The following is a 144179-nucleotide window of genomic DNA, read 5'->3' as shown; positions in this document are numbered from 1 at the left end:
TAGTAACACCTCTGATGTTCATTGCAGAAGCGGGCCACTTTACACAGATCCAGGCAGTGTCTGCTGGATGGGCAGTCAGGCTCTGTTCAAAAGGGGGGTGCAGTCTATGGAGGATTCACCCCATCAGTGAGCTCTCCCTGGAATAAGACTCCAGGTTGTGGGTTCAGTGCAAACAGTGTGGGTTGGCAGCATCAGCGCTGCTCCCTTATTCTGTGGCTTGAGGTACGCACTATAGAAAGATGCTTCAAGGAGAGTGGGAGGTGAGTGCAGCCCCTCACATCCTGTCCCAGCCTATTTATGCAAGATAGGTGTATTTTCCTCCTTTCTTTTGTTATGCAAAATTCATCTCATTTTCTTCAGTTTAATTAAATCCTTTTCTTTATGCAACTGTCATAATCTGTCTCTGCATCTCCAGCTTCCAGAGAATGAAAATCACAGCCTAAAAACCTTTTGTAGCTTCCAACTGTAAATAGATCAGCTGATTCTGTTGTCTGATTCCTCTCGGGTCTTGTGTTTGTTGCTGCGTTATATAAGGTTGGCTCCTCATGTTGAGGAGGTTCACACACTGATATCTTGATTCCTCTGCTGATGATAATTGAACAAATATTAAGCATATCAGTGCTTCAAATAAAGCACTGTCATCCAAGCCATGCCTGTTTTCATCAGTCAGTTTAGCCACCTGCTGCTTTGCAATACCATCGTAATTCTGAAGAAAAGGGCTGCCATTGATTAAAATCAAGTGACCCTCACTGCTGGTGAAGGTCGAGTGCGGGCTAATGCAATGAAATTCATGTAAATGTCTCTTACAGTAATTCTTGTGGGGTTTTTTTCCTACTTCAGATCAGGAAACCGAATAGAGTATTATGCTTTCTGTGAATAGATTACATATGAAAACAAAGGGAAAAAGGAGATGAAATGAAATGGCATGTCCAAAATCACTGGGCAGTAACACATCCAGGTTTCCTGATACTCTGCCCTGAGACCACCTGCTTCTCCCTTATTGCTAATGATATTATTACTAATAGTAACATGTTAAGTGTGATTATCATCCACGTTATTTTTAGTCTGAACAACTGCACACATGACCATGTTTCACTTGGAAAAAAAAGTAAATTATTTAAATAGCTATTTAGTTGGGACTTCTGGTGACATAGAAACTTCAACAATTATTTGCAGCATGTGTGAATACATGCAGCCCTCAGCAAAAGAGAATGGGCCCATCCCCAAATTATTCCATCTGGCAGAGTCAGTACCTGCTGTAGTTCACACATGAATGGCATTAATTTGCATGTAAATAGAGGCCTACATGCTTCCGTGGAGCTAAAAGCTGTATTTCAACATTTCACAGTGGAATTAGGCAGTGGGCACACCGCTACATGATGGTTCAACCTTGTAGTGATGTGCCAGCGAAAATCATTTTAAATGCTCTTCTCCATATTTCCCGGTAGGATTATTTATTGAAGTAGTGTGTAAGAGCTCAGAAGAATCCTCTATTGAAATGCTGCCAGCTCCCAGCTACGATTCTGACATTGATGTTGTCAACTGAGATTAAGCACTGGTCTTAATGAATGCTGACAGTCATGTTTCTTAGGTATAGTCCTGTACTTCCTTTCAGCAAAGAACTGAAATAGAAGGGCTGGACATGCAGAGAAAGATTTAGTAGCTGAGATATTTACCTGAGCTTTTCTTTTCTTCCTTCCTGTTTCTTTCCCTGAGAGGTGCAGCACTAAGTTAACATTTTCATATCAAGATGTAACAGCAAGCGATCCTGTATCAGTTTCAGGTGAAAGAAATATATTCCTCTAGCAATGCTTTCAGGAAAGCTGGGAAATTCCAAACTTACTACACAGAATAACAGGAGACTTTCTTTCCACTATGTTGATTCAGTATTTCCTTTGAGAGATTGGTTAATATTTCCTTCTCCTTACCCACGTCAACCCTAGGTTTTGCCACATTGTACTTAAATTTGTCTTTTGACCCTTTCAAATGTACATTAGGTTGGGCTTTTTAGGGAGTATGCACTGCACTTAAGTCCCGGTGGTATTTAGACAGATAGGTCCTCAACTGAGATTCCATTTCAAAGCCTGAACCTTTATGAGTTTTTAAATTTGTTTAGTTCATTTACCCCTAGTCCTTGGGACCTCTGTAGTCTAGAGAGCACCTCTTCTGTGATTGCAGGCAATGCTTTTCTTTGTCATTGTACAAACATGCTGTTTTGTAGCAAAAGGAAGGTGATACTGTTAAATTCAATAGCATCCCTTTCATGTTAAAATCCCCCTGAGCAAAATCTCATGACTAACTTCTCTAGTTATTGAATGTGAAAAAAAGTCCTACAAATAGCGATAGAGACTGGTAGCTGCAGAGTGAAGGAGCTTTCCCCTGGAGTGAAGATCAAGGGTAAATGTTTCTGCTCTGGAGGGAGCAGGCAGGCCCATCAGTCTGAGTGCCAGCAGCCAGCCGTACTTCACCTTGTAAGACAAAAGGGTGGTGAAAAAAGATAGCAGCCCGGAACACATCTGTCTGAATTGACTGGCAGGGAAGGACTGAATGCACAGGGGGATGAGCCTGCAATAACTCAGGCAGTGCTCCCACCTTTCCTTCACTGGAATACTCAGAAAGAAGTTGCACTGAGGCACCAGGGATGTTTCTTTGTAAACTTGTACTGCAGGTTTAAGACTCAAATCAAGCCATTTCAGTGGTGGCAGGATTGAAATCTGAGTGCATGATGTGCCCTTACTACTGACCCAGCCCATAGAGGGTGATAGATGCCCTGTATGTCAGTAGTGGATGGGGACAGACTTTTAAGGTAGATCCCTTTAAGTAAACGAAATAGATTTTGCTTGTCATTTTTGCTGCATCCTCCAGTGTGTTATTTGCAGCTCTGCATATTGGAAAAACACAGCAAAGAAGAAAAAACATTAAAAATCAGCCTTGCCTTCCAGAAGCAAGTGTGCTGACACTGTTCCATGTAAGCACACGGCCTCCGCTTATTCATGGTTTACTGTGAGATTTGCAATCCAGTGTCAGATAATGAGAGGTAACAAAAAGCAGACAGCAGGATCATTGTGACGGGAATTTAGAACGAAAGTATAATCGGGCTCTGACTTCCACTTGACATTGAGGTTTCAAGTTGTTGAATTTGGGCTTTTTCTGTACTTCAGTGAATGCAAAAGACCTTCTCTCCCTCTTTCCATTACTTTTCTAAGGTGAGGAAAAAAAAAAAAGCTGTATGGTGAAACCTTGTCAAATGACATGCACATTTACATCTGGATATTTGCTTGAGCACATGAAGAATGGGTTAGTAGAGCATACAGGGTTAAGAAGAGTGAAGGGGACTGCATTAAGCATCACTGTCAGTAGGCAGTTGACCCTCAGGCTGCTCTTCCTGCATTGGCATTTCTTTGCAAGTGGTGTTAAGAAATATATCCTTGGAGCAACCCGAGAAACAAATGCCCCACCCACAAAGCTGCTTTTGTTCCTGTTTACTGTCATTGCGAATTCATTTCAGAAAGTAAGTAGATGAATGAAATACCCTTATTGACACTTATCTTACAGAAATGCTGTCAGGTTTTCTTATTGACAAAATTCCTTCAAATGCAGGGCAACTATTGACAGCTCTTTAATACATATCTTGAAGGCAGGCTCCAGGTCTTTACTTTGTTTTCTTTAAATATATCACACTATTGCAGAGCCAGGCTATTTTCACAAAGAAATTAGTTGTATCTTTATACGAAGTGCTGTTAAAGGGAATTATAAATAAGCTTTAGACTACAGGCTATTGCTTTGCTTTATAGTTGAAAAAAAAAAACAAAACATCAATCACCTGGCTGAGACTAAACCCTAACATCTCACCTTCTTAATTGATTTTAAAGGTCACAGAGGTATAGAAATATTCAGCTTAATCTTAAATGCATTGACTAGGCTGGCAAAAGCATTTTAGGGCCTTTTCCATTTTATTTTCTGCCAGCTACTTAAAATGTGAAAGAAGTGTCACTTATAAGTAAAGAGTGGATCTTTAAGAGAAGGCAGAGTATCAGAGATCAGACTTGAATCTCGGAAAGGTCTCTGCAGCTTAGCTCTGCTTTTCAGTCAATCTGATTCCTAATGTTTGCAGATTGCACTAGTTCACCCCCACTCCCCCAAACGGGTTATCAGCAATCAACTACATGCTGCGGACAGAGAACAACCTCAAATGAGCTGTAGCCTAAAAATAGCCATTTTCACATTAAAATCTTGAATCAGTCGGGAGAATGGGTTGCAGCTGGGACATCTTTCCTTTGCTTATGCCATCAGTGGCGAACACCTACAACAAGAAAAATCTCTCCTCCATCATGAAGTTGTTGGGATTCTGCTTATTAAACATATTTTATTTTGCAGTGATGTAATAGAAACACAAATTAAGGTGCAAGATGATTTCAGATGCCTGCTAGTAGAATAAATAGGACCAATTTTAGTCTGCATTCATCTAGACATAACTATGATTAATGTTCAAATTTACCCCTCAAAACTGGTATCTAGGTAGAGAGTGTACTTGCTCTTTATATATTGCTATATGCTCGTAGATATAAAGAGGCACCCTAAGAAGATTCAGAGCCCGTTTGATGTGAGTTCTGCTCCAGAAGTGTGTAACTCACTTCTGACAGTATAGGGAGACTGTGGGTAACACTCTGGGCTGGTATAGGCTGGGGTAGAGTTAATTTTCCTCACAGTAGCTGCCATCAGGCTGTTTTGGATTTGTGCTGAACACAGTGTTGTTGTTTCAGTTATTGCTGAACAGCAACAGCGCTTACACAGAGCCAAGGCTCCTCACCCCACCCCACCAGGCAGGAGGCTGGGGGTGCACCAAGAGCTGGGAGGGGACAGCCTTGATAGTTGAGCCCAGCTGACCAGAAGGATATCTCAGACCCTGTGCATCATGCTCAGCATAGAAAGCTGGGAAAGAAGGAAGGGGAGGTAGTTCAGAGTGATGGTGTTTCTTTTCTCAAGTAACTGTTTCATGTGCTGGAGCCCTGCTTTCCTGGGAATGACAGAACACTTGCCTGGTGGTGGGAACAAATGAATGAATCCCTGTGTGTGGCTCTTGCTTCAGCTATTAAATTCTTCTTATCTCAAGCCATGAGTCTGCTTACTTTTCTGATTGTCTCCCCCATCTTGTTGGGGGAGGGATGGAGGGAGCAGCTGTATGGGGCTGAGCTGGCACTGGGGTTAAACCATGACATACGACTAAAATTCAGGGTACAATTATCAATATTCTCATGTTTTTGCCCTTTGTCATTTTTTCACTCCTTCTTCCAATCTCTGCTTCATTTTTCAAACTCCACTAAATTTGGAAAAAAAACAAAAAGGAAAATACTCAGATTGGAAGTAATGTTTTTGTAGACAGTGATCATCTTGTTGACTGATTTCTTCCTGGTAAGCTAGTCATCATTTCTGAAGAAATTCTTACCTCATTGAGTACAGGTAGAATTCTGGCACGGAGTAATGGCAGTAGTGTATGGGAGTAGTATGTCACAACAACATAAGTTTACCTTCACATTTTAGCTGGATTAAGTTCTAGCACTATGATAAGGAAGAGAAAATGTCTTACTGGGCTTCGTGCCTAGCCTCATAAGCATTATAGGATGGAAGAAAGCTGGATGCCCTCCTGAAAGATATGCTATAATTCAGCCACAACTTACTGGATCTAAGGACTGCTTACATGGGAGGAAGCAGTAATTCATTTGATAGCAGGATTTATTGGATGAAATTCTTTGGCCTGCCTGAGCAATGGAAATCAGACTAGATAGTCATAGCTGCCTTTACTTATTTAAAATCCATGAATCCTGCTGGCTCATTCAGCTTGTGTTTGGTGAGGTTGTCTTAATTTTCTTATCTGTAAGACTTCCTGAAATAAGACCTTAGGAACTGACATCTTGAGCTACATGTATTTTAAAGATTGTGTAACGTCTCTGTAGGAGCAGATATATCTCACTGGCTTTATCTAAAATTCCATCTCTTTCCAGTGTTGTTTCCTTGATGTACCTGAAAGGTTTAGTAATAGTAACAATATGTATCTGTTAAGAGTCTAAATGAAAATATAGAGGGCCAAACTATATCCCATTTAAAGCCAAGTTACAGTGGACAAGTAACAAGATAAACTTGTGATAGTGTCAGTCTATCTACTTAGGAGTGATATAGCTGCGGTGGGGTTCTCACAATGCTGTCCCAGAATGAGGTGGGTTATCACAAAGATACTTTCCACACATGTTTTTGCAAGCACAGGATCAGTTAAGCCAGTAAGATTGCAAACAATGGCAAGACCATCATATGGACACCCTCATGGATGGTTTGTCTGCCTAACTGGGAAGTTAACTAGGAACAAGCAATAGTAATTTGCTAAAAATGCAGCTTTGGGTTGATAAACAAGAGTTACAGATTTCTTTCAAATTCTGAAGGTTCTTTGCCTAAAAAAGGAAAACTAAAATATTCAAGCTTTTATTTCTTATATTTCAGAAAACAATAATTTGAATTTGTTTACAGATAAATTTACTTAAATATAATTTAGAAGCTTCTGAGAAAAAAAAATCCTGAAAAACAAAACCTGAAATGTTTGTGTTTTGAAATTAACAGAATGTTTCTTTTGATTCAGGAGAACTTCCTCATTTGAAGAAAAAAGCCCCACATGATGACTGACAATTTTGAAGGAAACTGGAAAATCCTAATACTTCTACTTGGCTAGAATTTTGCCAGCTTTAAAGAATTAATGGTGGAAAAGAAGGAGGTGAAGACTGTAACAAGCATGACTGAGCAATATGAAAATAAGAGGAAAAATAAAAGGACTTTGCTGAATAAATCCAGCTTCCTTGAAAATCAAAGCTGAGCGGGGGGACACACTCACTGAGTAAAGCAGTGCTGCTGTGCAAAGAGCTCCTTGACCTGAGAATGTGAAGGGGTGTAAGTTGAATCGAGGCTTCTCTAACTGCAAGGCAGTGAGTCTAGACATGCACTGAAGTGTATCATTAGTTAAGAATGAGCTTGTAAATACACTGCTTGTGTTTGGTTTTCATTTGATTTAATTTTTTGCTGTATTTGCTAATCATATACTTGCTTAATAAATATAGTATTGGTAACAGGATCCTGAGAAGATAGAAACAAACATCTGTTTTGACCTTCACATGATCATCAATAAAAACCAGGGCATATCCAGATCCATATGAAAACTGGGAGATCTGCCCTAAAAAGAAGAAAGTGCAGCCATGGAAGTTAGTAAGGAGATGAGAAAGATAATTAGTTCTACAGCCACAACGCTTTACTAAAGGAATATTCAGAATATTTATGTAAATAAGTAGGTTTTTAGATCCCCTCATTTTCCACAGCGACCTCCCAGCTCTACTAATTCCTGGTTCACTCACAGGATAAAAATGGATATAGCCTTGAGCTGCCATCAGTTGCCATTACACTTGGAGAACTGGCATTTGCTTTGCAGAACAAAAGCAACATTGCAGTGCCCTTAGTTTCAAAATTACCCTTATAACCGTTGTACTATGCTTAGGTTGAAAAAGGTAGAAAGGTTCCCTTCAAAACTTCTGTCTTCTCTTATTGCGTATTGATTTCCATGCGTGGTTGTGTAGCAGGTGGTAGTCAATCTACGTACCAGGTCAGAAAGGCCTGATTACCAGTCAGTGAAAGGGGGAAACCACTTGAATTGACTTACCATGCTTAATCTTCTGGCCATGATGCAAACTGTGTCATCATTGCTTATTCCAAGGCATATCCTGAGCCATGTGTTCTGAAATATGACATGATACTTTTTATAGGAGCAGAGTTTCTGAACTTTTAGAGGAAAAACACAGAAATAAGTCTTACCTGCAAGTCATGTTTGCATTGTATAACCATAACTGCACTTGCTTGCTAGATATCCCTCATGAAATAGATCTTTCCTCCCTCTCCTCTCAGCTGGAGTAGTAACTTCAACACAAACCCTTTCCTGTGAAACATCTTGTGTCCAGAGTGAGGATAGTGCAAGCTGAGGGTAGTGTTTAAGGAATGTGACAGCAAACCTTTTCCTCTCATCTGATAGGTTGCACTTGCTGCTGTTTCATGTGGATTTTTGTACATAGTCCAATATAAAAGTGTCTGTTAGTTAGACAAACAGCTCTGTCTTGCATGGGGACCAGCTTTTCTCATTCCTTCTTTTAACCCATTTGCATTTTTATTCTCCCTAACATTAAATGATACTGAACTCCATGATCTAATTGAGTATTCTGTGAAAAAGTGCACTCATTGTGTTTCATAAGAACCTGCTGCCAGGAAAGAAGATTGGGTACCCTATTGCTTGGTGTTACACTAAGTATTCAAGTCTTTAGTTGTCTTTTCCATTCCTGGCTCTGGTCTGCCAGAAATGTTGTGTCCTTCAGAGGAAGTGTTCAGACTTGCATGTCCATACACCAAAAGAAAGACTTATTTACTTACTGTAAGGAAAAATGCACTAGATAACTGCACAACTCTAAACTCTGAGGGACTTCAACATACGCAAAGCATGTGTTCACTGATCCACTCAATACAGCCAAATTACATATCAATGACAGTGGATCATAAGTCAGATTTGAAGCTTTTTTGACATCTAATCCTAAGCACTTCTCCACTTCTTTTCAGCAATTTGTGATAAAGGCTATAATAAGGGAGAAGAAAGGAGGGAGAAATGGGATGGGTCTCTCTAAGAGCTGAGGTGAGAGCCCTTTGCTAGGCTGTTATGACCAGTCACAAGGGAGCACAGAAGGGGTCCTCTTATTTTTGCCAGGAAGCAATGAATTCCAGTGGATGAGTGGGATTCAGCAGAGGAGTGGCACAAATGGCTGGAAGCTGTAACTACCTTAGTAGCCACAGGTTAATTTAGAGATGGTGATGATGCTGAGGTGGATCTCTGTGCAGGCACTCTGACAGGAGTCAGCCAAAGGCACTGAATTACATGGTAAGGAATTTATGTGCTTTGCTGAGCTCATGCTACCCGGAGTATGTCTATGGCAGCATTTCCACAGAAGCTCAGCTCTAAACACTGTTTTGTGAGAGCTGAGTGTGCAAGTCAGGGTTTCTTAATGTGTAAGGAGTGTGCAAAATGCTCAGTAAACCAACTACTTTAGTGATCTGGAAAGAAATACAAAATATGAATCAACTTATTTAACACATACACAACCAAAGAGATAAACTCTGCATTAATGAGTGGACCGATACATGAATCTGTGAAAATGACAGAGCTAAATGGACATCTGTGTTGTAGTAAAGTGGCTTTTTGCAAATTCTGGTGCAGCTGGAGTCAACATCAAAAGTCGCACTGCCTGCAAGTATTCTTGGCTTGAAACACTAATGCTACATTGCTTTATCCAATCTCCTTTAACTTTTCATTACAATAGTGTCATATTATGTAGAGGAAGAGAATGATCTTATCTGCACACTTATAGAGAGAAATAGCTAGAGTTAATTGGCTTATTAAACAATTAATTCAATAAGTGGGTGTTATACACTGGCATCCAGGTTATATGAGGTAAATTTTCTAAAGCATAAACAGAGACTATGGTGCAAAATAAGAGCTCGTACACAAGCTCTCAAAGAGTGAGAGGTGGCAGAAAAGCACAGGTAGAGAGAGACCTCTAGTGTTCCGTAGCAAAGAAATGTATTACACACTGCTGTTCTTTTCATAATCAAAATACTCAGCGTAACGAGATCATCACTTCTATTAAATCTCATTTAGCATTGCCATCGTGTTTTTAATACAAGACATCAAAAAATAGCTATGCATTCTCAAGTATATAAATATTAGCCAGAATTCCGTTTCTGCTATACTGCAAGAACAGAACTGGTGATCTAAGGCTGTTTCATCAGAGCAGTCTAAAGTGGCCCCTGTAACAGAGTCAGACATACATCTTTTCAAGTAGTTCTTCCATTTAATGCAGAATCTTAACATGAATACATTATTATGGCTTGTTTCTTTTAGTGAGCCATCAAATTATTGTCTTGCTAGGTGTGAAGGTTTTTCATTTAAATAATTGCAGTATCATAAGGATTATAACAAACGTTTCTCAGAACCTTTTAATTTTAAATGGTAACTTTGCATACTTTTAAGATAGCTAAAAGGCATGTTATTCACACTGCCTGTAAATATAAATAATTTTCTGTGTGCAATTTGTCTTGAGACATCTGCATAAGAAAACTTGCATATTTAAATACTGTATAAGCTTACATGGAAGCTTCTAGGACCACCTTGCTCTGATTGACAATAGTGCATGTCTGTGTTGGCAGTTTTCAGAATTAGTGCACTTCCTACAGTGCTTTGCTGTAAATGAAAGGTCTGGCATTAGGCAAACAGTGGAAGTATGTATAACTAGGGGTACATACATGTACAGAAGAAAGTCAAGATGATCAACATGTTCTTTCATGTTCAGAAGACATAAAGAAAATTCTGTGTATTAAAAAATATACAAGTAATACTGACCTCAAAACAAGCTGTTTCTCTTAGGCCTTGTTTATTATAGTAGGCTGTCAAAGAGGGAGCAGAGGAAGGCCAGGAGAAGAAAAAGGACCACTCAAGCCAGTGTGCCTTCAGGCCTGTGACAGATGTGCTCTGTAGTGGAGTACAACGGTCTAATAAACATAGACCAGTGTCTCCTCCTGTTTAGTGCTGCATATCAGAAGCCGTGGGCTGGCTGGTGTGTCCTCTTTGCTTTAGGGGCTGTGTTGTGGATCTCCTGGTGCGAGAAGACACTTCCATGTTTGCTTGATTATTCAGTTGCTAAGAACAGCTGGCTAGAAGAGATTAGACCAGCTTTCCTAACTGTACAGACAGTATCTTGATAGCTTCATGTTGCTGAGGGCGATAAGGAAATGCCTACCAGTTTGGTAAAGCAGGTAGAGGAGGAGGAGGGTGAGGAGTATCTTAGAAGCAAACAGCTCTCCAGGATGCTGTTTAGGACTGGCTGTTAGTTTTCAGCCCCAGCAGTCTCAGTTAATTCATTTGCTCCCACAGCTGTGCTTTCAGATTATCCAAGAAGCCTTCAGGTCAGCAGAGTTCTTCCACTAGTCATGTTCCATAGTCTTGAACAAACGCTTGGTTGACCATCCCAGTTGGCCATCCTCATTTTAGAATAAATGATTTGATCTGAAGGTGAAAAATCCCTTTGTGCCCTAAATCCCTGCTTCTGTGAATACCCTAAGGTTTTCTTTCTTATCCTTCAGAGATAACTGCATTTAAATAAATCACTGAACAGGAATAAAATTTGCTTATGGTGCAGTTCCAGGGGATTTTTTTAACCCATTGCTGACAGGGTCTTCTGCTTCCTTACAAACGTGCAAGTGTTATAACAATTGAGACTTCTTTTATTACAGAGACAGAAATTGTCATCCTAATATTTTCAATAGGCAATCAGCATATCATGGAAGGTGAAGACAGTTTTGTTTGTAACCCCAGTGGTGAATTTGGGGTTTGACCATTGCCCAAGTTCAAGCTCAGCTGAAAATGGCTGCTCTTTTTTCTGCAGGTCTAGACTTCATTAGAAGTGCTAAGAGGTGGATAATGGTATGTGGACAAGCAGTTGTGTGACATTGCCAAACCAGCTATCTGTAATATCTGTCATATGTCTCAATAACTCCATCCTTCTGCCATTTCCTGCTTTTCAATGTACTATTTTTAGTGAATGAATAAACAATAGTGAAGATCAGAGATGTTTCAGAGAAGAAACATCGAGGGCCTTTTCCTCTGTCAAATGCATCTGGTGGGTTAATAACTCCATCTACAGTTCGTCCCTGAAATAGTTCCAGAAGTATTGGAAATCTGAGCTTGAACCAAGTCACTAATAAGATAAAATTCAGATTTTATTCACATTTTAGACAATGGACTAAGTGAGGCAAATACACTAGTCTGAGAGTAAAAATGCAACAACTGTATGTGTTGTTCTGGAACTGCTTTTTCCCTGCCACACAGTAGAAGGAACATTAGCACACAGTTGAAGCTGATCTGCAGTGGTTGTTGGCCAGTTTTTGTCTGGATGTTGGAGACTTAAGGGCCTATGGGCAAAGGTCAGTGCAAAGGGTGTTAATGGGCTTCCTCCAGGTGGGATAATAACTCCTGAGACCATATTCAAACTGGGTAAAAGGAGCAGATCTCATCTCCAAATCCAAGGCCAAAGCTGGAGGGAAAAAAGTGGAAAAAGCTGTGATCAGATGCAGACAGATGCACATCTGCTTTCCCCATGCTTTGAGCTGGCCAGACAAGCTGGTTTATTTCTGGTCAGGTTTCAGCTGGCTGTTAGCTGGCCTGGCCACATGGCTCCCAGGCTAGACCTCCTCCAGAGCCAGCTCAGGACATGAAGGAGAGACTTGTCTGAACTTGGTGTGCTGATACTGCTCCAGGCGCTGTGGTCCAGTAGAAGATGAACAGCAGAGTTTCTGATAAGGGTCAGGGATATTCCCATCTTATTTAGAAATCATTTTTCATAGATCATTTTTCTACTTGTATCAGTGTTACTTGTGGCAGTAGACCTCAGTAGCATTAAACAAACAGTCCTTCTATAGTAACTGCAAAAACAGTGTGTTGAGTATTTTTATGTAAGTGTGCTCATCTGTTTTGTGACCTGCTTTGCCATGTCCAGAATAGATACAGAATAAAAATTACTGCTGTGAATTAGTGCAAAATAAAGAGGCAGTGGTAGTAATGAACTTCAGAAAGATGTTTAATTACTGTTACTATTATGAGTGGGGTTGTGGGCATCAGTTTTAATGTGTATGTCCACATGTGGGCAAATGTATTAAACCAGCTCTGCTTTCAAAGAGGCTTAATCTTTTCAGCTTTCACCACTGCCTTTGGAAGCTATGCTAACTCTGTGCTACCAAGATCATTATTTTGTAGGAACCTAAAAAGGTATTCTGGTATATTAATTACTTCCAGTTCCTATGTAATTCTTAGTTCCTATGTAAACTTATTAGCAACCAACTTATGCAGTAGGTGAGCTGCTTAAAAAAAAAAAATCACCTAACAAATTAAGGGGGACAGAAATACAAAAATGGTTTTCTAAGCTCAAAAAACAAGTAGAAAATAGAGCCAGAGTATCATGGTACTCATGTGGTATTCTTTAGCATGTTGCAAATGCAAATACATTTTCTGGCACAGTAGGATTTTGCAATGTACATAAATTATAGTTGTGGAGGTTAAACCACTGTAAAAACTACGACCCAAAGCTTTTAATCTTTGTGGCTGCCAAATTGTCACTGTTCCAACATCTTTTTTCCTATGTAGTTGTCATTCATCACTGTTTGCTGGCAATTTTGGCAAAATCTTACAACAAAATAACTCTAAACCTGGTATTGAAGTAGGCATGTAAGAAAATAATGTAGTTTATTCTCAATGATTATAATAGCTAAACAGTTCTTTGTGAATCATTTTTTTCCTAGTGTTATTTGCTCTAGAAATCCTTGGGAATTATATTCTAGTGACATCTGTTAACACTGATGCACTTAATATGTAATTAGGAAGGAGAAAAAAAGAAAACAGAAAAAAGCCCATGCCAATCTAAATGTGCTTGAAAGGTGCCAGATTGATAACTCTGGAGAATTGAGTCCTCTGTTTATCCTCTGAATTAGTGCAGAAAAATCAATGGCAGCACAGACTTGTTCATGTCACCCTGAAATGTCTTGTGCTCACTCAGCTGTGAGGGTAGTCTGGGCTTCATTTCGTCAACAGTCCTTAGGATCCCAGTCAGAATGATATGAAGGACACTGTCCTATGGTGGAAGGACTGTACTGAGTAACCTAAACTAATTCCAAATAGGTTTCTGAACACCCATATGAGGTGAAACTTTTGGTTGTACTTTGAAGTTCCAGCATAGATTACAAATGGTGATTTTGAATTAAAAGGCTTTACAGTGAATTTCCAATCTCTGAACTATCTAATCCCCTGGTGTGTTTTATTTAATGCATAAACTTCCATTGACATGACAGAGCCAGAGGCATTACAATCTATCATGTCAAGACTTCATACATTAACAGTTCTTGTTAGCATGCATTGGCACAATGCACTATAATAGTTCTGAATTATGCTAATGATCCATGGATAATGGGTCACAAGGAGATTTTTGAACCATACCTTTAAACCAGTGCCACAGTGCTTTTAGGATATGTCAAAGTGCACAGAGGCTTGGCACTGTAACATGCTTTAATGCATCTTCAGAGCACCTTATCTTCCATGCTCTGCTTTAATTGAGATTAAATGGCTTTGAAGGTCCTAACACAATTTCAAGGACAATGCAGTATCTCATATTCTCAGTGAAAGGTTTTTAATGTATTTCCTTAAAACCAAGACAAATATTCCATACAAACACATTACACCAAACTGATGTTAAAGGTCTGTCTCAAACTTAGAGAAGCCAATACAATTTGAATTAAAAGCATGACATGGTAGTTCTGAGGCTCTGACTGGGATGAGGTGAGAGAATTGCATAGGATCTTGGGTTCTGCAAGAGCACCAGTTAGCAAAGTAATGACAGAAGCAATGCTTTTTTAAAGAATAGTAGAGGTGCCTAGAACCTCTGGAAAGTCAGGTTGAAGTTGTGCCAGGGAAGTCTTGTGAGAGTATTACTCTGGGAGTACATACTCTGAATTCTTTGAATGATGTCAAGACAGGAGGAAAACCATCCTGAAACTCTGCACTAGTTTGTCCCGCAGTCTTTAGAATGTTCCTGTAAGAATGGTTATGGGAAATTTAAATAGCTGTCTTATGAAAAGAGAAATGATAAAAAAGTGACTCAGTCCCCTTCCCCTTTTTTTGTAACTTCAGTTTAATACTCAGCATTTTATTTAGTTTCAAACTTGTCCTCTCTGCCTTTCCTCAATAACGATATAAAGGTGCTGCAGTATCTTGGAAGACGCTGTTGTATTCCAATAATGATAACTGTGTAGTTTCATGACCCTCCTGAGCTTACATTTGAGGACTTATTGGAAAAAATGCCATCATATCACAAGGATGTGAAGTGTAATACTGCCAATTTTTTGAATTATTCATTAGCTGGAAGGAAAAAGAAGCAGCAAAGACATAGGATTCTTCCTTTTATTTATGTTTCTACTACTCTTCATATTTTTTAAGTGAAAGGAATACAATTCTTCCATGTTTTCCACAACAACAACTCAGAAAGAAAAGAAAATATGTATGCTTGAAAAGTTGGGATTTCTGGGAATACATTTTCTTCTTTTAGCTTGCATTTTAACATAAGGTAAAACATTTTTTTGACAAGGTAAGTAGAGTAAACAAAGATCAGTGAGAAGGCAGAAATTATTGAAGTACTGGAAAAACTGCTGCAGGCTACTTTTTCACACATTGCTGCTCAAGTCAGGATTATGCTATGACAGTTCTAACTCTCCTGCTGACATCCTTATAGACTCTATTACATTATTTACTTCTTGTAAAATAACATTCTATTACAGCTCCTTCATGTCCTGCTGCTATTCTAAGTTCAAGGGGAAGAAATTCTGCTCAACCATAATTCCTTGCTTCCAGCCCATTAATACAGCTCTGAGGAGATCATTATTAAAAAGACTGATATGCAGCCTTATTTCATGCCCCATTTTCTGTTGCAGTAACAACGGTATCTCTAGGGTGTTGGTCCTCACTTAAATCAACAGCACTGCATAAGATGCATTAGCCTGTGTCTTGAAGTATCAGATGAAACATGCCCCACCCTGTGCTGAAGATGTAATGTCATTTTTATGTCTGCAACGGGGAAAGCTTTCAGACACTTCTTTTGCTATTTCATGGAGAAATGAAGCCAGGCAAACAATCATACCTGAATTCAAAAGAAAAAGATTTGATTCTCAGTAGACTTGCTAGGAACATCTGTGGATAAAACAGGGTTAACAGCAGACATGTTACTTGAACACTCTCTGGAAATTGGCTTAGGTCTCTTTCTCAGTGTCAGGAGATAATGAAACACGTATCAATGAGTCCCACACAAGGAGTCTATTAAACTTGTTTTCTAGGAAGATGTACTTATTAGAATCCAGAAAATGAATTTGCCTACTGTCTCTGAATTCTCATTGTAAGTCCAGTTAACAACTAGGTGTACCATTAGCAACATATTCGCACAGTATGGTAGAATGCTCCCAAAGCACTAGCCTTTGAAAAGTAATACTTTCATGACTGCCTGAAGTCACCCTGGCAAGTCAATCATCAGCCCTGCTGCTTGCAGTGTGAATCTTGAAAGCAGCACTCGACACTTGAAGAGCTGGCATCAAACCAAACAGCAGTGACCACACACTTTGAGGTGGTCAGGGGACAGGGAACCCCTGGCATTACACACACAGTTCTGAGCAGTACACTCCATTGGATTTCAAAACCTGTATGGACCGTCCCTAATGAAATTTAGGTAGCATTTCATCAGTAATAATAGAGACAACATAATAATTATCTAATTATCCAGTCCTTGGGAAGACATACTTAATAAACTTCCCAGCAAAAAGTGAATTGTACATTTTCTTTCTTGAAGGCAGACAGTGAAACAGCTGAAAAATTGGCACCAGCTGCAGTAACACTTCATTATGTATGTGTGGGTCCTGATCAGAGCAGTGCAGAGCATGTGGTTGTTAATCTCTGAAACTGGGCAGGGATTTTGTGGGGATTAAGGGTGACTTTTGCCACTTCCCTCTACCTGAACCAAGATTTAAGTCACCGTCTTTATTATTTAAAGTTTGCTGCTCAGTTTAGAGATATGGGACCGAGACTGGGATTCAGTTACATACACGAGTGTGCTACGTCAGAAGCTGGTGATTATTTACTCTGGTAATGGACATGGCTAATTAAATGCCTCATTCATCATGAGATGATTCTCTGTTGAGAGTGGCAGGAGATCAAATTTAAACAGTGTGGTTACTAATTCTACTAGCGTAATCAAACAGGATAGATACCTTCTATTTCTTTCAGATATGGGGCTATTGGTCAGTCTGAAACAATCATTTTGATTCCTGTTATCTTTTGATTTCAAGGGAGTTTAGGACAGATTCCCATTATTTTGCTCCGCAACCTTCTTGTTGGGTTAATCTATAGAGTCCCTGGATGGATCACATATGCACAAGAACTGGCCGCATTGTTATTACTGGCAAAGAAGAAAGGTTACTTGCTAGTGCTGCAAATTTTCATCTCCCTTAGGCACGAAAGACGATCCTGTTCTTCATCCCCTTACTTCTCTATCTCCTTGGTTTGACCTGCTTTTTCTGTAGGAAGGGTTGATTCTTCTCTGGGAAACACATTTTGAAAGAATTTCAGTTAAAATACCATGAACATCTGCTCAGCTGTTAAAGTCATTTAGTTCAAGTGCCTGTGGAGTGTTTTTCAGATCCAGTGTCCTAGCTCAGTCTGAACTGGTAATCCAGTCTGTGAAGCAGGGAGTCATTATCTGTTTGGGTTTGAGTTTTATATACCACCAATTACTGTTATCAAAATACGTTAAATTAACTGTGTCCTAGGAAAGCAGATAATTTCACTGTAGACTGGTAAATATCCGATTATAAATGAAGCTACCTTTTATTTATTGCAAAGGCTAGCACATTCATCAGCATGCCTAATTAAAATTTAACAATTAATAAGCAGTGGCAAACCCTTTACAAAGGTCAGTAGCAACCTAAGCAAACTTATCAAAAATGCAAAGGGGTTTCAAGTTTTAAAAAGTTCATTCTGTCCTTAATTAACAGATCTAATTACAGCTCTGCCATAGCAAAATGCAAAATGATCTCTTCAAAAGACAAGAAGTCAAAGGTTTAATAGCGCAGATAACCTTCTTCTTCAGTACACACTGACCCAAGTGTAGAAGGGAATTTCACCAAGTAGTCAACAGAGTTGATTGGATGGCTTTGACAGAAATTAAAGCTAAGCAATACATAGACATCCCCAAATAATGAAGGAATTGAGACGGAATAAAAACTCTTGTGCCTTGGGATTTAAAATAACACCAAGTCAAGACTTTGGATAATCTCTTTTCTTAGCAAGTTGTCAATGTATTTATTTTGTGACCTTTGCTGGTTAGTTTTCAATAACACTTTCTGTTCTATAGACTGTATGTGTTTAATTATCACCTCATTCAACAAAAAAAGGACAGTGCAAAATCAAGGATAATCTAGCATAGAAGGGCTAAGTACAATAACATGAAACTCTTCACATTCCTGCAGTTAATAGTTAGCATTTAGGAGCTGAAGGGTGATTTTCCAAGTTTCACTGAAGGGTTTAGTTATGCATTACTTCTTCAAGAGGACTGAGAGAAAACAGCATTATGTTCAGAGTTTTGCAGGAAGAGGCTGGAAGTGAACATAACTGGGTTCATCTGTAAGAGAATTAAATCTTCCTGGCTGATTTATGTGGGCAGGGGTCATTACATGTGAGTAATATAAAGTGGCTGAAAGAAATACTAGACTGCTTGAAATTAATAATATATAGCTGAAATGAATTGTTACTATTCGTCTTTACTTTTGAATTAGCAGAAAGAACACCAGTGCGAGAGGCAAGCTCTCTTCATGGAAACCTGACCTATGTGAATATCCTATTGCTCCCTTTCATACCTTGCTAATGATAAAGTGAATGTAGACCTATGGGACACAGGTACATAAAGCAGAAACAATTGAATCTCAGTAATTATCTTGGAGAGACTAAAAAACACAGGACCCATATTCATCTTATTCTGGAAACAATGTAAATCATAACAATTTTTTCAACAAAAAGGCTCATTAAATGCAACATGAAAATGGAGAGTCTGTTCTGAGCAATCTCCATGAGTTGTCCTGTAGCTTTACAGCTGCACTGTCATGACCTGAATTAATTTCATATGGCATGGCGATTTTCTATTGGCTGTAGGAGGGGAAAAAAATGAAGCCTGCTGGGGCTGATGAGCATTTTAAGACTTCTCTTTAATTCCTTTTCTTAAGAAACGCATAATCTTCTGGTTTGAAACTGCCTGCCTTGAACTTCTAGGTAACATCAAGCGTCAATAACATGCCATACTGATGTGGCCTCATGCTCGTCCTGTGCTATATATTTGAAAGCAGATATAGTGAGGCTTCTAAATGTAACAAACATATTCTTTTTCTACTCAAAGGAGCCAGGCATCATGTGTAGCCATGACATGATCCTCACCTTCAAGGAAATTACAGTGATCTGTCTAAAATGTGAGTGCTATTTTGTCCTTCTCCATATCCTGCCTCAGCAAAGGAGACAAAACTAACCTGCTGCATTGCTTAAAAACACAGTAGAAAACACATACCACATTGTCACATTCTTTTCTTAGGTAACACTTGCTTAAAGATAAGAAATTAACATAATTATTTGAGCTCTGATGATGGGAAGTGAAGTATAAGAGGTATGCATTTTTACTGTTACTATTATTGAAGTAGCAGGAAGCACAGTGCTATAAAACCTCTTCTAAGCAGTCACTCCCTCTTACAGACCATTAAAGGTTCACTTCACACTTACATCTCTTGCTTCCAGACTGAATCCTGAATCATTAATTTTGCCCTTGATGTTCCTAAAAGAAAGCTTTTTTGAAGCAAAACCTTCTCCTGATGTCTGAAGCCGCCCTGAAGATGTTAATCACCAAACCATAAATTCAAGATAAAAAGCCATCCAGGTATCTTGACTTTATTGAGACTTGAAAGTAGTAAGGTGTGAAGATTTTTATTTTCTGGCACTGTGCAATGTCCAAGCTTCAGACGTTGTCCTTTACTAACAGCAATCTGAGTAAGCAAAGATGTTATAAATAATATATGGCCCAAGGCACTATATGAAAGTGTGATAAATTAGTTTCAAGGGCAGAGAGAACCAAACCAGACCCTTCCCTCCCCCCTTGCCAAACTCTCAGTTTACAGATCAACTAGCTTTACAGATAAAACATAAAGAGTCTTGACAGTAAGGGTAAAAACAATCTTTGGACTGTGCAGGTAAGATACTCTGATGAAAAGTTATATTTTCTTTTTTCATTCTCCTTACTTTTATAAACTTTTTTTTTTTTTTTCTCCTATCTTTCCCCCTTTATTTTCTTTTTTCTCTCTTCTCTTGTTTCCTTTCCAGGAGATTTTTCTCTATTTGTGCTTCAACAAATTACAAAATAAATTAAAGGATCTTAAAATGTCCTTTAATATTTTGTTTGGAAGAAACACTTGTTCCCTGTATGAAGATATCCTTCCAAAAAGAGTTTCCCACTTTCTTTTAAGAATATCCCAACAACATGAAAGCAAGTGATTTTCATTTCCAGTCTTCCGTGAAACTTCTTCCTCCTTTCCTTTCCTAGGAAAGTCCATCCTAGGAAAGTCCTAGTGCTTGTATCCTAGCACAAGTCCTTTACAATTAGACACATGAAGCAAATTATGATTTTTTGTTAACTGTTAAATGAAGACCACCTATTTCAAATATTCTCAGGCTCAGAAATTCTGAATATCCCATTCATTATTGCCCTCTAGTTTCACTTTGGAATGTAAGTAGAAGATTCCATCTGTAAAATACATGTCAAAGGGACAGGGTCAGATCTGAATCTGAGAAGTGACCATACAGCCATGAAAATAGACATTTGTAATCCCTTGATTTCAGCTGGGTCAGTTATCTAAGGTCTTTACTAAGAATCAGTGTTTTGAATATTAATTTCCATACAAAGGTACTCGGGGGAGAGTAGGAATCTTTGTTCTCCACAACTCTGTACTCCAAAATGGAGTGCTGAAAGTTTCTCAGGGAGTTTAAAATGCTTGGTTTAGAAATGTATCAATATAAACAAAATAAATAAATAAACATATGGATCCAGATCTGCCATTTCCATGAAAGTAGGGACAAAGTGACTACTGTCCTCCTGCCAGAGAAATATCATATATATCAGTAGACAGGCTACTGACAACTTGCTAGAGTGCTGAAAATTATGACCCTTTATCACTATTTATGTAACCTATTAAAACTAACCTAATAAAATACAGGGTAGTTGTAATTTTAAGTAAAGCAATCAACAAGAATATTCAGTTTCTTTGAAAATGAAACATCTAAAATCACATTTTGGTTGGTATTCAAATGATGTTCAGTGTTATTACCAGACAAGCATCAAATACTGCCTATTTCATCAACTGATGGAGATATGGATGGAAAGTGTGACATGTGCCTTAATGGATAAAGTTATCACCTGTGGAATGCTAAGAGTTCAAATTATGGATTTCCTGCAGCACATTCATAGGAGCATGGAATCATCTTCTTGACCTGCTTGCAAGAAGTTAGCATTCAGACAACTTGGGATGATTTAAAATCTGATCATGAGCAAGACATTATTTTCCTAAAAGATTGCGAATGTCTCTAACATTTCATGCTCTGAAGCTCATTTTTTTAATGATGCTCATAATTAGATTTTTATGGTGAATCTTTATGATTCAGAGAAATCAAATCTCAGAGTGATTTGTGTCGCCTTTTAGCTGTGGTTATAGCTTCATAGTAATCTTAGGATGTGCACTTGTTGTTTTTTATATTTGAGGTCTGTTAAAGGATTTCTATCTGAAGCCAAATGGGTAAATTTACGGCAGTTGCACATTTTCCTAGTGCATGATGAGGCCAATTGTCCTCATGTATGTGGCTGAAATGAGAGGTGTTCCAGAAAGCAGTTTCACTGGAGTCAGGGAAGACTTCAGAGCAGCAGCAAAAATGTCTGAAGATCAACTTCATACCCCACAAAAACTGCAGCCATCACAGTTGCAAACACTTATCTCCAACAGAGGAATCTGTCGGGGTAAGCACAGCACAGGGGCACTAAGTATATCTCCTCATATGCTTTAAACACTTTTGCAACAACATGAGAGGAGACTCCATGCAACCCAACAAAACACACAAACTGTAGAAATAATCTCTGGCTGTTCCCTTTCTCTTCTGAGCAGTACAGCTCTATTGGCTGATACTACTGAAACTGCCAGCTGCCATCTCGGAACAATGGAACAGGCCATTTTGCATGAGCTACCTTCATCTGTTGTCTCTGGGACACAGCTGCCTTTAGGCCATGACTGAACTTGTTACACTCCAGATTTATTGTTGAGCTAGTCATAGTAGTAGTACATGTAAGGAAGATTGCACCTTTACCTGTAATGTGAACTGGACACAAACATAGCATTTTTTGTGGTCAGAATGCAAAGGCTGTTTAAATGGAGGTGGGGTTTATTTCTTAATTTTGCATAAGAAACCTAGACTGGAAAGTAGGCTGCTAAAGTTGGTTTGAGTTCAGAAAACCTACAGTTGTTGCACCCACTTCTCCCTGTATTCTTTCTCTCATTCTGGTAAAAAATGAAACCATGCATAGTGTTCCCTTCATACTCACTAGATCTGTTCCCTGTGTGCTGTTTTCCTTTTGTATGGCAAAACCAATTTCCAGGGTCTTTTTATTCTTGTTACCATTATAGAACTCAATGAAGCTGTAGGGAGGTAGTTTGGAATATTTTTTTCTCTCTTACATTAACAATAGAGTTTTTAACTAAGACGCCACTTTGGAAGAGCAGTAATGAAATGCACAAGTTGAGGAGAACGCAGTTGTGACTTTCAGGGCTGTCAGCAAGAGAAAATGTATCTTAACCTGTAAAGTGGGCAAATTTATTCTGTAAGACTTTGAGAGAAAATAAATTTGGAACTTCACAGTGCTGTGTATTCAGAGTCACTTTTCAGCGTATAACCACTTAAAGTTCTCATAATAGTCAGTAGGAATCTCATAAGCATCTCAATGTGCCTTACATTCTTACCTCTGTCAAGAGTCAGCAACCAAGTTCATAACAAGACCTCTCATCTTTTATTTTGCTGGAGAGACTCTTAATCAGTTCACAGTTGCTTGGTATGTGTCTAATTTTATGCAGCAAGAAAAAGATGAGCATATCCATACTGACTTTGCAAGTTGAGAGATATTTTGCTTTGAAATTTACAAACAGATAGGATCCATGACTGGAATTACAAATGTAGATAAGCATAACACATTTAGAATTGCATTTCTTTTCTTCTAAATTGTTTTTCTGCAGCTTGTCATTTGCTTGTGTAACTATCAGCAGACTCAGGACAGGCACAGTAACACAAATGTCACGGGGCCATGTTCAGAGTAGGATGAAATCTCTGGTTTCATATATGCAAATACGCATTCTAAGATTGTTCACATTTTAAAAGAAAGCTGTAAATGAGATATAAGGGAGAATAACAAGAAACAGTAAAAGTTCAGTTTTAAATACATTCCTACCACTATGTCTGGAAAATCTCCAGTGCATTCTGTAGAGTTTAAATTTGTACCAAGAAGAAAATTTGGCCCTGGAAATAGCACAGGCTACATTGTATAGTTCTAGCCAGGAACAAGATGTGCTAGAAGCAGAATTGGGTCTATGTAGTTTAAGACCATAGTTTCTGCTTCGAGTCCCACAAAGCAAATTGACAGACAAAAGACTATTTTAAGCCTCATTCTTCAGTTCAGGAGCTAATGTCAAGGTTGTTGGTGGCATTGTGCTCACCTTCACGCAGATACTTAGCACACACTGGCTTCAAACTTTAACAGGGGAAGTTCAGGTTAGGTATAAGGAAGAAGTTCTTTACTGCGAGGGTGGTAAGACACTGGCACAGGTTGCCCAGAGAAGTTGTAAATGCTCCATCACTGGCAGTGTTCAGGGCCACACTGAACAGAGCCTTGGGTAACATGGTCTAGTGTGTCGTGTCCCTGCCCATGTCAGGGGGTTGGAACTAGATGATATGAGGTCCTTTCCAACCCTAAGCATTCTAAGGATTCTAGATTCTATGATTGTACTGCATTTTAATGGAAACAGCTTGATTCAAGACAAGTGTTAAGTGGTAGCTCATCTAGGGTTTCGAAGATCCAAGTAGCTTATCTGATTTTGGCACCTGGGGTCAAGTTCTTCTTCATGTTTTCAGAATCACAATCTATTATTCCTGTCTGTAAGGTCTAAGCACAAATGGGAACTGGTCTCCACATGCCTAGGTTCCTTCTAACTGGAAAGCAAGAGAAAGTTCTACATGTAGGACTGTACCTCTTTTAGTAGAGTTTGAATTCAGATCCTCTGTGGTACATGGCTTTCAGCTGGCATGAGCTGCAATAGACGATAGGTGCTTAAGCTTATTTAGGATCTGGACCTCAAATGTTGGCACTAATTAGCTCCTTAAATCACAGCTGAATGGAAGTGCAGAATGAAAATACATTTTACCTTCAACATAGTCCTTTCCAAGTCAGGATGAGACGTTTGCCAAGCACAGAAAATATCTTGACCATGGTGTACTTGCACTATACCTGTTCTGTAGCTATGCAGGGAACTCAGAGCTTTGGCATCTCCCCTTGGCCTCTGCAGCATGTTCACTTTCAGCTTCAACCTGTTTAGTAGTAAAAGATCCTTCCTTGGCAGTGGCTACAAATACTGGAATTCCCACTGTGAGGATAATATTAAATATTCAGCTATTCCCCTTAAAAGCATTAGTTGAAAACCACTGTAAGAAATTCTGCTCTTTTTTCTCTTGTGAAGAAAAGCAAAGCCATAAACAAAATCTGTCTTTGACTTTACCCTTGCCTGGGCTGGGCATATACGTGTATGAAACTAGAATCTTGTTAGTCAGCAACTGAATGTGTTTGCAAGTTTAATATGGTGCTCAAGTTATTCAATTACAATACTAGAGATTAATCACATGAATGACAAGCTCTTAGAGATCTTGAAGCCATATTCTGCTTATACTTGCTACTTTTCTCTTTACCTGTTACAGTGCACTTGGGTATCTGCTAGTCTTGGCAAATTCAAGTTGACATTGTCTTAGAGAGTCAAGACCACAGCTGCATGCCTTAATTGTAATTACCAGAGAACCTGAACTGGGCCATCTATGGGAAATGAAGTCATTCTCTGGGTACAGGATAAAAAGGATCTGATAAGTGGTGTTCTCATTGACTGTTTTTGTGATGGAGGGGAAAGTCTTTAAGCAAAAACACTACTGGAAATTCCTGAAAGAATTTCCAAGATGTATGTTGTGTTTCTCAGTTACATTTCTGTAGTGGTCAGGCTGAACAGAGTTGTGCATTTGTTCTTAAGCTCTGTTTAGAATATAGGAAATAGGCTTGTCTTTCTAACAGGCTGTAAGAATAGGCTTTGCAGCTATAGTTGACTTGATATGTTCTTGCCTTGCTGACTTTGCTTTATCCTCTTAACAGAATAAATGATATCATGTAATAACAAACCTGACAGATCTTCATAATTGATCACTACTGCTGACATATGAAGGGCACAGGATGCAAACAGAATGAAGTAGTGTAAGTATTGTGCAATGCAAGTATTGATTCTTTTAATAGCAGTACTGCTTTTCTCTCCAAGTGCCCACCTCAGCAATAAGAAATTATGAGAAAAAATAGAAGTGGGAAGTAAAATTAGACTTAAATAAAAAAAAAGTGTGTAACTGATAACTTAGTGAGAGCCTTCCAAGTAGTCTGTCATTGCCTAAGGGTTAAGTTTTACATGAAGCCCTTAACTGTACCAATAGATTCCTTTTGGATTACTGTAGGCTAAAACAAGTGTAAGTGGGGGAGGAATAATAAATCAATTCTGCTTGTAATAGACACAAGTTAGTAGTGCTCAAAACCCCTTTATGAAATTGGAATGATTTACAGATCAATGATTGGTACAGGTTAAGAGGTGCTGTGGGTAATTGGTAGAGTGGTGTGGGGCAGGCTGCTTACACCTCTTACAGCAAAACTATAACAAGTTGTGCTTTCAAAGCCTGATGTCCCTGATAAACAAGGAATGGCAAGGCTTATTAAAGTGTAGGCCAATCATTCTTATACCCTGATACTGGAAGAGATAGGTGTCAGATTCTGTTACTGCTGCAGTTTTCACAGCATCCAAGTGATCTCTTCAGAGGTGTGTGAGAAGGCACATTGGCACATAATGAGTGCACACCTATTCCCAAACTTGCAAAACCACTGCAGGACCCCTTTAACCTCTTCTTTCATCTTCTCTTACACATCACTGTTGCCTCACAATCTGCTCCCACTGAGCATGCTGCAGTTGTCTAACAAATTTCACATTCAGATGGTTGAGTCACATTACACTCCACAGGGTCATATAAATGCTCTGAAACTGACAGTTGTGATTACAAGTTAGTTGGGTAAGAAGAGGACCCCTGGGCACAAATCTCTGATGTACCTGAAAATTTTTTTGGCAGCAGTGACTAAATCTATCCCAAGCTTACAAGGTCAGTTTACAGCTCAGTTACCATCCATATTTATCTGCCTCACACATTGAAATTTTGGTATGACAGTGATAGATCTCTAGGAAATACCTCAAGAAGATTGTTTCCGTGGATAGCCTGTAATCCTCATTCTCTTGAAATAATCTTCAGGATATTTTATTTGCCAGATCATGGCATCTTATGTCAAGTTCTGAAAAACACCCTAAGCAAAAGAAAATAAAAAAAACAAAAAAAAAACAAAACACCCACAAAACACAGTATGTTCTTATAGTAATCACATTCACCTTGATTTCAGATCTTGGTGGCTTCTAACTTGATAGATCTTGGTCACCTAGTGTGAATATTGTTCTGCTAAACAATAAAGGGAAATAAAGGGAGATGGTTGTCGGCTAGAAGAGACAAAGAATACAGTGTAAGAAATCAAATAACTTAATTTCTTATGTTAGTTGTGACTTGTCATATGAATAAGAAAACCTACTGAAGACAAAGACAATCCTGTTGACATATACATACTCTTTTCTCCTAAGTGCTTGCAGTTTCTGGAGACCTGTCATTAGGAGTTCCTGCTGAGAACTATTTATTTAACCACTGTAATGGTACAACAAAATACCACATAACCGCAGTTATACAATGAATCGTTCCTACATATATCGTGTAGATTTTGGAAACAATACCAATTTTAGAAGTACTGAAATTGTTTTTAAAATATTTAGCAAGTTTAAAAGTAGTTAGAATGATATTTGGGAAGTTTTCAGCTTAGTCTCTTGAGAGAACCACATCCCTTGGGCCATGATCAAGGCAGTACTTGGCCTTGTGAGATATAAGGACATGCCTGAAATGGAAGAAGGTTTTAACTAGGATTTTTTTAATTTACTAAATGAAATGGCTGATTTTTTTCAACTCTCAACACAATCACTTCTAGATGGCTAAATATTGGGAAAAATAAGAATCATTGTTCTGAAATAGCTTTTTAACTTTGAGAAAATACAGCTGATATTTTTATCTGATTGTTTTCCAGGAACTAAAGCATGTAAAAGCAAAGAAGGTTGCTCAATGATTTGGAGAAAGTGGTGTTTTTCATGGTAGACTGTAAAATGAGCACTGAAAAGGTGGGAAAATAATTTCCTCTAGTTGTGAAATACCTGTGTAACACTAGGGTTCAGGAAATTCAGTATTCAAACACTGTCACTGCAACTAACTGCACCAAGGGCCTAATATAATGCATGCTGGAGTTGACAGGAGTCATTCCATCACCTGAAATGAATGCTGGATCAGGTTCAACACAACACAGAAATGCAAACTCTGCAGCCCTTGCTCTCAGAGGAGCTCCCCACTATGTCAGCTGAAGTAAACTCTCTATTAGAGTTGGTACTGTCATCTGCGATACTGAACACATAAGCAATTCTGCAAAATAAGCAATATGCCAGGAGGTAGTGATAGGCACTAGATACAGGTTAGCCCATCTTCAGCTTCAGAAGTTCCATCGCTGCGCTGTGCATATACTATGATGTGCTTTATGCAGTTTCTGCTCAGCAGAATTAGTCTTTTCTGTACTTAATTTTGATTATTTAACAAAAGGCTGTGTTTTATAGTTACCCAAAAAGGGTGCTCCTTAAGATAGGAAACTACATGCAGGGAGATGAAAATGCAGAGTTTTTTTCCCAAACCTGTACATATCTATCTCTCTTGTGATCCAGGGCAAAGTTACTGTAACTTCTTCCATCATTATTCAATTGCTAAAATAGCAATAACAGTTAACTAGGGGCCAAAAAATGCCACCAGTGTTCTATTGTGAATGTGCCCTTTTGCCATTTACAACCTGGAATCCTAGTCCTGCAAAATTTTGCTCTTTATTTACAGCCTTCTGAGTACATTTCTAGAGCTAGATAATACAGTCTTTGTCAGAGGTACAAGCAATAAAATATTACTGTATAGCTAGAATCTTTGAAGCTGGACTACAATCCAATCAAACTGACACAACTGATAAAATTTGGTGCTGCAACTCTTGCAAAGTCTTTGCAGTACACTGAAATGCTCAACTACAAAATGGCCCTGAAATCAGTATGGTCTTGCTATGAAAACACACTACATCAGTGCCAGGGAATAGTGTTCTTTGTTGCACTGATTTAGTGCTCCATGCCAACCCCATTCTCAAAAGGGAATTAGTCACTAGGGACAACGCAAAAGTGTTTTGCTGCTTTAAAGTAAGAAATCTAAATTAGTGGAAGCTTCCAGTGGAGATGTATGCTTTCTCTTGCTATCAGAAATCCCTCTGTTTTTTGAATCAATAAAACCGGTTGATTTTAGAGTTCCTGCTCTTGTTGAAAATGGTTTTATCATACCCTCTCTGAGTCGAGAAAGTAAGGGTGGAAAGGGATGGTTACAGTGTGCAGTATGATGTAGATGGTGATTCAGAACTCCTCTAGTCCAGTGTGTTGGGGTTGTTTTGCTTGAAGAAGTAATCTAAGGCTGCATTATAAATATACCTTCAGCCTTAAGTATGCTTTGTTTATAACTTTTTACTTGAAGAACTAACTTTATATTAGGCAGCAAAGTATTTCATCCTGTGAAGAGGAAGAGAAAGTTTTGGTCTCAAACTATCATTGCACATTTGATGACAGGAGAAAATATTAACCATACATATCTTTGAAGTATCTGTAGTGACATGGCACATCACCTCACAGGTGCCAATCCTCCTGTGTAAAGACCGTTAAAGAATTTCACTGACTTCTGTAGTTTATTGACCCTGGAAACTTGCTCAGTAACTGCCTAGCTTTTAACCATATGGGGTTTTTTGTCCTGCCTTCTGTCCTACAGAAGCAACGTAAATTTAAATGAAAGATTATTTAAAATGTTTTGAAATAACATGCTATATGCTAAATTGTAAGTGTCTGTCCTGGGTTCAGCAGTAGCAGTCATGTTTTTTCCTTTGTGTTAGCTGGTGCAGTGCTGTGTTTTGACTTCTAGTTTTGAGAACAGCGTTGGTGAAGCCGATGTTGTCGGTTGTTGCTAAGTGATGTTTACCCTGACCAAGGACTCTGTGAGGCTCATGCTCTGCCAGGGAGGAGGGGAAGCTGTGAGGAAGCAGAGACGGGGCGCCTGACCCGGGCTAGCCGGGGAGGTATTCCATACCACAGCACGTCATGCCCGGGGTGGGGGGTAACTGGGAGTTACCCGGGAGGACAGGAGCTTCCGGGTGGAACTCGTTTTCTTGGCCGGTGGTATCGTATTCTCTTCCCTTGTTATTTTCCCTTATCATTGTTTTAGCTGATAGTAGCGGTGGTGATTTGTTGCTGGACTGTTCTTGTCTCAACCCGTAGGAGTTGCACTCTCTCTATCCTCCTCCCCGTTCCTCCGGGAGCGGGGAAGGGGAGAGCCCCGGTGCAGGGAGGGGGGGAGACGAACACGGACCTTGATTGTTGTCAGCTTGGCACCACTCACTGGGAGTGAGTGAACAAGTTACCTGACTGGGTTTAAACCACGACAGTGTCAGATATCATTAGGCCTGATGGGAAGGATGAAGATGACTGTATTCCGTGGCATGCAAATATGTACTGTTTGTAACACAAGCTTGCAGCAGAGCTCCCACCCAGCACATTTCCTACTGCTTTTCCATATTGCTGCAGGTGATACTAAAGAGCTAGACAGTAAGAAACAGATTTTTCTTTTTCAAAGTTGCATCTTCTTTCATATCATCTCTGCTTATCTCTTGCTGTTGTTCAGACCCCCTGCTAGCAGGAAGATTAAAGAACAATATGGAGAAACAAAGGAAATAAAAAGAATGCTGTATTTTAAAGATATCTTTCTCAGGAGTCTTTGCTCGCAAATGCTTACCTTCAGATTTAAATTTTGTTGTCTGTTTATTGTGTTTAAACACATTCCACTCTGTCATAAACACTCCTTGTGCCATTTCTAGTGTCAGGAAGGGAAATCTGGGGCTTGGATTGATTGTGAAAAGGAGAAGCAGATGGAAGATAAAATGTTGGGTGAGATTTTTCTCTCTGTCTAGCCGCCCGTTCATTTATTGTTTGTTTCCATCCGTCTTTGCCTGGCTTCCAAGACTGCATTGTGTATTTCTCTGAGTGCTGTTAAGTGCCAGAGATTTAACTGAGTGCTGCACTCATGCTACATTAGCTCACTTCAAGAAGAAATAGTGTTTAGTTACACTGAATTGGGTTTGTGTTTGGCTTTTTTTTATAGTTTTTTTTTTTAAATATAGTTGTTCATGGGGCTGCAGAAGGCTTTTATGGCAGGTGTATTGTGTAGCCCCTCTGAAACAAAGATATGTTGCCTACGATGTAGGACACATGTTTCAGGGGCTTTTTTTCTTCAGTGCTTGTGTCTTTATTTGTCTTGGCAGTTTTTAGTCTTTATTCTCACTTTTACCTGGCTTACTAAGGGTACTGTTTTATAATTTTCTGTAAGATTTATTCAGGAAAGCACTTTTAGGTTTTGCATGGGAAAGGATTCAGTAAGGTAACTGGGATTGTATATAGGTTTTAAGGTGACTTTCCTGAATTCTAAGCAGGTCAGATCCTAATGGTAGGTATTGCTTTAGAAGGGACATAAACTTCTTGCTTCTCTCTCCCCAACTGGAGCATGGAGATGCTGATGCTGCTCTGTCCACTGCAAATGGCTGGTTGAAAAGGACTGTTAAGCAGTATTAATTATTGACTGTTTCATACACCATGCTGATAGTTTTAAAGTCCTGCAGCCTCAGGAACTCACAAACCTGATTGTTTTAAGCTCACTTATCATTTTTTTTTCAGACAAACATCAATATTTTCCATGCAATGTGAAAATCTGTGTATGTATCAGAATGTGAAGCCCATTATTCAGATTAGTAACAGCTTTAGGTTAGAGGGCTGAAATGACCCAAACCCAACAAAATGTCAGAATCCTGCTTAAAATAATGATGGGAATGTCCACTGAACTGATGTGATGCCAGGAATTCCTGGATATGGAAAATGAGACGTGGCTGCTGTAAAGTTAGCCAGAGCTAACGACCAGGAGCTTTTAGGGAGAGGCTATGGGAAATGACTGAGTTCAGATCTACAGCTGAGAAGGGATGTATATTTGGAAAAAAAGATCAGGAGACAGAGGTAAGGGTACTTATCTTCAGGTCATCATAGCAGGATGGTAAATTTGAAAACTTAAAATACAAATTCTGACATCTTTCAACGCATAGATGTGGCTGCTGATCTGTTCTGTGTGTGGTTCTTTTAACTGTTCATTCATCCTTTCTCTGATTTCTTGTCTCAAAAGAACAACTGTGTGAATTGGCTGAAAAATGCCAAAAAGGTACATAAGGTTATAAGAGTCTCAACTTTGGAGGGAGGAATCCTTCTTCCTCTCTATTTCGAGGATTCTTGGCTCTTAATCTTGCCTCTTAAGGACAGGCACAACTTTTTCCTCTGTTAGCTGTGAAACAGTTAAATGGTGTTAGGCACTGAATGTCAATGGAGGGTCAGCTCACCTGACATACAACTCTATCATCAATTGCTATGCTGTTGTAAGAAAAAAAGTAATTCATATGCAAGTAATTTCTCAAGTTTGTCTCAAGACAAACATCACATTTATTCTTTGAAGAGAAACCTATTTCTTTGTGAAGATTAAATATGTTACTAACTTTTTTCATTATTTTTCATTCACTTGAGAATACTTCTTTGTGCAGTAGACTTCAGTGAAAGCCATTTGGGTAAGAATTATAGGATTAAGAAATGTAGGATTAGAGACTTTCTTCATATAAAAAAGAAATGTTGTTTTCTTTCTAAGCAATTATTTTATTGGAGTACAACTGAAAGTTCCCCAAGACTTCATGGCTGAATTTCTGAAAGGAGTAATTCTATCATGATCATTCCCATATGTTTTATAAAAAGAAATAGTTGGCTGTATTCATTTTGCTTCACCAGTGTGCATTAAAATATCCATTATATATTTATAGTGGTCACAGATACAACATGTATCTTCATGTCTTGTAAATAAATGCTTTTTCTCTTTGCTGGCCAATTTCATGCTGTAAGCCTCTCTGAGATACTACCCTGTCGAAATCTTAGCTGACATGTTTTGTTTCCTGCCTTTTTGTAACATATCTGTGATTTGAGCCCTGAACTACTGTACATTCCTCAGTCATCTGGTTTATTCTCTTATTACTTTATTTTTAAAGTTTCATGGTTGCTGCAGTGCTGCTAAGATGTTCAGAGTGAAAAGGAAAAGAACCTAGAGTTTTTCTACCTGTTTTGCATACTTGGAAGCACTATGTTGTAAATTAGTGTCGGCATGTGCTGTTCTCCAAATATTCTGAAGGAAATTTCCTGGTTTGAGGAGTCTCCAGGCTATCTAAAAATAGAAGCCAGCTTCTTTGCCATATTCCCTTAGAGAATCTGAGGACTGTGTGTAATGTCTGGTGAACTCTGAATTCTGGGTATGGAAGGTGTCAAATTGGAAGCTACCTATTATAGATTAGACTAGTTGCTTTGGCCTCCCTGACTTTTAAGACCCTGTAATTTGGTTACTAATTTCCCTGGCGTAGTCAGTCCCATGTGCTGAAAATGTTTTCAGATAGTTCTCCCACGAAGCTATGCAATAACAAGCTTCATCACCATTTTCCTTGGCACCTCTACACGTAGATGCAGGGATAACAGCGCTATCTAGAATGTTCTTATGAGATCCCTTAGGGTAGGACTAATTTCATAATGACTACCACAAGTTATTCCAATAGCTCATTGCCATGTGGGGAGACGCTGCATATATTTCCTGTTGCTTTTTTCAGAGAAGAAAATGTTTCTGTTCTGAGAAATGCATTTGATTTTCCTTAAAGTGTTTACTAAAGAGGAAGAGATAGCCATTACATTGTTCTGTAGGCTCTTTTTCCAGCCCCACAGTTATCTGGCAATAAATACTTGGATAGGAGTAGGATGAAGTTGTGAAATTGAATCATGGTATCTCAACAGATGGTCATAAACAGCCTAAATATTAGGGGAGCGCATCGTATGTTTGTCTTGATTCAGAGAAGACGATTTATATAGTTATGTTCTACCTTAAAAGGAAATACCTAAATACCTTTTTTAATCTAGATCTGTAGTACATTAACTTTCAAAGATACACAGATTCTCCATTTCACTGTAAGGTAGATTATTGGCTCTTCTGAGCCAGGAGGCATGTAAAAAATGACAAAAGGGAATAGGCTCTTATTGAATTTTCCACAAATTGATGAATTGTATGTGAGAAGGGAGGCTTGAAGTATAAATATGTTCTACATCCTTTCCATGACAGGCTATAGAATATTTATTATAAATAGAGACATAAAGCAGGAATAATCTTCCCCATGACCTCACTGTGACAAACTGGCTTTCTAATACTTGCTGAGTGCTGATTATTACTTGGCTAACACTCTGAGCTAAAGATGAAGCATGTGCTAAGTTGCAGGAATTCTTACAAATAGACTGAGCTGTTTTCAGAAGAGCAATTTTAAGGACACATTCATGGTTGTACTTGCAGGAGTATTTTTCCTCAAAGCATATTAGCAAACCCACATATGTGCAAAACCTTCAGGCAAACAATACAAATACAATTGCTCATTTAGGCATTGTGTTCAGTGCTTGGTTTGATGAGGAAGGCTTGTGAGGTGGGGGTTAAAGAGCTTGGTTACATGCTATGAACAGCATTGTGCTTAAACATCTTTCTGGAGGTGTATATTAAAGGAACAGGTGTAACATTAATAAACTTGCTTCAATCAACTCAGAAAGGACGCTACTGGCAAAGATAGCTCAGACATAGACAGGTATAACATGAGAGAGTGAAGAGGTTCATTGCTGAGTTTTGTCATTTGCTGGAAGCATTTGAACTATATTTGTGTACAGACTTTCCTTGTGGAGGGAAACAAGGATCCTGCTTCGTGCAGCAGTGCCACTGTTTTGACCTGTACTTCCATACACTGCTTTCAGGGGCTGGAGAGAATAGCTGCATTGAAAACACAGAAAGAAATAGAAAGTCATTAAATGAATAATCGTTTCCTTTACGTATCATCTTGATGATTTTACCATGACGTGAATTAAAACAAAGCTACTTCTGGTCTGTACTTTGAAGGCGGCAGTGCCGTTAAGCAAAGACTCGGCGGGTTTCTCTCTGACCATAAGTAGGACACCTCCTCTCCAGACCTGTAACAGCAACTGTGAGGAGGCAACCGTTCTAGTGTGCTCTGAGCAGCATAACATAGACTTAAAATGCTTAGGTTTAATCTGGACATGTTTTAGTCTAGCAAGCAGGTCAAGCCAGTGAGATCTACCTGAACAGTTGTCTTGTTGTTCCATACCTTTCCCATGTTTCATGATGTGCTTTTCCAAATCTTACGCAGACTTTTGATCAATTTCTCTTATCCTTACATAGGAACAAGCCAGAGGGTGACATTTACAAGCTCTTTCTTCCCATGTTTTCAGAGCCTATTAATGGTAGGCAGACTCTTTGCAGTTTTGTCCCACAGCCTTCTTGATGTGTAGGTAGAGGAACAAGGGGAAAAAAGGTAAAAAGTTTTCAGGCCTTACTGATACTGAACAGCAAGAACAGCACACATCTGGGAATGGTTGTTACAGCATTTCTTCTAATAATATCCAAAAGGTATATAAAGGAAGTTTTATCATTCATTTTGTAATAACCTAAACACCTGTAACTTGCTTTCAAAGTTTTCCCATATGATATAAGTGTTTCTCTACAGCTACCATCTCAGCATAGAGTCTGCTTCTATGATACATCACTTCTGCTCTGAAATTAAGACCACTAGGGGAGATCAGTGGAGGGAATTGTCTCACATGAAGAATGAAAAACATCAAATAGAATGAGCAAACACCTCTTTTAAGTTCTAGATGAGCTGTGGGAAGTTTTTGATTCTATGAAGTTTCACAGACTACCTGAATTTAAATCTCCTAAGTCTGTGAAAACAGAGAGCTGTGGGTTTTTTTCACTTCTTTCAGATCCAAAACACGAGACTTTCTCCAAAACTAGGTAGGCTTAGCATTGAGCAATGCTGACAAGAGAGAAAAGCTATCTTCAGACTCATGTTTCCACTGGCTCTGTCATCTGAGCCCTGTGGTATTATCACTGTTAATCCATGTAATGTTAATAAACCAGTGGGTATATCTTAGTTTCTCAGATGGGTCACTGTTTCTCCTGTTTTACAAAAAGTGCAATAACTTTTTGCCTCTGAAGTTGTTTACACTAAAGTGGAACATACCAGGTTTTGCAAACTAGTCATCCAGCAAACAGAAGGGTTTTTCTCAATTCTTGATATGACTTTGAAACTTTGCTATCTGCAGAGTCTCAGGCAAACCATGTCTGCAGAGCATCTTCTGCAAGCACACACCACATTAATTTGGTTGATTGCAGCTCAGCTGAATTTGTCAAACGTAATCAAATTTTAATAGTTAAATGTGTTCTTGTGTAGCTCATGTTCACAGGGTAACACAAACTTTACATGAAATAAACTGGAGATCTAAACATCTGCTTTCTTAGTTCTGCAGGTTACTCTGCCATATTCTCTGTCACACACCAAATTCCCACTGTGGAAGAGGCTGATAGAAGTTCAGGCCAAAATGTCACACGTAGCACCTGCGCATACTGAATTCCAGCAGCAGGGAGAACTGGGAACCAGTGGTCACTGGGGAAACTCTTGTAGGTGACCCCAAGTGGAGAAGAAATATGACAGTGGAGTGGAGATGTTTCAGAAGGTCCATGTAAGTCTTTCCAAAATCTGGAATTTAATCTTGGAAGCTATAATTTACTAGATTCCCCTCTTTGGCATTCAAAAACAAACAAACAAGAATTCAAAAGTCTTTGCAAGATCTATAATGAACCCTTGAGATGGCAGCTAAATCACTGAAGAAAGCAGAAGTAATTCAGGGCCAGGATGATGCTTGTAGCGCTTAATACTGGATATATTTGACCCATAGTGTACACACACATGCAGAAAAATCAACCCAAAAGCTTATGCTTAAAAAATACTCAGGCCCAGGAAAGGAGAAATCACACAAGGGCAAACTGCAGGACTTTGTTAACTATGACAATGAATATTTGTTATACTGAAGTGGATGAAATGATTTTAGTATTTATAAATATCTACTTAGAGTAAAATGGATACCCAATTTCCAGTTCTCATGGGATATAGTGTTAGTACTTATTATTAATAGGTATGGCTGGGAAAGGGGAAGGTGGAAGACTCTACTTTCGAGATGCCTCAGTTCCTTAATGCCAAACCCTTAAATACCCAAGTTGTAACTGGGACACAGAAAAGTGCTTATCTCACATGTCTCAGCACAGCCACAGAACACCACAGCATCATGGCACAAATTCCTCCCTTGATACAAGAGATGAAAACTGAGGTTTGTGGAGGAAGACTGCAGAAGTGTAAACTTGTTGAAGTCTTGTCTGTTGGTCGTGGTACCCACATTCCCTCAGGTGATACCCTTGAAGGTTCTGGTGAGCTGCCGTCAGGATTGAACCCCTCTTGCCCTCTAAGAAAGCAAGTGAGATCTGAGTTTGCATTCCAGTTGCTGGGCTGGTAGTAGATGTGCTTGTGTCTGCTGGAAGACAAAGGGACTGCAAAACCTTATCTGGAATAAATAAATACTGCTTCTCCTTCTCCACAGATTTTGTGTGGAACCTTTGTGTGTACATTCAGCTCCTACACAGAAGCATGTTTTATGTGCAGGCTAGCTCTTCTTGAGGTATAAAACCCCAAGAAATTGTCAAATGGCACCCCATGTCTGGAGAGTTTTAAAACTGGAGCTCCAAGGCCTGGATGACAGTAAGTTCTTAAGGAACAGGGAGAAACTGGGACAGAAGAGCAGCAACTGGTGTGAAAGCGAAAGGAGAGGCCTGGAGCACAGCGTGTAATCGCAGTGTGACTGCATGCTGTGTAGTGATCTGAGCTATGTGAGGCTGGGAAGATTCTGAGTGAGACCTAATTAAAATCATCTGGCCCTCATGAGGGAGATTTCTTTTTCCTTCGATTGTTTTTGTGTTTCGGGGAGATTCAATTAGGCATGTAGAGCTGCTGCTCCTGAGAGGAAGCCAAAGTGCGCTCCTGGCTATTTTTAGTATATTGTCATATTGCTGGATTTGGGGGTTACAAATGCTTCAGGTCTGTAAGAACAAAGACACTGTATGTCCAGGGCTGCAGCAGTGGTTCAGGGTTGACATGATCTGCAGCTATGGCAGTTGTCTGCATCTGATTTCTGGGAGGCAATAAGTATGTAAATAGAAATTCTACAACCTCCCAGTGTGTCATTAGTACGGTTTAATTGCTTCTTCTCTGACCTGCTCATCCCCCTTGCAGCTATTTATTCTGTGGCATGTTGATAATCCCTGAAACTTTTTGGAGAACTGTGTGTTGGAGAAGGCTTTCCACCAGTGACTGAATTTTTCATTTCAGCTGATCTTTCCATTTCCTTTTCATTTCCATTTTATTTTCAATGATCACAGTTGAAAAAGAGACCATCTGGGACCTTCCTTACCGCAGGTGGTCTTCATAGCAAGAGTTAGTTTAGAAACAGCGGTTAATCTGTAACTGCTGGACTGATGAGGTGCTGACTCTGGTTGCTTCATTATATTTCCACACATTTTGCATCTTTCTCACATGAGGATAAAGTTGCATGTTATGGCTCTGTGACTGTCCAGAGCACTAGCACAGATACAAGACCACAAGTGTGTAACTTTGTCAGTGCTCTTCCTGGAGTAAAGAGTTTGCAAAGGCAAACTCAAAATTCACCTGAATGTTTTTCTGTGGACCCTTATGGCTGAAGGACCACAACAAGGGCTCATAGGTTCTCTTGCTGTAGTCGAAAGACTTCATGGTATTCTCACAACCACATTCAAGTTATGTTAGCAGAGGTGGTACAGAACAAACACATTAGTGAAGCAGCATCTCTGTGTGAATCCAGGGGAAGTTCTAAGGATCTTTCCCTCTGCACTTTACCCCTCTTTCTGTATTGCATGTGTAAGAGTTTTCAGTCAAAACAGCATTGTTTTGGTTTAGAAATGGGCACATAAGGTGAGATGAAGACAGATATAGATATCGATATATATGCATAACACCCCCCCATACAGTTATACTTGTTTCTAAACAAAGTTTTGAAAGGCAGTAGCCCTCAGACATCTTTTTCACACTCAAACTTTCACCTGAACCTTCATTTCCAGACTCATAAAGTGATGAGGAATCTTGTCTCACAGCTGTTAAGTAGTTCAAGAGCCCTCCTGCTCTGCAACTGCACTGACTACGAGGTGAAAACCCTATGAAATGCACTGCTGATTTTAGCACTGGTTTAACACTGTTTGTAACTTCAGGCTCTGAATTCGCTGCATTTTCCTCCAGCTCTTGATTCCTCCCTGCCTCACTAGGTGGCTGTCTAAGAACACACATAGTGTTCACTCGCTGCAGCCCACCTCCTGGGCTGCTGTGCCGTTCCCTGATCGCACACTGGAGAGCACCCTCTCATCAGCCACACCAGGTACCAGCTGCAGGCTCTGGGCTGAGGGAACCCAGTCCCGCACTACTGGACACCAGATCCCTTTGATTAAACCAGTTTTATTCTCCAAGACAGAATTAAGTATTTATATCATCCGAGTCCAAGCCTCTCTTGAATGACACTCTCACAACACCAGTTCTAATTCTGTGTGATGTTCATAGGAGTTAGGTAGAACCAGGGAATAAGGTAGACTGTGCATAACTAAGGCTGATTTGTTCTTCCAGTAAGCTAGAGGCGTGAAGCAAAACAGCTTCCATAATCTGGAAATTTGCTTTGTATGTGCAGGGATAGACTGAGGGAAAAAAGTGCTGTTCACTTAACATCCTTCTCATTGTTAAAGTCCTTATTACCAGATGTGGCTGGAGTTTGGCTTGTGTGCACTGATTTTGCATGGTTATGAATCCTTTAACATAAGAGAAATTATTTCTGATTGAGATGAAAATTGGACCCTAAGGCTCAGGCCAAGCTGAACTTTGGGCATGCATCACAGTTTTCCAGGGCTTTTCATTGGAAACCCTGACTCAGGAAGGAAAGTATGCATAGATCTATCTCCAGTCCATGTGTCATCCTATTGTCTTCAGTACTGCAGAATATAAAGCAGGGAATAAGACCACACAAGACTGCATCTCTCTAGAGCACCTCTGAATCTGACTGCATGGTTTGTGTTAATCTGCACTACCCCAGAAATACGAGAAAGGGAATAGGCAGTATCTTGTCTCTGTGCCTTAATGGGATTGCAGTAAAGCTGAGTCGGCACATGGCTGGGAAAGATCTTAATTGCTTATGCATGGAGAAAGGGAGAGGATGGGTGAATAGTAGGAATATAAATGTTATCTGTACCTAATCAGTTTTTTCTCATCTCTGTGTTTTCAACAAGATACTTCCATTCCATAAACTACTAATTTTGCTTTCAGTTTAGCCTTGCTGAAAAACCTAGGTTTACCCGACTTTAACAATTTTCAGTTGGAAACACTGAAACAAGATGCTTAGTCTGAGAGCTGGGTCAACTTCATATCTTCCAGAAAATCTCAGACTGTGAAATAGTTTGTTTCCTGTCATCAGGACACAAAATGCTGATGTACAATTCTCCAGTGCCCTCTGGGAGCTGTAATTTTCTTGTTCTCTGCCTAGATCTGGTATTTTTTGGCACCTTGCAACTACATGATACCTTTTCCACGTGAAGATAAATGTACAGTTTTAAGACTTCATTTGCCATAAATCTTCATTTGCATATTGCAAGTTTAGCTGAAATAACAACAAATTGCCAAAACATTTCTGCCTGGCCGTTAGGCAAGTATGAGTGCGAGCATATTTGGCTCAGGATCTGCAGGATTAATGCGAAACGCTAAAACACGATACCGGAGCTGATCAAACCTTGCAACCTACACCTGAGGGGAATTTTTCTCATGGAATTCATAAAAATGTCCTTATTTTCTCTTGATTAGATGTGACTGTTAAGTTTTAAATAGAAAGCAGCAGCTTGTTCACGAACAGCAGTGGGAGCTTTGCTGTTCCAAAGCCATAACTTTTAATCAGCGTAGTTCCCTGTCAAAGTGGATTACCCCAAGACACTTCACAAGCCATTCTGCTCCCCACCCCCCGATGGCTTTGGGAGGGAGCTTTGGAACAGGAGGAGAGAAGCAGTGAAAAAGGGGATGCAATTGTCCGAGAGAGACAGAGCTATGTGCCAAAATGTCTGAAGGTTTCAGGACTGTATCACTCTCACATTATTGGTACTGTATTTTTTAATCGACCGCTGGTTTTAAAAAGGCAAATGCACTGTTTGCCTTCCTCTTCTATGTAGTTAGCATGCCACAGCTGCACAATTTGGAAACTGAGGTGTAAACTCTCCTCTGAAAGAGTCCTTTGGTAGTTGAAGGATGCTGGCTGGGATCCATCCAGTAAAGGTTAATGAGAAGTTCAGGGAAGAGCATTTACAAAAGCAAGCACCAAGAATAACCCAGTTCTTGAAGTACTCTCTTTCTGGGCAAAGTGTGATTGTATAATCTAGGGAGCTGGGGAACTACTTTACTCTGGTTCCCTGAGTAAGAAGGTGTATCGTGTATGAAATATTTTGGTTTTTTTTCCACATTAATTAAGTTGCTTATATTTAAAAAAGAGCTAAATTAACAACCTGGAAGAACTATAGAATGCACATTGTAAGTTCGGGTGGCAGATTCTAATATTGGCCTTGTTAGAGGAATCTCTACTCTGCCCTAAGAGAAGAATAAGATCTTTAAGCTCCCTTAAAGTCATGATCTCCCAGAAGAGCAGTGCTGTTACCAGAACCAGTCAACAGGAAGGCCCCATTGCGCTCACCTTCATGTGGATATGAGGTGTGAGTTGGGCCTGCCCTGAATAAAATGAACCATTTAACCTAACTAATCAGAGGGGATAGTGAGAGGTGATTAAAGGACTGAAGGTGGTCACTTCTTTTATCAGATCCATTCTCTGCACAGCAGACTGCTATGTCATGGGTTTAGAGTCCAGAACAAACCAAATGAGTGTTTGCTTTTCTCTTTCTCTTCCTCTCTTCCTTCCCTAGTGCAAGTATAAGTTGCAGAAACACTGTCTACCACCTTACAGCAGACTTGATGCAGAAGTCTAAGACTCAAAACCCGATAATTCATGGGAGATTGTAGAAGAGGTTGAAATATATGCACTAGTACTGGGAATGCACTTGAAAGTGTCCAAGTGAAAGTGTGGGAAAAAATCCTCCTCGACCATAGGTTTAGCATTAGTTGTAAAACAGAAGGAGTGAGCACATCACTCAATAAGAGCAAGAGAGTATCAGCAAATCCTGTGAAGTCAGAATTTATCAGAACATAAATCCCCTTCCATTTTGTGTTTCCAAATTGTGCTTCAAGAAGAAAACCCCATTCTTGGCCCCTGCTGAAATACTGGTGCATAGGTTGAATTCAGCAGCAGACACAGGTCAGTCTGGCTCCTTTCAGTCTTGCTCTTGTTGATCTCCATAGGTCAAAGCTCAGAAGCCCCATATTCAAAAGCTTTAATTTACAGCTCTGGCATCAGCCCTCATCTGTTGTATTAGCAGTTCTGCAGGCTTCCAGCTTCTCAGCTGCTTAGCTGAAGTGAAGGTCTCTCACCAGTGCTCACGCCTAATGTTTGACCCTGCTCTGCGGTGGGGAGGCACAGGGACTTTAGCTCTGCCTTGCAAACAGCAATACGACTGTGAAGCTGAGCAGGGCTCTCAAAAATGCATAAGCTCCAGGGTAGAGCCACTGTGCTAAGGAATAAATAAAATGGCTGATGAGCGTGCCAGATGTTAAAGTGTCTTAGCGAGGTGTTTTATATCAGCTACCCAAGAGTTGCATTGGCACGCTCTGGAATCAGTGTGGCTAATGTAACATAGGTCTAGTGTAGAGATTAGTAGCTCTATGCTTATCTGAATAAAAAGCTTATAACAAGTTCATTATTTTCATGACAACTTCTATTGCAATTGAGAAACAAAAAAAGTCAGCGTTAGATGTTAAGTGGCCACAGGGGCAGTTCGAGTCCAGAACATGTAACATGGTAGGTGTATATCGCAGTAGCCCATGTACTGTCTGACAGTCTCACTCAATAGCTGAATGCTTTTCAAATTAGATGTTCCAGTTTGTTTATATACAATTTGGGGATTGCAACCAGTATTTTGGAAGTGGACACCAAAACCCTCAAAATTGAATTGTGGTAAATGATACAGTTTGAAGAAGTATATACTATGTCTAATTGGAGAGAGCTGTGTTTACAGCCTGTTATTGTCTGTGTTGGCTGACTTTTCCCCACACACCAGCAAAGACAGGCATGAGTAAGTCGTGGTTGTTCTGGGCAGCTTGGCATTTGCAGTGTATTTGCACAAAGTCTGAGGTGATGAGCTTTCTGCTGACGGGCAATATCTCTGGATAGAAATTAAATGTTCTGACCCAGTTAAAATATTAGCTATCAGTGGAGGGTGCTGTGCAGTTAAAGTAAAGTTAAAACTTTGAAAGTTAAAATTTCTTTAATGGACTTAGAAGTAGAGTATCTTTCTGCAGATTCGAATACTGATTTGTATATTGAATCTTACTCAGGTTCTGCAGATAAATAGTGACATACCATTAATAGAATGAATATCTATGAGCACTTTCTGCAGGGTTTATCTGTTTGTATCATCTGGGGAGAAAGTCAGTGAGATTATCTGTTTGGATATTAAAAATACACCTGGAAAGTTTATTCTGTCCTTCTCAGTCAAAAGTTACATTGCAGCTATTAAAAGCCCCCAGAATGAAAGCCACAAAATATTGTGTTTAGTAGCTTGTAAAAATCACTTTTTGATGGTGCATTTTAAGGAAATAGAGACCTCAGTTACTTTTTATTGTTTAACAGTTAGGTTGAATATACAATGTGGAAATGTGAGTTTTAGTGCTCTGGGGAACACATTGCACCAAAATGGCTTTTCCAGTGAGACAAGTCATAACTGCATCCAGGGAAAATATTGATGGCATTTTCTCTGTAGCCACGTCTGTTTTGAGGTGCCCCTTCTGCTTGAGCCTGCAGGAGTCCTGGTTATGTGTGCAGCACCCGGCATTGCCTGATGTGGGGAAGCAGGGTGGCTGCATTAGATTACTGTGCTAAAAGCACTGTGATATTTGTTGAGAAAGGGCACTCCAGATGAAGTGTTCTGTACAAGAACAACTCTTGAATTCTGAAGATATCCTGAATCTCTTCAACTGTAATCTAAATAGAGCTAGTGCAGGGCTGTTATTCCCATGGAAGCACAGAAGTATTGGCAGGGGAATCCCACTTTGGTGAGAATGCCTTCAGTTTCTCCTGTTAGACCTAACATTACAGTGATTTGAGAAAGTGACAATCTCAAAGGGGGAGTTCTTGTGTATGGTTTTCTCTGAAATGTTTGCTTTCCATAGGTAAGAACTTCATGAGTAAACATTTCCATTATAAACCCTTTCATATTCTTTTTAAATGTGCTTTTATGCCAGGTCTCCTATGTTATTACAAAAGGATTAGTGAACATTATCAGCACAGAACATAATAAATTAATGCTTCGCAGCCCAAGTCACATAAGGGGTACCAAAGGTCTATCTTAAATTGCAGCAGGTACATAGCAGTGTTAAGGCTGAAATGTATGGTGACAGTGGTTTGATTTAATGCTTAGAAAGTAAGCCTGGAAGTTAGGGTTCAGTTGAAAGTTCCTGCCTCCACTGTAAGAATCCAGAAATTAAAACAGATTCTGTTCATGACTGAATAACTCTTACCACTGAGCAGAAAGTGCAAAAATATTAGTTTCAAGTGCAGGTCCCATAACAGATGCTTTCCTTCAGAGAACATGAGGAAAACTGGTTTCAACATTACCGCATCGCATTGCGAATAGAGGACTTCAGGTTTTGTCTCACATTCAACCTAATTGGGACTTTCAGATTGTTTCTATCTCAGTATCCATCATGGAAAACAAGTACACTAATTCCCTCAGCCACACCTGGCTTCTGCTGGCTGTTAGAGCAAGCTTTTTGAGCCAGATCATGCTGATGGTTTCCCCTCCCCAGGATGGAGGCAGCGATTTTCCATGGGCAACACAATACCAATGCTGGAGTAGCAACCTGTGTCTGCATCACTTGCCATGCAAGTCAGAGTTGGTACAGCTCTACCACTGGTCTGTCACTGCCCGTTCTCACAGGAAGTAAGTTACTTGTAAGCTGCAGTTTGAAGAACTCTGGAACGTGGTATTCAATGAAGGACATGTTCCAGGCCTGGATTTCTTCTGAAGAGCAGGGATGAAAAATACCCATGGTAACAGCAGCACACAATGTGCAGGAAGGTCAGCTCGATTTGTCTGATGTTTATGCAATATTGGCTGGGGAGGAATTCAAGGTGTTTTCTAGCAGCTTCCTCTCCTTATTTCAGACCTTTTTGTTGATGGAAAGATGACTTACTGCCTTGCTGAAAACACCTCTCTCTAGTTCCCGATAACTGCCAGGCTAACAGTCAGAACACTCTGCAGGTGTTGCTTTTATCTTGAGAGAGGCACTGTCTGGGTTAGGACCTAGCACTGCACACACCTCATTTTTGATTCATTCCAGTGCTTTGATTCATTCCTCTGCTTCTGTCTCTACCCTCCGCTGTCCACCCAGACTTCAGCAATGCTCAGTGGTTGCTTTTAAAACAGAGTCAAGTTCCTCACTATTGCTCTTTCTGGTGTTATCTGCGTGGAGCCACCTTGGAAATGTTCTGCAGCATCCAGGCAGACAGACAGGGAGCCACAAGCAACACTTCTCCTAATCACAATGAACTCACTGTTAACATCTTCTTTTCCTATTGTTCCTTATTGTACACTTGGGACCATAAGCCTTCTATGACATGAGTACATGTTGTACACAATGGGATCTCAGTGACTCAGTGCGGTTGGACTTCTATTACAGTAGAAATAATAATGTTATTTTATTGACGCTTTGAATAGGATTTGCTAAAAAATAAAGGAAATATGGGATATGGATCATGTTACCATAAAACCACATGCAACTAAACGTTCATCTGTCTCCAACATTTCATGTCTTCTGGGCATCCGAGATAGCTGAGTTTGATTTACACAATCAAGCCATTCATTAAATATGTGTTTGAGTTTTAGGCAGATGCATCCTTCACCTGAGTGATGAAAGCTGACTACAGGAAATGGAGCTATTCCTTTGTGAAAAGACCCCATTCTGCTTTATAAAGTGAGCCTTCCAGCAATATACTTCTAGAAAACTGCCAGGCTTTGTATACCAAATATCATTGTAAGGGCTCAGCAATAAAACAGTTGTGGACTTGGGGTCGATCCAACCACACAATAGCACATCTTTATGCAATATTTCCTCTTTCAACATACATCTCCAACACTGTAATTCACTGACAACCGTCAGTTCATCTTAATTCCAAAATTCTAGCCCAGAACACAAAGTGGTTAAGAGTCTGAATTCTTATGTGGGCATATTAATTACTGAAATCACTAGTCCAAATAATGTTCAGAGGAGGGCTTGCTGAGAATCCTTCAGGAGCAGACTGATGTATTGCTTACTATCGCCTGCCAGAGTATACTGTAAGTAAGGCAGAAGCATGCTGAGTATATCTTATCAGCAATACTTGGTATAGCTTGCTGTTGTCAGAGAACCGACGGTGAAAGAAGGGAAAAACGACAAATAATGTTAGAGAATATATGTATATGAAAAGATGCAGTGAATTGATATAGTCCCTACTAGGGATTGGCTTGGAAACTTCTTAGCTGAGTCATTTTTAGGAAAATAAGCATCCCCAGGCAGATGGGGGAGGCTGTAAAACCTAATGCTGTGTTGAATGAGGCTTCATACCTTGCAAACCACCTTGCAGAGCAATACATGCAGGGAGGAATCACACTGGTTCTGTGATTAAACAAGTTTCCACTGCCTTGATGAGAGAAGGGGTAGGTCAGTTTTGCCTTCCATATGGCAGGAGGAGGGGAAGGCAATGGTATTTTTGTGTTTTTTAGCTTTTGTGTTGTTCTGAAAATAGAACCATGAAGTTAGTTAGGTCCATTTTGCCTTTTTGTGCCTGAAATGGGCACAGCCCAAGCCAGCTGCTTCAGTGATAGGGTAGTCAGTCAAATGAGAAACATCTTCTGCTCTTAAAAGGCAACTACAATACATTCCCTCTGTTGAATAACCAGGCATGCATTCCTCACTCACCAGTATAATGGGACCTTCAAGAGTAGTGAAGTTTCACATGACCCTGGCACATTTGCCTGACTTTGAGTGCCTGAAAGGAATGACCTCCATCCCATTCATCATAACAGCTTGTTAACACTCAAACAGACTGTTTTGAGGAGTCCCCACCACTATTAACCCATACAAGACCTGCATGGTGGGGGCATGGTTAGGCAGAGGGGTCACACTTAGCTCTGGTGGCTAAAGTTCCACTGCCCCAAAGGATGGGCTTTTCCTGGGGGGCAGCAGTTGTTGCTCCCCCTGCACAGAACTGAAGGCTGCTCAGAGTCATAGACAACAGCCAGCTACACATCAGCAGAGACTAGGGAGAAAACAGGGCAGCGTTTAATAAAGACATTACAGGACTATCAACACAAACGCAGATGAATGCATTCATCACTTGCATTACTTGGTATTTACTTATAAGCTCTATATTTTATTCATGAATTTTACAATTCCAAATATAGTGAAACAGTTAGAGTACTTTATTACAAAGCTTATAAAATAATTAAATATTACACTTATATTTTTTGCTTTTTTTACACCATAATTCATATTTGTGACACTACGATTTTCTTTTCTCAGTTGTCACTTAAGGAAGGGAGCAAAGAAATATAAAGGAAAAGCTATGCATTAATAAATTAATTATTTTACATCAAATAATAAAAAGGACACAATTATAAAAACAAGACAAAAAACCCCCATGTAGTTCTCCTAGAAAAAAGGTTATAATTACACAACGTCCAATATCGAGACAGAACGGTGTAGGCTGAGATATGTTTCCAATAATCATTTCTTAAAGTATCATAGCATACATGGTTTTAATTTAAATTGTTGCAGAAGGAACTGCTAATTTTAAGTGACCACTGTCTGCCATTAGTGCTGAGCTGGCTAATCTGCCGCTGAAACGATACTTTAAAGAAACAGTAAAACTGAACTACATTCATCAAATGGAGTTGTGGGATTGGGTGGAATTCGATAAATATGGCCCTCATAGGCGCTCCCCAGAAAATTACAGTAGGACACATCCCCATCTCAGAATGGTTTGGCAAAGAGGCTAGAGGTTTTTCAATGCAGAAACCTTAAACTGTAGCGTAGTGTCACCAAGCATCGTGATACTGAATGATCACAGATATCATTATGTTTACGTTTCTTTTGTTTGCTGGTGAATTTTGAACTAAATAAAACTATCAGGAGAATGTATAAAAATAGAATTGCCTTTCATTTGGTTAGAGTAAATCATCCACTTATTTTTTTCTTTTTTTTTTTTTTTTTTAATATAACCTGTGTAACTAAATATCTTAGAGAAGTCTAGCATGAAGTAATGGATTGTAATAGTTGTGTTATTTCCTTTGGGTAAGAGATGAATCAAAATTTGCAGAGATTTGCAATTAAAAGGAAGACATGCTTCAGTTATCTTGTCATTCAAATAACCTACCTTCTGAGTAAACCTACTTTAAAATATCAAGTTTAAATTTTAAAATGACATACCTATTGAGCGTAGGAAGTTGAAAACATAACCATTGAGTTCAGTAAATCTGAGTTCCTTGAGTTAATTGAAACATGAAATCTTATTTTACTTGTAACACAGCAATATTAAAAGTCCAAATATTCTAATGCTGAATATTTCTAGGAATACATTTCAAGTTACTAGTTAACCACCTCTGAGTTCCTACATAAAGCAGAAAAGGAATTCTTCAAATTAATAAAAACATTAGCATGATGCAAAACTTGCCTTTCCAGCAGCAAGTCTAATAGAGAAGCACCATTTATCTTTGTAGTGCACTAATTACTTCGTGTGGTCACACATGTGACGCTGCGTTCTCCAGACAACAGCCGTTGGAGTGTCTTTCTGTGGCAGTGGCAGCAAACCACCTCCTTACCCTGGGATGACAGCATCATAAAGGAAAAGCTTTTGATAGTGCCATCTGTCAAGCTGCCATGCTGTAACCTTCCTCCTCAGGCTCCCAGTCTCTTTTGCTTTGCATTCTGGTAAGTTAGCCAGAAGAGGCTTCCTTGCCTCAGTTTCTTCCTCATAACATAGGACAGTGCAAAATAACTCTTAAAAAGAAAGAAGAACTGCCCCTTCGAGTCTCAGTGTTCAAGTGATCCATAGTACCCTGTACTTTAGTGAGGTCAGCAAATAAAGAAAAAAAACAAAGAAACATTCTTTTTTCAACATATCTCCAATAATTACTGTACCTCAGACATTCCCTTAGAAAATGGCTCTTCCATCAGTGGTTTATGTGGCACCATGTCTTGCCTCAAAGCAAAGTTAATTCCAACATAAATTGCAGAAGTGAATCCTGTCACTGGTGGGTTGATAACATGCTATCAGTTCTTCTTTGTGCATGATTTACAACATTGCTTGCCATAAAATTTGTGGTTACAGACACCGTGCTGGGGTACCAGATGACACCAAGTGAAGAAATCCACACAAGAAGGATCATCTGAAGGAGAGAAATCCAAGCAAAATGGTAAGACTCTATTTTGGCAAGTATACAAGTCAGGCAATAGTTTTCATACACTTGTATGCATTTGGTAATGTTAAAAACACAATGGGTGACTCAGTTCAAAGAGGAGCTTTCTTTAGCTCAAAAATTCTAGTTTGCTTTTTAATTTGTTAAGAGAGGTGATTAGTTTGTTAAGAGATCCAAATTGCTAATTTGCTAGACATAGAGCTGATATAATGATACATCAGAGGTTACAGGAATCAAAAAACTGAGAGCCCACGTTCGGGAATACAGAAAGCAATTCCTCTGTGGAGGATAAAAAAAAATCATCTGTGCTTTTATCTCCAGTTACAAATGTTGTTCTGAAGCCAGGAACTTGTACCAGGGAGCCTGCTCCAGGCATGCTGCTGACTGATGCTTGCCACCAACATCCATCCCATGGAGTCTACCTGTGCCTCTACACTCCAAGTGTGTGGCAGTCAGAGTCCAAGGATCCTGCTACGAGCACACGTGTGCACAGAGGGTTCTACTGTAGGTTTGTGTTCCCACATTTGCTAGAGGGACTTCTTTCTCTGACTGTGAAGGCAGCCTAAGGAATCTCTGCTTAGACACTTCAATGGGGTGCATGAATTGGGCTTTTAGCACTTCAACTATGTTGGTGAAATCTTAATTAACCACACTGGGAAGAGAGACAGGCTGATAATGTTTAGTTCTGAAAAGCACAGCTTTTAATTACAAATACACTGTATTTTTCAATTAAGATTTTATTTCACTTAAATTTACATACAGATCATTTATACGCACAGCCCACTCACTTTAAAAACATTTCATAGTTGCTCCTTTCCACAGTTCTGTAGTGGATGCTTTATGCTCCTTTAAAAGAGCAGAGTGATGATTCATATGGATGATTTATAAACAAACTCACCATGTCTGAGAGAGCAGTAAGACATTTAAATGAGGTTTAGCAAAATTTATAGCTAAACTGAAATCTCCTGTGAGCATGAGAAAAGATTCCATTCAACTCTCAGAACTACTGTTTACATGGTCAATAAAAGGAATTTACAAGGAGACAGTGAAGAAAAATCTCGCCACCATTGTCTGTGCTCTCCCATCAGCTAAGCTGAGTCACAGAAGATAAATGCTCCTTCACATAGCACAGACAACTCTGTCATAGTCTTTGGGCCAGGAGTGCTCTCTGTCTCTACATGAGCTTCTTTAGTCACCACTTTGCTTTTTTTGATTCCATTTTATATGATGGCAAAGATGATTTTGTATACCTCTATCACCCTCATATTTATTTGAATTAATAAGCAAATAATAATATTTTATTTAAATATGCCATTTTATTCTTCAGTTTTTTTTAAAAATAAGCCTGTCTGTAAATGCTAAAGCTACATAAATAAAATACTGATCTCGAACAAAGGGCTGTCCAGGAACTGGGAAAATGCACACAGCACAAAGTGCAGAAAGCTGTTCTGATTGAGACTTTCAAGTTACAAACTGCTGTTTAAAAAACTTTATAAGCACTAAGGAGTCAATGTGAGTAAGTCTTTCTGCCCCTTTTGAACACCACAGTGCAGTGTGCTGACATGACAGAGGTAAGGCTGAAAACTTTACTCTTGGGACCTAATCCAGAGACTATTGAAACTAACGCAAAGAGTTCCACAGATTTCAATGGATGTGGATCAAGATGCCCTTTTCTTATTTCTGTTTACTCAAGTATTTATACTTGAGTTGTTTAAATTTTCATTCATTACAGGCAGTTGGATTTCCTCAGAGTTACAGTGACCGTAACAGCATCTAACAGAGGGATGGAAATGACCCAGCTTGTCTAGGAAAGTGTGTAAACTCTCCCTGAAACATTAATTTCTTGACTGTGATCACTGAGCTGGAGCTACATGGCTGATAATAGCAACTCATTTGCTTCAATGTGATTCCAGCACAGCTGGTTCCCTCTCTTTTTGCTGGTTTAGACAGAAAGTTACAGAGCAGTGAAGAGATAATTGATCTCTAGGGCCTGATGACCCAGTTATAATAAAGGAGAAAGGGCTCCTGCAGATGTGAGGAGAGACAGAAACAGGCCAAGGCAAAAATTAATAACAGACATTACTGCAGACATGAAATACAGCAGAGCAGAGCAAAGGTGAATGAAAAGTGCTTGCTATGTCATGACAGAAAAGGACATAATACAGAAACTCCAAAGTACAGCAGAACTTTTTAGGAAGGCTAATCTGAAGTGTTAGGAACATTTACTTATAAAAATACAGAACTATTCACTTATCCTTTTCAGGGCCATTTAATCTATACATCCTTGCTTGCATTCAGGTCCCCTGATATATCAGTTTGATAACTACATGTCCTGAGATGATGCAGTGAAGAGTCTGTTAAGAAACCTCTGGGTGTTCCGGGGTCTCTGTGCAGTGAATGGCAGCAGTTGGTGTCAAGGAGGGGGTGGCTGGCCAATGTCAGCTCACAAGATGCAAGGCCAGAGCTTGACCTTTGCTCCCAGCTCTGTTACCACCTTTCTCTTGCAATCTGGCCTGGGTTCTACAGAGGTTACTTGCAGCTCCCAGGTTTAAAATGGTAACAAGACAGCTGATGTATGGTATTTTAGTGCTTTAGCAGACCTAGATAACTAGCATTATATGGGACAAACCCGGATCTCTATAAGCCTTTTAAGTTAAGAAGGAGTCATAAACAGTAGCCAGCTTGTCAGCAAATATGTGGGATGGGGCTAATGCACCACTTGCTTTCTGCTGTGGTTCTGCGAGAACTCCTCTGCTGTCACTCAGAGTGACACAAACCCTCTTCTTCCTCCTGCTCCTCTAGAATTGCAAAACACATTGGAGAGGGGGAGTGGAACATAGTAGACATAAAAATGGGGACAGACCTTAGCAGTGCTCCCTGACTGCACATCTTATGCTAATCAGAAGTAGTAGGCAGAGATGTACATTCTAGACAAAATGTTTTGGGACTCTCAGGATATGGTGCAATCTGAAGTTTGGGCAGACTTCAAAAGGCTAAACCTGTATAGCAAATTCACATTGCTTAGTTCAAAAATTACTATTATTAACCATAAACCAGTAACAGGATAGGATGTTTTTATGTTATACAACAAGATAGGATAAAGATGAAGCTCAGAACCAAACGACCTTACTTTTTGACAAACTCTTTCTTTTTACATCTCCTGTGTCAGTTATGCTCCCAAGTGTGCTTTAAAAGAGTTCATTATGAGAAAAGAGATGCTGTAGTATCAGATGGTAACTGTAAAGCTGGAAAGTCTGGGGAAAAATCATTTATGAAGGAACATGCCAAATACAAATCCTCAGTGGGCGTAACTGGAAAAGGTGATTTTTGCTCGATATAGAGTTCCAAGCAACCAACCCTGCTGCAGCATGTAGAGCTGGGGTTTACCTCTTTTCACAGGGATGGGGCAGAAGTTAGTGTTGCAGGCTCTCAGGACTGCTGGTTTCTGCTGGGGCAAGCACCCAGAAGCTGGTCTTCCATGGCGCAGGCACTGTACACTGCGGGTTTGCACTCCCCCTCCACATGTTACTGTGCACTGTGAAGAGGAAACAGTAAAAGCCGCTTTTCATTTACAGAGACTCTCTGGGAGCCCACAAAAGCTGAAGCAGTAACTTTCAGAGCTTTGGATGAGACTTTCAAAGCAAGAGAGGTGAGGAAAGGATGTGTTGCTGTGCAGCAACCCCCATCAGGACCAACTTTTCAAAGACACATGTATCTGCTCTCCCTTCCAAAAGTTTGGTTATTTAAGGATTCGGCTGAAAATCTGGTTCCTCACTCAGGCATGGAGACAGACATGAAACACTGAAGAAAACCTGTTCCTGATTGTCTGCACTGATTTCTTTGAACTCTCAGCCTCTGGGCCCAATCCTGCTGTCTGAACAGGGATAAAACTCCCATTGGAACCATAATTATAGCTGTATCTAGGGAGAACCACTATGCATTTGCAGGAAGATCTATGAAGTATTTAAAAGTTAATAAGCCTTTTACTTGTATGTGTTTCATGAAAAGTTGTCTTTAAGATAAATGTGATCATTTTCATCTGATTACAATTGTCAGGCATACATTGTTTCATGTAAATGTTATTAAATGAGTGTGTGTCTCATTGATATATGACTCATAAAGTAGATAAGTTCCAGAAATACAGAAGCTTGTTTGCAAGAATGTAGAAACAAATACAGACTGATCCCATAATTAATCATAGCATTTAGTGAATTCCAGGCAATCTGTGCAGATGCTCAAATACATTGTGCATATAGATATGTAATAGTTCAACCACAGTGCAGTTTGAAAAAGACTGAGAAGAAAGTGTTGGAAAATGAGCACAGAATGTAGTGCGTCTCAAGCATGAATAACATTTTTAGGTGACATTCTTCAGTTTCAGGACAAAGAAATGAGCTCCACCAAAGTACATGATGGATGTGGACCAGCTGCACCATGTTTCAGCGCCTGAGTAGTGTATCCTTCTTTAGAGAATAGGTAGGTGCAGGAGACACCTGTGGACCGCTAGTACTGGAGATGTCTCCTCCATACAATTGGATGTTTGACTACAGCACAATGTAAGACCAGTGATAGCTTTTATCTAGGTAGCTTGGTGTTTGTGACATCCCAGCTCTAGTGCTTGTTCTGTGGCATATGACACCACAGCTTTCCTAGGTTTGGTGCTCCCTAAGTCCATCACCACAACCAACTTCTAATTACAGTGGATACACTGTCCAAGAGCCACTCTGCAGTTATTTTGTTCTCTAATGCTGCATAGTGAAAAGCACTAAGGGCTGCTACTTGAGCTACTGCGTAGAAAAACACTATCCTTTTATAAGCCCTGTAAAAGTCAAGACATGAAACAGTGCTGGACAAAGTGCTAGCTGGGACAGGGAGAGGTGAGAAAGTTTCCCATTCCTACCTGCTGCCAGGGTGAGGAATACCAGCCAGACACCATGTTATACAGCATTTGCGATGGACAGGCTCCCTTGTTACAACCTTCTTCCAGCTTAGTGTTTGGTTTTTTGATGTTTCTACATCTTCTCTGAGGAAAGGTGATCAATTTCCCATGGATGGTTTTCTCTCCACATTTTAGTTCTCGTTTTTGTACACCTGGGCCACAGGAGACCGAGCACTGCAAGGGCAAAGTATACTGTTTAAATCTAAAGGAACACATGCAGATAAAGGAGACTGTGCTATGTGCAAGAGACCCCCAGTTATGCAAAACTACAGAAACACTATGTAACTAAACCCACAAGACCATGTTCCATAATGTGTAAAATGAAATACGAATCTGAGTCAGTGAAAGACAAAGACATTGGGGTACATCTAACTGCAGTTGTATGTAAAGAGCTGTGTTTCTCCAGCTGCTTGCCTAGCACACCTGATTAAAAAATGACAGCTCAGCTTTTCCCCCACAGGATTTGTGCATATCCCTGAGTCAATATTTCCAAGAGCAGCCAAGCCATGTAACCATACTGCTTTACCTCACTCCAGGAAGAAACCACCCACTGGAGCCGGTCGTTCTTGGGGCAGCGTCCTAGCACACAGGTCTGATGGGATTCAGGTTTATGGTCTTTGCTGCACATACTTTCAGGCAAGATTTTAACCTTGGGAGAACCAGTACTTTTGCAGTAGACATCCCGTTTCTTAACACCTCTCCCACAAGTCTTGGAGCACTGTGATGGAAAGAAACATTCATTTGAACTAGAGGAAATGAAAATTGGCATTGTTTGTGTTTTACAGCAGAGCACAGAAACCATGGCTAATGTGCTGGGTAGCTGCCATTATAAGTAAACTTGAAATTCTATTGGTAAATAACAGTAACATCTGTATGTCACTTCTGAAACACTGTTCTAAGTTCTTTCTTAATGTAAACTCTGAACTCTTACAGCCTCCATATAGAACAGATAAGTAATATCTCTCTTCCGTAGATGAGGTAAGTTGGACTTGTGAGCAATATGCTTTTTTCCCTGGGCAGTATAGCTGAAAGCTGGTCCTAACCTCCCATCGCAAAATCTCCCAACAAAGTTCTCAGCTATTTGTTATTTTGTCCTCACCTTGGCCTAGAGGGATGGGATACAGGCAGAGAAAACTACCCAGGGAATCAGTACATAACTCCTTCACCAAATGAATCTCACTACAAGACAGAATCTGATACAGACAATGGTTAGGAAGTTTGACCAGAGATATTTTAATTGCCAAGATTACAACTGAAGCTTAGGGCAAGTCCCCAGTGAATAAATACACACTGCTGCATTGGGTTTTATTTGAAAATACATTCTGTAGTTTCCACTGTCTTAGCATACAACAAAATGCATGAATGAGCTATTCCTATGAAATGAAGAAACGAACGGCCCCAAAATAATGTTGCCAGCATTCTACCTTCTTCCATCCTTTTCCAATTGTTCTTACTAATAATTAAGGGGCACATTCCAAGGCAAAGTCCTGCACTAGTATTAAAACCCAAATGTTTTAAAAAGATGTCTTGAAAGCAGAGTTATACTGAGGATACAACAGAAATATCTGCATTCTGAAAATCTCTATGCTTAATCTTTCCCCAAAACAATAAACAACTCTTTTCACTTAAAATTACTCTGGTTTGTGTAGAGAGGTTGAACATTTTGCATTTTTCCCCTCTTTAGCTCCTTTGAGCATGTGATATAACAGCTTTCAGCTGAATTTTAAAATCCTCACTAACAACTTGCTCAATAGGCCTGTTCACTACATTTCAGCAGTACTTGTGAGGTTAATTTTCATGGGCTTATTTGAAAATTCCAACTTGAATTTTACACCTCCTAAAGAGAAGGAAATTTGGTTCGGGGTTTTTTTTTTTTTTTGATTGGTTGGTTTATTTTGTTTGTTTTAATTGTGGTGGGTTTTTTTAATTTAGTTTTTGAGGAAGAAAAGTTTGAAAGTGTGAATGCATTTGAAGACTGTTCTTTCTTCCTTTTTAAGGATCTAATGATCATACTCGCTTTTTACAGTCTCCTCCCACACTAAGGTTTCCTTCACATATAGGGGAAAAAAAAGTTCCATTTTTCAGTGTTAAAACTGTTGCAGTGGAGTGTTGAGTAATTACTTGTCTGTCCTAGCCAGTTTATGGGCACCCTGCTGGAGGGGCAGTCTGTGCTACTCAGCTTAGGTCAAGATGTTCTTCAACACACAAAGAGTAACATTACCACGAACTAGACACAGAAGTAACAGATTTTTGAGTAAATTTAAATCCACCTTGAATCTGACTAAATGAAGATGGAAAAGTGAAAATAACGTAGCTTATTTTGACATAAGTGTATTGGCAGCTCTCACTTAAATCCCAGATTTCCCAGTACTTCACTCATCCTTACACTAACAGTTCATACCTGCATCAATAGGAGTGAAAGAAAGAGCAGAGATGAGCTCTGTGTAAGTGTGTGTGTGTTTTAAATCAGGCTGGTTTGATGTCAGGCAGTTGTCAAGTCTGCAGAGCAGGGTGCGTGCACACAGGTATCTGCTCAGGGGCCTTATGCCCCTCCAGGCAACTAATTGCAGCAGTGCTCTACTTGAAGTGGAACAGTTACTCTAACAAAGGCAAATGTACAGAAGTGATTAGTGAACATGTACATCACAAATCTATTTACCCATAATTCACATGTGTGTGCATTAACACACAACTCTAACCCCAAATATTTCTTCATTCCGTGACTGCTTATAAACTCTGAGAAAAGTTAATATTACTGCGGGAAGTAATCTCAGAGGGGTGTGATGGCTTTGAGGAATTCATAGAGCCTTCAGTTATAAAACCAGAAAAAATTACCCTTCTGTTTGTACATACCAGAAAAGACACCACATGCCCACTTCTGTCAAGCCCTCCTGTCTAAGCACATAGGAAGGCTAATTAAAATATATACCTATTTACATGTTATCTTCATGAACAGAGCCACTTGCAAAGTACTGACCCTCACAAAGTTCATATTGTTATTCTTTCTGAACTTTTTTTTTGGCAATATTTGCATTATGCCAGCAGACAAAAATGCAAGATTTTCTCCAAATTACCTGAGACCATAGACCAGGGCTCCATTCAGGTGGGCAGTCCTGGCTATTGCATATCTGCACCTGCGTAGGGGTGCTGATGGGACACAGGGAATGGGCCACTACCTCCTCTCTTTGGAAAGCCCTTTTCTGAACACACTGAATGAGACGGGTTTGTTGCCCTCCTCCACAAGATTTGCTGCATGCACTCCATTCACCTGTTGACCAGCTAAGAAGAGAAAATCATATTAGAAACACAGGAGCCCAGTTAGTTAGCTTTATAAAATCAATTCATTCAAGCCCCCTGTCAAATGGGAATTATTCGGGATCCTGCTCTCCTGATGTACTTCTATCTGTTCAAGAAATCAAAAAAACATAATTAGTTATATCATCCATTTTCAAAGCATGAAGCATTTTGCTAGGGACGAAATATAAGTCACACAACTAGAAAAACTAGTATTACTTCTTTACAGCTCTACATCTACCAGAACCAGCTTGCCTGTGAATTTGACCTGGAATCTTGAATTCCACAGGGATTGTGAAAAATGCTGCCAGGCTGGTGGAGTATCCAGAAGATCTAAGGGTTTGGCTAACAAATCACCATGCCTTTCTAACCACGTCTATGCTTCTAATTAAAAAAAAAAAAAAAAAAGCTCTCTAAAACACGAAAAGAAAAACCTCTTCTAAATAAATGGTAGGATGATAATTTTTGTCACTTTAGCTGCCGAAGAGATCTCCAAATAGACAAACACACCCAAAGCCAAAGGAAGAATACAAATAAATGAAAACAGTTCTGAAAATCGATAAGATTTGATTATTGGAAAGTTCTGCCTTTTGGTTTACATTTTTTCCTTTTTACATCTCTTCAGAAGACAGGGAAGTGGAGGAAGATTCTCCTCAGCTGGTACAAAGGGAAAGCTGGTGTGGAAGAGAAGGAATGGGGCTAGTTTAGCTGAGCTGGTACCTCCTGTGCATTTGTGTGCAGGTTCACTCATGCAGCAAGACAGATGTTGGCATGGTGCCGACCAGTGCTATTTATGTCAAATCTTACCGGCCTCTATTCACAAAAAAGAATTTGCTTGCTAAAATCAGCAGTCCTGTCATTAGCGTCTTGAGGATTTAAATGTCCTCAGACTAATAAATTTGGCCGACAGATGATGCAGAATCTAAATAAAGCAAAGGAAATATAACCAGCAAAAGCTGCAAATCCCTTCTCCAGTCACAGGCACGCTTCAGTTACACATCGTGTCACAGAAGTGACACAAGAGTCTGAATAGTTACCACCAATTGCTCAGGGTAAGTTCAGTTTTTAAATACTAGTAGCTGCTCAGTACTTCTGTTAGTAACACACTGATTGGGTCCCCAGCCTTTGTGGGACACTTTGCAAACAACCAACCACATGTCTTTGTTGATGTAAGACCATAAAATAACTACTAGATAGGAAAACAGAAGTGAAAGAACAAAGGAAACTATGAAGGAAACACAACTACTCAAGCTGAGAAGTCTCATTTAAAGACCCAGCACTGAAATTAAAGATTTTAAAACATCCATTTTGCACATTTTTAATAATGTTTGCCACAGAAAAGGCTCTCATCTGACATCCAGCTGCTTGGCCTACCCTACAGTTTCTCACAGCAGCAGTCCCATAACCACTGAAATAGCTGCTTACATATAGTTTTTTTTACTTTTCTTACTGTGTGAAAGATGAACAGCATCCCATTTGTCTGTCCACATCTGCCTGAAGACAAATCTAATTCTAATTTGTAAAAAATGTATAAAAAGCCTATTTTGGAAAAATCCCTTTGGGAACAGGAGAAATCCCAATTCTCAGTCAGTAACTTCAGTAACTGCCAAAACTAGTGGGAAATATAAAAAGCACTCATTTAAGGACAAAGAAATATTAATGTGAAAAGTCAGTAGTTACGTAATTCCAGACCACGTCAGAAGTTTCCTTTTTGTCTGATTTATAAATATTTGGACTATTGCAATGCAAACTTCTGGAAAAAAGGTTATAGTTTTAATCCATTTTACAACTTTTAATTAGTTTGCCTTGGTGTTTCTGACAACACTGATTGGTAGAACTACCAGAAATGTTCATTTTAAGAGTTTATTCACAATAACTGTCCAGAAAGTTTCCTTCTTCACAGAGGCGAGGGCAATAAACCTACTTTAATGTCCTGCAGTAAACTGCCATTTTCCAAGATTATCTGGGCTGTGATCCAAGAGTATCTTTCATTAGCTCAAATAACTAAATAATTATGACTAGATTTGGCAGCTCTGAAATCCAATAACAACAGTGCACAGTACCGATGCCTTTCTGTGTTCTTTGCTGTCGGGACAGTAGTTTGTTCCTACTCAGACTAATAAGTCTTTGTTCTTATGCAGTAATTATTCCTTACTGACCTTTGTAACTCTGGAGCCTCTTTTATGTCACAAAACTGACACAAAACTGTATCTCGTGTTAGTCATCTCCTTCCCTTGCCTGTTGCACGTACCATATTTCTTTTTGCTTTACTTGCTGGCTATTAAGCATTCTTTGTTTCTTTGATGTTATTTATTAAAGCTACATTTTTTTGATGTTGGCTGTCTCAGTTTTATGGGAATTATTACATGCCATGACTTTCTGGGCAGATTCCTCAGCAGAGAGTCTGGCACAGTTTCACTCAGATGAATGGCAATCTGTTAACTTAAGACATGGTCCTACATGTAGATCCTCCACACATTAACATATCCCAAGGATTCAAAAGTAATTAATTAATGAGTTTCCCTAAAGGTGGCTTGGGGGTTTATGGGTTGTTTTTTTTTTTGTACTCTTTTTAGGGTTCAAGTCATTAATTGTGTTTTAAAAGTAGTAAAGCTAAGAATATCAGAGCAGTTTCGGCATGAAAACATTGCACTGCATGTCAGAATGCATAGTCAGCATTTTCAGTGATGGGGTATCAGTGGATGTTCAAAGTACAACAGGATCTCTGGTTAACAGAAATGGCAATTTCGTGTGTGGTCAGTAGAAATGAATATGACTGTGGTGAAGCCTTATAGCATAACAAGGCCACATCAAAGCAAAGGTAAGCATAAACAACTTAAAAAGACTCCTGGGGACATCATAGACAAGACATTTATGTGTACATGATACTGAGTTCATTGGATAAAAATAGTTCTGGCAGAAGATAAGTCACATATGAAGGATTGTGTTTGGCTACAAAGATTATTTAAAATTGGTATTGAGAAAATCGTGTGGCTAAACGCAATCTAAAGAAACTGCTGAAGCAGGAACATGTGGCTCTCATGTCACATGTTGCCATTACTTAAATCTTATCGCTCTCGTTTTGTGGTCGTAGTGCATAATTTGCCATTTGGATTTTGTGTACTCTTCTGTAATCTTTAAATTTGGCAGGAAATTCCAAACTATTACTGGACTATTTTTTAGTATGTTTAACATACTGCAAACTATGGATTTTTAAGTAAAAACAAAGCCACTGCAGAACATACCCATCTTTTTGCTTTGCCCCATCATCCTCTTCTGGACAGAGGAGATGAGGAATGCTTTCTATTAAGCTTCATTAAATGTGTTATTTTGTGAAGTATGGGAGCAGACTTAGCCAATTGCTTCTACAGCCCATTGCTTTTACCACCACAGAGTAATAAACCAGCAGATGACACCAGGTCTAGAGTTTTACTCCATTTCCTCTGCCTTCTGCTGCCTGTGCACTTCAATGCATCTTCATCTGTCTTTATTTCTCACTGAAAGACTCCTCATTTTTCAACACATCGCTTTAGAAATTCTCTGTCCTGGAAGTCAGAGTGTCTTGTTGAACATATTGCAGCTTTTCTGATCTTTAGTATGAAATTAAAACAATGCTAGGGTTGCAAAGTCAGAAATCCAAAAGTGAGGAAAAAAAAAACAGCAGGAGAAAGATGGCCAATGTGTCCTTCAATCTGTCCACTTATATTCCAAGCCACACAATACTGTGCTTAATTATATGAGCACACTGCATTTTTTTTTCCAAAGGACGCCTACTACAGCTACTATAAATCAGCATAACTCACTTGTTTTTAAAGGAGCTCTATTGATTTAGGCCAGCTGGATTCTAAACGCTTATCTGTATGTCAATGTCTTCCTTTGCATCTCACCTTTCTCATGTCTTTTAGAAAATAAGACTGTTCACAGAGGCAATGTCTTCATATTTATTTTTGTGGGCACCAGGAGCATTGATGATGATTTATTCGGTTTAGATAGTCCTCTCCTTGGTATCATAATACTCTGTGGGACATTTTGTCCAAAAAGCACTAATTATACTTCACAAGGTTCTTTTAACCTAATCTAATATGTGGAATCTGAGTCATGGGGCCAAGCTTCCACATGGGGAGTAGCACTTTACTCAGGAAATGGTCTTACTGATTCAAGGTGAGTAAAGGCGGCAGAACAGGCCTCTAAGTAACTTAGATTTACTCGGTGTCACATAGCTAACCCCAGCATGGTGATAGAGCTGCAAGCAATCCTCGGGAGGTCCTGCTTAGCAACATTAGAAATACTGCCTCTATTATTATCGTTGGGCAGAAGCCTACACAACTAACATTTTTAAACAATTACTGATTTACATTACAGAATAAAAGTGGGTTCATCTAGAAGGCTATACAGTCCTGTCTGCCTGTCAGAGGACTTCTTTCATGGTGAACTCAGTCATAAGGCACAGCAAAAAAGGTACAAAAATAGAGAGCACTTACTATGCTGGGCAGGGATTAGTGTTGCATAGTTTTGTCTCAGTTAAAGGCTTCATCCTTGGGCCACAAAAGGAGGAATTAATTCGCGTACGATGATCTTCTAAACAAATTGCTTTTGTTGTAATGTGTCCTATGGATGTATTAGAAAACAAATACAGTAAAACAAATGTTTATTCAAAATATAAGAACAAAAAGTAGTAGGGAAGAATTTTAACTAAACAAGTCGAAGCTCATGCTTGGTTCAATTCCACTGACTTGAAATAAATAAAATAGGATTTAATTTGGCAGCATTTTTTAACATTAATTCCCTTTTCTGCAACACAGGTACTACTGAAGTCAGATGAAACATTTCAGTTATAAACAGCATATTTGTAGAATCTTCCCACAGCAAAAAAGCAGTAATTCCTCAAATCCTAATTCCCTGCAGAAACTATCAGTGCTTGCTTAGAGCTGCCTTCATGCACTTGCAGGCTACAACAAAACATTTTGTGTTTATAGAATTCTGCAGGTTCCTGCTCCTAAACTCATCTAGTGTCAATATCAGGACAGATGGCAGAGAAGACCACAAATGCCTTAAGAGATGAAGTGATTTTGTCAATTTATCTTTAATTGAGATGTATCATTCCCCTCACTCATGGTTCACTGGGCACAGGAACTCAAATTTGAAAACAGCCATGCTTCTAGCATCTTTATATCCATGCTGCAACCTTTATTTGTTTTAAAGGGAAGCAATAAAAATACAGTTGTCATATTTTATGTCTACAGCGCTCCTGGAGAGTCTTTCTTCCATAAACAGTTTATTCAGATGCTGTGAGGCCTGACAACATAATAGCAAGAGGTTCCTGAATTTCACCTGGACATTTTTCCTATACAGAAGCATAATGCATCATTTCCTTGGTTACCCAGTCCTATTATTTGGTATTAAAGACAACTGCATTGTATAATCTTATTATATGACTCAGTTCCAATTTAAGGGCTACTAAAATGTTAATTTTCCATACTTTTTGCAGGACTCCCCACATGCCAATTTTATGCTTTCATTACATCCCAGAATTACCTTCACTGACAGATCATCCAGGATTTAGAAGAACAAACAGATGGTCTGCACAATGCAAATACCTATAGGAATACGGTAATAAGAAATCCTCAGCTTATACAGGATTTCAGACTCTGAGCTGGCAGAACTCGAGTATTTGTAGTTTAACAGTGACAAAATTAAGGTGCAACTGTTTGTAAAGGTCTTGATAATATTTTAGTCTTCAATTATTCTCTACAGGTAAGATAAATTTTACTCATTATTTGCTATCTTTCTTTGCTCCCAAATTATACCATCAAAGCACATATTTACTTTCCACATTACTTCAATGTAAGATATCATATGGCTATGGACTTACCTATAGAAAAAAAGACTGAATCACTGTTAGTGACGTGAACTGAGACCGGTGTGATTTTCTTTTTACTATAAAGGATGTATGAAGGTATTCCATCTATACTATAAGTTGTCAGATAAAAAAATAGGGACCATGTGTTCAGTGTAACCCCCATATGTATTGATGCACCTTTGCAAAATTAAAGGCAGCTGAAATGTTTGAAATGCCCTAAAAAAACAAAGACAATGATGACTGGCAATTGGGAAGTTACTTACCACCACCACAGGTAGCTGAGCACTCTGAATGCACCGTCACCCATGAGTAGCTGTGTTTTTTGACAGATGTCTTGTTTTCATTGTTGGTTTTGGAAAATGTGTATTCCCATGTAATCCCAGGATTTTTGCCTTGTAGCAGGATCTGTAGAGGAGTATTTTGAGTTTGTTTAAAAAAAAAAAAAAAGAGGGAGAAGGTAAAAACAAAAGAAGGATTTTGTCATTCTGAAGGAAGACAAGTTGAACATGACACAGATAATATATCTGTACAGACCATGTTTGTGAAAGAACGTTCAGGAGACTAAATGTTTCCATAAACTAAAAAACACCAAAGTAATTCCTAAACAGCAAAGTGTTTGCTTGGACTAACACCTGCAGGGCATAATGCTCCCTTAATTCAGATGGCATTTGACTGGCTTAGGGAAGCAGAAATGCCTTTAGTAGATGCCAACTATCTGAAACCTTTTGGCAATGTAGCATTTGTCATTGCCCCTGCCCCAGCTCTCAGTGCTCTGCTCCTGCAACAAGCCTGTAACTGGGTCCCTGCGTTGACTGGGGCTCACAGGCAGGTACTGTGTTTGCTGTGGCAGTGCAGTAGATGGATGAAGGGTGGGGATGAGAGAAATTTCCTGCCTTCTATGAATGACAAAGCCTTTGCTTGGTAAGCAAGCAGGACTCAAATGTTTGATGGAAAGAAGCTTGAGCAAATCAGTAGCATAGCTGTATGGAGACTGGGAATAGAGGTGCTTAGAGATGGCTGTCTCAGTTCTTGAGGCTAAAAAACTATTTTCTATGCAGACTGATGATAAATTTTGCTTGGAAGACCCTCAGCTGGTATTTTTCTCCTAATGATTGAAGCTGATAAAGCTTTAGTCCAGGCCTGTCCCTTGGTGTCTACATGGAAAAAGGATTGGAGAAAAAATTTATTCATGATTATAGCATAATGTGTTAGAAAATTTATAGAATCAGTGATTACTGACTATAATACCAGTCTTTGTCATTTAACTTGGGGAGCCTACCTCTCGGGGGTGTACTGTTTTACTGCTAAATTATATTTCAGTTTTCATGTAGGCAACTTTCTGAAATACACTGTATTCATTTCAAATATGAATTATAATCAATGCAAGATGCACAAACATCTGACACAGAGCTATATTTGGGGATAAATTTCTATTTAAGAACATTTATTTTTAAAACTTTCTGGCAGCAAAAGTGCATTTATATTCATACTTGGTAGAAAAAGCACAAGAGTTTGCAGTTACAGAGCTGAATTATGTTTTAATTCTTCACCAGTATGGGTCTGATCATTATAATACAAAGACTAGGTGCATTTAACCTCAGGTCCTAAATATACTTTTTGATAAGCACCAGCATTTCAAGTACAATTTCAATCTATGTTAACGATTACCATTCAAAGTACAAATAAATATCAGTCAAGTTCATATGATGTCTTACCCAAGCGTTTAAGCATAGCATGGATACTGATTTCTCTACAGACTGGTTTCATAAAATAAACAAACTTGTATTTATGTTGTTTAAGGCTAAGAAATATCAATGCAGTTTATAATTAATAATAATATTTTGAAATGTAGTCAAAGATTTTAAATTATTCTGGAAATGTACAGAAATTATTCGTGACATTGAAAATTCAGACCAAAATTGTATGACTCCCACTTCAATAATGTTGAACACATGAAGAATCTGGACTATGTATTGTTTACTTTTCTAGAAGAAAGAACAAAGGATGCTGTATTTTCCTTTCCTAGTAGCCAAAGATTTTATTTCAGTCAGTGAACCTTAATAATGATCCAAACTAAGAATACAACAATTAGAACTGTAAAAGTAAAAAAACTTCCAAAAGAATTGGAGAGCAAATGCCTTGTCATTGGAAGATTCAGATTAGAAAACTCTCCAAGCACAAGTAAATTAGAGTATTTCACATGAAAGTTTTCAGCTCGCCCATCCAAGCTTAATTCATGAGCACCTTTCTTTTTATCCTTGGCTGTTCATGACCGTCTGATGTAAATCTTTCAGAAGATTTAACTGTCCCTTCAGATGAAGGAAAATATCTCTTCTATCTAAATTTTTACTTTTACAAAGCTGTCCAATTGCTGATAGCAGAAAGTCCAACTCTCTTAAAACAGCTGTTCCACAGTAACTTTGAATCTTGAACCTCAAGACCATGGCCATCAGATTTGTAGAAGTAACAGGCTGCAATGATTTGTGTTCACCCTACTCTCCTCCTCTGAGGGACAAATTGAGACAAATATCTAAAAGTTTCAGAACATGTGCTTCAGGAAAAAAAAAAGCTGTGTTAACCCTAGTAAGAACTGAGCCCTGGAAAACTATTCTTCAATTAAAACAATTTCTTTCCTGGTTCTTAAGACCAGAGCTCAAAATGCTTTAATTTGCTTTTACCCATTGGAAGGCCCTACAAATCCCAGGTATTAGCTCAGATCTCAGCATCTCGGGCAGCCAGAAACACTTTCTCCCCTTTCAGTAGATGCTCTGCGTTCGTTCAAGTGCAGAGGCTGAAATTCTATCTAGCCTTTCAGTAACTCGTGTGTCAAAAGAGGAGGAGGTTTTGTCCATAACCTTGTGTAAGGGTGAGCCCTCATCTCTTCTGATTCTGACAAATGTCATAAACCTGTGCTGTGTCAGTGGCCAAGAAGCCAGTAAAGCTTCTAAATAAGAATACTTTGAAGTACTAGACTGAGCACTTGTCTCTGAGAGTGCTCTTTATTTGGTGGTAGTAGAGGCAAGAAACCGAATTAATTCCTCCTGAAAAACAGAAGTCAGAATATGAAAAAGGGAGGATAAGAAGATAAAAGCGGCAGCCAGTTTTACTCCTGATAGAGCAATATTCTTCTGGTGCTTCAAAAGAATGAAAGGAATTAAGAGGAACTGATCTTGAATGAGTTAGAACAAGATGTGCTCCTATCACTTCAGAGAACAACCATCAGTGATGTAAGAAACTCACAACCTCCAGCTGAGCGAGTGCCTGGGGGCAGGTCCTGCACACCAGGAAGCTGGGCCATACTCATTTCAAGACCTTGGGCTACACCCCTTCTCATGCCGTGGAAAGCAGACACAGTTATAGTGGGCAGATGGGGTAAACTATGTTTCCTGGCTGGCAGCCCACATGTGAACCCCTTCCCACCCAGCAGACTCCATGAGGAATGTTTACAAAGCAAGAGCTGCACCACAGTGGGGTCACTTTCCCCCTGGGTCATCCCAGCTATGTAGCAAAAGGCCAAAATTAAACTCTGGAAAAGTATCAGAGGCAAAATATTGTAGGAGGCAAAACCCAAGTCCATGGCATTCAGCCGGAAAATAGTATACAAAGTAGAATGTCCAACCAAGCTTTCACCAGGAATGCAATACTATTGCAAAGTTGCAATTTTGCCAAAGTAATGAGCATGTAAAAAGTTTTCTATCATATTTTCAAACATTCATTATAAAGCCCTTCCTTAACAACCCAATAACTGCAGTCTGCACATACAGCCAAGTTATCAGACCTACAAATTTGGAAAGACCTCCAATGCTAGTCTACTTAACTGGATGCATTCCAGCATCTTTCCAGCCAACTGGCATTTGCTCCCAAATTTACAGCTGGCAAACAACGTCCTTAAACATTTCCAGTTCCTCAGCAGAACTGTTTAATGTCTACCTTTAACACACCAACCACCTGACTTCAGACACAACACTCAGCAGCTCTGCCGCAGGGCGCGGAGTTATAAAATTTACAGCTTCTTGAGCTCAAAAACCACAGACTCCGTGGCTGGAATCTGCCAGATCTATCCTGAAGAAAAAGAGCTGTGGCTTTCGCTTAGGGCACAAGACATTAAAACAATGGATAAATTGAACTCTCCTGAGCAAAGAACCTTTTCCTTTCGCTGCTAATTTTGATTTCAGAGCTAAATCAACAGATTTCCTAAACTAGCTGTGCATCTGCTCCTTTCTTTGAGATTACTTTTCTTTCCCATGTCTATCCTAAGTTTCCAATAAAATACTTCATTTTGCAGCTCATACTTTTAGAGTCTATCAGCATTGTTTTATTACCATTGACTGTTTTCAGCTGCTTTTTAATGTAAGATGGGTGTGTGAAGTTACTTGTGGCACACTGGATTAAAAGAAATTAGTTTACACAATATAGAGCCCAAACTTTGAATCCCAGCATCCACACATGCTAGCTTTGATCTGAGTCTTCAAATTGCACCTACATTTCTCAGGTTGCTCCAGCCATGTAAGTCTTTGGTAAGTTCTTTAGGCAAGTGTGACAGGGTTAAGCTGTCAGCAGTGAGACTTCAGTTGCAGAGAGGTGTCTGTGTGGAAGGCTGGTGCCTGCCTGAGCTCTTCTTGAGAGACCTACAGTTGTCATTTACTGTGAATCTACATGCTGCTTAAATATCACAATATCCAACATCCTAAACCAGATTGTGATTTCTCTGTCTAATCAAGACTAATTCTACTTTTATGGATTTGCTCAGGTTTCAGTAGGATAAATTAAGCATGTAGCATGGTAGAAAACTGTTTAAAAGAAACTTTAAACCAGGACCCTTGTCTTAATGGATTTTTATTGGATGGGATGCTGGACAATGGCTAACATCAGGAATGTCAAAGAAAAGGGAGAGAAAACCTGCTTGGAAAGCACCTGTAAAGGAAGAATTACCCATTGCTTACTTAAGCCAAACCTTAAAACAATAGGGGCTTTATCTCGTCATTATTTCTAAAGACATTTTAAACACAGTCTGAGCTAAAAGCTTTTGACAAATGATTGTTTTTCAAGAAAGTCCACTAAGGTGATTAAAAGGAGAAAGAAAAAAGTAAAAAAAATAGAGTATCCTTGAAAGGTCCTGTATGATCTCATTTCTACTTCAGCTGTTTCAAATTTATCTTCTGTTGTTATTGTGTCTCCATTTTTTCTACTGTTCGCATGTTAAATGTACAACCTGCAGGGATACTGTCCAGCTAATCTCTCCTCACTAAAGGAGAACCCTTTTATCCGCTGTATTGAACCAACATCTGTATCTTATAAGCACATCTTAGCTCTCTTCCGCTTACTTTCTCTTTAGGGGAAATCAGTACAAATTTATCATCTAGTAGCTAATAATAAATGCAGTGCTTTATAACTGCAACTTGGCTTTCTCCCAGTGGCAGCTACATCATCAGTAAAGTCATTCCACCCGGCCTCCTTTCTCTTCTTTCCCCTATTGATAAAGAGGAAGTGATTTACTGGTTTTAATTAGACATATTCCTGCCTTGGAGCTCCATTCACCTTCTCTTCCCATGAATGTCTGCCTCTTTGCAAGCATCCTCTCCATCTGTTACTTACTGCTGTCCAAATAAATATTTTTCACAAAGATTTCACAATTTCTCTATTTCACCAAGTTTGAGGTAAACTTCAGTGACGATTCAAATTCTATCTCACCCTGAAAACTTTACAGTGCTTTCTTAAATCATATCTGACTTCCCAAATCAGTCAGTTCTTCATCCACTTGCCGATGGAATAGAAAATGAATTTTATTATTTACTAATTATTTAGTATTTATTAAACTCTCAGTTTTTACATTAGTTTATCAATCCTGGGTCACACAATATTTGTCATGCCCACATAACAGTTCAGTTTCCTTTGCCCTTTCAGAATATTTCTCATAATTCAAGTAAGTTGTGGAAGGTGACTGAATATCTCAACAAGTGGATGTCATGAGTGGACCTGATACGGGTTCTGTATTGCTAAAGCCCCGTGAGGGCAGCGTCCATCATGCCTTGCTAGCCTCTCCTCAAAGTACTTTCAGCAGTTGGAGCTGCCCACTGGCAGTCCTTATTTGCAAAGCTAGATAAATGAATGATGAATTTACCGTTTGTTTCTCATTAAGTTAAATATTTTTCAGAATTATTTTCAGAATATTATTCAGAAACAGAATACTTCAGTTAACAGAAAAACACTGGTAAGGTCTTTAAATTGAAAGTGCTGACCTTACGTTACCTAGCACCAAACAATAGATAAATGAGCTGAATATATTCAACTACATTAAAAAAATATTCCAGTGTGTTTCCATTTAAGATGAGATATTATGCTACTGAAACCATATTTTAAAAACCTGGTATTAATTTCTGATCCTAAACTATCATTTAACTATCATATTTCTACCCCTTTGACCACTGCCTGTTATTTCATCTAACCTGAATGTGACCATTTTGGGAACTGCCTTCTAAATCCATGATTATTTTTCATTTCAGCTTTTACTGGTTTCTACAAACCCTCAATCACCAGAGTATCGATATTACTTCAGAAGGATGCAGATACACAAATTCTGAAGGGCATTGGTTTACTGATTTTTGCTTTCCCTCCCTTTGTGAAATTAATTCTTGAATGATCCAGAATGGTCTTAGAAGAATTCTAAAATCTCATCCTACATTTAGCCTTCCAGTAGCTGTGCTCAGGAAATACTAGTCCCACACATTTAATCCTACATTTAACTCACAGTGTTCTCCTCAGAAAATATTTGGCCACTATAATTTATATTACTCCTCCCACAACCTAGTTAAATTACAGATTCACTGCCTTTTGTCTTCTTTGGTATGACTTGGTCCCATAATTACATACATAGAATATATGTAAATAGATACATGTGTATTTTTTTTTTTTTTTTTTTTTAGAAATTCCAGGGTAAATATGAAGAGCTTTTTATCACTCTTGTCTGACTAAATGGTACATGCTTAGCTGAACTATTGAAAACCCTGATGGAAAAACAATTGTGTGGGAACATTCTGTACAGTAAGACAGAAATACAAAGCATTTTGTGGAACTGCAAGGCTGAACTTGTGCTATGCAAGACAGTGGGGAATTTTAAGACTTTTTTTCTGACTTGGGCTTCCTCCTTCTCTCTTAATACATGCTTCAGATGTCTCTTTCAAGAAAATAGTTTGGAGAATGACTGCATTTCAAAAGAAGTGATTGCCTTGAGCACAGATTTCCCACACCTGTCTGGACCCGTACCTAGGGAGCACCGGTCCCATCCTCTCCTGTGAGTGTTGCTCAGAGGACATGCAGAGCCTGAACATTCTGGATATGTGCAGGCTGATTTGCGTTCAAAAGCACAGTGGAAAACCTGGACCGTTTGAGTCACCACACAAACATCTAGCAAAACTATGACTACAAAAGTGAACAGGCACAAGTAGTGTTAATCTGTCTTTCAAATCACAGTGGAATGGCAATAAGTGCACCTACAAAATCTTGTATTTTCTGCCCACCTGAATAATAAAAGTTTCTGTATTTCTGCATGTAATTTATTCAGTTGCTCAATACCTGCAGTGTGCATTTTTACAAGGGCTCACTCCAAATTCTTGGGAAAACAAAAACAAAAACAAACAAACAAAACCAAACCTAATCTAGAAAATAAGTATTAAATTTCTTTTGGAAACAACCTAATTAAAAAATGATGAAAAAATATCTGAAGATTACAGGAAGAAGCTGAACCTGGAAAGCTTTACTTTACTGAAAACCAACTGAATTAGATAAAAAAATGCTGGCATTCTTTTTGTACACTGTTCTGAAAAATGTACAACAGGAAAATATAAACAAAGCTACAATGCAGTATGCTTAAACACTCCCTTTTTCAGCTTTCTATCAATTTCTGGTATTTATAGGCAAAGTAGGAATTGTTTCATTATTACTGCTGCAAACAGATCTTCAGCAATATGCGTATTTTCTCATAAAAGCATATTTCTTCAGTTTTCATTGGCATTTTTGCTGCTTACAGTTACTGGTAAATCATAAATAATGCAGATCTCTGAACACAGAAAATGTTGCATTTTTTCCAGAACTCAGCTTGTTGAATCTTGCTTAAATTATTGAAAGGAAGAAAAAATCTTAACCGCAGCTCATAGATACATGTAATTGGGAATACGTGACCGTAACATTTGCAGTCACTAGAATCCCTAGTTGCCAATGCCAGTGGTGTAGGTATTTCAATAAAAATACAAGGGAAGTTTAAATAAGCTCTCAAAGGAGCAATAGCCTCCAGTTAAATGTTAAATCTTAATAAAACTGTTTAGCATAATTTGATAGGATGAAAATAGAAGTGTTATTTGGCATTAAAATTTCTTTCTTTAATCTTTATTCTGCAAAGTATGTGCACGATATGCAGCCAAGTAAGTCATCTTACAGGAAATTTATTATTCATACTTCAGCTCTGTAATAATATAGTTTAATCTACTTTGTAATATGACAAATAAGATTCCTGAGAGTTCAGTTTAACATTTCACAGTATTTACAAGTGTGCCTGTTTCTTTGGTGTAAGGCTGTTTTAAAGATGTTTTGTAGATGGGGAAGTGTGTCTGTAATTTGTAGACCAAACTCTTCTTTGGACTAAAGCATCCCTATGCACATATATACCCGAAATGAAAATTCTTTTTTCTCAGAAAAAAAAGTTTTAAAAAGCACTGCAAATTGTGATAGTAATTTGTGAAAATACACACCCTTAGTCCATGTCAGACTGTCTGTTCTAAAACATGTGTTCATCCTAATGTACTTCAACAAGTGTGCATGGTCCATGAACTTCAGTGGTTCTTAAAGATACATTTAAGGGCATGACTCAGTCTCTATGGTTAGCAGTAAGGCTCTTCAGTATTCCAAATAACACTTGGCCCAATACTTGTGAAAGTTTAAATACTCCTTGATGAATATATTTCATGTCCCAGTCTATACCTAACTGTCTGTCTTAGTTTAACAGAACAAAGCTGCCTAAGGGAGATGGGGCCTGGAGCTCTCAGCTAACCACTCCTGCTACCTCCTGCAGAGGGATGGTGTTCTGTGGTGGGGTGAACAACTGCAGGCTGCTGCCTCAGAGAAGGGCACAAATGCACACCACAGAAAGCTCTGCCTTTGGTAGTGAGTGACCAGAATGGTGCTGGAAGGTGTAAGAAAGAAGGAACTGAATCCCTTCTAGGGAGGGCTCCTTCCTTCTCACAAGGAAGGATTCATCAAAGCAGACACAATGGATCAGTTACAAAGCCAAAGATCTGCTAGAGCTTTCTGACAAAACAGGCAAACTAATGTGGCTAACAGGAAGCAAAAACTTGAGCAACTGAACCAGAAACAGCCCCTCAGATGTTGTGATGCATTTTAAGAGAAAATCTAGTGAAGTAACTCAATGCAGAAAGGGATTTTTCTTAGAACAAAAGTATTAGTGGCCAATTTCAAAATTGTAACCCTGGAACAAACCACATAAGTACCAAAATAACTTTCTATGAAATATAGTTGCAACACAGAACATCTGTTAGACAGAGTAGGTGATACAAATTTGACTGGGAGATAAACATATATAAAATTCATTAGTTCAGATGCTATCACCAATAAAACTGAACCAGCAGAAATTATACAGGAGCCTATGTGTGGTACTTCGACCAACTGTGTCCCAAGGCAGATGTTAGACTGGCTACATGCATCTGCAGTTTCAGAAGTATTATTAGAAGCTGCTAGCATTAAGCCTTGCCATAATGTCAGATTTGACTTTTACATCACTGTATTTTATTGTATACCATTTATGGGATGTGTTTATTATCTCTATAGCCATTATGCAGCAACAGAGAAATCATGCTATATGGTGTGGTTAATGCACCTTCCTTTTCACTGAATTTGTGACAGTTTGATAAACTTCAGACCTTGCTAGACTAGTGAAAGGCCTTTCCATCTAGCATGACCACACAATTAAGTCTGAATACTGTCATGACTCAACGCTATTCTTTAATCTTGCCGAGAGCTACAGTGCAGAGCTCAAGCTGTCTTTACTAATTCTGTAATAGACATCAAGGGAAGAATAAACAGAAGAAAGCTTACTTCAAAGACCAGCGTCTCATTAGTTGGTCCTGCTGCATATAGACTCTCTGGATGGTTAAAAGAGCGTTGATAATCAAAAACTGTTCCAGCAAAAGAGAACTTTCCTGGCCAGTCAATTGTCCAGTCTCCTGTCAGATAATACTTTTTACCAAGGTTGCGCACTGCTAGGTAGCTGGTGGAGATCTGCATTTCCTGGAGCTGTATACTGCGTGCTCCTGCTGGAACAGTGACCACAGCATAGTAGTCTGAAATAAAAGAAGCAAGCGACATTTTTGCAGTTGTCATACAGGTAGATATGGCTTATCATTTCTTAGCCAGTTTGAAGGTTTTGCAGTTTAAAAGAGATTGAAGATAATTGTTCTGATCCACCAAAGTTATTCTGTCTCCACAAGAAATCAGTTCTAATTTTACACGCACACCCTCCACCATGCAGCCTGTAATCAGAGTAACTCTGAGGTATTTCAGTTCCTGGAATTTTTCTTGGTGATTAAAGACAAGAAAAAGCAAGTTCACTTTAGAAAAATGCAGAATGGGCTAATGGTGGCTTCACTGCAATTGCTTTACCACGTTTCCCCTGTAGTTGCGTACAGTAGTTGGAAGGCACTACTTCCATCATGGACAAGTGTTTTTGGGTAAGGTGCACGAGGATGCAGAGAGCTTTCACAAAGCCCTGTGTAGCACAGGATCTCCCTGGTGTGAGCCACTGAACTCTGAGCATGTAGAAATCTCACTCCTACAACCAGATAAGACCGTGCTGATGATCACACATCAGCAGAGCACACACTGCACACAGCTAATTTCACAGAGCATTCAGTTTAGGTTATTCTTCTAGCATTGTACATTTGTATTACTACATCTTAAGCAATGCCCTGTATTACCATAGTAGTGACATATCTTATGATCAACAGTAAATGGATCTTCAAAATACTCCCATAGGTAAAAAAATACTATCTGTATTTTATGCCTGAGAAACTGCAGCACAGTAAGATTATTTCACAGGAAGCCTGTGACAGTCCACTAAAGCAAAGTCCATCTCGTAGCAATGGGATCATCCACTGAATCAGCTGGACAGCTTCCAGCAACTTCATTTGAAAATGGACATGGAAATACTGTCATGTTTGGCATTATGCTGTGTATCAATTTTTATACAGTCCCATCCCAGTCAGAGCTGTTGACAGCTCTTCGTTCAATTGCCTGAATCCTAACATCTCTTTTAAGAGGAAATTCACACGTAAAGGGAAAATGTGGCTTAAGAAACACGAGGAATGCTTGTAAATTAACTAACCAAGACTTATGCTCATAGCTTTCTTGTTACCAAGAAACAGGAGAAATGTGAACTTTCCTCTCACTCTCCCAGTGATTTTCAGTTCACATCTGGACTTGTAGCCACTGCCCTAATGAGCAAGCAGTCATATTTATTACATGGGGATACAGCAGAGCAATGAATTGATGATCATGTGGAACAGCTTTCCTTACCATTAGCTTTGTGCTGGATCAAGTATTGGCCTTTAAAGAACTTGCATGTTGAATTATCTCCTTTACAAACTCCACAAGCATCCAATACAGCTTTGGAACCAAGTTCATGATCACACCCTACTTGCTGCAACCAAAAGGCACAAGTGAAGGACTCAGACACAAGGGAATTTAAAGAAACAGCTGCATTTTCCATAAAGGAGTCAACTGCCCTCTTAAAATAAAAAAAGAAGACATTAGGATTGTAAGAAACTTAATTTTATCTTACTTCACATATTCCATCAATGCAAACATCATATTTATTTGGAGAACATGGAGTTCCATCCTTCACTTTGCTTGACATTGCAAAGAAAAAGTCAAAGTCTTCAGCTGTGCAGTACAATTTACATCTATCTTCCTCTAGGGGTAAAAACCAAAAACAAAGAACAATACAAGAAAGTATTAGCAGACCTGCAGCGCAGTTTAAACAAAAGTCAAAAGCACCCTGATACTGTCTCTTCCTGCATCCTAGATGGCAAGCTACAAGGATTAATTTTGTGTGGTGGCATATTAGGGCCCCAAGATGGGCAGAAATACAGCCAAATGCAGTAGCTTATATTATGCTGGTTTAGAAGAAAAGTGGACTTGCCTGTCAATCAAATTGCTTCTTATATATAGACAGTATGTTATGCTTATAAACAGCACAACTGATTAATTCTACATAGACAAAACTCATCATGCAATTGTAAATATTGTCATAATTGCTGAAATACACAATTTTAATACAAATAGTACAGGCAACAAATAAAATAGCGCAACAAAATTCTGAAGAACACAAAACTGGATTCAGAGTAGTGTCCTTCTATTATTAAATAAGCAGCTGGATTGTCAATAGTACTTTCTGCAGAGGCAAGGCATCTGTAGCAATTCTGAAAACCAGATCATGCTTTCAGGACTGTAAATGTAGATCTTGAGTTACACATTGAAAAGCAGCACTAAGCGTGTAAGGACAGGCCTCTTCAAGTTCAGAGTCACCTGGGGACATGTTGCTTTTGAAAATTATGCCCTTTGACCCTGACTTTAAGCTCCTATTTCTTCTATTAAATGCAGCCCCTACCTTTAAAACCAACATAGGCTACCTTAATTTCTATTAAAGAAGATGCATTATTCTCCCTATTATAAATCTTCCATTATTGCTACACACTGTGAAACTGTATTTCCTCTTTCCTCTGTTCACATTGACTGTTAGGATGTAGATTTCTATATACCCATGAAAATGTCTGCAAGGACTTTTGAAGAAAATATAATCAGGCTATAAATGAAAGTTACATATATGTTTGTGTCTATATATATATAATTATACACTTAATGCTATCAAATCCAAATTCAGGCAGATGCTAACTGAAGCAGCTACAATGTGACACAATTCAGCCACTTTTAATCAAGTAGGAGCAACTGCAGCTCCAAATTGTGATTTCAAACTGCAGAAATATTTGTTGTATCAGACAAAAATGAATACTGATTGAAAATATTTGCAAAATTAGGATGTATAAAGTAAAAATAAACTTTGCTTGTAAAAAAGACAAGAAATAGTTATTGAGAACTGAACTTTATGAGGATGTCTTAGTAAAAGATGACTTCAAAAAACTTTTTGCCAGTACATTGTTTGTTTTTCCAATTCTCATGGGACTATACCAGCAGAAGAGTCAAAAGGTTGATTTATTGCTACGTTTTGAAATCTGAGAACATTCCAAAGGAAGGAAGATTCTGAAAATGTTACTGTGGGAGCTTGCATTTCCCAGGCTGAAAAATCCATGGACATTGTTTTGGTTTGGGTTTACACTAACCAATACATAATATAAAATGAAAGAGAGGGGTAGCAACAGCCAGGGAGTCATGCTGAGGACAAAGATTCAAATTCACAACCGAGATAAATTCTGCATGTTCATACAGGCAGTATGGCACAGGAGGCCGGATTCAACTGTGCTAGAAAGCAAACACATCTCAAATAAGCCAACTGAATTTCTGTTTGCTTACATCAGGGTGATATTTGCCCAAAGAATATGGATGAATTGAAGCTTAGAGCTCACTTCCTGAGATTACCTCTGACCATCACAGCTGTGACATAATTACCTTCTACTTTAGTATATGGCTTCCATTTGTAGTACCATCCCCGGAAAGGTTTGCTGTTGTACTCTGCACACTGCTGGGCACGGAAGTCCAAGCTGTTTGCAGGACACGGCTGCTGATTACAAAGCTGATAAATACGACTGGAACCTTGGCAGAATTTACCACCATACTGTGGCCTATAAGAAAGAAAAAAACTTCTTTTGCAAACTCCACTTTTTGTGTGATTGGCACGTTATGTGTATGAGAATACAGAGCAAATGAGAGGATATACTGTCTTAGGAGATCAGTATTTCTTATATGGGCCATTAATTTTCATGGTTCCTAAACCAAAGCAAAGCAGTTGCCATGAATTATCAACTTGAATTACTGCAAACTCAGCAAAGATGCAACCATCTAGAGGTGAATCATTTTTTCACTAATTTAAATTTATAGGGCTATTCTGTATTGGCTGGTTTCAATCTTGTTATGCAGCTATTTATACCCTGCTGTAACACAGGAATGAACATGTGCAATGAATTACCTATTACAATAAGAGTTAATAAAGGATAACATAACACTGATCAAACATAAACAGAATGAATAATTACATTTGGTTGCTCATGTTTTGTAAATCACTTTGAAACAACGTGCTTTTAAACAGTCAAAAGAAACAAGGACTGTGCATAGCTGTCCTTCTGTAGGGAAATGTCAGGATTCATGGACAACTTCAAGCATGTCACGTTCATTTCAGCAAACCTTACCTGCATTTCCCTTAATTTTGGCCAGAATGAATAGAGCCTGTGCTATTCCTTTGCTAGTACCTTATGTTACCAGAATATCAGTTTTTTAATGATTTGGTCCACACACACTACTGTGAAACAATGTAAAATGTAAGAACTTCCTCTTTTTCAAGTGACTGAGAGAGGTCTCACAAGCTGCTGAGGAAATTATTCTCTCACTTCTGTATTCCTTATGGATCTACACGGGAATTCACTGGTGTTATTTTTGCAGTTTCACAGTGTTCAGATATACATCTGTAAGTACTGAGCCAGTTCTTCAAAACACCACATTCTAAGAACTGTTTGTAAAATTATGCAATTTCTTGCATCAAGTGAAAGTAATGTAACAATGCTGCAATGCTGCACTTGCACACATTTACCTAATGAGTTGTAACAATTACGGAACATACATACTTGGAAGATAAACTGTGATCTTTCAGTGGGCAGTTTGCCCATTTTACACACACATTAAGGGAAAAATAAGAATATTATAAAAGATATTGAATAATAATATATTAACAATAATAGTTTATAATAATAGTATAAAGGATGCAGTTCCAATGTATTGTTTGTTTAAATCCCTAAACACTATGTTACAATGATTCCCCATAACATGTATCCCATGCAGCTTCTCTTGGCATGCATCTGACTGAAGTACTATAAAAACAGCTTGGTGCAACATGGAAGACAAAATCCAGGTGCTTTTCCTGTTTGGTTTATTATCAGTTTTACTCCCCATATGTCTTATGTCTAAACCTCATAAAACAGTTTATGTTTTGAAACAACTTTGAATGTACACAGTATCTGCCTTTTCCAGAATTGCGGGCTACAAAACAATCTTTCAAAGGAAGAGGTAAAGACTCATGTGCAGCTCTATTTAAAACTGTGTATAATGGCAAAAGTCTTAAAATTGGCTCAGATTTTCTGTCCTAGCTGGTGGCTATGGTGGCAAGGGTATCAGTGAAGGCAGGGAGTATTTATGTTGACTTTGTGCAATCAGTGAGAGCTTTGAGTTAAGGCAGCCAAAACATTGGGTCCCTAGTCAATTATCTACAGACTTTCTTTACAGCTTCAGCACATGTATGATTTTTGACCTCTTTTAGCCCCAGAGAACAAATCTCCTTCAGTATAAGGAAAAGAAGCAACCTCCTTCCAAGTAAATGCCACCAAACAAGCAATATAATGGAATTATTTATGGCTAGATCATGATTTCTAGCCAGTCTTGCATTTGAGGATGGTATAAAATTCCACCAAGCTAAGGGAGCACTGGAAGAGACATTCCATTTCCCAGCTCTGTTACAGCATTTTAATATTACAGTACACTCCCATTACTGAAACTGTTGGCCAGAAAATTATGGAAACTTCCCCACCTTCATTTTTACCAGCAAGATGTCAGTAAGAATTAAGTAATTCACAGGAAACTAGATGTAGATCTACAAAACCCAATTTCTGAGAAAATACTATTATTTAACAAAATCATGCTTTTATTGGTGATGTTTATATCACCAGTAGATTCTGGCTTGATTGCCTGCCAAAGCTCTGTTAGTATAACTGTGAGTGCAGCGGAACACTTTGCAGAGGGTATTCCAATATTTCTGCAGTGGTACAGTGCTTCTAATACAGGTAGGGCCTGAGGTTTTCATCCCCCATCCAGCCCTGGCATGCATAGGTAACATTCATGAATAGATGCTGTTAGAGCTGAGGACTTGCTGAGGGCTATTGAAAAAGAAGAAATTTGGGGAGAAATGCCAGCAAAAAGAGTTCAAGTACAAAGATTTGAGTACTCCACTTTATGTAAGACTCAACATGTAGCTTAAAGTAATTCCTCAGTACCCTTTTAAGAATAGACTCCATGAACAATGAAAGCAAAATGGATATTCATTGCAATACAACACAGAGTGAGAAATGCTGGAACTAACATGATCAAGTAATATTTGCCTTACAAAGGGAATCAGACTGTGAAATTCTGGACTCCTGTTTTTGATGATTTGTCATCATTTAAGTTCTAGTGAGAACATTTTTGTGCGTATCATGACCATACTGCAATAGTTTACGAAGCTAGACTATTTTATTCTGCACGAATTTGAAAGGTCTACAAGATCTTTCACGGTCTTCACTTTTAAATGGCATCATGACTTTGCATCAGTTTATGTCTGCACTGTCTGCAATCGCCGATATCATACACAAAAGATTCAGAAGTTATGTTCATACAACTTTGATTTAGTTTTTTGATTGCATGCATGCCTAAAACTCCATTCTGCTCTTACTGAACAATGTACTATTGTGAGGTGGGTAGGATGCAGTCCCACAGATATGATTTAGGCATGAATTTAAATCTCTCGGGCACTCTTTAGGTTCTTTCACAGCTAAACTATTAAGTTATGTAATCTATTTCTATCTTGGAGAAGTACCTCAATTGTAAAATCTTATGATGTATGAAAACCAGATCCACGAAACTAACACTGGGATGATATACAGAAACATAATGATTTTAGCAAATCTGCATAGTCCTGTGTTCTACAGATGACCTCCATGAGTGTTTGTTCACATGGATTCGTACATAACAGTGGTAATCCAGGAGCCATGCCCAGAGCTGTTTGGGTGTGATCACAAGGTCAGTCTTAAAACTGTCAAGAGAATGGGAAGTGAATTGGTTGGATATTATTTGCATGAGGAGAATTTCACATGCAAACAGACAATGAGATTTTCATGAGCAGCAGCCTGAATGAATGTTCTTCACCTGTCTTTTAAGCTTCTAATAAGATGTTTCACCTTTAAAATCATTGGAATCCTAGACATCTCCCTTGATGTTCACAAGAAGTGAGAGTTACTTTGAAAAATTAACTACTTATTTAAAAGCCTCATTTGAGAGTCCAGTCAGTTCTTCAGAGATCCACACCCCTTGTCCTAACCACTTACAGAAATACATTTTATTTTTGTGTCATTCTCAAGATTTTGCTATCCAAAATCATCTATCAAGCTTTTGAACAAAATAAACATTAGCTCCTACACAAATCTGGAGTAGGAAAAGTGAAATAAATATATTACATATCAAATAATATACATACATGTACTAAAATATATTTCAGAAGTTCAAGAAGAAAGGAATCATTATTCTTTGTTTATATGTAGTTATAGAGGTGAACAATGAACAGTGACTAGGTTATAAATTGTTCCACGTGGCATAACACTGAGAATGGATAGTATCATTTTTCTAAGGATTCCACATTTATACAGAAGTGCTGTGATGGGAAATACAGCTACCTAGATATTTGTGTGCTGTTGTGTGGATGGCTTATTTATAGTCCTGTCATTTCATCACTCAAACTCTGAGAGAGATTTATAGTCTCTTCTTTTTGATCTAACTGAATTACCACTACTATAATAGAACTAAATTTAGTATAAACATGATCTAGTTCTGGCATCACCCCTTATTTGGTTACCTCAAGTCTTGCACCAAGTCTTACTTTAAAACAGATAGCTCACTCTGAATGCAAGCTTTAAATACATAATGCTATAGTAGCAGACATTCTTCACATTAAAAAGTTTCTGTCTGAGGACCATTGGAAGTCCTTATCAGTTATAATAGTTCACCAAACTGAAACATGTCAACTACTTACTTCCCTGTCACACAGGGAAAGTAAGGGAAGGCTTATGAATAAATGCAAAGAACAATGTGCATACACACAAATTCAGAGGCAAAACAGAGACTAAAGTAGAAAAAACAAAAGTGATGTATGACGTGTAATTGAGATTTATCATTCTATTGCTACACAGTTTAATAAAGGAAAATATTAAGTAATTTTACTTATCAAAAAAACAACAGCAAAGTTGAGAAAATGCTCTGGTCAGATCTGCAAAAATTGGCTTGACTGAGTGAGCGTAACAAAGACTATTTTAACTAACTCACATTTTACTATAACATAGTATGTGAAACGTGGATATTATTACTGCAGCACTGTATAGTAGGTGTGAGGCTTCTTTACAGCCTCATATAAACTGTGTCATATTTTCTCTGGGGTTTATTACTGTAGTGTAAATGCTGTTTTTATTGTGTGCAATGAAGAATACATGTGTCTATGCCTGTTGAATTCATATATGAAATAAAACAGTGAAATCCTTTTTTGCTTGTAAGTTGAAGTGAATTGAGTACTTGGGAAAGATGCTGGTTAGGTAATACTTAACGTCTACTTTGAATTATTATTGTAAGGTATAATAGTATTTACAGTGATAGGACATTCACTAGGTGAAAATACCAGAAATGCTTCTTTAGTTAGGATACAATTAGTTCAGCTACTCTATTCATGCCTGTAAAACACAGAAGAATGCAAAGAACCTGACAGACATATGAAGATTTCTTTTTACAACCATTCTGATACTGAATTTAAACATTTTTGGTTTATTATCCTCAATAATAGGTCAGAAGTCTTACTAGCTTTTAAAACCTTTTTCCCTTGCTCTTAAATTACTAGGTGTGAATATGTCTGTGTGGTGGTTTGTTGCTTATGCAGGTATTTGATAAACTGTAGTATCATGAAATAAATTGAGAAAGTTGGGCTGTAGATGTTCTAGACCTCTAGCAGTCTTCAGCCAGCCACTACTTTCTAGTATCAGGAAAAATTTCTGTCTTTGAGCTACTAGCTGGTCATATTAGACATGAAAGAAAGGTCTTAGAAACATTTTCACACCTTATTTCCTTACTGAAATGGACTGTTATTTTTTAATTCTATTAACATAAATAGCATAAAATAATACCTTTTCATATCTATGTCTTACTTTGGATTATTGCAGTGTCTTTCTTGATATGTGACCCCACCTCCACAAGTGCGAGTACACTCTGACCACTCAGACCAGGCAGACCACTGGCCATTTACAGGCTTGGGTCCATTATCACCATATTTGACACACTGTCCTCTTCGACACCACTGCCAAAAGAATGACAAAAAACATCCCATTAAAGTTAGCTGTACCTAGTAGATGCAAAAAAAAGAAGACATCCACCTTTAAAAGCTCCAGTTCTTAACCCTAATAAACATTAGGTCACCCACTGAACTCAGTGAGATAGTTCACAGTAGGAACAGGACTCTGAAGTAGGACATTGATATACACAATAGTATAGATAAGGAATATCCTAAAATTTGTCTGTATTCTGAGCTGATGATTTTTGAGGTACAAATTTTCAAAAATCTTGCAGAGTGTTTTTTTTGGCTTACTCTTCCCCCCCAAAAAATCCATGTTAATTTGTTGTCCTGTGCTGTCAGAACCTCAAAACTTCCCATGTAATTTGAAAATAGCCTGCTAAAATTTTGCTAACATCTCACTCTTTCATTATTCAATTACAAAATACTGTACAAAGAGAAAAAGCGAAACAGAACATTCGTCAGTTACATGAAAATTAAATATTCTACTGGAAGAAACATGACAGGAAAAGAAAATGTTTTGGGTAACTATTGATGAGAGTGAATTAGAAGTTTCACCTTAATTAGAAGGTTCAATTAAAACAAATAACCATGGGGTTTTTTTTTAGCAGTGATAATTTATGATAATATGCATGATGGCCTTTGTACAGCAAATATTATGGCTGAAGGAATGTTTATACGAGTGGAATTTGAACACTTGATCTAACTTCTCTTATAATTAATGGATTTTTCTACTGATTAAGATTTGCCAGCTGTATCCAGTTCCACAGCTCGATAAGAAGCATCACCCCCTGCCATCAGACGCAAGGGCCAGTCCTGACTATGCATCACAATGTAATGTTTTACAGAGCAATCCAGATAACAGAGTAATCCAGCAAACCTGCAGGGATCTGGATAAAACTGTTTTTGACAGGAGCTGGTATTTGACCCAGTATAGTCTAAAAGCAAGTTAGAATGGTGTTATCCTACTTACAAAACAACTTACCATACTTATACCACAAGGTGTTCCTTCCGCTGCTGGCATGAACTTTGTCTCACACCTATGGCCCACTTTGTGACACCAGAGAGATTTGCATATATCCTGTAAAGAAAAAAGTGCTCACTTCAGTACTCATAATTCCCACTATTTCGTGGTATTTAGAAAGAGTAACAAATGATACATGCCTCTGCTACCTTAGAAGCCATATAAATAAAATCCTTTCTGAATTTAGAAAACCCAGGGTTTAAGATACATAGCACAGCCACATCCTCTATATTGCCTCCCTGTTTATGCACCGTTTCACTTATCTATCCTTTAGAACTATTTTGAGTGAGAGACTGTAATAGAAAAAAAAACAGTGTTTAAAAGTTCAAGGCTAAAATTTCATCAAGTCTACAGGGACTATGATACTGTGAAGAGACTAGATTGTATAAAACCCAAGAGATATCTGAAAAACAGTCTCTCCACAGTGCTATTCACTCCCTCTTCTTTGTTTATTAGCTGTAGAAGAAACACAGCTGCCATCACCTGATAAATGTGGTTAGTATAAAATAAATCAAAATACTCCAAGATAATAACAGGAGTAAAAAACCCACAATACTTCTTTTCAGAATGAGCACTTTGGATCATTTTGTAAAGTGTCTCCTCTGAAGAAATCAACAAGGAGTGTAGCAGTCACTAAAATAACTGGTTAATCTAAATTCATCCTTTATTGTTCTAAAACAACACTATAGATCTTTCCCAAGCCTTGCTAAAACACATGAAACTTAGCCCTTTTTATCCCACACCAATGCAAGCTTTGATCAAAACTCTACTGCCTGATAATTTCCCTTAGCATAGTAAGCAAGGACTCATGGGTCTTGTGTGTTCAACTGTTCTCCTTATAACTCCTGGAAAGAACATTTCCTTCTGAAACTCCCTTGGGATTGTGACATTCCTCAAAAGAGGCCAGTACCTTCAAAGCAATTGGCAAGCAAGATAAGGTAGAGAAATAGCCCAGGCTGCTGAAGTACACTGTATTACTTGTACTTATTTCATGCACTGCAGTTCTTTTATGGAATTTTAACTTTCAAAAGTACACCAACAGGTACCTTTACAAAGCTGAGGTTGCACAGTTTTGCTTTCATTCCAAATTGCCACTTGCACTGGGTATCAGCATCATAGATCTGTCCTGGCAGTTTGTCAGGGTATTTATACTGTCCTGTTTGCTTAGGTTCATCAATCAGGCAGGCAGCTTGAGCTGTACTATAATGAGAATGTATATTAATCATGACTATGATCTTTATATAAAAATATTTTAATTTGCTACAGACCAGCAAAACCACATACTATGGTATACAGTATCTTTAACTAGCTTTAGATGTATGCACTGAAATGAGAAATTTATCTTATTGCTGGAACCAAAAGATCTTGACATCTTGTTGGTAGCCTGACCTGTAAAGTTTTAAGGAAGCACGAATTTCCAGGCTTTGGGACTGTTGTGACAACAACAATGAATGATTTCAAATTCTTTTCCTCCTTTTATACCTGTGTAACCACAAGCAATGTGATCTAGTCTGCTCCTCTTCCCCTAGATTCTCAAAATCACGAACCAACAGGCACATTGTCTCATTTTACTATTCACTCTGTGTGCATTGACAAACAGAAGGCTGCTACAGCTCTTGTGCTTTGGGTTCCTGTGTCCAAAGTCACCCTACCAAAGAAAAGGGTCTACTTTTTTCCTCTGTATATGTTTAAGAACCCATGTCTGCAGATGGTCACTCTGTAGACATGGGTTTACATGTCTACATGCTGCATTTATCTTCCAAGTGTCTCTTGGACCATACTGCCTGTTGGAGGGCTTATGTAACATTTTAGTTTGCAATTCACTTGTGTAGTCAGAATTTGTTGCATCACTGCAGCAGAAAAAAATACCACCAGAACTCTGTCACCTTTCCCAGCCACTACTCTAGGATACTAACTAGGTATTCAAGGATCAGATCCTTGAACTCTAGCACTCTCTACATGGTTGATTCTCACTCTGAGGAATTAACATCTAAACCACCTGCACTGGATTTGGTCTTCATAATACCTACTCATTTTTTAGTAATCCTGTACAATCTACTCATGTACAACAAACTATATAAAAGGAATTGTACAGGAAAGGACTTCAATTCTGATGACATTAAACACAGACCAAAACACAATTCTCTTAAAAGCACCACTGAGTAATGCCAACATGCTGCAGAAATAACTGGCATGTTGGGTTTTTTTTCCTTCCCCTCCACCCCCCAAAACAACATATGAAAAACGCAAAATGTTCTTACTCATGGCATGAGCGAGATCAAGAGACTAACTCCAGTGAGAAAGGGCACTAATGTTAATTTACATTTTGTAATGACTCTGGTACCACTGTGTCTGCCCTCTTTTGTGTTCACTTCCTAGTAATTCTCTAATAAACCTAGCTGCTGACAGGAATGCCTGGGAACGAATGACATGCCAGTCATTACTGCAGGATATTCATGGACAGTGAAATTCATTCTTTTGAAATGAGGCAGGATTAGAGCCACTTATATGCCATACCACCTATACACTTCGTCAGTCCAAGTGCATGGGCTCAGATAGTATATGGGTTTGAGTACATTTTGAAAGAGGTGAATTTCACACTTAAGCAATTTTTATGTCTGTTCAAGAATTCAAGCCCAGTTACTAAAGACACATTCTCTGGCACTAGCCCAGATTTACATCTGACCTACCTGAGAAATTTGTTGAGATACTGCCTGCTGCATACAGACCAAGAAAACACTCCATTGTTCCCTGTGAGTGTGGGAGACATAATATTACCCTCAGCCTTTCTACAAGGATTTCCTTCTCCATCATGAATCATACCAAAACTGAAAAGAGATCCAAGCATGAGAGTGAAAATCTAGGTTAATTAGAAGCAAGACAAAATTTGGGGCACAAGAAACACTTTTTGGGTGACAGTGTGAGTCCTCCTTTGCAGATAATGTCTGCTGCCATTAACGGCATGCAGATCAGAACCCAGAGGAAAAACAGTGTTACACAGCTGTAAGAATATAACTTTGCTGTCCTCCTAATTTGGATGGAAGAACTACATAGTTACATTCCATCTGTAGGAAAAGAAGTGGGACTGAATCAAGAGAAGGTATGGATATAAAAATGTATTCTTCTAATTTTGGACACTAAGTTGCTATACTATCTCAGGCAAATCACTTTATTTTCCTTGCCTTTGTTATACACTGTCACTTACTTTGCCTAGACTGTAACCTCTTCAGTGGGAATACTGCTTCTTACTGAGCGCTTGGCTCAGTCTGCAGCATCATGATGCTCTGCTTTCACTAGGAGAGGTGTTAGGGTAATATAAAGAGTAATAGGGAATAATAAAAAAAAAATTAAAATTACAAATTATGTGGAGCTTATGGATATAGTAAAGCTAATTTTTAGTTTTTTTCCTTTCACTGTTTTGTATTTATTCACTGTATGGGACATCTGTGACTTTCAATGTGTTTTGAATAGAAGTTTCATAATCTGTTACTTCAACATTGTAATGCATTGGAAACTCTATGAATGTAATCTGTGCACGTGCAGGGAATATCTAATGTACTGAAGTCCGTCCTCTGCTGTTATAAATCACTGCAGGCTCATCAGAATTACAACATATGCTGCCACCAGCGGAGGCTCCAAACTTGCTAAAATATGTCTCCTTCTATAAATGGACAAACAAAAGTACCAACTGAGCTAATATCTTTGAATCCTTTATAAAATACTAACTTTGTTAACATGCATTGCAGAAAAAGAATTCACAACTTATACCTACTGACAGGACAGGCTCAGAACTCCCAAAGGAACCTTTAAGCTTTCAGGTAAAAACACAAACCACTTGAAGAAAAGCATAAAAATGTATAACAACTGAAACTACTCAGTAGATCACAGAGTGTGTGATATGTGCAGTATACAATATTCTCCTGCTATGAAATCCTTAGGTTAACATACGCACAGCAGACCTGAGCACCTCCAAGGCTGTCACAGTTTTTTTATTACTCAAGGAATTTGTATCACAGAGACCAAATTCTGTTGTCTTACATACTAGGTTGTTTCAGGAACATGAACAAATTATAATAAAGACATTTTGTATCTGGCACAGATTTGTTCCAGGAGATAAGATGCATTTTATTAGACAGAAGTATGGAAATGTACCAAGGAAAAACCGAATACTATGACAATCAAAGGCAATGGTGAAAAAGAAAAAAATTAAAACATTTCCAAGTATAATCTCTCAAAACAAATAAGAAAATAAACAGGAAGGAAGTACATTAAGAGACTAAAGGAGGTAATTCTTCAAAAATACACTATGAGCCTGATTCTGTCGTTACTGATCAAAGGGCATTAAAAATGTACTGCAGTCAGTGAAATTGCATTAGTCTGACAGGAGGATCAAACAATATGTATTTTACATATTTGGTCCCATTGAAAGTGTTGGCATAATTCCCACAGGCTTCACTGGTAGCTGGATTAATTCTTTAAGTCCTTGTTTCCCTTCAGATGTACAGAAACCTGTGAAAGGGTCTCTCATGTAGACATTAGGTCATAGTATGTACTGTAGAGCATATTTGTACAATGAAAACTAAATAGCCCTGATTCAGTCATGCAGAATCAGAGGAATTGATGCCGTGACCAAACAGCAAACTACAGTATGACTGCTTTTCAAAGTTATTTCGTTGTTGGACAAAATAAAGACTCTATGCCCATGTTTTATCTGGTCTCTGATTTCAGGTTTGTAGCACATAGGGAAATTATGCTTCTATACCGCCAGTGGTTAGACAGAGTTCAGCTTAAGCTATGTTAGAATTGAAAATCAAAACCATGAAAGAAGTTGTAAAAAAGTAGTTAGAAACTATTTGGGAAAAAAAATAAAAGCACAAAACAAACAGGACAGTAAAAGCTAAGCATCTTTAGATTTATATATTTATGTATAGAAGGAGAATGTAAGATGCATGAAACTTACTTGTGTCCAGATTCATGAGCAATTGTAAAAGCCAGTCCTAGGCCTGTATCTTCATTAATGGTACAGCTTCGGTACTTGCTGCACATGCCACTGATAGGTGCAAACCCTGAATGAAGGAAGCAATACAAAAGCTTGTTCCTCTGCAGAATTCCAAATACATATATCATCTGCACTGGTCCTAATAAGTCAGTCCGTCATGGTGCATGAAGACGATTGTCTACCTCATCAGGTTTATCATGGAGCAATTACAGCAGACTTTTATTTGACAATAAAGAGACTCCTGCATAAGATGTATAAATCAAATCTAACCTCCCAAAATCATTTGTAAAGTTTATTCTTTCCCCACCACATGCCTTTGCTGCCGCCAAATTAGGGAGAAACCCCACTCAAAAAGGGCAAGGAGTCACAAAAAGAAAAAAATAGAGTGGCTTAGAAATAGTCTATAAATAAAAAACTATTCCTTGAAGAGGTGACAACCCAAAAGGACGTCTTCAGATAACTTATTTTGCCACTTTTCCTGAGGCAATGATACCAGCAATACTCTTTTTCTTTTGATACCTCAAAGACAAATACGTACTGCATATATAATACTGTTCTTTCATCTTCACAAGGCTAACACTGTGTGCAAAATTGGACCTTTTTATTTTAAAACATTTCAGTCTTTATGAGTCAAGATGCTGCTGTTGACACCCATGAGTTTATCAGAATGTGTTTTCACATCTTACCTAGAGTATCACAGGGCTCATTTTTCCAAGAGCAAATATCAAAACCCGTAAGCAAGATGGCATGGTCATGGCGCTTTCCATTCTTCCCAACCAGAGCAGACTGCCATTGACAAAAGCTGTTCAGTGACTGGTCCGCATGGTGGTTAATCAGTAATCCACCCTGTAGACATTTCACAGGCACAGAAATAGTGTGCTACCATCAGTACTTGAGAAAGGTAATTGAAAGAGTAAGAGTAAGAGTTGGTTAGAGAAAAGGGAATTACTTTTTTGTATTTGCTGTACATAAACTTACGCATTCCCATGTTGACTGTGTGTGATGACCGATTCAGTTCATAAGGGAATCTACTACAACAGTAAAATAAAACTGTACCTTTCCCCAGACACATACTTATTTTCAAAATCAATGGTTAGAATGACAGTGTACATATATATTTGATTCTTGATAAAACTGAACACTAAACCATTTCCAATTTTGTGATTAAAATGTTTGGAGATTTCTGAGGAGAAAAAATATTACCCAAGCAGATCAACTTATCACAGATTTCTTTTTGTCAAAAGAGATTTTTCCCTCTTTTGCCTGGCTCCCACGTTTTGCTACATGCTATCTTCGAGACTTTTGACTCCTTCCCCCTTCTGATCATCACATCCTGGAAAGCCCAGTTCAGTCTTTTTATTTATTTAAATACTTCTTAAGTAGGTTTCATATTCCAGCTATTTCTCTTCAAGAAGATGCTGGAAATCATTGAGTTATACCTTAATGGAAGCATTTTAATGTTTCTGAAGAACATTTATATGAAGACTTTAGTATCAAAAGCAGAGAAGCAATGAAATGCAGAAAGTGTGATTTTGGAAGTTTTTGTGATTTTAATCTGCCCATGCTTCATGTTTTCAGAAACCTCACATGAAAGCTTATGTACATAATGTGGGAGCCTTCAGTGCTCCCTGTGAATAGTAACAAATAAAGTATACCACACAAAATCTCTGACACAACTTACAGGCTCTTGTTCCAAAAGAAGAAGACTCACAACAATAATGTTTATATCACTTCCAATTGTTCCATCTTTAAACAGACTAGAGACCTGCAACAATTATTGAAAAGGAAATATAATCTACATGCACATATATTTTAAACAGACTAAACAGAGTTTGAGTGTCGAGTCCTTGCACTGGGCTTCAACTTTCAATACAAATAAATGGAATTCCACACCTTGTAGGATTCATCTGAAAGAACATACCCAGCAGAATTATGCCCCAAATCACTATATTTATTCAAGAAACTTGAAAACCTTCTATTGACTTCAATGGGCTTTGTTCTGTCCTTGCTCTTCTAGACCAAGTATAATCAAGTTTCAAGTTCAAGTTTTATAGTACAAAACTAAAGAGCAGAGCTACAAAGGAAAATGTATTTACAGTTAATTTACCTTATTTTTCCAAAAAAAAAATGTCCTTTCTCAATTTTTTTTCAAGGGGAGACATCAGACAAAACAGACTAAGCTTCATGATACTAAATGAAATGAAAGTTTCAATTTCAGAGTATCTGCCTTTTTTGTATTTCACAAGAAGTATTTTAAAATTTAACATTCTTAACATTTTTATTTTCTTTTTTTTTAACCCTAAGGTATTGCTGCCAGAGCTGGGATAATATAGGGATATATTTTTAAAGAGCAATTTAGCATAAGTAATGCATTAGATGAAGTTTGAAGAAAAGCTTGTGTAAGGTGTCCCTGCTTTTTTTTTTTGGATATTATTTGTCTAATGAAAGATCTTACTCTGAGACAGCAATATTCCACAGGGAAAACGTACTTCAGTCGCACCACATCTTACCATATTCATAACCGTTAAGATGTATGTTGTTACATTTTCCTTGCCATGTTTCTCCAACATTTTTTTATCTGCCACAACAAGGGTTTCGACATTTAGACTTCCATTTTTCTGAATTTTAGCAGGTGATCTTCTGAACCTTGAAGAAGTCCCATACTCATCTGAGCGAATGTATGTCTCTTCTGTGGGTGGCTTAGGTGCATCTGAAAGGAAATAAAACTCAGTTTCAGAAGGGATTCAGGTCACCCATGAACAGTTTCATCAGAAAATTAAGCATCACAGGTTTAGAGCCTTGGATTATTTTTACAGCATGTGATTTAATACGTATGGCTAAGTTCTTGTACATTTATTAAAAAATATCTGATTCATTCCTGGGGGAAGGATGGCTACAGTGAGAGAAGGAAATGAGAGAATCACATTTGTATGCAATAAGCAGTTTAAAATAAGGAATTAACCTAATAAAATGGTAAAATATGTGGCAAAAAATACAGATTTTTTAACAGAATATCTACATTTTTCTTGTCCTTTTGATAACTTCCTGAGTGTTTGGCATGTGCTGCTTGCATAGCAGTTGGTAAAAAGTCCTTTCCATAACAGCTGTCCACTGTCAGTACAGAAAGCAGACACACACCACAAGTAAGATTCCTGCCAGCCTGCTATTGCTAATGTGATTGGCATTAACCTTCTACGTGAATTTGCCACTGAGATTATTCCTGCTGGGAACATATTTATTTAGTATGGGGAAATGTCGGGCAACAGCAAGGAGGTCTTGACAACAGGATATGTGCATCCAGCCAGGACTCCCTAATGCCAGGGTGCACTTTTTCTGTCTCTGCTTGTGCAGCATGGTCAATGGCACAGTTACAGAATGGTTGCCACTCCACTTCTTCAGAGATCCAGAAAATGGAAAACTATGTCCTAAGCCTTATAATGCTCCTGTTATTCATGGCTTCTTTTGCATGAATCTATATACTGCTTTGGTCTGCATGAAGAATCAGCTCGAGGGCCATGTTAACATACTATCTGGATAACAATAGGATTTTTTTCTGATGGAGGATGTAACAAGACACAAGTGAGGGAGCCTCACGTAATTAAAAAAAAAAATCCTGTCTGCGCCTCATCAAAAGGTTTTTCCAACAACAGAGCTAAAACAGACTCTACTTCCTCCCATGCCTAACTGGGAAATCAAGAATACCACAGAATGCACAACAGTGGTCTGCTTTCAACTATGTCACTCTAAACCATATTTAAGATTGCAGGTGACTGTGCTAGTAAGATTATAACACGCCACTCATTACAAACAATTGTCAAAGAACTTTTCTCTACTGGAAGCACGTCAGGGCACAAAGACATGCCTCACCCAAGAGTGAAGCGTTCAGTTCAAGGCACATCAGTTTCCATGTACTATTCTGAAGGCAGTACAATTTCAAGGTGTTTCATTCATAAATCCATGAGCAGTGGGGTCCTGCTCTTGAGTTAACTTCACAGCTACTGATAAAACCTGAACAGCAGCAATGTTTCAAGCATCATTTACTAACTACAGTCCAGTTAACCCTCATAATCTAAACCCACTTAAATTATGCAAAGAAGGTCGCAAATACTCATAGAAGAGGTGTTGCCTTTACTGGATTGTCATGTTTCCTTCTCTATTCTACATTTGCCTCTATTAAATTAAACAATCATATGTGATTTTATTTACAAGAAGTCATTCATTCTGTGAACATGAACTCAACTTCTTCTTTAGCAGATTAACCAAGGCTGGGTATGGAAATAGGCTGGTATTTTTTAGATCTCCTCCCTCCTTTCTCTCAAAAGGTTACATGTATGAACTGCATGAAGTGAAAGACTGCAGAATGTGAAAAGGTTTTGTGGTTAAGGTAATTAAATGAAATCTTGCTTAATCAGATCCTAACAGTGCGTGTGACACCAAGTTCCTAAGCAATAATACATGAAACATTTATACTAAACTCATCACAGTTGGAGGCTAATTGCATGTTCTTCATATCACATAAACCCAGATTGAATATACAGCTAAGAACTCAGAGCTGTAACTGAAATTATTGAATATATAGATACATATACAATTACAGGAGCATATATTCTGCTGAGCATCTTCAAGAAAAATCTCAGTTTGTTAATTTGGTAACCAAAAACAATAGTTACTTTTGACCTCTCCTGTGTCTGTAAGTCTCACTTATAAGACAGGAATAATGACAGCATCGTCTCACATCCCAGGAGGTTATGAAGACACAATGTTCAAAATGAACTCATTTATTATAGGGATGAGCACTGTGCAAAAAACTCAAAAGGACATGAATAATTCTAAATTTGGACAAGCAGTCACAGAGGGTACAGTAAATAAGGCACAAGAACACAGTGGACATGTAAATAAGAGAAAACACCACAGAGCAGATGAGCTAACTTAGCACCATTACCCTCTGCTCTGAAGCAGGCAGCAGGAAAACACAACAGGAGGGAAAACGAGTATGTGATGAGGTAGTTCTGATCTGAATCAGAATGCAAATGTTTACAGGTTCAATCACGATGCTTCTGCATCTGGCGCTTGAGGTTTATCTTCCAAATCTAGGGAGGATTCCTGAAGCAGCAGTTAATTCTTAATAAGCAGTTTTTAGGCCTCAGATAGGCCTCAGTCTCAGCCAGCCCCTTTTTCTAATACCTCTTTTCTCACTCCTTCCCTTCTGTTGGTTTTCTCTTTCATCTCTACATGCCTTTTGGAAAAGAAACCTGCTCATTTTCTCAGAACTCAGGTAGGAAGTTGTAAGAATACAACTGGATAGAGACAGTGTTTTCAATACTGTGTGCAGTCCTGGAGACCCTCATTAAGAAACTCGGCTCAGAAGCAGATCAGCTTTCAGAAAGAATCAACTGAATGCTGTAAGTACAGATATAGGCTCCAAGGGGGCTCTAAAGTGTTCTGTAATTTGAGGGCCTAATGAAAGGCTCAGAATAGACCTTGGCAGGATAATATATTCCAATATGTTTTTAAAGAGGTTGCTCCTAACTCTTATTTAAACAATTTACATGGGAGGTTCTTTTTGAAGATCTCGGTTGCTGAAAATTTCATTATCAGATGGGGAGTTCTGAAAAACTTCTCTGTTCTCTCAGAAATTAATTATTTTGGAGACTTTTTCTCCATCTTCAAGCCTAATCAGTTATATATCTCCAAACTAACAGAGGACATTAGTTTAGGGACTTGGCATCCATCACTGTGCAGAACTGCTTACTGAAAACTGTCAGAAAAGTCAGACAAGGGATCTCTTAATATAGGTAGAGAACAAGAAAACTAAACAGTGGTTCTGATGGCTTAACAAAACAGATTATGACATCAGTTGAAAGAAACAATCAAGTTTCTCATAGCTATTGCATTTCTATTTTATATTCATGTATAATTTAAAATTACGTCTCCATCACAAAGGTGATTGTGAAGCACACCTCAGAATCACTACACAGTTTCTGAGAACCACTATCTCAAACAAGGAGAGAAAGTTTCCTTACATACATTTCTTGCGACGTCCACAAAAATGTTGCTTTTGAAACCTTCCACGGTGGTAACCATTCGCTTGAGCATGATGCTTGTGGGAAGTGAGCACTCTGTGATGACCAAAAGAAAAGAATTTGGAATTGGACTCTACTGTGTACCGGTGTACTTTCTCTTCTGCAGTTCGTTTATATAATACGTGAGGATGGTGTCCAGCAGGTGATGTGTAGTTGTGCTCCTTTGCTAGCTGCTGAGGTAATGGAGATATAAGGAACTCGATCTTCCGTGTCCTTATCAAACCTGACTAAAAAAAGAAACACCACCATGAATTACAGAAAAGACTGTCAAAGTTCACAGGTGGAACATGCTAGCTCTTAAAGTGATCTCCCTTTAAAGCCTAGACAAGTTGAAATGTGCACCCCCAAATTAGATTTACTCAAGATACAATCTAGATAGCCTTCCCGACTAACATAAGCATTGTTTCACTTTGGAGATGACCAGGTTTCACATTTGATAACACAGAAAACAAGACCTGTGTGGCTGGCAGCAGAGCACCTTCACACAGTACCATGAATCATTTCATGTGCATTATTAATCCATTCTTCAGAGTACAGATTTGTTTGTAACTGTGATTGTGTACACGATATACAGCCTCACATAAAAAGAAAATGCTTTTGGAAAATGTAACTTCAAATAAATGCATACGTCAGTAAAACAAAATATGTGAACTAAAGTTCAGGTATTTTTCAGAACAAGGTATTACCAGACAGGGATCCCAGACTCCAGGTTACTCTAAGTGGAAATGTAAGCATACTACAGTGCAGCAGCACAAAGTTGAAGCATCTGAACGTTTTAGTACTATTATTCAGAAATCAGCTCCCCACAATTTAATCATCATAAATGTAGTTTTAAATTTATGTCCTCCTATAAGAAAAAATTGATCAGTGAAAGCAAATATCTAATTGTTTTCCTGCTTATCCCTGAAAGACAGAAGTATGGGAAAACTACACTGTAGTTTTCACATACTATCTGTGCATAAAACTGCATATGTGATGAAGTGTTTCCAGGATCAGGGCCAGGGAAATGTGGGTGGCACTGAGGAAGTATTTCCATGCAGCTCGTTAATCAGTTATGATTTTATTTCATTTATTGGTTTTGTAAAATATGTTGTAATAAACACTCCTTTTTACCAAGTCAAAGACCAAGAAGTTTCATCAGGTAATTCTATTACATTATATACATAATACTAGATATAGATTTTTGGTTTGGATCAGTGAGACTCTACCATGTGCCAACACCCTCCTGCCAAAACTGACATCCCAGGAGGACTACATTATCTCTTATGCTTCAGAAAAATATTTGCAGACAAATGTCAATTGCAAACCATCATGTCTGACATCTTAAGTCCTGCCAGATCATGATTCCACCTCCTTCTCAAAAAGTATCCTTTGAAAATACACGTGTTGGACACGTATGACCTATTCCCTTCTGAAATGGATTCCTTCCTTTAGCCTAGCCTCCTAGGACCAGAACACCAAGGGTATCAGAAGGAGAGCAGTCTGAATGCCTAATGTAAGCACTGTACTCCTTAGGGATTTGTGGAATTTTCTGTACTCTCAGAACTGTTTCCTATAATGAAAACTCAACAGAAAATGAAAAGCAAGTGAAAATAGAAAGTTACATATGAGATCTTCACAGCTTTTACTTTTTACTAAACAAATGCTAAAACTGATTTAAAGTCTATTCCAGCAGAAAAGATTTATCAGAGATATGCACGTCCTCAACTGTCTATGGTAATGCGTTGTGCCCTTTTCATGGAAATTCACTTATGTCATTTGAAATCAAAGGTAGCTTTGCAGTACTCTCCAGAAAGTATATTTCCCAAAGGCCTAATAATAGCACCCATAAAATCATATTGTGATCTTAACTTTGTCAAGACATCCCATATTATGAACAGGGAGGGTCTGACTGCCTCCTGAAAAATAATATGAAAACAAACAGAGACGATAATTCTGATTAACAATTTGCCCCCTTTCCTTTCTTCATCCCAATTCCATAATTTCATATCTCACCTTGTATCTAATTAGTATTCTAAATTAAGGTTAAAATTGCCTCTGTCAACAGGAGACAGGCTTTAAATAACTGACAAGAATTTAACTTTCCTGCTCACTAGAAGAAGTTGGCATATTTCAAATGTCAGATCACATTTGGTCATGACAAAGTACTTTCCTGTAGGGAAGAAGACTAATATTTTAATCCTTATGATGTGTGTCATCACACAGTTTAAAGTGGTTCTGAAAGGCAATCTTTATCTACTAGAGTGCACTGATAATTGGGCACTGCTAAATGATTTTTGCTTTTTTCAGCTGGAAAAAAGAAATGTAGTGAATCTGGTTTTTATTTCCCCATTTTAAAGGTTTCCACATCTAAAATTATTCCTGCAGGATTCATTCTGTAAATGATTCAAACCATATGGAACAAAGGCTTTTCTACATTTTCCTGTAAGAAACTGTCCCTGATGCACATGAAGTTTCAGCCCCAATGTAATTTCTATATTTAGCATTATAAGGGTGGATTGAGAATCTGGGACACACACACAAACTGAATTCTGTGCCCTGCACTACATGTGTATTACCTTTACATAGGTTGCAGCTGACTGGGTGCCTTTCAGATGTATCCACTTTTTTCTTTTTCAACAGAAATGACCCTAAATCTCCACTAAGACTTCTTTCCTTTGGGTTTTACATGAGAGACATCCTCCAAATTGAAAAATGTTGTGAGAATGAAAGATAACTTCTTTTTGATAACATCCAGTTTTATGAAGTTGTCAAGAAGAAAGGGTAAGTGCCACAGAACAGTCTGGACACTCATTCAATCACAGACCATTTTCCATTTCTTCTAGGTATGGGATGGTTTCAAGGATTCATATTAAAATAATCTCCAGGGTAATTCCACAGTAATGCTGAGAATGCTGACCTGGGTTCTGACAGAGATGCAGACCTCCAGATTGCTGCAAAGGGGGCAGCTCGGCAACAATTGACAGATACTTTTCTTGTAGGTTCTTGAGTTGTAGCCTTAGGTAAAGCAAAGTAGCCTATGGCTGTTGTCATGTTGGCTGGAAACTATGCCAGCTGAGAAACATCAGAGCCCAAAGGCAGGATACTATCTCTGAATAATTTTCTCTAACTTTAAACTGCTAGTTTCAGGTTCTTGAAAGCCAGATTGTGGCTACTCTGTACTCCTGGGCAGTGTAGGTGTTAAAGAAAAAAGAAAAAGGGTGGTGCTGGTGTTTCTGGGAATATTTTCTACAAATACATGAAATATAATTTTGAGTTAGATGCAGTATGTTTATTCAGCTCAAATACTTCAGTAGATGAACAAATACTGTCAAAACTGTCATGGAAATGTATACATTACGTTTCTTATTGCCAGCATAGCTTGAAGTGTACATGTGATTTTCCTTGAATCAGAATTCAGTGATAGCTTTCCATTAACTTTGATGGGTTTGGGACTCAACAAGGAGAGGGTCAGGTAGGTCAAAACTCCATTTTTATTTCAGATTCTCTGCAATTAAAACACCATGAGAGGAAGCAGGATGACAAAATATAACATTCTTAGAAGTCTAGACAACACAGCATGAAAAAGACCAGGGACTCCTGTCTATTCCTTCTCTCTCCCACTGTGGCTATCACTAATAATAGCACTAATTGTGAGAATATGGTGGGAAAGAAAACCCAAGAGATTGCTCAGTTGGAATTTGCTGTTGTCTTATTTTCCCTTCACAACACACGTTTGCTTCTGTAAGAGATATTCCATGCCATTGGAAAGTAAAAAGCAAGACATACATTGATCTGTGTGGTTAGCAAATAATTCTGAATCAATAAACTAGAGGAACTTGCAGTTTGCTTGCAGAAATGTTGAGAAGAGATGAGAAGGCAACATTCCTCCCACCTGCTATTTGTTATGAAATGTTTGTTTAGCTGCGGCCTAAAGGAATTTTCAGATCCAATACCTCTTTGCGAAATTCCTCGGTATCAGGATGCTTTCACCAAGGTAAGGCACCTGTTCTATTTTCTTGGTGTGTTTCAAAAGGAAGAATCTCAAAATGGAATTTAGACATGAGAAATGATAATAAAATACCTGCTTCCTTATTTTTTAATTGAAGTTAGATTATAACTGAAAAATAAGAATTTTTGAAACCATTGAAAGTTTATTTTAGCTATGCAAAACCAGGTAAATCTTCCACATGAAACAGTTTTGCATCACACCAACATGCCAGTTTCTAACAGATTTCATTGGTCTCTTCCTGGAACAGCATTAAAGCTGCTCCCATTTGTCTCCCCCTGTGTTCTTAGTTCTAAGTGAAGCCATTGGCAGTTCACCAGCCTGTAAATCTAATGCATTTTGAGGCTTCAGCATCTCCAAAAAACAGACCTTCCATAATAACACAGCAGTGACAGTGAGTGAAGTATCTTCAGAGCTTACGTTTCTTGCCTACATTTGAACAAAGCTAAGTTTTGAAATAGTAGATAACCCCTTGCTCTAAACTAGAAGAGTCTCATGAGTTTGGGTTCTTTGCATACACGACACTTTCACTGTATACTAATTAAATTAGAGGCAACACCTTGGCCATATGCACATTAAAGTTATGGGAGTTTCATAAACCAGATTCAAATAATGAGGTAAGAAGCATAATGAAATGAAATAAGAATCAAAAAGACAAATGAACTGCAGTGTCTCTTCTAAATGTAACTACTTCATACTGACTGATGCGGAGTTCAGTTACAGTTTGCTCGATGACAGGAGTATCTCAACTAAATAAAGTGCTAAAAGGTTTGCATGTGTTGTCTAAGGAAAGCTACTTATATCCAGAATGCTTTATTCAATGTTATGAGCATATACGTAAAATTAAGGGTTAAAAAATGGAGAGCAGCTAAAACAGCCAAAGAAATCAATTAAGCCTACACAATTAGATGGGTATGCATGTACTCAAGATGAAAAATCTCTTAAAAGCAAAAGTTAAATGTCTTTTCACACCCATTACAATAGTGCCAAATATTCATGCAAAGTTTTAAAAGACTTGATAAAAGGCCAACTGAAATTGGCATAAAGCTTTCCAGAGACTTCAGTGGACATTGATCCAAGACTTCTGTTGTGTTATTTCGCAACTGTCCAGCTCCTAAAACTGACAAATCATTGATTGAACCACATCTTAACAAGAGGTACAGCATGTAAAATACAGTGACATAAAGTACATCTTTTAGTTCTGCTTAAAACAAATTAAAGCATAAATTAAGAACTCCCTCAAAATACAAAGAAGAACAGATGACTTAAGAACTAAGGTTGCTGGTTATTTAAAATTACTTGTTGTCAAAGATGCCTATATATCTAGTATTCACATCACAATATTGTTGGGACTGTCGCATGTCACAGCATATTGGAGTCTTTTCTCTTTCACTTTGCAGTGAAAACTCATGAAATTTTCTCAGCCACAGTTCATTTTAATCAAAGTCAATCTCTTATTTTCTGCCCTGATGTACTTCTAAGTCTCTGGTACTTTAGCACCATAAAAGACCTGTCTCTGCCACCAAAGAACTCCCTTGCTGAAGCAGAGACTCCCCTAGCTCAGCCATGACACCTGTGTTTTTTGTCTGGCAGATCATTTCCCATACCAGAATAATGAGCATCTGAGAAGCAGAAAGAAGGTATGATGGAGATTCAGAGAACATGAAGCTATTCACACAACATAGAGCTAACTGACTGTCCTGGTTTAAGCCAATAGCCAGAAGTTGCCTTCAGGCCCAGACTGGCCTCTAGAACTGGGCAGATGTCAGTTTTCAAATACCAATACATTGCACCATGTGTTAGAAGGGAGAGGTCTCTGCGTATTTCCAGTATCTCCCCAGATTCCACCACAGACTGATAGCGAGATGAGGCCCTTCCATCAGGTTGTAAAAGCCCATAATGGTAGTCCCTACAGAAAGTACAAAATGATCGTCTCATTTGTGATCAGCCCTCCTTTCATTCTGGACATGATCCAAGGCAGCTGGTATCATAGAATCATAGAATGGTCTGGGTTGGAAAGGACTTTAAGGTCATCCAGTTCCAACCCCCTGCTATGGGCAGGGACACCTCACACTAGACCTATCACCCAAGGCTCTGTTCAACCTGGCCTCGTACACTGCCAAGGATGGAGCATTTATCACTTCTTTGGCCAACCTGTTCCAGTGCCTCACCACCCTCACAGTAAAGAAATTCTGCCTTGTATCTAACCTGAACTTCCTCTGTTTAACTTTAAAGCTGTTACCTCTTGTCCTACCACTACAGTTCCCAATGGAGAGTCCCTCTCCAGCATTCTTGTAGGCCCCTAAGTCAAGCACAGCATAACATTTATATGTCTCCACAGTATTTTGCAACATCTAGTTCATGGACATGAGATTGGAGAATAGTGACAGTGATTTCAGATCCATTTCAAATGCACACTCAAGAAAAATCCATGTGGAGATGGCAGCCCCTGGGTGTACACCAGCAGCCTGACACAAAATCCTGTCAAGACAGGAGGAAAATTGACAGCTGTTTAGAATGGGATTTGGGTCAAGCCCTAAAAATGGGGTAAAGATAAGAGTTTTCTCACACATGCCAAGGAATCCTAGGAAGAATAAAATTAAGTTTGCCAACATTCATTTTATGGATCCCTCTTTCCTCCAAAGCAAGGATATTCACTTAATACTAGTACAAAGCTGTTCAAAGCAATCCCACATCATGTAAGCAGTCTAAATAAATCATCGCTTCTTTAGAGAATGTGTAATGAAGTAGATCACCTCTTGGGATGGGTTAAGTTGGTACTCTGAGACATATGTAAGACTATAACCTTACTACAGTCATAAGCAAAACTACTTCCAAGAATTATAGCCAGCAATATAGTACAGCCTGACCTGGAATTGTAGATACCCGGTATCACTAACTACCTTTTTGATAGATGGGTTATTGAGCACCTCTCAGGTTAGGGTCAAAATGCCAATGCTCTGGAAAATATAATCAAAATAAGCAAATTAAGATGTGAAGTTTGGTAGAAAAAATGACAAGGAACATATCTGGTAAAACAGAAAGACGGAACAGAATTGCAGAAAGTGTTGCTGAGGTGAAAGATATCTTTACTCTTGGGAAGCATCACAAGCAAACAGCCAAACCAGTGGCAGTAAATCATGGCAATTAGAAAAGTTCATTCCCTGTCTGCTACAACCTACAGCCCCTTTTCTGAGGGGTAACTGTGAAGGGGACAGCAGCAGCTATCAGAGCTGAGGCATATTTTGCCTCTATATGCTGTTTCTGTCCCCCTCAGAAGGGCACTGTGCACAGATGAAGCACTGGGTAAATTCAACAAGCTTCTGAATCCCAGTGACAATGAACATGATCCACAATTCTCCAACAAGAGGTGAAAAGTCTGGAGCTTAAATCCATACAGAGACTGTGAAATAAGTTACTTTCAAAGAGTGTCAAGCACCCAGGAGCTCCCATTGAGCTGAACATTGAAGCATTTCCAGAGGGCATTTTTACCAATTTGGGAAAGAAAATGTTCTGGGAAACTAGTGAGAATGGACTCTCATGAGGATTCCAATAATACACATGTATTATTGAAGTCAAGAAATCCCACGAGTAAAACTTAGAGCATGTTCATTTTTGATCATATCCCAAACCAGGCAGCACAAAGGCCTGTGAACACACCAAGAGAGAGAATTTAACTAAACTTTAAACCCCTAGGTTTTATATTGTCCAAAGAAATTCACCCATCCTTCAGAAAAGTATCAAGTCTGTACATAGGCAGTTACTGTTGGCTATGCCAGGTAGGTTAAGTTAGTGGCCTTTATACACACTAAAATATTTTTATTGTGAAGGAAGCATTAGAATCACCGGTTGCCTACTCTGATTTGAGAATTGTACAGGAGATAACATTTTTCTTTAGATTCTTAGTGACTTACAAGAAGTATTAAATTTATTCCACTTTCTAATGCAATATAGATTCTTTGCAAATGCAAAGTTTCTCACAATATACCACTTTATTATCTGCAGAACTGACAGAAGGAGAGCACGATGTTAAAATTGCCAGTCTGAGTTAGTCATGAAAGACCACTCTATTTGGCTGCTCAAAAGAAGTGCTATGCAGAACATTCAGCAATTATTAAAACAAGGTAACAAAATTGCGTGTCTTTAATTATTCCTATACGAACAAAGACAGTGTTATCTCTGAATAGTGCCTTTGTATTTCTGCAGTTGACTGAACTTGTTTTAAACATCTTTATGCAGCCCTCTGTCAACATATGGCAAATAAGGAAATATTCTTATTTGTTCCTCCACTTAAGGTAATTGAACCAGTCACATTGGTATTTAAATATATTAAATTGGTATTTATTGCAGGGTAATGAGATATTCTAGAACTAACACAATTTTGATTGCTTTGCCGCAGCTTAAATACTTGCTTGTCAGTACATAAGCTCCCTCATTTCTCATTCTTCTAGGGGTTTTGGGGGGGTCTTTTTGTTTTGTTTTTTAAACAGAAATAAGCATGATAAATGAACAGAAGAAAAATATTAATGCAAACTACAATATTATGACACTAATTGTACACTAATAATATTTAAGTGCCAAAAGTTTACCAAGTTGCACTGAAGATCACTTTCTTAATGATTCTAGCAGTATGGTTCTTTGACTTGCTATAATGGTTGCTATACTGCAACTGCTAATTACTATAAAACAATTAGCTAAAACCAATAGCTCAAATTTAGGCTTGGTAGCTGTACAAGCACTTGGGTATGGCCTGTTTAAGCAAATATCTGCAACTGTAAGATAAAATCTGGATACTTTATTAGTTATGACAGCTCTGAATCCATCACAAAGCAAACAGGAAACAGCAGGAGTGTTTTATGAATGCATTTATGCTTCACTTTTCCTAAGAAAAAAGGCAGCCCACTATTTGTCATGTGCTGTCTTACAGCTGATTAGTTACTTACAGTACATCAAGAATAACAGAACAGCTGACTTCAGAAGGGAGTTTAGTTAGTTCTCTAATAGAGCACGCCATGTAAATCAGTGCACAGCTTGAGGGACGCCTCAAAGTGTAAGAGGAGGTGTATCCTTTGGAAATTTTGAAGCATACAAAATGCATCCCTCTCTGTCCCTTCAATTTCTGTAAGAGCACAAAATAAAAGCACCATTCATGTTCCTCTTAAATCTCTGAAATGTGACTTTGAGACACCAAGATCTTTAACAGACCTTTGGACAGGGCAGTATTTCACCCTAAGGATGGTTTGCTATGAATTAAGAGCAATGGGAATGTTCTGGCAAGTTTCTCCTCCTCTTTTGTGTACAGCTAATCGATTATTGTGTGGATGGAATTCAGATGTACTAATATTCTAGGGAAAGCACATGCCTTCTTAATGAATCTTCTGCTCCTCTAGTTGTGATAAAGGCAAAACCAGTAAGATTAGGGCACAGTGACACAGAAAATGAACAGCTTAAAAAAAACCTAACTGATGATAGATAACTAAAATCAGTACTTGGAAATTCTTTTCCATAGGTACTTAGCATTAACAGATGCTTGCTTGAGTGTTTCTGATAAGGAACATTCCTCCCTATCAGACATGCAACTCCAAACATTAGGAGTCATGAATCAGGGCTTGCAGGAAACAATGCTATAAATTATGAGATTTTGTAAAATAATGCCAAAGGGCTTTTGTGTTTTCTGAACCATTTTCAACTGAGTTTTTAATGGCTATTTTTACCCTTTATGGCCATGTGTACTAGCATCAACCTTGGGTAGTTTTTATTTTTTTGTGAAAATGCAGCTTTTTCTGTGATGATGGGACCTCGACAGACCTTTCAGAAGAACATTTCATATCATGAGTGAGAGTGGCAGACAAGCCTGAAAGACTTTCTTTCCCTTATGAAACACCCTGTTGAAGTTGCAGCCAATATAGAGACACGCTTATCCAGTGCACTTGGACACCGCACATAGCTAGCTGATGAAGGGTAGACCCTTCACTCTGTTCAGAGGTCTTGGCTTCAAAGTGACTGACTGTATGAAAGCCTCAAAGCAAATGCTCTAGACAGTGGCGGTTTGCTCCCCATACCCACTTTTCCCCAGTGAAGATCCTTCATGAAAACTTCAGCCTGGCAGAGCTGATGCAAGTGAATTCAAGGGGGCAGAAGATCTGAGCCTGTCTGACCTGGGATAATTTGCATTCAAACAAAATAAATCCAGCTCAATTCCCATAGCAATTTTACTTTGCTATGAATAGCTCAGCAACTCGAATAACGAGGAGCTCGGGTTACATCTGATTGCCAGCTGTATTGCTTACTAAGAAGTTAGGTCAGTGGTTCCCAACCTTTTAATTTTCCTTCTTGGAGTATACATTGCTATGGATTAGTTACATGAGAGACTGGTCACAAGAAACTCTGTAGGGAGCAAAGTATCAGCTTTGCTGATATTCCACATACACAGACATATACATATGTTGAAATATCTATGTGGGAAGGAGAAAGGGAGGGGAACAAAAGAGCTTAGGCCATTAAGGGAATGGAAAACAAGAAGCAAAGATGGCCCAACAGTGAGAATGTCGGACTGGCGTCTGGGTTATCTGGATTAAACTCCCAGTTCTTCAGTTTCTCTGTTCCTTATTTCTCAGCTTTAGAGTCAGGATTTTGTAATCAATCCAGTCAATGCTCAAGACAGACTTATGAAGGCTCATGTCTGACCCCAGCTGGGTTGTTCTATTAAAATGCCTCCATCTTTCTCACTATAAGCTGCAGCCCCAGCCTTCAGAATTTCACTCAGTAGCTCCAGCTGTGATCCAGTGACCAACTGGACTAAGCACAGAAGGTCACAGGATAGGTATGCTGTCTAATAGGTGGCACCACTCACAGGAACAGCAATGCTGCATGGTCCGTGAGCCAGAAATATGCGTTCAGTCGCTGGAGTCTGATAAAGTTGATAGGTTTGCTTACAACTAGGAATTCCCTTGCTATAATGATTTCTATTTTTCACATGCCTATAGAGAAAGTTTGATTACTTAACATCACTGTGAAAGAAGGAGCAAGAAAGCCTAAATTTCACCTTTCCTTCTTCTGCTGTAATCCCCTATTTGAAACAGGGCAGAAGCCCAGGTATGTCTGAAACACGGTTTTTGATCCCAAGAAATGGTAAATCAATAAAACCTTGAATGCAATTCATACTATTAAACATGAAATGCAGCGCAGCATCATCCTAAAGATCCACTGAATTAAAATAAGACCTCACCATTTTCTTAGCTCTTCACAATGTTGAGAAACCAGTACAATAGCAACTCCATGTAACATTCAGATAACTGTAAAACCATCCTTAGCATTTAGATCTTGGTTTTAAAAGGGCATTTGAATTCAAAGTGAGTTATTTGCTAAGTTAAATGTAGTAATTTGCATCTATAATTCATGTCATGAAAAAACCTCATAATTTGTAGGAACCATTTATGGCCATTGACCTGCCTTCACAATGTTATATTGCTGAGCATACCATGGGTCCAAAGATTCTTTGCTTTCTTACCTGTACCTACCAATAAGCAGTGCTCAGACATACTGCACTAATCCTTGTCCTGCTTTCAAACTGTGCACAAATTAGCCTTTCAAATCCACAAATTAGCCTATGATGTTTCTATTCAAAGGAATGATGCACAAAGGTGAGCATGTTATAACTGCTCTGCTGTGCAACTGCACCAAAATTAAAAGCAGAAAACCTGGGTGGATTTGTCACAGACTACAAAAGTTTAATAGAATTATAAATAAAATTTTGATGAGAAAAGATTCTCAGTGCAGTTGTCTGACTATAGAAATATCTGTAACAAATATAACTATATGCATGCAAAAACTGCCACAAAGAGGTTCTGGTTTGGTATGAAATAAAACATCATGCCATAACGCTTACATAGAAAAGGTAATATTACCTTTATATTGGTCCAGATATTGAGCATAAAGAGAGGTAAATCCACCCTTCAACCCAACAGATCAATTTACTTCTCCTGACAGGGTCAGAATACAACATGCAAGTGTCAACCAGTGTTTGGAGTGTTAACACAACAGTTTCCAGGTACTCAGATCCATGTTTGATTTGTACTTACTGAATAGGCCTGCAGTACTAAACTGGTGATGAAAGGTTACTCTGAATTTACCATAAGCAGACTTAAGTCTAAGCCTACGAATTACGTGACCCTTTAGGAGAGATAATTCTTAAGAAAAGTATGAAGGATAGTATGGGAGCATTTACTTGTGTCTTTTCACTGAAGAAAGCAGTTCTATTATACGCCTTTGAGAATGAGAAATGAGAAGATAAAGAAGCTGAGGATAGGACATTTAGTTTCCTGCTTTTACAAAGTCCAACAGAAATTGGCCCAAGAAGGGAGGGGTTTTATTCCTGTTTTAGCAATCACCATTTGCACTGATTTTCAAGCAAGTGAACAGCACTTCTTCATGAAAGTGTTTGCACAGTAGTATTTTCAGTGTGCATGCACTATCTTACATATTAGGCTCTCAAAATACAGTCTGTGGAGCCTAAGTATCCGCATGATGATCTCCGAGATCTCAGGAAACAGAAAAGATAGAGTGACAAAGAGAAGGTTGTGCTTAAAAGCAACTTTCTGTTCTGTGAGATACTTTTTATAAAATTAGTCTAAGAAACCTAAAGACCTACTGCCACAGATGTTGGCACTATGTTAAACACTATAGGCATTCTTATTGAAATAAAAATGCAGTAAAGGCAAGGAAGATACAATTATCTGGAGTTTGTTGACAACTCAGCATGCTGCAGTTATAAAAGGACTTATGAAAAAAAAAAGAACAACCCACAACAAAATCAGCAAAATATTGTGCAGGCAAAATTTCCTAAGCAGTCTGACCCTCTTTGTGCAATGAATCTGCTGAACAGTAGGTTAAGCAAAGGTCAGGTTAAGCATAGGTTAAGAAAAAAGCTCCAAGAAGAGGAATGTGCTGTCAGGGTCACAGAGGCTCTGGGACATCATGGAAGTGTGTGTTTTAGACACTTCAATCCCCTCTGTAGGTCCCAGTCCCAGGGCCTGACTGTCTCTCTGCTCTCTCCTGACACCACAGAACACAAGACCTGAGTTCTCTCTGTGTCACACTGCAGCCCCCAGCTGCTCTCTGTGGACTTTAGGCATGAAATAAGTAACTTCAGCCATAACTTGAGAGAAGTGCTGCACAGTTCAGCTGCTGTTGTATCTTCAATCCTTGCTTAGAAATCAGGATACGCTTGATCTGCTGAGAAGTGCTGCATGAGCCAAACAAGTAGTGTGTCAAAGCACACCAACTCTCGTAACAAGATAATTTGTCTGCTTTCATAGGCAAGCATTAGAAAAATGAATATGAAAAGTAAAAGATGTGGTCCTCCCACCCCGGGTCTCTCTAAAACTCTGTGTCTGCACAGCCACTGATCTATCATTCTAACTTCTTTGCTAGAGCCTGTCCTCGAGCCTCTGTCCCTCGCATTAGCATATCCCTGATTTTCCCTCAAATAATCTGGCCGCTCAGTGGCCGTTAAAGAGGCGCTGAGGGCCAAAAGGTTACTAGCATGAAGGCACTCAAGCCCTATTTGTGCCTACATATTTTCCTACCTAAGAATATATATGCTTCCAGGAATTAAACTCCAATCCTGTCACTTCTCCAGTGTGAACTTGCCCAGCTTAATGTGTCATGACTAAAGATGTGACTGTTCATGCAATCCATCTGGATCATCAGTCATTTACTCCACGTTTTCTGCTTTCCAGGTGGTAATGTAAACAGAGGAAAAGCTAGAAGGACCTCTTGTTGTGAAACATTTCCTCTCTTCACAGCATGTTACACCACACACTCCTCCCACAGCATAAAGCCAACAGCGCTAATGTGCTATGGAAGTAAATTAGCCACAAATAGCACCATAGGGAACTTAAATATTTTGAACGTGGTATACTACATTATCAGGAAATGCCCACCCTCTTTATCTGTCAGGAACAAGGAAATTAAAAGCTTTGAAATTTTAAACTGCCCATCAGTTGCTATGAATCAATCAAACATCTTGCTGTGGAGAGGCAGCATGGGTATGGACACTGGTGAGATAAGAGAGGGTTTAAACTACACTCCCCACCCTGTTGGAACAGTTTCAGCCCACGATTCCACATTTGATCACCCCTGTCCAGGGCTTTTTCTTATATATCTGCACTGAACCACTCAAAAGGGCTAGAATAGGACACCAAACTTGGATAGTATTTCAAATTCTTTATACTAGTTCTCACAAGTTTCACAAACCTGATTTTTTTTCCCCAAGAGTAAATAATCTTTATAATTTACAATGACTTATTCCTTTAACATATAACAATAGAAGTCATGCAATACTGATATACATTCTCTACTTTATTATTTTTTGCAGTAACCCTACATCCATCCACCTCCCACAAAAGTCAGAGACAAATCACATTAACCCTCTCTTTAAAATTTTAGTCCCTTCCTGGAAGAACCACAAAGGTGTTGATTTAAATGACAATTACTATTTTGCCAGTACAGAATATAGTTACTGAATGGCAGAAGAGACAACCACAGGACTGTCTATGCCTCAGGCAGTTAAAATGACCACCCAGAACTCTCTGGTAATCAGAGGAATCACAGAAATAAGAAAAATCAATTAACTATTTCAGAACAGACTACATTCTGTCTGCAATTATACAGCTCTCCTATCAAGAGCAGAAGATGAAAGAGGACTTACTTCCTACATGTGTTCCCAGGATGACAAGTGATAATGTACATTTTTGTAGATCTAAAACTGAAGTCCCTCTCCTGTCTAACAAGGGAAACAAGCCTCAAAACCTACTTTCCTTTTTTACTTCCAACGCCAAGCTTCATCAGGACTTGACTGGGATTCGGCCAAGTAATGTCTTTACATTTACTCTTGACTTTGTATTTTTTGGTGGCCGTCATGCTTCCTTTACTCCATTGTCACAATACTCTGGCAGCATAGCAGAACAAAAACAATTGGCATTAGTACACTGAAACAATTCTGGCAGCTTCAGGCACCAGATACCAAGCACTTTGGTGCATTTTCTAGCAGCAGCAGCTAGTTCTCTGGGAAATTGCCTAAACTCCTGCCTCATATTACTCGAGGCTGTTAGTAGTCCAAGTCGTCCATAAGAACAGCAGATGGTTTCTCTGCCCTACAAGTAGGCCATTTTTTTCCATCTAACTTTTGATTCAGTGAAATCTGACTATACGGCACCACCTTGGATTATTTACAAGACATGTTTTGGGGTCCACAGTAGAAATGGACATGCTTCACTTTCTCAATGAGCCAGTGGTACTTCCCATTTGCAAAATGTCTCTCTAAACCAAACAGTAACTGTAGTAACATTTCCCAAGGAAATGGGGAGCCTCTGGACTCAAGGTGCAGGATGATGTAGGGAGGAAGAAAAGAGAACACTCCTAAGGCCAGGTTCTGATTTGAAGTAGTCAGCATAAAACTTTTCATTCACTACAAGCTTCAGATGAAGCCCATAAGCAATGACAGCAATGACCTGTCAATAACAGTGGAAGATACTGTGCTACAGGAATCAGTAGACAACAGCTACTCACTTAGGTCTCAGCCTGGAAATTGTCTTTTTACACCCCTTTGCTTAAGCTTTTGCTGCTAGAGGCAGGATAACAATCTGATCATCGATATGAGATGTTAGGAGTGCAAAGAATATCCTTACAGCCTTCCCATGGCTTCTAGCATGAAGAGAAGCCAGCAAACAGACAAAACCTGGAGGCTGAAGATACTGTTGTGGTTGTCTGGTCTCTCAGTGATTTCAGAGACATCTACTGCAAACAGTGCAACATGGTGGACTATAGGGAATAATCTTTTGTCAGAAAAAGTAGCAAAAAGGTGCAAGTGATGGAAATGTTTTTCTTGCCCATACGATAATCATCTATAGGGGCTGAAAAATAATTAATCTCGTCCCTAGCCCAAGTGGTATTTTAGTCTTTAATTTATACTTGCATCTAACAAAACAAATAACAAAACTCTCTGTCAAGCATTAACAATAAATGAAACTGGGTAGCCACATTTTTAGAAAAGTTTAAACTTTCTTCTCCATCACTGTGTTACAGCAGTTATACCTACCCCTTACCATGAGCAGACTATGCTTCAATTACAATATTAGCTCAAAATATTTCTTGAGGTTTAGTCTAGCCTAATTTTAAGACTTACTGTTTTGATGACTTCCTCCTAGAAAAAAAGAATGAGTGTGTTGCATAAGCCAAGGCTGGTCAAGATAGGATTATTTTTACATGCTCACTCTTTTCACTGAATTGCAATAATTTGCACAAAGAAAAAGCAAATCTGGTTTTAATTTCACAGTTTTTTTTTAAAAACCAAAAACAAAACTAATTATATTCTGGTGTTATATACATTCCATATCTCATGGCAAAGAAACAGCAGATCTGAAGAGTAATCCATGTTTCATTAGTTTGTGTACTCTACCACAGAATATAATATTACGTTCTTAAATTAGTTGGAAGCCGCACTGTGCTGCAGAGTATAAAAACAAAAATGAGGGCTCAAGCTAGGTCAAGCATATTTTGTATAGGTCCATTAAAAAACCCATTCCATTAATATTAATAAAGATGTTGAGACACAAAAGTCCTTCAATTAACATATATTAGGCAGGCAAGCACAAGCATTCAAGTGATCCCACTGTGAACAGCAAGAAACCAGTCTTCAAGAATAAAGCCATGAGTGTTTTGTGTACATAGTGGGGCAGCTAGAAATGCTAATGCCACAGGAGAGTGAAAAGGCAACACCCCATTGTCTGTGCAAGTAAATATCACATTATTGCCTCAGCTTCCTCTACTATTAAGCAGGTTTGCGCTGGGCCTTGTTATTCCAGTCAGAATAACCTCAAGACCTATTATCTTTGTCTTCAAACCTTTTTCTTTTACTATTTTCTTGGCAGGAACTAGCTGGGCAGCCACATATGAGACTGAGGGAAAGGATTTTCATCTGACTGTACAACTTGTTTATAGATTTCCCTAGCTTATGAACTCACACTGTAAAAAAGAAATTAACTTGCATGTTCCAGAAATTATGCTGGACAATAATGGTTCCCACGGTACTGAGCTTCAACCATCAAGACTCATTCACTTGCGTGTGACCTGATTATTTGACATTTCTTCACCCTCATTCTTAGTGACTTCCGAGCACGATAAACAATAAAAGGTTACTGATGTCAACCTATTATGAGCCAGGATGCTGTTCTCATCTAACACACAGTAAAGCCAGCACTGAAGCTTAATTAATACATGTTTGTAAATTGTACTGAGCTGCAAGGCATTATGATTCCAGGTTTCTTCTGCAAATATTTACCTCAAAGCTTTAGTCAACGCTTTACTGCCTGAACCAAAGATAAGTTCTGCTTCCATCAGCTATTCACATAGCTGGTCAAATCACTGTCAAAGCAAATCAATAGAAAATTCCTTTAGCATACTGTAATTTATGGTACACCTGCAGCAACAGAATTGGGATTAAAATGGAATGAGAAAAGGCAAGAAAGAACCAACATTTCTGCTCCTAGTGACATGATCAAAAAGACAGAGGAAAACCTTGTTTGTAATGTAATTACCCATTAAAGTTCAATTCAGATACCATTTAAGGGCTAGTCAAAGCCTTCCTAATAAAAAATGAGTGGTTTTTAGAAAAATGATACTGAAGTCTGAGTTCCAGCTGACAAAACTCACTGTAGTTCTCACTGCTAGCATAATAACTAAGATAACTAAGTTTAATCCCTCTCCTAGCAGCTTACTGAGAGAAGACCATTACAAAGTGATGCATATGGATGTAACAGCTTCTGTATGCGGGCAGGAGTCAACTCAGAGGGAATGCTTCCGATGCCCAAAAAGGCTGCTGACTCTAGTGAGGCTGCTGTCAGTATCACTGAACACTGCAACTTCCAAACAGAAAAAAAAATGGTATTTTCTAAAAATTCCCTAAAGCACTATATGTCTGTTAAGTCAACGTTACTCATGACCAGGAGAGAATGAAATCAGAAGCAAACAGCTCTGAAATTGTCTTAAAGAACTGACAGATAAATAACTGGCATCACAGTTCTGATACCTTTGCCTAGCATGGCCCCAGCTTTTACCTTGCCCCCATCCATGGACTGTAAATTTCAAGACCACAGACATTGAAAACAGCATTTAAACTTCCGTCCTTCTCTCACTGTTTGCAGTACCGGACACCAGTCCCAGTGATCAATCTACTATGTCTTTCAAAGAGAATGGGACATGTCATTCATCAAAAACACAAAACCTTTCCCAAAAAGCTGAAAATCAGAAAACATTATCTTAAATGTCTTGTAGAATCAAACAGAACTGTGACAAAAATTGCACACACCAAAATAACCAAAAGGGACTTACAGAGCTAGTAACAAACTCCCAGCAACCACCCAGGCCAGTCATAACTGGAAGCCTATGTTGAGTCAAAGTCAAGTTCCCAACTGAGTACGAGTGTGCAAATCATAAAGCTATCACCATAGTCAGGGCCCTGGTTGTGCAGAGAGGCTGAGGGAGTAAGCTTGTGAGGAAAAGAAACAAAACATTTAAGAGCAGTTTTGATCCCATTGTTTGCTCAGATCAAGTGGATTGCGTGGGGCCAGGGCACAACCAAGATAACTCCTGTACTTTCCGCTCTACTGCTGCGGGTCAGGAGTGGTCTGCTTGAGTTGGACTTGAACTACAGTTTCACAGACCGTCATTGTGTTTTGGGTAAACAAAAGCCTTTACACTCCAGGTCTGCAAACCTGGTATCTTCCTCAAACACTTCTGAAGTGGAGGAAGAAGGGGGAAAAAACCAGAAATAAAACTTTGTTTAGGTTAATTATTAGTGACTGAAAGCTGCTATTAGTTATTAGAATCAGCCTCCAAAGAGGGACATATTTTATATATTCAGGAGGGCACAGCTGTGCAGAACAGAGTATGCTGCATCTTAGCAGCAGAGATGGTCCAAATGAAAATAGTGGCGCTTAAAATAAAACCCCTCATTTACATCAAAGACATCCTGTTATGAAGAGGTCAAGTCTGTGCAGACAGGTCATCCTCTTCTGACCTTTATGAGGGCATTTGACTATAAGCTTCACTCTAATGGACCAGGGAAAGTGTGGGAACTAAGTTTTGTGGAAAGACTTTGCTACAGCAAGAAAAATACTGATGTTTCAAGTATAGACAGGGTCTACGAATGCCTTCAGAACTTATGATAAGACTAGGCTTAAGAAGAAAGGCCAGGATGAACTGCCTATCTATGTACAAATGGATGGCTCCCCGTTTCTGGATTTGCTTTAAGGGTGTAAGTAGTAGTGCTCGCAACAGCTTGAAGTTTGATCTGAAATACACCAATGAATAATTTCCATGCTCTTATTGGCAGCACTAAGGCAGCAAGCAAAAATGACTGAGGACCAACTCCTGTGGGCACTCCTGTGAGCTGTGTTCTCCTAAACAGCATACTGTGCTCAGGCTGATGGAGTCAAAGCACTCTCAGTGACACAGGATTTCCTCTATGCATGCTCCAGGCTTCCAGGGCTTTTTTATATAAGCCATGGAAGAATGCTACCGCTATTAGTTTCCTGTCCAGCAGAAGCAGACTTTTTCTCCATCATTTATCTTCTTTAATTCCATTTCTTACCCATCAGGAATCAGTAGGGACAAAATGCTTAGCATATTGTTGCCTTAAGCAGAAAGCTTATCACACAGATATGGAGAAGGACAATCGATCTAATCACACAATTCATCAGCAGTCAAGCCAATGCTGAGACCAGACACAGTGTCTTTTATTTGTCTAGTAGAATTTAAAGTACCTTAAAGAATATGGCTTTTTCCCACTGTGACCTCATTTTCCTGTAAGTTTTTCTTATTTTCATCTTTACCTTATTACTGAAGGAATAACGGCAAAATGTCCAGTGAAGAAAATTATGATCCTGTAAAACACAGTTTGTATTTTATAAAGGATGAAGATATCATGGTATGGGAATATAAAGAAAGTCGAGGAACTCATATGCCAGATGCTGTTCATGTTGGGTTGGTATAACAGCAGAAAATATAGGATTTGTATATTGGCTTCTGGGTGGACTAAAAATAGTTTTGAGAATGAGTCAAATCACCAGCTCTGTACTTAGTTTCTCTTCAAGGTCCCAGAGGGCAAAATTTTGTCCTATTTTTACAGCTGTAGGTTTCTAAAGGAACCTCAGTGTGAGCGGCAATTATTTTGTCCTTTTACCAGCAGTCTGGCTCACTGGTTTTGAGATTTTCTGCAGAAGAACCTTGGGATTTGTCTCAACATATTTAATTAGACTTAAAGTGGGAGATCGAGGAATAAGAGGCTGTTGTTAGCATGAACTTAAATAATGCTAATACGGGGTGCAATTAAACAGCTACAAAGAATGGGTACATGAATTGCTTTGCCTGCCTGCCTCTTAGGTGGCCAGACTGTGTTCAGAAGCTGTAATTTTGTGGCTTCTCTGATACTTTGAGCAAAGTCCTGCCCTCAGACATGCACACACAACTTCCACCGAATTAATGCATCTATTTATCTTTCAGTGCTACATTCAACCTTTTCTCCAGTTGTAGACTCCTCTGACAGCTCAGCAAGTGTAACATGATACATCCTTCTCTCCTCTTCCCTTGACTAGACACTAACAAACATAACAGAACTTGAGACAAGAGAAAGAGGCTCATTATAGTGAAAGATTCAATCACATCTTACCAAAAAACGAAAAAGGAGGGCACTAGCTAGTGCATGAAGCTGACTCCAATGTTCTAACTGAGATACAGAAATAGAGAGAAGGGCCCACATTCACCTCTAGTGTAAGCAGGTGCAGCCTCTCAGGCCTCCAGGCCAGCGCACGTGCTTAGGGCTGAATTTGGCCTGGGCAATAAACCCCTGTTTCATACAGTTTTACAGGACCTGAAATGTACTAATTTTCTCCCTGACCCAGAATACACATACACATTTACTCTGCAATGTAACGACAGGAGAGTTCCTTCATGTTGTATGTTTCTTTCATCTGGGTGCATGTTTTGTACTTGCTGTATATCCTCACCTGTCTCCTCTGACAAGTAGCATCAACATCCCCAGAAGTGCTATATAATAAACTACTCATTCATTATGTTCCCTATTTTCTATGTTGTGTATTGGACTATAGCGTAAATTTGTTTCACTTTGTAAGAGAGAGTTCTTGCTCACAAGGGGAACATGACTTCTGCTCCAAAATGCACAGTTATAAATTACTTTCAAGAATGTCTCTAGAACACAAATGGACTACTGACAACTCCAGAGGTCTAATTTACTGTGTGACTGCAAACAGCTCACTTTATACAAGAGATTATGTATACATAGACCCAACATAATGAGATAGGAGACAAAAACTAGCATACAAAGACAACCACATAGTTTATAGACAGAATAAGACAGCAGCAAGTCTTCAGAGACAATGTCATCATGAAAGGGGAGTTAAAGAGAACGAAGCAACAGTAAATATCTGGTTTTAATGCATATGAGATGGCACAAATTGCAGATGAGAATGGGCAAAGGGCAAGAGAATGAGGCAGGAATACAGATAACACTGAGTAAGTCCCAAAACCAACCTTTTATTCTAACAGCAGCCAGCACCATCTCCTTCTGAAACACTGACACCACTTGCCCCTGTAATTCTGTGGATTTGGCATAGTCTGCTTCCCAATTAGATTCAATTGCTAAAGGCAATTATAAGAAATACTATATTACTAAATAACAATAGTAATATAATTACAATTAAGTAAGAATTGGCTGAAGCCAGGAGTTTGAAAAAAAAAATTAATTTGGGAAGAATGAACAGCTTGAATTGGAGAATCCAAGCCAAGGATGAACCAGCAAGACAAACCAGTGGTCTGGATATATCAGCTGGGACTGCTGAAGGGATTGAAGGAAACTCCAAGAAGTCATGATGGAGTAATGCAGGACCTTTATTACAAGTAATAATGAATATCAGTGGAGAGAGGAGTTAAAAATTTTGCATTAGTGTCTAGTTGGGCCGCATTAAACTGATGCCAGAGAGAAACTCAAATTGTATTTACTAATAAAAGTGAACCCATTAACGCAAGGTTTTAAGAGTTAAAAAAAAAAACACCCAAAACATAGCACTGAAAGTGAGAATGTATTAACAAAATACATGAAAATGAACAAAATTATCACAATTTCTTTGGAAGGAATGTATCATATTTTCCACAGACAGTCCAGAACACGGTTTTCTGAAGGTGAGTGAAGTACATCCATCTTCTGAGCAACTTTGATAAAATGACTGAGCAAATCTGTACTATGTACAACATAAGCCTGGATTTTAATACATCTGTCATGCTCTTATCACTAAGTATGATGGTGCTACTCAATGTCTGAGGGTGAAGCAGACATGTAGGAAGATTGAAAGAAGATTCCTTGCATACAAGATACTTTCATTTAAAAGATATAATCATGGGCTTCTTACTGCATAACAGCTTTGCTCCAGCAAATAAAGGAAACAGAAAAGGGCAGAAGACAGAAGAAAGCAAATTTCCAATTGAAAAAAATCAAAGTACCTCAACACTTTGATGATGAAGAGACAAGAAACAGTACTCACACTAAAATTGTACACATTCTCCTAAAATGCTAACTTAATATATTAAAGTACTTATTCAGATAGAGCACAGACCCAGTTTTGTCTTCTGACGCATCAAGAAAATCGTGTTGACTGATGGAAATATTTGGTCTCAAATCAGCAGATCAGCATAAAACTGTGGGGCCTTACTGTCAACTAAACTATTAAAACACAAGTAAGATGCACACATCTCTTAACAGATCTGTACCAAAAGAACAAATTCTTGCCCCTTTCCAGTATTAAGTTAAGGTCATCTTGCCTAACAAACCATTTCATATAGACTCTCTTGAAAGCCTACTCTGCAGGCAATGGCAGATAACAGACAGCTGAATGACTGAATACTCTAGGTCATCCAAAAAATTAGATCAAAGAGTCCCTGTAGTCTATTGAAATGCAATTGCTTCCAAATCACATTGTGTTGTTCCAGGCTTGAAAGAATGGGTCACTGCAGTTTTATTGTAGGGAAGCTATTGCTAATGAAAGGAACAATGGAAAGATTAGTGCTACCAACCATATAGAAGAAACACCACTTTTGGTTTAATTGCAGTGAACAAAGCAAATAGGAAAGAAGGGCAACCAAGTGACAAAAGTAGTTGGTGCAAAGAGGATATAGAAGCTATTCACAAGGTTCTCTTGATCAGAGCACAGCGTCCAGACTTAACATATGATTACTGAATTTGGATCACAGTGAAAAGTGACGTGGTTGTCTTTATAGACAGCTGACGACACAGTTTTAAGAAAGCAGCCTTGCAAGCTGGAAGAGTAAGAATCTTGTTGATAACTTCCCTGGGATTCATTAGGTGCACTGAAATTATTTAATAAACGGCTAGGGAGAGGAAAAAAGTTACACTTTGTGATACCTACTCTGCAGGAGATTATTATAAATAACGGTTTACTTCACTTACCTGCTTAAAATAACAATTTAAAGTGAAATCTGCTCAACCTTGGAACTGATTAAAGATTCTAATTGTTGATAATCTAGATATTGCAAAAACCTAGGTACTGCCATAATAAATTTGTTCATGGCAATATTTATTCTCTTTTGATCAGTTTCTGGATCTTTTCTAAGTGAATCTTACCAGTCATAACAATCTTTATGTCGAGACAGTGGTAAAAGATCCATTTCAGCCTCAGTTAAGATCACCACATTCTGTTTCTTTGTGACCTGAGGCAGACTTGAACCTTCCTTCTCCAGACAAGACTTGACAAGCCCAACTTCATTTAGCTCATAAGGCATGTTAAAAAACAAAACGTGACCAAACAAGGGAGATCACCCAAATCATAACTGTTGTGTGCAGGTAGAGCACTTCTTTATAGGAAAGGACAAACAGTGAGAACAGGCTTTTTTCCTGCATGAATAAAGCTAGCAGTTGTGAAAATGAAGCTTCCACAGTAACAGCTAAGCACATCTGATATTAACACAAACACAAGTTAAAAAGAAGACAGCTTCATTCCAATACCTGGCACCTGCTTCAAAGTCATGTTTTCAACTGTTCAGGTGAACTATAACATACTAATTCCTCTAACTTGCTAAGAATTAAAAATAAATAAATAAATAAAGTAGAGCATTCAAATTATAATTCAGGCTACTTCAACTACTTATCAGTATTCAACAGCTCTTCCTAACCAACAGTCTTCAAGTCACAGATTACTATTTCAAAGGAAACACTGGGCGTCTCAAGTGCTCCTTTTCTGGTCTGGTCACACAGTTTAATAGCCCTTATGGACAAGTGCCTTTACAAAACGGATTTCTAGAGGGTGACCCAACATATCCCCTGGACCTCAGTCAACCACAAAGCATACAGGTAGTTTTATAGACCTTATGCTCAAATGTCATTGCTTTAATCTGCATCCACAAGAGACTGCTTTGCAAGTACAAGGCTTAAGGCTAAAGAGCATCGATAACTATTAGTTTTGTAGATGATTCCTCTGAATTACATCAATAAAGACTTCTCGGAAGGCAATGAGCACTGTCAAATGTATTTTGAAAAAATAATTTCTGAGTAATAATTTTTCATAGACTTGGATGACATCCATAAATGGAAAATAAGCAATAATAATATTTAACACATTCATAAGAGATCAACTAATTCAAATTTATAACCCCAAACAAGGCAGCAATTGTCAAAAGAAGTGAAGGGAAATTGGTTCCTAACTGCTGCTGAGCTAAGAAATTGCCCTTCCTTAATGCAATTGACAAACCTAGGTATAATATTTTTTTTCTTACAAGCTTACAGATTGAATTCTTTTTTTCTTTATTCATATTAGTTCAGAACGGCATTTACTTAAAAGCAAGCAAAAAACATATCACTTATCACAAACAAATGAAAATTGGCATGGTATAATTACTAGGACTACCAGCCACTCTTTTTACCCCAAAAGACTGATCAAAAACCACAAAGGGTGTGAAGCAGCTCATTGGCTATAACAAAACTTCTTCTGTTAAAAGCAATACCAACTAGCGGTATTAGGACATTCCAATGGTTCATGGTATCCTAAATACTGTATGAATCACCTTCAGCTACTATTCCACATATGAAAATACTTTTGATGCTGATTTGTTTTAAAGAAACACTTACCAAGCCTACACATGTAGAAATTGCTACCGAGGAGGTGCTATCGTTCCTTATAAATCCCTGGTAGAAACACTGCTCAATTTCACGTTCCTGAGAATTTGACACTCCATCTTTCCCGAGCACCTGGACAATAAAACTGTTGCTTAAAATGGTTGAAGGTTTAAGTTCTAAGTGAAGTTCCTGTCCAAATGCTGAAAATTTGTAGTGCAAGGAACTCTTTGAACTCTGAGTTGATCTCTTTCTCCTAGTACTGTGCAAAACATCATGTGAAATATATGATCCACTGGAATCCACTTTGACAGGTGTCACAAATACATAATCTGTAATGATAAAAAGTTAGCATCAGCTTTTTTATCCAACAAATAAGGCAAGTGTCATTCTAATGTGGTAAGCATCAAACTTTTACTATGGCAGGAAGCATTCCCTCATTTTGGAAATGGCCTGAAAGCTCTGCAGGCAACATGTGTATAGTCTTGCCTGCTGAAATTCACCCCCGTAACTCACACAGGCTCTCAAACTGTGTTTGTTTCTTTTCTGCCCCACTGAGAGGTACAGACTAACTAGCATAGCTGTGAACATTCCCACAATCAGTCTTCTGAAGGCATTTGTCATCACCAGCAGATCCGGAGGTTTTCCCCCTCTCCCTGTATTAATTGCTGTCAAATGTGAAGGCCACTAGTGCTTAAGAGGGTTTTTTTCTTTCCCTAAGAAGGCAGCAAATATTACATTACTGTAGGGGTAACCATGACTAAGACTTTGTAGAACTGTACCACTTATTCAAATGGATCAAAGGATTAATTTATTAATGCCTTAACTGAGGAAGACCTCATCTCTTTGTAGTGACTTGGTTAGACTGGGTTTCAAATCATAACTGACCTTCAGCAGAAAGAGATTACATCCTACCTAATAACCTTTATTCAGCCATTGCTAAAATTGTATGTCAAAGAAGTTTACTGTTTTGGACAAAATATGTGAAAAACTACAAAACTATTTGTGAGAAGGCCAAGATCTAATCACAACCACCTAAGAAAGTTAAAAAAAAAAGAGGCCATGACTCAGGTAGCTGTATAAGCAGGTGCCTAGCTTGAAGTACACTATCACTGCTGATCTAGCCATAAACAGGGATTACTTGTATCCTGGAAGCCAGGTCTGAATTTTAGCCATTGGCTGAACCAGGACCTTTGCACCTACTCAGTAATTATGCTGAACAAACTGCTTCCCAACCCTATTTCAGTTTTGAGATATATTTCTCTGTGAATACTTAAAGATGCTCATGCATCTGACTGTAAAACAGTTCATTTCTCTTCCTAAATCGAAATAACATGATTCAAAAAAATAAAAACAAAATCCTGCTTCTTGTGTTGTACCAGATGTTGCAAAAACTATCAATCTCTTTGCCTGAATAGATGTTATTTGACACACATTAAGTTTAAAACATTACCAGTGATAGGTTGTTTTTCCTTAAGACAGTGGAAACAATGCATCAAAAGCTTTGACTCTCCTCAAGTGGTGTTAATCAACGGCAGGAGTTGAGGATGCTAAGCAGGCTAGTTGCCAAAAAATGCAAGCAGCTGCTGGAGAGGGAATCCCCCAGCGAGCAAACAATAGGGTGCAGGAGGGGTTTCCTTTCTGCACCCTGGTGTGGTTCTCTATTGTACTTTGTTTCCACTCGCACCCAATAAAAAGCATACACTGCACTTCAAACTTCCCAAAGTCATCAGCATCTAAGTGTTAGTCTCCGCAACCTGGGAACAAACAGCTGCTGAGCTCTCACTCACACAAGTCCTTCCTCACCAGGTTTGTTTTCCCTTAGCCTGCGCTGCAGGGCTTCTTCTGCTCTCCCACTCAAACCTTTTCATTACTTCTGTCTCATTGCTTCCGTACTAGACACACGAGGTTTTGTTGTTGTGGATACATATGCATTCATTTTTCTAATCACACATGTAAACAGGGGTGTATTTACCATCTCATTCGTTTTGCTGTTACATATTGTTCCTTTTAGCTTTTGCACATGCGGTTTAACAACTTAATCTCTGCCCATGGTTAGCTATTTTACAGCAGCTAACTTGCTTTCACTCCAATGTTCCCTTAACACTGCGGCTCCTTCCCTTTAAACGCTCAGTCCACCAAAAAAAAACGCATCCACGCAAATGTTCATATACACAGAAAGAGCAATACAAACCATGATTCAATTCACTGATGCTGTCACTGGTTAAAGTTGCTGCATGAGACATGCAGCAGAGGCAGCACAGCTGAAGGGTCTGTAAGAGAAAAAAAAAAAAAAAAGAGAGAAAAAAAAAAGAGAAAAAAAAGAAGTATTGGGCGAGATTTACTTGACAAGGGAAGGCAGAAAGACAAGGCACAGAAACGGCGCAGTAACCTGGTCTGAAAGTACACCAGGCGACTGCAAAAGAAAGTGTTCTCGACCTGCCTTTACAGCGCTTCCGAGCCACGGGAGAGCCAGGAATCGCATGGAGCTGCCGCTGAGAATCGCAACAGGTAAAGTCCAGCCGACAAGCAGGAGACAGTCCATGTTCCGCCGCGCACCTGGTGTGCTACCTGCTCCCCGAAGCGTGCGGCGGGCGAGCCCGGATCCCCCGCATGGTCACCTGGGCTCTGCCCCGCAGCAGCTCCGGCAGCCGGCCCGCAGCGCCGCGTCCCCGCCGTGCGCGGCGGCGGAGCCCATGGAGCGGTGCCCGGTGCGGTGCGGGTGAGCGCGCCTCGCCACCGCCGCCGCGCACGCTTTAAGCCGCCGCCGCCGCCGCCGCCGCGGGGCAGCGCTGCCTCCGGCGCCGCGTCTCGGAGCGGCCGCCGCCCGGGGGGCGACGCGGAGCGGAGCAGGCGGGACCAATGGGGAGGTGGCGGGGCAGGGCCGGGGCCGGGACTCGGGCGGGGAGGCACCTGGGCTGGGGGGCGGCGGAAGCGGAGGGGCCGGGACAGCGCAGCGCTGGGGCTGGCACACACCTGAGGGGGCGAGGGGAACCTCGCAGGGTGAAAGCAGGGGCCGAGGCACGGGGCTCCGTCAGACGCACGGGAGCTCTTGTGATGATGCTGGGAGAGGAGCAGAGTCAACCCCAAAGAGGCAGACAAACAAGTAAATCAAACGAAGATTAGGTTGTCTGTGAAGAAAACACAGCTGTGACCGGTTACTCAAAATCCAGCACTCCTGTCCGTCATGGAGCTGACTTTTAGACAGTGGCTTACACGGGTGAAAGGAGCCAAGTGCAGCACCTGGTTCTGGTCTTCACTAATCTCCTATGTATGCTGTTAGGTTACACTTCCCTTCTACAGAAAACTGCAGTAAAGTATTAAAGATCTAAATAATCTGAAAGGAAACTGAAGTATTGAAGTGAGTGGGGCTGGTCCAGGCTGGAAGCCAATGCAGAACTTGTTCCTGATGGTTTTGGCTGCACGTAGAGAAGTGTCCCTCACCTGATGACCTCCCTGTTGCGCTCGAAGGGTTTCTAGTATGTGTCTCAGTCCAATTTCACTTGAAATCTCCTTTGTGGTAAGGCCTCACCATGAGAACAAACAGCAGCTGTGTCAGTTTAAGGTGTCACCATCCCAGAGTGGAGAGCACACTAGGAGCCGGGGTGAGCTGGAGGTCATCTCCTCTTTCTGCCTCCTTCTCCAGGGGTTTTGTTTGGGGCAGTGGATTAGACAGATCTGAGACAGTTTCCCATCTAAAGCATTTGCTGTCTTTAAGCATTAAATAAGTTCCCAGGTGTGGAATTTCTCCTTCACCTCTCACTGTTTCCCAGTGGGCTTTACATTGTCACCTTGCTGAATATATTATGATAAAGTTTCAAGACCTTTTTGTAACAGTGCACCTGTCACCTCCCACTGAGTAAATCCCAATGAAATAGCTGGCTGCAGGTTTATGATGGTCCCAGTGGAGCAGAACATATAAAATACGCTGTGCATTGCAGACAATAGGAGAAAAATATAAAATTATTGGGCTTTCAATGTTATTATTGGCCCTCAACACCCTGAATGGACAGGTCTGACTGTTTTCAGTAGACTACCTGACTGTGAAGACTGACATTTTACTTGCTGTGGAGGGAGGGAAATGAATGCAGTTCTCTAGCAATTACAAGACTTGTTTAAGAAAGAAAAAGACAACTTTCGCCATAAACCAACCACCACCAAAGGGAGTTTTGCTCTTGATTTCTGTGGAGTTAAGATTTCACCCTGGGGATTTATCGCTTCTGAGTATGATCAAAGAAGAAGAAAATGTGACACTGCTTCGCATGGCTGTAAATGACACGTGTCCAAATTTGACTTGGCATTAGGAGGGGGACCCCAACCTTTCTTGGCCTGTATGCAACAACATTGATTAGTTAACATGCTCAGACAACATCATACTTTGCTCCCCAAGTCAATCAAGATCCCAGCAGTGATGGTCATAAACATCAGAGAATCCTGCAGGCAGCTCGTTTCCATGTGCAAACATAGTTACCATGAAAAACCTTAGAGAAATAAAGCTCTCCAGTCAGCACTGCAGTAACAATGCAGGCAGAGGGGTTTCTTCCTCCCGCCACTCCCTAGCAATTCCCACCTCAGATGACCAGCAAGCATGTGTTCCTCCAGAGATAATCATTACCACTCTGCAGTCTGTGACTGGACTCTTTTCCATTCTCCCTGAGCTCTCTATTTGGATGCTCCACCACTTTTTTGTGCTGATCAGTTTTGTCATGTTTTCACTAGGTCTTTTCTTCCCCTACTTGTTTGGATCCACCCACTGTGAGTTCCACCTACATGAGAGACTCCTCCATTATCAGTGAATACAAGAAAGTGTGGAGATCCAGTAGAAACTTGTCATCCTTAGGCAGAACTGCACTGCAGACAGTAATACCCTTCTTGGGGGGGGGGATCTCCAGCATTAAGATATCAGCTATGTACCATGATTCAGGAAATCATGATTTCTGTCTTATCTGCAAGAGAAAGTAGGGGGGTGTCTACTCTGCACCAGCAGTGAGTTACTGCTTCGCTTTCATCTCCACATTGAGGCTGAGCATAGCCCAGGTTTCACCAGGGCTTCATATCTGCCTGCTCTGGACACACTACACTTACACGCAAGGTGTCCATTGCCTTGATGTCTAGATGCAAAGGTATTAGATGTTCTTTTCTCCACTTGCTAGTTTATCGGAGGAAATGGATTGTTAGTTTTAATAACTTTATTCTTTCTAATTCTGAATCCCTCTTTTCTTGTGAATTCCTATAGACTTTTTTTTTTTTCCCCAAGAGCTATGCTGTCATGGTCTTCAGGATAGAGTCCAGCCCCACACAGAACTCACATTATCGGCAACGAGTGACAGGCATGCAGAAGAAATAAGCCCTGAATTAAAATGCCATCATGTTTGGTTTGCTGTCTTTGTTAGAGCAAATTCTTTATCACGTGAGACATTCGTGACCACTGAGATGAGTGAATGATTCACAGAAGTCTGTTGTCTGCTAGCTGTCACCTCTTCCTCTGTCAATCTAGATTATTTTTCCAGATATATTTATATTAGAACTGAATTTGAATATTTTTTACTATATTTAAATGATAAATGATTGAATAATTGGAAGCAGAGTACTTCCAGGGAAAATGGTGCAGTGAGGTGTTGTTTTAATCATCCAGTCACAGTGTACTGAGTGAATACACGTAGTAGAATGAGAGCAGGTATGTTTTTGCTAAGTCAGCATCCAGTTACTGCAGCTGGCCATTCGTACTTGACCATTTCTGTCACTATTTCTTACCGAGCAACATACTTGTTAGGTTATCAGGATACATGTACGCACTCCATAGGATTCTTCCAGCTCAATCTTTATGCTTTCTTTGTGTTTATCCTCATGAAGATGCTTCGCTCTTGTGAAACACAAAAATCTTTTGCCTTCATTTACAGTGAGTGGTGATTAACCACATGCTGGGTGAAACCCTTTGTGGGGAACTCTTCATGGAAACCCCTTTACAAATGAAAATGACCCTCTTTAGAATGAGCTGGTAGTTTTCAAAACCCATCAAGTTTATCTTTGTTTCAAGCTGAAAAGGCTCCAAATTGAAGTTATGCTCCAAAGCTGGTTATGCTCCATACATACCCCATCTGCTAAGGAGGATTTTATTTCCCATTATGTTATTAGTTCAATAATCTCAAGGCATATTTTGAATTTACATAATTTGTCTAAAGAGTTCTGCAACTATTACTCAGTTGTAGCACGACAAAACTCTTAGTTGAACAAAATACCAGTAACTTAGAACTTGTGGAAAGGATCATATGGATGAAGTGTCGTTGCAGGGATGGAGTCATCTGGTATCAAGTCTATCCATACGTTATCTAAACCCACTCAATACCACACAGTTTAGGAAGAGGCCAAACCCTTTCAGCTGGATCGTAGCTCGTCTACCTGACTGAGTTACAGAACCTGAGAAGGTAGTCTGCTGTATCCTTCCTGCCAGAGAGATTTCTCATGCAGAAAACAGATTGTAAACAGAGCACTCATGGCCATAGGGAGCATGTCAGGTAAGGAATGGGGCACAGCTGGAACATGGCACATCCTGACAGACTGATGGTCTAAGGACACCAGTCAGCTTCCCCTCCAGCTGGAGCAGCATTAGCAATAGCTCTTACTTCCTCAGAGCAGGTTTATAGAATCATAGAATCATAAAATAGTTAGGGTTGGAAAGGACCTCGTTCCAACCCCTCTGCCAAAGTAATAGGTGCTATTGTGATGCCTGCTAACAGCAGAACCATTCCCACGTCACATCCTTCTCCTCTCCCCAGATTTTAAAAGGCTATTTTTGAAAGAAACTATGAGGACTTCTTTATTTACTGCTATGAAACCTGAAGCTGCTACAGTATTCTCAGGAATGGAAAATGCTAGTCTAGTGTGTTCCCAAAAGCATATTTCTGCATTTCCAACCAGTGTTCAGTCTATAATATGAGCTACTGTAATAAAGTTGCTTTTGCATGATGGCTAATTGCATTCCTTAGTGACACAGGGCATGGGCTATACCATGTCACTGGTCATTCTGTTTATGGGTAACTGTATTTCAGCTGACATGGAAACTCTATAAGTAACAAAAACATCTACTGATTGACTTAGTGTGGTTCCTCCATTAACTCCTGTTCCTCAAAGGCCTGAAAGTTCACAGAATAAAATTCCACTGTCTCACTAGTTTCTGCATTAAATTCTGCTTTCTGCAGAAGCCTCAAAATGCAGTGTTGGGACTGAAGTTACATCCCAAAATGGTCTCTAAGCCCACAGTTTTCAGTTTGCACCCTATAAATTCTGTCAAACTCCATGCATTAAAGAATAATCTCTATGGAATAGGTTTTCACCACCATTCACAGTAATATTTTCTGTCAATAAACCCCTAAATTCATTTCACATAGCTCTTTAATCACCGCCACTGGAAAAGGAGCTTGATCCAGCATTCCTGCTGTACCCTAACTCCCAACGAAATCAAAGAAACAATGTTTACATTTTTTCCTCACCCAATTTGCACGTAGCACTGGGCTGTTATAGTCCCAAATAAATGCTTTTGATTACAAATATTAAACACAATTTTCTGCTTACATGCGTTTCTCTGTATTGCACAGCATGTCCATCCTAATTTGATTAGTTCTACACATTTATTTGTGCTAGCTGGACATCCTACTTTCTGGCATGGAGTATGAAGTTCCAGCTATCCTGCTGACTTGTTAGCATTGTGCTTGCTCTGTCCTGCAGCACAAGAGATTTGGGCTCAGGAGCGGAACTAAAACCACCTCCATGCTGGGCTCTTACGGCTGACATATAGAAACCTCACAGAGCAGCATTCTGCGTCTCTCTTGCAGTCGGTGCAGTGCTTTGGTTTTAGAAACGACTAACTGAATTGCATTTCTAGTGTCACCAGCAATTTTTAGTAGGGGGAGGGGAGAACAAGGAAACAAGAAAGACAACCTAAAAGCATCACAAACAGCATTGATTTGGCTTGGATCCACATGTCACAAGCTGCTGCCACAATGTCCCAACACACTCTGTGGCTGAGAAGTGAACAGGGGGAAGCTGAAGTTCGGTACATGGGGGCTCTGTCACACACCCAGAACAAAATGAGATGAAAATGTCCATCACTAATAGAAGAAAAATAAAAGCTGTCATTGTGGGTGGCCCAACTGAGGCTTTGCAAGCACTACATTTTAGAAGAGTTTTCCTGGAGCCTTGCCAAGTGTAATTAAAGCACAGGTACCTCCAAACTCACAGAACTCTAATAAAAACAATTATGCAGTTTATATTGTTGTGCACGTGCCAGAATCTGTATTTATACAATGGATCAAAAATGGCACAGGAGGAACCGTGCAATCCAGCAGGTTCAAAGATCCAGTTTGAAAATGCTTTTTATGCATACTGATCTGCTCTCTACCCGGAAGGCTGTGGAGCCTACAGAGTCACAAAGACATACTTAAAACCTCTGCAAATTACTTCTAAGACACCAGTATTGGTTTCAGACATACTTTGGCATCACGTGCAGGAAGGAAAGCCCAGTCTCTGTTACAGCCAGCCAGCATCTGCACCCCAGAAAAGGATAAACCATGCCAAGAAAGAAAATCCACATGGAAGTTTCAACCTCTCTCTTCCATGATAGGAATGTAGAAGGTTACTCCACCCCCCAAAACAAATGGCATTGGGATGAAGTGGTACCTCATTCATTTCTTATTGGTTCTTCTTTCATCTCTGTAAACAAAACAAACTTGTTTCATCCAATAGAGGCTACCAGCTGTTTTTTTTTCTCCCCTACACCCACTAGTGTTGCTTCATCTCCCCCATACCTGACATGTTATCCTGGCTTTTCATTCTATTTCTGGTCTGGAAAGGTAACTTCTGCTGATGTGACTCATTCCCATAAGTGTTAGCACCAGTTTGCATTGCTTTATAAGATAAGATCTCTGATGACAATTTTCCGGCTTGTATCCAGTTAGTTTCAGGGTGGGAATCTGAGTTGTGGGATGAAAATCTCAAATGCACTCTGGAGACTTAATTTTCCAAAGTCCTAAGAATTCACAGCTCCAGATGAGACCAAGAGGAGCTGAACCTGCTCAGCATTTCTGAACATAAACCCCTATATCCTTTGAACAGCATACCCTGGGAACAATGTCGCTAGGAAGATTTAGTCTCCAGTCCCTTTTACATGCGTTTCTTCTTTTATTTGCTACTAATTTCATGGGCCAAGCAAAGAAGAAAATTGGCTTCTCTCTCCTCTGAATTTCATTATTTGCAGATTTTTTTAATACAAGATAATGCTTCTTTGGCGGGCTCCTGGGATTCCTCTATTAAAAACTTCCCTCCCTTTTCACATCAATGAGCCTTTGTTACTTCAGCCTTCTCACTGGGAACATAGATTGCAAAGAGGTTCAGGAGCCTTTTCAGTCCCTTCAGTAACAGTTGCAGTGCACCCACAAATACTTTGTTTAACCATTTTCAATTAAGTATCAGCCCATTTCCTATGAAAATTAGGTGCTTTTATTTCTGGTTCAGTGTGTGTTCATCTTTCCTTTGTACTTGCCTGCCCAGACCCATCACCTTCATCTCTCTTACTCAAAATGGACCTCTCAGTGGGAATTTTAACTACAGCTTGGCAATCAAACAGGAAAATGTCTCCCACAGAATTATGGAGCTGTTCCATATTTGCTCCTATAAGAAAGGGCTTACAGCACCATGCAATACTATACAAAGAAGGCGTTGTCTAATAAATCTGCATAGATACTCTATTTGCTGTGTACTGAAAGACTTGTACCATAACAAGAGTGGGGTTTGTGTTAGACATTGGAAAGCTGTATTTTTTAAGGTCCAGATTCTAATTTCTTGTAGACTATTTTGCACCACAATGGCAGTAAGCAATCACTTCACAGCTTTGCATAAGGGCATGAACTCTAAATATTTAACTTGCTTTATACATTTTTACCATGAAACCAAGGCCTTACCTTTTATTTTCTGGGAAAAAAAAAAAAATATTTTTACCACTATTTTTCTTGCCAAAAGAGAATAGTAACAGAGAATATAGTAGCAGTAGTTGTACAGGACCCCTTGAGCTAGGTGCTGAACACATGCAGAACAGAAAATTGGTCCCTATCCCAAGAGCTCAGCTTACAGTTTTTAATTTACCACAGCCTTCTTTGCATTCCTAATTTGCAAACAAAACTATTCCCTGACTGTGGTGTTGATTTCCAAAGTGATTTCAGCATGTTGAGGAGTCAAACAGTTGTATTACAAACTCAGTGTTGCATCGGTTGCTGTGACAACATTTAATAATATCTTACTGTGTGTGTGTTTACCGAGTGGAAACTGTTTGATTTTTGTCTATTTTCAATAGAGCTGGATGCTGGGACGAAAAAAGGATTAAATCATTTTAGGCTGTATGCCCATAACATCGAAATTAACAGCCCCTCTTCCACTGGATTCAGTAAGGGTAGAGTAGAATCTTTATGGTGGCAATTCTGAACTTGCATATTAAGACAAGCAGTGCTGTAGTGGAGCACAAACGTAAAGATAGCTGGAAGAGTTAAAGAAGAAGTGACTCAGACATATTAAATAAGAGAAACATAAAATAGAATATTCATGAAAATGGGAGTCATGAAGGTTGAAGCTTCACTCAGAAAATCCGTATGCATGAGCTTAATGCTCAGTATCTACTGGGAGGTGCTTTATAACCAAAATCCTTCCTTTCACTGGTATATTAAGAAATACCAAGTACTGTGAGAGTGCTGTTGTTTTACTCCATGGATGAACTCTGAGAGTGTCACATTAATAAAAGTGATTTCATGGCCATTTCAATCATTTTATTTTTAATGAGAGCAGGTTTTTTTTTTTTTAGCTTGAATTTAAATGAGATTCAAACCTTCTTGGCAACGCAGACACTGCAACATTGTGCTAGAACTTTATAACCAGAAACTGAAACTGATGAGTCGATTTGAGGGTAACCTGATTAGTTTTTACCCATGCTTGCAGGATAGTTTTACCAAGTTGCATGTAGCAGGAAGAAATGCGCTGACTCCAGCTCTGCCAGGCCAGCTAGCACTACCTGCTGCCCTCGCGGTATGAAACTGGAGTCACACACTGCATGATGTGTGCTGGGATATACATGGGATCTTTCAGAGGAAGGCATCACATGTCTAAAACTTAGCCATGGTCCAGCAAAAATTATTTGCAGTCAGAAGTATACCCACTAACATCTACAACTTGAATTACCTTGGCCTACTTTTGTATGCCAGAATAAAGTGGAATTAAAAGTCAACAAAAGAATGTGACAGGTACAAGATGAATTAGCACGACAAAGTACTTTCATTTTTTTATGACCTATAATAGAGTAAGCTGCAAGCTTATTTTTTTCTTTTTTTTTTCAGGATCTACCTTTTGTGTCCCTTTCATTATATATATACCCTTGTGCCTTGCTGATTCCCAATCACACACTGAGAGTGTCAAGAGCAGCAAGACATAAATGCTGTGCTCATGAGTAAAATTATCTTCTTGCAAACTGAGGAAAATGGGCAGTTTATTTAGTCTCTGGTTTCCAGATACATTTTCTTTCTGAAACCTGTTTCATCCCAGCATAGAGACAATGCGATCTGAAAGCACATTGTTTTGGAAGAGGGCCAGCCATCTGGGAATCCTTCACAAGTACCTGAAATAGAAGTAAGGTAGGGCATACTGAGGTGAGCGGTTTCCAGGTTTTACCTGAAAGCTCTGTAGGTGGCCTAAGGCCACTTGAATCCAGTCCAAGACAGGCACCTGGCTCTGGCCTGGATGCCTGCCAGTTTCATAGCATATTCTATCCCTGAATTATGGTGTCTGGAATTATTTCATGGCTTATTGTTTGTTGTATGTCTTTTAAAACTAATTCCTCACTGAAAGATGTTTGAAATTCAAAGCTTTCTTCAGTTTCCCACTTATTCTGGAGCTGCAGACACTTGCCTTATTAGATCCAGGGAAAACCTGCTATAACAATTCACTAAATACAGCTTAATTCTATGGTAGCGTGCAGGTTGTTGTTCTTGGGAAGAGGAAGAAAAGGGAGAGTGGAGGCTTGTGTGATGGCTTTACCTTGTTGATAAATATGATGAGGTATAATATAAAACTCTGTAATGTCAGAGTTTTTATTAAGTGCTGCTTAACTTTCAAAGCACTTTTTTATAGGTGTAAAGGGAGCAATCTGCTTGCAGTGATTAAAGCTTGGTTGTTTATTAACTACAAATGTGGCTTGTATATGCTAGCCCCTGAATTATCACAGTGCTTTTATTATAGCTCAGGTTTTCATATTTCAGTGAGATTATTCTAACTTCTTCCTTATGGGCTGCCCAGAAGCAACTCTACTATGGAGCCTCATGACTGTTGGACTTTTTTGGAATACCAAGTAAGACTTACTCTTAGTTGAAAACCCCAAATGAAGAAATCTCCTAAAATCCAAATGTGAGCAGTTTAGTTGATATTTCCACCACAAAGGAATAAAATACTTAAAATACTTAAGGGAGAATTTAGCAAAGAGTGATACATGTAAATATGAGAACTTTTCCCTGAGAGCCAAATGTTTGGCTTTTGATGTTGAAATATTTTAAGTGGAAAGCACTACAGGATTTCTCAGTGCTACAAGGGCAGCTTAAATAGTAATGTATTCATCTTTCTTCTCCCTATCAGATCTGTCAAAGTGGTTTGTATCTTCATGATTTTCTATAACCAGCAAATCTAATACTTACCAGATGCCTGGACCTTACAGTGCAGTGTTGCATATTCTTAATTATGCTCATCTTAATACTTGATCCTCATTATCACACTAAGCAGTCTACTTAGCTAGGCTTCTAAAGAAACAGAAAGGCAAACTTCTGCAAACTCCTTTCCTGATTTGGGTAGCCTCATTGTTACAGAAAACATGTTGCTGTTTAAACAACCTGGAAAGGAATTACCTGACCAGAATAAATAGCAATTGCCTTGGGGCATGTTCCCTCTCAAATGTTGATTTGAAATTCCTGATCAAGTGTTAGATTAACTGGATTACTTACAACTCTCAATTAATAAATACCAAAGCAACTTGGCTAAGAAAACAGCGGAGAACATTAAACAAAGAGAACAATGCCCATGTCTGAAAAAAAAATCATTGGAGTGGTTTGTCAGACACCAAGGCAGTATACAGAGAAGAAATTTCTACAGAACCATCCTTAAAGCTCGTCTAAGGCTCTGAGGCTCATCTGCTATTTCCCACCTAAAAGTCTAATAAGTGACTCAGAAGGATTTAAAGACTGTTGAGCCTATCAGAAAATCGCAAATAACTGCAAAGTCAGGAGAACACTTAACCTGAGATTTATATGTTTTATCAACAATAATGGAAAGCCCAAGAGAGACTAAGCGTTCAAGACATGAACCTATTACTTGTGTGTGTGGAGTGTGGAATGTGGGAAGCTTAGGGCTACCATATTTCTGTCCAGGTTTTCCCAGACAAAATGAAATGCAGTGAGACTAATGTGTCTGGGATGCGTCTTTGATTTATACACATAGAGTAAGTTCAGAGTGAACTGGATTTACTGTGCTCACACAGATCACCTATTCAGTACACACACATTAGACCCCATGCAACCTGGATGGATGTGATCCATTGTTCATATATTGTAGAATAGAGCTGACCGTATGCAATAGGTACGTCGGCAAGTGGCCCTGATCAGCTCATCAGAGCCCTAAACAGGCATCACATTACCCCAGCTTTCCCTGGACAACAAATCTAGGTGGAAAAAGAGGACATACCTTTAAGAAGTCAGATTCAGTCCTAAGTAAACTGTGTAAACACAAGTTTCATTTGGTATCATTACAGAAACATCTGAAGGTGTCACTCATATTGAGTAAAAGAGAAAAGAACTTAATCCATAGATACTTGAAAAGGAGAATTCCATTTTGTTGCTCTGAGTGGACTGAGATTAGAAAGATATGTCACTGTCCACTCTTGTCTAAAGAGGTATAGAAATAAGTGCTGGTGCTCAAGAGGGAAAGATACTCCCTGAAATATTAAAAATCCAATAAGCTATATTCTTTTAGAGGATACACTAAAAATCTTGACCTTAAACATATATTTTAAGGGCTTTAAGCTATTTTGGAAATGCACTTCAGTGTATTTGTAGTTTGAACAGCCTCTACAGTCCTCACATGTGGAAAGACAGCCCTTCATATTCAAGAGTGAGTGAAATGTTTGGAAGCCCAGAAGGTACACTTCCTGTACATCCACCCATTCCCTGTCTTGGACTATAAAACTGGAATGTCAGATGATAAAATTATTCTGCCCTCAGCAATGAACCATCAATATTTTGACATACTAGAGGAAATAACTGGATTTGGAAAGGTTAGTCCAACATGCTACTCCAGTGTGACAAAGAACTGCACCTCCAGAAGCTACACTGTCTGTATGTCTGCTTCTCTGAACCCTGTCTAATGTCACTGTACCATGACCCAAGTTCTGCACGTACTTATTGACTGGCAGTTACAGAAACACTTCAAGACAAAACCTGATTTTATTTGGCAACGCTCACTGATAGCTATCAAACTATGATGTCTTATCTGACTCCTATTCCTCTTAATTAAAAAGAAAAACAAGGCTACTTCTTCCTAAAATCTGTCTCATTACAGCATACAATACCAGAGGGACACTCCATGTTCAACTCCAAGTTAACATAAGTAATCAAACTCAAAGCATACCCACAAGTATTTTTAAAAACATCATGAAAATAATGAAAAGCAAATTTTCTAAATTCAAAGGATAGGATTCAGGCAGTCTTAAACCCAGAAGCACTTAGCTGGTGACTCTAGCATCCAGGCCATCTGCATGCTCTAGCCTGAAAAGCAGACAGTGTGGAAATGGTGGAACTTGATATATCATATCATATCTAAAGGATATGCTAGACCTAGTATGTGCATAAAGGAATTATTCTGTTCTACACCACCGTAACATTTTATATCCTGACTCCACGGCAGCCAAGAAACAAGTCAAGACAAAATTCCCTTTGCCAGTAAGTGTGAAATTCCACCCAGCAGATGTCAGCAGCGAGCCTTGAACACTAGTTGTCAGGTTACATGCTGGTTCTTAGTTCCTTCCAGGGCATATAACTCTGCCCTCATACTGCATTCAGCTCTGGGGCCCTCAACATAAGAAGGACATGGACCTGCTTGAGCAAGTCCAGAGGAGGCCACAAAGATCATCGAAAGGTTGCAGCACTTCTGCTATGAAGACAGGCTGAGAGAGCTGGGCTTGTTCAGCCTGGAGAAGGGAAGGCTCCAGGGAGACCTTAGAGCAGCTCCCACTGCCTAACGAGGCCAACAAGAAAGCTGGAGAGAGGCTTTTGACAAAAGCATGTAGTGATAAGACAAGGGGGGATGGCTTTAAACTTAAAACAGAAATTCTTTACTGAGAGCGGGCTGAGGCGCTGGCACAGGTCGCCCAGAGAAGCTGTGACTGCTCCATCCCTGGTAGTGTTCAGGGCCAGGTTGTACAGGGCTTGGAGCAACCTTCTCTAGTGGAAGGTGTCCCTGCCCATGGCAGGGAATTGGAACTGGATGAGCTTTAAGGTCCTTTCCAACACGAACAATCCTTTGATTCTATGATTTTAGGATTCTATGATTTACTGAACTAAATTTATAAAAAAAAGTAGAAGACAAAGTCATTGACATATAAATTAAGAAGGAAGCAGCTGTATTTAAAAAATCAGTTGATATTGCACAGAATCACAGAATCCTAAGGGTTGGAAGGGACCTCAAAAGATCATCTAGTCCAACTCCGCTGCAAGAGCAGGGTAACCTAGAGTACATCACACAGGAACTTGTCCAGACGGGCCTTGAATATCTCCAACGTAGGAGACTCCACAACCCCCCTGGGCAACCTGTTCCAGTGATCTGTCACTCAGATCAGATATTTCCATTGCAAGGGTGATTATGTGGGAGGCTTTTTGTCTCTTTAAGAATCTCTGGCTGCCACCTTTTGACTCTCAAGCTGAATGATGCTATTTAAAACCAATGCTTCATCATATAACTTCTATTTCTTTATGCCTTGTTTTCTTAGATCCACTGCTATCTTTTAGAGTGTTTCAGATTTTTTCATGCTGCTATATAATTGAAACGTGGTGATTCTGTAATGCCAAGTATTACGTCACTGAAGTGTGGCATTATAGTCCTATCATTACCAAGTCATGAGGCACAGTTTAGCACATGCTCCAAATCCTTTACTGAAACTAAAGTGAAAGTCTGTAAATGACAAAAATTTCCTACACTACCTTCCTCATTGAGGAGAGAATCTTCCTGACTCATGTTCTGCTAATCCACGACTGACAACTCTTTTGCAGAGCTCTAAATTTCACACCACTTCACAGCAAACGTGTTTATGGTAAAACTGGGTATCAGTTTACTAAAAGCATCAGTGAGACTTCACAGGCTCCCTGCTGCGAACAGGGGGACAGATTCTCCCCAAAGTCTCTGCTGGTGTGAACCAGTATAGCTCAACTGAAGTCATGTTTTGCTGAAACCTACTGCTAGACAGAATTTCATGCCAGCTCAGAGTGTACAGATCCAATAGCAAATTTTGTCTAGTGAATATAAAGCAATCCAAGAGGCTTTTTAATCCAATCTGGGTGTCTGATATTGTCTATACCCGTAAACAGGCTGTAATAGCTGGTAAATCCTACAGACAGAATTTCTTGAGGGAACGAGCTTCCTCCCTTTCTGTTGAAGGAGAAAGAAGAGTGCTTGCACAGAAACCTACATACAGCCTATGCACACAAAATTGCTCCAGTGGTTCCTGGGGAGTCACTGCATAGGTGCATTGACACTTTTGCAGACAGCTTCCGGAAACTCTCACAAGTAGAAATGGAAGCAATTACTCCTTTCCTACAGCAGCCTAAACACACTGCTCTATCTTCATGGGAGGACTTTGCTGAAAAAGCACCTTACTGAGGATTTTGTTGTGGAAGACAGTGAAAGATTGAAGACCACTCTGGAATGCCGCTTATCACAGCCAAAAGAGCCCGTCCCAGTAGCCTATCTATAGTTCCTGGAGGAGGTCTAATTTGGGTGGTGCTCCAGTCCCCAGCAATGGCAAAGTGTTTTTCTACAACAGTAAATATACACAAACAGGTTTAAGTCTAGCAGTGGCCTCAAAATCAGGTACACAAGGTCTGTTGGAACCTTTAAATAATATCAAGTCCACATGCCCAATTCTCTGAGAGCCTTGCTTAAATACATGGGTTGGTGACAATCATTATGCTAAAAGGGGTAGAACTTGCTCAGTGCCCTTAACTTCAAAGAATTCTGGTAGTTCATTTCACTTAAAAAATTCTCATCCCAAATTTTAATCTCTAATTAGCTGTTGTAACTCTTCAGGTTAAACATATAATTTAAATTCAAGAGACTTTAAAACTGTCTGGACAAATTAGACATGTACTTAGAATACTGGCACTTCTCCAAGACAAACAGTGTCTGTTATTATCAACAGTGCTAATGTTACCAGAATAACTAGGAAGCTTTACAAATCAGCATGACAAATTAAAAAGAGGAAAAACAAAAATCTCCGAAGGCAAGGAGTTTTTAGCACTCATTTAAATTTAATCTTCATGGCTAGATTTGTTTTCATAAACATAAGTTTGTTGTAATTAGCTACCAAGATTGGAGCTTAATGAGTTTAATAAATATTTCAGGCTGTTAAGAGATGGAAGTGGCACTGTGATGACTGGAGATTTTCTGCAGTTCAATGAAACATAAATGAAGAGAATTGGAATGACTGAACCACACATTTCCTAAAGGCACCACCCGACTCTCTTTGGAGTGGAAACAGTTATTAGGAATGGGGCATGGACAATAATCTTCTAAATAATTGTCCAGAACAAGAACATATCAGTTTGCTGGAGGTATCCATTAAGGAAACCTAGCCAGTTATGCACAGTGCAAACAGAATATTTTCCCTGAACAGGAGTTGAAGACTGCGGTGGAGGTATCACTATTTGCTTCAAAACTATTTTCATTGCAATCCCTGTGAATGTCGCAGAGTTTGATGATGTGGAAGCCATGGGCAGAATTATAGGGTTTACAAAACTAAATAGATTTAGACCACCTCTCACTATCCAGACATCCGTGTTACCAGAACACAGAGAAAGCCAAGGTACTATTCCAGCCCTAACTCTAGCATTTCACATAAAATCAGATGCATGAGAGCCATCTTAAAAATCATGAGAGAAATGTACAAGTCATTAAATTGTAACATACTCATGTTTGCCTGAGGGTTTATGTAGCAGAAGTCAGTTGTGCACTGGGTATTTGCTGTAGTTTTTTGTAGACTTTGGCCTTTTTTTACAACTACAGGATGTAAACTGTTTTTTTAGGTGAAAAGTAATATCCTTAAATGATCACATGATTTCAAGGAACTTGGGACATTACCTCCTTCTTACTACCATCACTAAAGTTGATAATAAGCATCCAATCTTTGACCTAAAAAGTAAAATTTGGGAATTTGGAACTTCCTTTTAGTACTGACTGACAGCACTTAGAGCAGGGACAATCTTTGCTTTTAGATGATTAAATCACTCTTCACAGAAAACAAATTTTGTGAATATTCTACTCATATGCTGCCTTCATGCATCTGTGACTGATGCTTCCTAAAACCAGCAAGGGAAATTTGCTTCCATAATCCTGGAGCAAGCATTAAACCAGACCTTACAGCTTGATTCAGAGTGTTTCAGAGTCAGGCTCTCAAGAAACTCACAATTTGTGTTGCATGGAAGATATGCTATGAAAAATCTAATCCATACTGTATAATAATTCACTACTTCAAAGGAAACAGAGAACTGTGCATTTATCAGATAACTGTAATGTCATGAAAGGCTGAAGGATATAAGAATAAGATTAAACTAAGATAGAAAGTTATGTATTTAAACGTTAATGTGGAAACGCTACATACCATAAAATACATTAAAAAAATCTTAAAATAAAAGAACATGCTAATGATGGAGAGCTGACTTCAGGCCCACTCTCAACTGAGAGCTGAAATAAATGAATACTTATTTCAGTATCTGATCACAGGTTATCATTCCATAATAAGGTGCAATCAAGAAAACAGGTCATTGAAATTAGGCTTTGTAGAACCACCCCGTATTGTGATTACCAGCACACAAAAAAAGTTGTTACTTTAATGTGGAGTGCAAAAGTCATGCCAAAGGCCATTGATGAGGCTTTTTCCCTCTTCCTCTCTTGTCTTTAAATTGCGATGTTAAATTAACCTAACTCACAGACTAGACAAAACAATCTAAACAGTAATCTAACAGTAAACAATCTAAACTTCTGTTTGTAGCTGGGTTTTTTCCGTATTTCACTCCATCTTTCTCCATTTTATTCCTTGGGCCTGCAAATGGAGCATTGTCAAACTTGTTTTCCTGGTTTGACTCATGGCTCATTCCTTATGCAGATATGGAAGAAGGGAAGGGGGATTTCTGCATGGGTTCAGCATGTCCTAAGTTATCCTTATTTTCTTTAGTTCTGACAGGTTCTTCCATTGGTTAACATATTGCAGAGTGCACATCTCAAGAAATACAGCAACATGTTAACTAAGACTTTATCAACCACAAAAATCAGCTTATCTCAAGCTGTTCGTAAAGACAAGAAATATAATGAATGATGAAATTAGGAATTAGCTGTCATCACTTTGTAATACTCTCACCCCATATATTTTCATAATTTCACCTAGTTATGTCACAGAACTCTTTAATGATTGTACAAGTTGTGTGTCATGAGGTGGAAAGATTTAAAATTGCTAAAAAAAAAGTATGTTTTTCTTTATTTTTCCTCACAGATTTGACAAGTTTCTCATCAACCTATTAACAGAGGGCTCAGCAGTTGAAAGTTGGTAAACAATATGTTTTAAAGAATATGAACATAGTTGAAATAATATTGATTAATAGAAAAGAAATCATAACTGCAAATAAAGAAAGCTGAACAGAAATATATTGGTCATTTCGCAAATAAACCTTCAAAAATCAAGACCCATGAAAGTATATTTTCATGCACTCAAGTGAAAAAACGTGATCTCAAACCAAATGTTCATTTTTCAAACAATGAAAGAAGTAACCAGTCCATTTTATTCCAGTGCCTTCGTTGTGATCCAATTAATCAAATCAAAATGAAAAAAAAAAAAAGGGTAACAATTTGCTGAACACATGAAAGAGATGTCTGATGTTCATGATTAAACAAAAACCTTCCCCAAACAGTCTGAATTGTTTCTAGAGGAAAGGATTCAAGGGGTTTTTGAGCATCTGAACTTTTTCTCCTAAGTTGTTTTCAAAGATCAAATAAATACAAATTTACCACTTACCAATCATATCACATACAGGAATTGGGGATGACTTTGAAATTCTCTTCACAAATAGCTCCACTAAAACATATATGACTACAAAAATGAGCACAGATGCAGGTGCTTGGTACATCATTTATAATGTGCATTCCTGATGAATTCAAGTAATTTCTATTCATCTCTGAAGTAAAAAGCAAATACTGATACTTCTATGAAGTACCTTCATTATAGAAATTCAGAGTTTATTAGGTGCTTGTTTCTTGCCCTATTTCAGCAGCTTGACAGGGGCAGCCTTAGTGCCTGATGGACATTTACTTACATCATTCTACAGCTATGATAACACCTTCTAGTAAAATTCTCTATTCATGCCATGTTTATGCTCCTATATCTCAAACATGTGGCTGAGAGACATCACTGAACAGGTTTCCTAGAGCTGAAACCTAACTCTATCAGTTACCAAATATAAAATATTCCTGAGGCAGAAATGAATGTCAATAAATAATGAAGAGAACACAAATCACTGTTGTTTTGCTAAATGGCAAAAGGTTTAACTTATTCAGTCCAACCAGAGATGTGAAGAGAAATCATATCAAGCATAAGCAAACCAGAGATTGTCCACTGGGATAATAGAAAGAATATGCTGCAAAACTTTTTGAACACTACAGCCACATGTTCCCACTCAGAGACATTATGTGAATCAACACACTGGGAATTTTAACCCCAGCCTCTTTGTGCTCCATACACAATATTTTAAGGTCAATTAATCTGTGTATTCACACACCCTATGTGTGGTCTCCTCTTTGGTCCAGCCACAGTACTGATTGCTAGTGCCATGAATACCTTTTCTCTGCTGACAAAATATAATGCACTGACCCTCTTGCAAGGCTGTTACACTGCTGTTTTCCACACAGAGGCAGCTCATGCAGAGAAACATAATTTCATCGACTTCTGCACCAGAGTGGGCTTCACCTGCTCTGAAAAGTGGTAATACCGAATGTCACAGAAAATAATTCCAACATGCTGTGCCTGCTGCTCTGTAACTGTACGTACTGTGTTTCAATCAGAGAAGTGTAAAATGTTTTTCTATTTTATTTGACTTCAGCCTCTGCAGAAATCACTCTGAGGTGATCCTGCCCCTCTACTCTGCTCTCGTGAGACCTCACTTGGAGCATTGTGTGCAGTTCTGGTGTCCTCAACATAAAAAGGACATGGAACTGTTGGAACAAGTCCAGAGGAGGCCACGAGGATGATCAGGGGACTGGAGAACCTCCCATGTGAATATAGGCTGAGAAAGTTGGGGTTGTTCAGCCTGGAGAAGAGAAGGCTGCGTGGAGACCTCATAGCAGCCTTCCAGTATCTGAAGGGGGGCTATAGGGATGCTGGGGAGGGACTCTTCATTAGGGACTGTAGTGATAGGACAAGGGGTAAAGGGCTCAAACTTAAACTGGGGAAGTTTAGATTGGATATAAGGAAGAAGTTCTTTACTGTAAGGGTGGTGAGGCACTGGAATGGGTTGCCCAGGGAGGCTGTGAATGCTCCATCCCTGGCGGTGTTCAAGGCCAGGTTGGACACAGCCTTGGGTGACACGGTTTAGTGTGAGTTGTCCCTGCCCATGGCAGGGGGTATGGAACTTGATGATCTTAAGGTCCTTTCCAACCCTAACTATTCTATGAAAATAAGTCAGAACTCTTTATGCTTTTTTAATAATCTAAGCCAAACAGAAACCTGTACACTTACAGACAAAAAAAACATGCCCAATGTCGAAAGAAATTGTTATCAAGAACTGACAGTCAACTTACAAATACGTGAAGAGGATGTAGAGGTGTACTGGGGGCATGTCAAATAGCCATTACAAACAGTAGCATATACTAAAAAATTAGATCTGCAGTCCTGAGTGTTTGAAGTACTAATTAAGTTATTGTTACTTTACAGGGAAAATACATCTCTGATAACATAGCTCTTAGCTGTCACTTTCGTATATACATCAACCAATGAGTTTTCTTAGTGATAAATATCACCTCTGTTTTACAGAGAACCTGACACCAAATAATCAATATATATGGTCTGCTTAATAATAAATGTGTATGTCATCTCTTAATGAGTAAATTAAGTATTCCACATATTTTTAGGCTAAAAGAGGGTATTTTTCAAATACTGATTAATATTACTATCTATTCCATGGTATGATCACAGTACAGCCATTTGCATCCTGCAGGACCCAGAAGACAGTCCATTCCCAAAGAATATGTCACAGAATAGTCTTTCTCAAGAGAGTTGAAAATCAGGTTAGCAAGCAAATCAGTTGAGAGAGATTTGATTGCTTAAATAATTAGTTGTTCATTTCAGCATGGTACAATCTTTAAGCATATGGAGAGCTGATTTTTTTAGTCAAAATCCCCACTAAACTTTGAGAGCTTTGTCCAGGCTATTTTGCAGCTTTAGTTTTTTCATACAAGGCTTTGAAAATTTCACTTTTTGAGTGAAAAACAGAAAACGGCTTTTGCAAATTAAGTACTTACCCAGGTGGCTGATACAGCCTGAAATCCACCTGCACACAAAGGATTTTCAAAAAACACTGGAAGCAAGGCATGTTCTTGAGTGGATCTATTTGTGCAGCCTACAAGTAAATAATCATTTTAACAGTGTCTTCATGAAGTTCTTACTGTAAACCAGAATTGGCCTTAACTGGCATGAAAAGAAAATCTCCTTGACTAAGGGAACTGTTGTCAATACTGCATTGCTCATTTCACCCAGGTTAAAGTCTTCTGTTGCCTTTACTCAGGTTTAAAAGTTATTGATCCTTTAATAAATTACCAGCGATCACTGAAATCAGTAGAGTCCTTCTCATTCACCCATACACTTGTCAGACTAGGCTTGTACATACTCCCTTGCTGTAACATGGTGCCCTGATAATATGCAGAGAATCAAGTCTCCCTTTTCCCACCTGTGGCCAAGACTATTGAACCATCAATGAGAGAACCCACTCTGTGCTTGCAATAGAAGGAAAACTCAGAACATGCACTTGAGTGTTGACTCCCCTTGCAGTTGGATGTCACAGCACACTGACTGTAGTTTGAGGTCAGTGTATCCCATCACTTCAAACAAAGAACATTTTGCTGTTCTTGCAGTTGTAGCTGTGGAGTTTTACCAAGGAATAAATTTTCATCTCACTAAAGTCTTCAGTCTATTATTATTATTGCTTTTGAACTAAAAATGTCTGCTTTCATCAATATGGTTATAGTTTTCTTTCTGCTATCCATTGAAGTCAGTAAAGTATCTTCATTACAGCCCAATCAAAAGGACATTTCCTCTCAAAAGAAAAGAGCAGCATGTTTCATGAAACAATTTATTTAAAGAACATCTGCTGAAGTTTTCAGAATGTTGCTGTAGGATATGGTTACACTGAACTGTAAGACAAAAATGTCTGGTTTTACTGTGCTCCGTATATCAGTTATTAAGTCAATTTTATAGGATCACTTATGTAGACTGAAAGTTTTCCTAATAAATCATCAGAGGATATTTAGGTCTTTCTCTCAGTTTGTGGTCTTTGTTTGTTTTCCAGTAACCACAAAACATCTGAATTAAATTATCTAGCAAATTTGATTACTTGTATTCCAGGAGTTGTATATCTTCAAGATATGCGAATGTCACTGCTACATCAGCAACTTCATGTTCTGACTGCATTTAAATCACTCAGTTCCTCTTTCCTTGCACTGCTATCACATAGGTGTTAAATCACATGCAAGAAATATTACAGAGCTTCAACTTTTTCTAAAGTTGAATGTATACATCTTTAAAAATATTTATGCTTGGATCACATCACATGCCCTGTCTGACCTTTTTTATCTGCCCTTGCAGCTGATGGAGAAAAAATAAGCTGGCATCTTCTATAATGGTATAAGGCTCTATATGGGCTTAGGACAAAGGGTTCTAAAAGAGGGTTTATGATAATAGCTGAGTGACTGTTGTCTATTCCAACAAATTCTTTAAAAAGACAGAGACAATCAAGTTTCAAAGTCTGAATGTGCCATTTGGGTATGCCTCACCTTAGAAAGACTTGATTTTATTGAAAATTCTGAACCAACTGTTGGAGAAAAGGTATTTTTCAGATTTTTTTCTTCAAAATAATAAACATCTTATGTTTCTATCTTGATCCAAAGTGTTTCTTTTCAAATATTT

General features: G+C 38.9%; 1 protein-coding gene and 1 long non-coding RNA gene across 4 annotated transcripts; one reads left to right on the top strand and one right to left on the bottom strand.

Annotated features, from left to right (window-relative positions):
• Positions 1–46857: 46857 nt before the first annotated feature.
• ADAMTS18 (ADAM metallopeptidase with thrombospondin type 1 motif 18) lies at positions 46858–122462 on the bottom strand. Of its 3 annotated transcripts, none has more exons than XM_057401174.1 (23): positions 122111–122462; positions 121866–121944; positions 119687–120003; positions 94429–94711; positions 90912–91111; positions 90083–90166; positions 89088–89247; positions 88363–88468; positions 86093–86230; positions 84449–84602; positions 83364–83459; positions 82236–82384; positions 76705–76877; positions 74861–74991; positions 74596–74719; positions 73120–73364; positions 63279–63420; positions 61637–61763; positions 56936–57140; positions 54388–54579; positions 53823–54035; positions 52310–52457; positions 46858–48892 (listed from the first exon to the last, which is right to left on the bottom strand). In XM_057401174.1, exons 2-23 carry the CDS (start codon positions 121915–121917, stop codon positions 48777–48779), a joined length of 3555 nt encoding a protein of 1184 aa, XP_057257157.1. In that variant the 5' UTR covers positions 121918–121944; positions 122111–122462; the 3' UTR covers positions 46858–48776. The 3 variants fall into 3 exon arrangements, with proteins under 3 accessions (XP_057257157.1, XP_057257156.1, XP_057257158.1); XM_057401173.1 differs by having other exon boundaries at positions 122115–122462; XM_057401175.1 differs by lacking the exons at positions 119687–120003; positions 121866–121944; positions 122111–122462 and having other exon boundaries at positions 94425–94624.
• Positions 48308–49384, top strand: LOC130594913 (uncharacterized). The gene is made up of 3 exons (XR_008971191.1): positions 48308–48434; positions 48835–48919; positions 49264–49384. It is a non-coding gene; the product is annotated as an uncharacterized LOC130594913 (long non-coding RNA).
• Positions 122463–144179: the final 21717 nt, after the last annotated feature.

The sequence above is a fragment of the Pezoporus wallicus genome, unplaced genomic scaffold (assembly GCF_028554395.1).
Source record: "Pezoporus wallicus isolate ANWC-B61680 ecotype Strahan unplaced genomic scaffold, APGP_CSIRO_Pwel_v1 contig_420, whole genome shotgun sequence".
In the NCBI taxonomy this organism is placed as follows: Eukaryota; Metazoa; Chordata; class Aves; order Psittaciformes; family Psittacidae; genus Pezoporus; species Pezoporus wallicus.
This window is presented reverse-complemented; position numbering and strand designations above follow the sequence as displayed.

Coding starts and splice junctions, on each gene's coding strand:
- ADAMTS18 (XM_057401173.1), bottom strand. CDS start 122,216: ATGGACTGTCTCCTGCTTGTCGGCTGGACTTTACCTGTTGCGATTCTC. Junction 74,992..76,704: donor GCCATATACTAAAGTAGAAG/GTAATTATGTCA, acceptor TTTTACCCCTAG/AGGAAGATAGATGTAAATTG. Junction 52,458..53,822: donor ATTCCTCACCCTGGCAGCAG/GTAGGAATGGGA, acceptor TCCTCTTCACAG/TGCACAGTAACATGTGGAGG.